At 38.0% G+C, this 121,896-nt stretch overlaps 1 long non-coding RNA gene across 1 annotated transcript; it reads left to right on the top strand.

The window, feature by feature from the left end:
* The first annotated feature begins 5,620 nt into the window (after window positions 1–5,620).
* LOC125326862 lies at window positions 5,621–77,008 on the top strand. The gene is made up of 5 exons (XR_007204042.1): window positions 5,621–5,898; window positions 43,434–43,504; window positions 44,951–45,035; window positions 70,026–70,220; window positions 75,404–77,008. It is a non-coding gene; the product is annotated as an uncharacterized LOC125326862 (long non-coding RNA).
* Window positions 77,009–121,896: the final 44,888 nt, after the last annotated feature.

Raw genomic sequence — 121,896 nt, 5'->3', positions numbered from 1 at the left:
TGTGACCTTAAGCAGTAAAAATTTTGACAGACTATTTAAAGTTTTAAAATATCCCTTTATATCAACCTTGATTTGAGCAAAACATGCTTCTGTCATATAGTTGTGATATGACGAAGAGCTACTTTTCTACTGAAAATTATGATTTTCAGACAGCATTTATCTTTTGTCCTCTCGTACTCTATTCCTATTCTGTTCTTCAGAACAGTAGCATGTTGAACAGTCTGCTAATTTGTTCAATAGGTATCTTTGTTTTTTGCATAATGTTGCTAATGTGGAGTTGTTTGATGGAAAGGTTCATAGTGGTTTATTGTAATATGGCTTAAGAGTAGTAAATGAGGTCTTTTTGCTTGCAACTTTCTTTAGTAGGGTTTTTGCTTTATTTAATTGATAGATATGATAACATGACCTAGTGAATTCCAGGGACTGGGTTATTACAGCTGTGATTTTAAAGAAACAAAAATCAAAACCTCAAGAAATCCTGTACCCGAGGCTAAAGTAATATGCAGACAACATGAACTCAAGAAACCTTTGCGTAATAAATAAAACGACAAGACAGTGAATTGTCACAAATGTGTTTCCCTTGGTTCTGCTTAGTAGGACTGACTAATATTAGTCATTAGTGAACAGGAAGAACTTTCCCCATGCGTGGCTTAAGCTGTTGAATATGTTGACTCATATGTTTAGAATGCATCATGCCGTGACTTATCCATGTTATATATAGATGTATATTTGGGATTCCTCATGCAAGACTAGGCATCAATGAATGTCTTGTGACTGAAGGCTGTAGCTATGAAAGGGAATATCCCAATCATTATAGAACCACACAGAATCATAGAATGAACTATCAATCTATTGTCTGTAGGACCTGGACTTCACCTGTGAATGACAATAACATAAAAATTTGGGTATAAACAACAAAGCTATTTTTGTAACTTTGGGGTTTTTTATACATCTAAAGAGCCCTTTTCACACTAATGTTCTCAAAACCATTCCTTTCCTTCCACTGCCTCCTTGCTCCAGGATGGCTGAGTTCCAGCTCATATAGTGAGTAGACTGCAGTGTTCCTTTTGTATTCTAGCGAGATTAACTACTAGCAGTGTACACAAGATTCCAGGATCATCATCTTCCTGCATATGAAAAGCATTTGTGAGACTTTTTGAAGTTAGTGGTTTGGATTTTGAACTTCAGAAAGACCTTGTGTGGTAATATGGGTATTAAGAATGGTTGACCTGCTCTGCAGCCAGGTATGTCTACAGACCTTCTGCTTTATACTGTAACAGATTCTGTGTTCAGTTCCCTGCTTGGAAGTACCTTGCATTCTGGCTTCCAGCACACAGCTTGGTTATTGGTAGCTTCTTCCTCCACTAACTGTACCAACCTTCTTTGGCTTGACATCATGACAGATGGCTGTAATAACATCTGAGGTGAGCGGTGCTTTCAAATGGCAATTCTTGCCTTTGCATGTCTCGTTTTAGTCTGTTGATTAGTTGTCTATTAGATTTACTGAAAAAATTCTGAAGGAATTGACAAATGCCAAAATTCTTGAAGGGTTTTTACTATACAGAAAAGCCTTTTTTTAAACCACATAGGAAATTAGCCTTTTTGAACCAGGGAGGGGATGGATAAAGCCACTCATTCTTTTGTCTGTGACCTGTAGAAACTGAGGATGTGATAAATAGGTCAAGCTCTTTTCAGTATCCAACTCCTCCTTTTTTCTTGCCCAATAAAAGAGTAAAATAGCGGTTTCCCAGAAGTGAAATGTTCTTTAATCTTTGTGTGAACGACATTATGACTTCATTGTTTTGTTTCCAAAAAAAAAAAAAATCCATAAGCAACTCATTAAAGAAGGTAATTAGAAGAACAGTGCCTTAGCACACTCACTGAAGAACTTGCAGTCTTTCCCTGCTTGTGGTTCATCGCGGTCAGAGGAATCTGGCACGCAGATGGTGTGGCACAGAGCTTTGTCAGACAGATAGCGAGAAGGCCAAGGGAGTCTAGGAAGAATGACAAAGCAGGATAAGCAGACCAAACATTTTAAAGATGTCTCACACGTCTCACCATATGAGAGTGTGTCAAATGTTCTCTCATGTGCCTTTACAAAAATTTTGGTGGAATGGATTATTTGGTGAGACTTTAGGGGAAAATTTTACTCTAAAAAAAGGATTCTGGAACTTCAATCCTAACTCTGTTTTTTCATTCTTTTTCTCTTCTATGAGCTTGATTTTTGTGTTTCAGTTTAATTCTTGTGCTAAGGGCTTTGACTAAAGGTGATGTGAGTACTATTCTTGCGAAAGAGTCTAGTCTTTTGAAAAGTAATGAAAGTTGTATTTGCTGTGGTGGCAACAGGCCTGGGTTGTGTTTAGTTAAAGTGTTTCTCATTTTGCAATGTGAGGGAAAAGTTTTCATTTTGCCAGGATTGTTACTAAAACCACATTGAGAGTGAGGATATATGTTGCCTACTATCTGAGGGGGCTTAAAAAACTGATAAAAATGTTGGACTCGCAGGAAACCGCTGTGGTCTTTTTTTTTTTTATAGGCTCATGAATATTGTGAAATTGATGTTTGAAATGCATTAAACAGGAAGAAGGAAGATTTAGGTATCTGAGGAAAGCAGAAAGACATGTTTTTGCTGTACTGAATTTTGTATTTAGAAGAAATGACAAGGCATGTTTCCCTTTAACCTTCCATCAGTCTGATGACCTAAATGCATATTTAAGAGAAGATTTTAACTTGATCAAGAGAGTTTGTCTCTCCAAATTCCATGGTAGCAAATGTCTAAAAATTGTCTGGAGAAAATTTTGCTGTCTTCTCATTTTGGAAAGCAAACCCAACTATTTGGCATATGCTTGATACATATTTGGGCAATACTAAATGTATTGCTGGTGCAGTGTGACAGCAGCCAAAAATGCAGTTTGTTATTTCTTACAGAGTCATGTTATACTGGAAAATCAGTCAGTTAATGCAATAAACTGTTTTCTAGTTGAATGTTCTTCATACTTTCTGTTGCATTGCATCCTGTAGATGGGAGAAGTCCAAGGTCACCTTCAATTCTGGCCACAAGACTGTTTTTCCATGATACCCTCAACTTCCTCCCCTTTCCCACCCAGCCCCAATGACCTTCCAGCTTCTGGTATGCTAAGATTAATCTTTTTCACATCTACTAGTCATTTTCACATCTACTAGTCTAGTATTGCTTTATTGTATTCCTAGAATTTCCCTTGTATTGTCTCCATGCTCTACAGCAATGACTAAAATATAGATCTAGCAATTATTTAAAATACATATTTTTATAAGAAACCTCCGTAAGTGACTTAAAATAGGGGAAGAAAAACATTTAATTCCACTCCTTTCCATTACTTTTGGGTTTCCTGTAACTTTTGATTTTCCTTCAGAAAACATTAAATGATACATTAGCAAAAGTGTTTCAGAACTGGATTCCTCTGAATGTTGTCACATCATACAGATCATATGAAGAGTAAATACCACTGTAAATCTGTGGAAGGAGCTCTCCTCTTCTACATTAGAAGGGGCTTTACTTAATTATTTATTGATTTGATTTTATATACTTGCAGTATTGTCACAAAGCACAGCTGAAGTAAAAATTGTCACAATTGGCATGATCTTTAATAAACATTTAGTTATCTCAGGCAGCAAAGAACAAGCCTACTGCATCGCTTTTAAGTCTTTCTGTTTTCCTGTTTTCCTGCTTTCTTTCTCCCTTTTTGGGTAAATATGAGATTGTCCTGATTGCATTGAAGAGCTGACTCTTTTGACAAAACTCTATTAGTTTGGCAGATTATTTAAAGGGTGCTTCTTTCAGTAATGAAATTGCATTCATACCTTGAAAGGAGTTAAATGTCTTAGAATAAGTGTCTTCCAAATTTGATAATCTTACTAACCCATAAAAACAAGCACTTTGTCAAAATTTTTAATATGGATTAATACAAATTTTGAGTAGTATTTGTGCAGAAGGTACCTGGAGTCTTGTGGGTAGGCAGAGTACTTCTGCTGTCAAATAAATCAATTGCAGTCTAAGAACATCTATTTTAAATAGCTTAAACAATTGTCCTTGTGACTCAAGACAGCCAGATAGAGAATATAAGCTGTCATTATTTCATTGCCTTTAGTGATTGTCTGCCAGATTATGCACAATGTTCTTCAGCTATATCTGTCTATACTGTCATTCACTATCTAGACAAGTAAGGACATTTCTTGTAAATTTTCCTACAAAAGAAGAGATGAAAGGAAACATGTCATTGTAGATAATAATTTATGTTGGATTTAATCAGTTGTCAGAGCACTTATCAAATAAATAATCTATGGCTTCTGTTTACTAAGTACTTAGTATGCAGTAAATTTTTGGAGTAGCCAAGTGCTACAAAAATCTTCCTCAAATAATCAATCTAAGAGGAACTCCAGCACTCTCAAGTAAGAACAGCAGCCAGCTCTGGTGGATATAGAGCCAAATATGTCAGTAGTTGTTTGGCTTTCCTTGATGTTACAGATGTAAGATTGCTGTCCAACAATCCATATCAGGTAGATTGCTATTTTTTTCCCTATTTTACATATTGTACACAGCACAGCAGTTGACTTACTCACTCCAGGCTATATTTTAAAAACCTATGCTAATTTTCAGTTTGAGTGGTCCCATTGTGACTGTGTTTGCAGGATCAAATGTTCAACTACTGTGAGGTGGATATGATTTTGACAAACCCTACAGAAACTTCAGAACTGAATACTATGTAACTAATTTTCCAAAAATAGATAGCTTCAGTACTGCTTGACTGGAGCCTTAGCTGGTGTTTCTCCTTCATTTCAGATGGTAACTTTGCTTTTATAGTCAAGGTCACATTATGCCTCTGACATTAAATGGAAATGATTACAGTAATGGAGTTGAGAAGCCTTCCTCCCTTGTCTGTTCCTTGCAAAATTAACAACCATAATGGACACATAGCACCTAGCTGCTTAATCTGTTTTGTAGCATCTGGCCAGTTGCTCTGTTTTGTGGAACTTCAGGAAAGCAAAAAGCCGTCACAGGTAATCTGAAAAAAAGAAGAAGATTTCGTTGTTAATATTAGAGGGTTTTTTATATTTCCTTTCTCAAAGCTGTCCAATTAATCCTCCTATCAAATCATTATCTTTAAACTTGTGGTTTCTTGTTTGCATCCCAGTCTGCAAAAGGAATGTAATCTGTTTATGTCCTCCTTATTTTTAGAGATGTGAACCTCAACCAGCAACTACTTTTTTATTTTTTCCTTTTTATTTTCTTCCCTTTTTTTAGCAGTGAGATTTGACCTGAAATGCAAGTAAACTTTATGCTTATTTCATATCAAGGCCTCTACAAACCAAAACTGCTTTGTGTGTGGGTGGATGGGAGGAAATGAACTGAAGGAAGTTGCAGTCCGGTGTGGGAGTTAGACAACTTGTCTAGAGGACCATTTACCCTTTCTCCTGTTTTCTTCAGAGAATTTTGAATGCTCCATCTAAAGCTGAAGCTTTGGCCATTCTCTCTTTTTGCTACCATTTGCTACTAATTTGTTTCTGAGGGCAAATAGCTTGCTAATTAATTTATTTATTCCGAAGAGATCTGGGAAGGGAGATTCTGATGTGAAGGGAAGCTAATGGGAGATTAAAAAGTCTCCTGTGCTGCTTGTCTAATGTATTTAACTTATCCTACATTAGTATCTGAAATCAGCTGATGTCATAGGTCTAAGGGGAAATTTGACTCAGTTTCAAATTTTTGCAGCCTGAGTTCCATCCATGTACTCAACAGCATTTTGATAGGCAAAGCCTCAAAAAAGAATGGAGACTGTTTTGGTTTTTTCATGGAAAGAAGTTTCAGTCTGTTGGAGGATTTAGAGGGACTGTTTGAATCCAGACTGAGTAGCAATATAAGAGGTAGGTACTATGTAGATTTAGAAAGAGTCCTTATATAAAAGCAGGGGGGCAGTAGATATTACAGAAATATGATAGTAATATAAAATATTTGAATAATGTAAGAATACTAATTATTTTTAGATGTTTGTTTAAATTTAGAATTTGCTTCTCTAACATGGGTATCTGTGTTGTGTATAGAGGTTCAAGGCTTAATCACACACAGTATACTGAAAATGCATAATAATGTAGCTTGGTGTTGCAAGAATGTGTAGGAAATTTCAGGTTGGAGAGGGTCACAGGTTGTCTCTAGTCCAATGTCTTGCTCAAAGCAGAGTTGACTATGGGGTCAGTAACCAAGTAGCCCAAGAGCTTTATTTAAGCTTTCATCTTGAATATACCTGAGGCTGAAGAGGACACAAACTATCTGGGCAACCTGCTTCATCTGCCCAATTTTCCTCATGGTAAAGATGATCTTCCTTTTAGCCAGTTAGGACCTCTCTTACTTCAAATGATGCTTCTTGTCTTTTGTCCTTCCTTCATGTGTCACTATGAAGAGACAGGCTTTGTCTTCCTAATACCTGTCTCCCCCATCCAGGTACTGGCATGGTACTGTTAGGTCTCCCTCAAATCTGTCTCTTCCACAGGCTGAACAAGCCTCACTCCCTCACAGGCATTTCCTCACAGGACAAGTGCTCCAGCCCTTGGCCATCCTAGTGGCTCTGCTGCCAGTGTATATCTTTTCTGTATTGGAAGCTCAAAAGTTGTTACCATAAGGAGAACAGAAAATAAGACTACCCTTTATCAGTTCCTTGCTTACGTTTGAATTGTGCTTCTTACTTCTTCTTCTCTACTGATGCAGAATATAAATTGTTCCTTTTATGTTTTTTTTTAAGCTTTCTCTGTTTTAATGGCTGTTTAGGTTCTCTCTTCTTCAATGCTTGGTTTTGACTAAGAAATTGACTAACAGCAAAGCTTTTAAAATTTGTGATGCTCTGCATTCTTTTCCCCTCTATAGTGGATGTACTAAGAGGAGGGCTGGGCATGAGATCTGTAATTACCCAATACTTGGTTTACAGATGCCAATGTTCTGTAACAATGTCCATGACAATAAATAAACAGCTATACTCATTTCAGTGTTCTCCCATTCCCAGAAATAGTTTTAGGGTACTCCATAAAGTTTTTACTTCTTTCTCTCAATCTGTAGGATTCACACAACTGATCTGCCCTTTGCTTGTAACTTTTTAACAGTAAGGGCATCTTACTAATGTTGTGCATGTCTTGGATTCTTGAATGACCATCCTTAATGGGAAAACCTTCATGGGAACTGAGTCATGTCTCAACTTTGTTAGCCTGTGGATAAGCCTGTCCTGAGTCTTTTTATGTGGATCATGCATGGAATGGTGTATATTAAAGCCTAGCTGTGGAACTTGGATCAACTTTCTGATCCTACTTGGAGTAGGAGGGAGCCATTCAATCCTGGCTCTTCGAGTGCATTTGTGTTTAGGGAAGCCTGAAGTCAGCTTCCTTGGGATGTGTAACACTAAGGTTGTCTCCACCTCGCATTTCCCCACACCAACTTTTTTCTACCTTCCATCATGTTGCATCTACATCCAGGTCCATCTCCTGTTTTGCTGCATTTGCTAATCTTTATTTCATTTTGCCAAAGTAAACACTTCTGCACTAGATAGAATTGTGATACTTCAATGACAGAAAAACTGTTAAAATCTGGGCCAGCTGTGGTATCCCAGTTATTTGGAATCTGGTTGTATCTAGGAGTATCCCATTCCCAGAACAACTGCGTGTTCATAGCTGGAGTTCACAAGTTAGCAGTGCCACTTTCCTTGGAATTTTCATGATTTTGGCAGTGTTACATAATGTCACACGGAGCTTCCCAGAAGTCTGGGGAACACAGAGCATAAATTAGTCTCATAAAATGAGGAGCTTCGTCGGTACTTGTGGCTGACCTGCCTAACACTGGATGAATCCTTGTTCCTATAAATTATCCTTCATGCTGCAAGAGCTTTGTTTAGTGTGTGAGTTTGCTTAACTGCTGTTAGAAGGCTTAAATTTACTTTAGCAATAAACTTTTCTCCTTTGCTGAGAAAAGTTGAAGTGTCTAAAAATTAAGTGTTAAGAGCAAAAGAGTTATAGTATATTCAGATAAAAGTGTACATACAAAATCTTGCAGGCTCAGGTTTCATAAGAGGCTTGGCCTAGAAGAAATTGTTTTCTCAGACTAAATGTAAGCTAATAACTGAGTGTTTTGCTGCTGCTGTGACCTTGCTTGACTTGATCTAATACGCTATATTTTAGTTGGGGTTTTTTGTGATGTAAAAAAAGGGTATGCATATTTCAGTAATGCTGTCATTCAGAAACCTCATGCCTTTGTAAGCTATTCCCTATTTTTGGCTAAGGCTTGTGTGGAGGGTGGGTGACACACCAGAACTTGATGATCTACCCAGTACATTCTGTTCTTTGAACAAAAACTGCAAAACCCCTTTCATTGAGATTGGTTTGAACCATTTCAAGAAGCTATCAACATAGATTAAATAGTAGTATGGATATTCCCTTCTGAATGATCACTTGGTTAACACTACTGACACATGTTAAACTTTGAACTAATGGACTTTAAACAAACATTGCACAATGCAGAAGATATGGAAAGGCTTTTGACTTGGAATCCCCAGATGTTGAACACAGTTTTGTACATGAATACAATCTTTAAGATTCTGGAAGTGTTCCTTACAGTGTACTCCATTTACTTTTTTGGTGGTGGGGAGATGTTGACTGAGTTAAACGAGTTGCTGAAATGACCTGAATTCAGCCTGAAATGGTTACTCTGATAATCTCTGTCCACACTTTGAGCATCAGAGTCTACAATACTAAATACCAACATTTCCTCTGGCATTCTTGACAGCCTCCATGGGTAACATAGACTTTAGATTGCTTTCCCCTAGAGAAGGTCTTTTTTGACTTGCACTGGCACTGAAAAGGGCCTGGTCCAGTAGGATATTAGCAATAGCTTGTCATACTAATAGCTTGAGTGGTACCTTAAGGAGGCTTGCTTTTCTACTGCCTGCAAAATATGTTTTTCTGGGGAAAAAAAGGGGTTTCTACATACGTTTCTTATTTTTAACTGTATGTTAACAGCTTCTTTAGGAGGTTTAATAGTGCTTGTGACTTAATTGTGCTTCAACGTTACAGCATGAATGTCACCCTTTAGAGACAAATTGGAGAAGCAATTCTTGGCTGCTCTCCCGTATAAAACCAAAACCATTTCTGAGAAACTCTTGTTACTATCAGCTAGACTGTCTGGAGTGCTTTCACCCTCAGCTACTGAGGGCAAAATACAGGAAATTTGGTCCAGATACTGCAGAGGAAAAAAGGAGCACATGCCCAAGAAATGCAGCAAAGTTAAGTTTTCTGGAGGGCCTTATCCCTGTGTGCTGAAAAAATGAGACTCAAAGTTTTTTCATTGAACTAATGAACTAATAGCAGCAGTAGGTTCCCATGACTTGTGTAAAGCCCTCTGAGTCTTCAGTTCTCCTTTCTGAGGACTGTCGGCGATTGAATCACGGACACAGACCAGCAGGGAATTTGAATTGTTTATTCAAAGGAATGAGCTGGTTTTATACGCCTTTCTAAGGCACAGCATCTCCTTACATGGCGTGACCTATCCCGTGTTGCCACATCAGCAACACACTTTCTCAGTGTCCTTCTATGGGATGGTCACTCGCTGTTCGCCCGTTCGTCAGCTCCCCGCAGGCTCCTCTCCATAGGGGTCTGCGTGTGACACCTCCTCCCCCCAGGGTCTGCTGGAGACAAGCCTCCGTGTGCCACCACGTGCTCTTTTGTGCTGCCATGTGCCTCTGCAGGCAGGTTTTACAGCTCACAACCCAGTTCTACCTTAGAATTCCCCATAGAGGAGCTGTTGTTGATCATCTCAGTAAAAAGATAAAAACAGCACTAAGAAAGAGCTGAAAAAGGAAGACACTAATAGTATGAAGGAGATAAAAGTACAAATTAACACAGAGGTCTTGTGATACCTTGCAAAATATATACAGAGTATGCATTTATAAATTTAATTAAGACTTTCTTTTAAATTTCTGATACCAGCAATACTGTAGATGACTTTTAATGTGGATTTGACAAAACCCCTGAATTGTGGCTACAGAGTACATAGTGTCATACTGAGGGAAAAAAAAAAGATGTTTTCAGAGAGCTGTAAACAGAAGGCTAAAAAGAGCTGATTAAAGACATCTGGCTCGCTCTTGAGACAGAGTGAGCTAACACTAAGCATGGAACAGCCAAAGTAAGGAATAATTCATACCCACTTACTTGTGCCAGTCATAGAATGGGGTAAGGAGTAAGATATTTCACAAGGAGAGTGAAATATAAGAAAATGCCTTCCTTACATGTTTAGGTTTTCTAGGCCATAATCTTGCAAGTATGATTCTGCAAGGCTACTGATGTAGTAGAATTCACTCATAATTGTCATCTTACTTTGTAGTTATGGATAGACAAAATTGAGTCAATAGGGATTTAGGTTCTTCATGTGTCTAGGGAAGAACTTGAGAACAAATCTAGATGTAGGTCATATGAGATCTAAAGACTGTCTGAAAATATAAATTACAGTTCTTCAGTAAATATTGCAGAATATTGTGCTCATCTGCTTTTGAGTGGGCAATATATAACAGAAGTACTTTAAATATGATTCTCTTTTTTCCCCAAAAATCAGATGTATCTTGGCTCAATCAGACATACCGAGGCAGAATTAAATGTCTTCTGACATTGTATAAGGATTTTTCAGGAAATAATTTTCTCAAGGATACATTGTGCTTATTTTTTTTAACCCACAAATGGAAAGCTTTTGTCTTAGGAGAACAACCTTTTTATTTCCTTTGTGAATAAATGTTTTGGAAACATCCATGTCACCTTGGTATTCAACACTTTTTGTAAAAGTTCTACTCTGCACTTGAGAAAATGAACTAAATATCTTCCTAGTGTAAAGACTGGTGTTTGAATTAAGGAGTGGCTTGATGAACAGGACACTAGTTAACTGTCTTGTTAGCTTACTATTTATTCAGAATGCTGCATTGAGACTGGCATGGATTCTGTTAATGAAAGAAAGGCATCACAAAGCATGCTAAAATTAAGACTATCCTATAAACTTTCCATTCTAGATCCCAAAGTTGTGCATAAATCATGGTTCAAGAATGATAAATTGTTTCTGAAGAGCATGAATTTAGGCATTTGCCCATTTTTTTCTCGTTGTTTGCTGAAATTCTTAAACGTAATTTTCTTAATCCCCTGTGAATCCTTTTAGCAATGAAAAAAATCGTTGTGGAGTACATGTCTAATGTAATTCCCCAAACTCTGGCAGAAGTTGCGGCTACTCAGCTTAAGCTGAGGTGACCCAGCCTATGTTACCTTTCCAGTATGCTTTCTAAGCTCTTTGACCTGGCTCTCCACATATACAAACTGATGCAAGCTAAAATAACCTTGGTGAATAGGGGAGCATGGGAGAGGTTGATTTTCACCCAGAAAACCAATAGGTGCAGCAATCTGAATGCACCTACTCTTGCCAAGGAGGTGATTATTATGCAGAGCAGAGTTTAGCCAGACTGTTAGAACCAGCTGCAGCAAGTTGTAGGAGGATGGTCTGCGATCTTGTGGAAACCTGTTACCTAATGTTTCTGTGCCTTCTCTCATCTCAACATCAGTTACTGGACTGTCTTCCTGTTTCTTAGCTGAAGTTTACTTCTACTAGAATTCTTCTCTGAACAGCCTTTAGCTTTGGGAACTCCTGGGGCCCCTGGTATGACTCTCAGATTAGGAGAAGGGATAGTGCTTTGAGAAAGCCAAAGGTTCCAGTAAAAGGAGGTCTACCCCGTATGTTGAAACGGAGGCCATGGAACCACCAGGACATCCGGCAGAGAAGCTATTCAGACTCCAAAGTGATGAGTCAGATAGAGGAATACGTCAATATTGTCGATTACTGACAGCAGCGGAAAAAATCCCTGCAAAACAAAGGAATGTGCGCAAAGCTGAATGTACATCAAAATTATTGTGTTAAATTATGTCTGACAGCAGGGAACAAATGAAAAAAATTCTCCACAGATGATGAAATTTAGAGTTAGTGGTGTAAACTGCAATAGCTCCACTGACTTCACATTATACTAGCCAGCTTTCCAAACAACTGTGTTAAAAAATGTTAATAGCATAATTAAAATCTAAGCACATTGCCAAGAGGAAATCATAACAGCTTTTTTGCTGTCTTCTCTCTCTTTTCCTGTAAAATGCTGGGATCTGAAATCTGATGAAAAAATGAGCACTGTATTTAATTTTACACTCTCTGTGGATAAGGTTTGATTAAAACCATGAATTAAATGTATACAGCAATTCAGAGAACCTGAGATCAGTATAAATCAGGGACTGCAGCTTCAGAGATGGTGTTCTGAGGAGCTCTTCAGCTCTGTCTTCAGAGATGGCCATTTCCACCCCCATCAGCTCTTTGTTGTAAATACTGGCATACACCTCAGTGCTCTCAGTGGTCTCCAGCTCTCAGAGTTGGACCTGTCTCAAAAGCATTGCTTCAAGTACAAACAGATCTCACAGCGTATTAAGTGTTCTTAGACGTGGCTGTATTCTCAACCTTTCAGTGACTTGCCGGGATGTTATACCCAAATCAGGCATGGCGCCTGCATAGTCCTTGAGAAAGAACATTACAGAAGCTCCTGATAATGGTTTTTAAAGGGAATTTATTGAAATGTTTTCATAACTTCTTTGTAAAATTAGCCCAAGTAGAATAAAATTTAAAGCAGTGTTTCCTTACCAGTTTTAAAAAACTCTCTTCCTCTGTGTTTCTGGAAATGGTTCAGTAGCGTCGAGGTAGGTCAGGTAGTATTATGTTCTCAGCAATATTTTTTATACACAAGAGTGCTTTCCCAAAGTTCAGTGACATGGAAAACTAAAAAGTAAAGAACCCTTGCTTCATTATCAGTACATGCAACAGACTGTAACCTGGATTTTTCTTATTACACAAAGAAATTTAATCTAAATAATTCAAACAATAATAAAAAAAAGTGCATGGAGTATTTAATGAACCAGCCAGTGAAGTTAACAAGGAAAAATTTCAGATAGGTGAACAGAGTTAGCAGCTAATTATACTATAGCTAAAGCAATACTGAGACTCCTTGTTCTTTTTTTACGTTTATGTCTGATGGAATAATACAGTGTACTATGAGAAGCATAGTATATGCCCACTAAACCACTGTGAGCAGACAAAAAATTGAAGGACAAATGGCGTTGATTGGTTTATGAATTGGATAGCCCCAAGCCCTGATTCAAACACACGTGCCTGCAAAAATGGTAGTCTTGCTTGGTTTCGAGGGCTTTCCAGTATGATTTATACAGTTGCAAGCTAAGCAACCATATACATTTTCTCCTTTGTGCCCCAATGCATCCAGTACATGACTGGGCCTGTATTCCTGGCTGCACTTCAAGGTAAAAGAATCACCAATAAATCAAGACAAACAGCATTTCCTAATTATCTTTCCCAGGTGACAAACTGAATTGGCTGTGCATACTGCTGTATATTCCAAAAATACCTCAGAAACTGAAAGCAGTCTAGAGTCACAAAAGTGCTTTCTCTCCACACCAAATATATTTTTGTTACCTGTTACTATAGTGGCAATTTGCTCTAATCTTCTTGACTGGCTACTCTTGATATTGAATTTTTTTAACAGATTTTTCTAGTTTCTCTATCAGTGAGGGGTGCTAACAGTAATAGAACAATAAATATGTTTTTATATATAATTCAGACAGATCCAAAGGTCACTCCAAATGAGCCTGAGGAGTCTTACACTTACGGAGTTTGCATTGTTCAAGAGAATTTAAGTGCATCCATGTTACTGGTAAATATAATTTAGATTTTGGAAGGAGAGATTTAAAATGTTTTACAGCAGTAGAAATTGAAAATCATGATGCAGACAGAGGGTTTTCTTTTTTGTAGTCAAGAAGTCATTATGTCAGTAACATTTGAATTAAGTACTACCATTTTCTTAATCAAGACTTTTGGAGGGACATTTTTCTCTGAGTATGTGGGCTAAAATATTCCAGACACCACCTAGGGTGATTAGTAGCAAGAAAAAAAGTTAGTTGGAAGTCACTGAACCAGTAAATGGCTTAGAGTATTTGATTCTGGTTATTGGGCTCACCAGCTGTAAAAATGATTGAAAAGAGCTATAATACAGTTCATGGTTTATTTTCTTCTTACTATGAAAGCATCGAAATCAAAATATAAACTCAAATGATTGCTCAGACCCTGAAAAAGGAGTTAGACTTTTTCCTGGAAATAGGCATCTGCTGATGTGGCTGTTACAGGTGACTTCTCCCTCTGCACCCCTAAAGGTTGTCTCAAAGATCCCTTTATAAAGGAGACCACAAGTAATGCTGTGAAACATTCCTGCTCTCCAGCTCTCCTGCTTTACAGTCTCTGTAAACAAACATTAGCTTAGATCAGAGAGTGTGGATACAAGATAACCCCTTCTGCAAACAGCTAAACTTCTAAAGCTAACACAGCAAGTATGTTGTCCCTCTCCCTGGACCCTTTGCTCGGGCGAAGGGAGTCTCCTCATAACTCAGCAGTCAAAGGATTCTTTGATGTGTTTGAGCCTCTGTGCTGAGATCCCTGCTCAGTGACATGGGAGTGTTTAGGAGCTCCAGCTTTGTGAGGCTGAAGTGTCGGGTCAGGCTGAGGCATGATTTGCAAAGTTTGCCAAGACTGTGTCTGATCTGAGAGTGCCTGTGGAACAACCAAAATAGTGCATCTGATGTACTGACGTGCACATAACACTGGAATGGTGAGTGTCTTTGATTGCATAAAGGGGTACTTTGCAGACTCCTGTGCCTGTGACTAAGAGCAGATACTTTCCAAATGTCTGGGGCTTATTCTGTTAGAAGAAAAAAAAAGCATTTTCCTTTTATAAGTCCAAAGGAACATTTCACAATAAAAAATACTTTTTATTTTTTTTAAACCAACTCACACTGGTATTTTTAATGTGTCTCTGAGCTCCTGATTAAGAGCCTAATCCAACTTTTCAGGAGGGTGGGTCGTCTTTGCTTTGAAAAGAAATATATCTACAGAGCTATTTCTAGGTCAGAAAATGCAACATTTTTGAATGGAGTGTATTCTTAAAAGGACCCTTATGATTTATTTATGTGTATCCCTGTGTTTTACTTCACAGTAGTTCTTATTGCTTGTCTTTTATACAAGAATCCTTTAGGTATTGGTTCTTTTCTGTTTACTGTTTTCATTGTTAGCTAGGATTTTAAATTACGAGGGGATTATGACAAACCTAGTCCCTAAGCAGGAATCTAAAATTTGGTACTTTTATCCATGTATAAGTTACTTATATTAAAGAGGAATGACCTGATTTCACCTGTAATGCCAGCATTGCAGAGAACAACTGGAATTATGGACAGAAATGGAGATTTAACCCAATTAAAAAAAAATCTATTTTTCTAAGCAGACAGCTAGGAAATAGTTATTTGCGGGTGAGTCTTTTTAAAACCACTATAAAGAGACCATAATTTGGAGTGACAAGAAGATCTTTAAGTTGTTGTTAGTGGTATCATCATGGTCCTCTACCACTGATTTAGTCCAATCAGTAGAGCCGAGGCTTCATCACGAGTTTCTGTTTATTATACCCTAAGTTCATCAGAGCTTGGGAACTCCAGAGTCCAGAGCCTCCATCATCTAATACTGATGATTTTAAAGATGAAAATTAACAAGCTGTTCTTTTAAACTGAGTGCAAGTGGTTTGATGTCTGTGATATTGTAATGTTAAAGATTATTTTCCCCTCACCTACTATTTCTATCCAACTGCTCTGATATTCCACCCTAAGTATTCTATTTTTGTTAAACAATAAAGTTTTGACAAAACCAGAAAGATGTATTTTCATAAGGATCCATGAACTTGCAGAGTTGAAAATAGACCATGCTATACATAACCCCTTATGTGGCTGGGTGTGAGTCTTCCTGGACCTAGAATTCCTAAACCTGTGTTAATTCAGTTCTTGTAGTACATTGTTTTGGAGTATATTTCCATGACCATATTATCTCTGTTGGCTTGTCCCTGGCCAGGTCTGCAGGACACCTGTTGAGATAGCTGCAAGTTTTTCAAAGCTGCCACTCAGAGCAGCATTGAAAATGTCAATGCTCTGCTCAGAGCCTTCATGCTGCAAAAGCTGGCAGTCCTGTGAAAGTGAAACCATACTTAGTAGGTGGTATTAAGTGTGTTTATTTCTCAGAGCCAAACATCTTCTTAACCCTCAAATCATACCAAATCTGAGATTAAATCAATGCAATCTCCTCATATAAACACTTTGAAACACACCAGGCTGCAGCAACCTGGTGGTTCTGCAAAGTACTGAAACTAAGCTATGTGGCTCTGATTTTTTTAATTTAGAAAATTGCACAAAGCTTCCTTTTTGTCTTTTCACTTGGCAAATCTTCCTGGTCAGTTGAGCTTATTTTTTTCAGTTCTGTGCAGTAGGTGAGAGAATGCTTAAACATCTTGGGAATTGCTACATAAATCTGCTTTATCTTCATTTCCTCTGTCTCAATTCCAGCTAAAAGGCAAATGTAAGAAATTATACACAAAGGCAATTTCAGGATATATCCCCAACATCTGGAATTATTCTGCAAAGGCTTTTAGTTACACACAATATTGTCTAGACGACATAAAAAATAGTTTGCTTTTTCTTCAAATAAAAATAAACTCTAAAAATTTAAAAAGTGTTATGGGGTCCGACCAAAAGTAACAAAAGCTAAGTAAGTCCGAGCTAAGTTTGATTCAATCAGAGCAACTTTGCTTGGTTCACGCTGGTCAAAAGTACACAAGTGTATCGCAAGGCAGACAGAATTTGACGTAAAAGTTAGGGCTTTGCTTTTCACTTAAGGTCTCACCTTTATTTTTCAGAGCTTTTGATATTTTGGGGTAAAGGTGTTGTGATTAATGGGAAGTAGTTCACATGCAATCAACAGAAGGAATAAGAATTAGCTTCAGTGATTCTAAAAGCTAATGAGTTCCCTATTTGTATATATCTATTATGAAATATTTCAAACATCTTCACAAGCAATTTCCTACATCATTTCGTTATTCTATAATTACACAATTCTTCAATTTGACAATATGCCACCAAATGCTTACAACATTGCATTACATTCTGTTCAATTTTATTGAAATTTTCCATAGAACCCATGAAGTTCATGAAGGAGAAAAAACGGGACAGTATCTTAATTGTGGCGGGAAAAAATTGAAGTGCTCTAGATCGCATAACGCCTTTTTATATCTGAAAAAAATTAGTGTGTACTGGTGGTGACTTCATTGATCAAAACTAACCCATTCAATGTGGAGAATTTGGGTCCAGTATTAGCTAAACCTAGCTTTTGTCAGTTCTCTTTACCTGGGTATATTCTCCAAACTATTTATAGAGCTGAACCACAAAAACTTACATAAACTGTGGTGTGAGAATTCTCTTAAGAGTGAAATAATCTTAAAACAGAATAATTGTATCCAGCACTCATATAGTGGAATTACAATCTTGCATCAATATAAGCTATTTTTTATCCACAGGTGCGCTGCAGAGTTGACTGTGGTTATGACCCAAAGATTTCATTGAGTATTAGCTTTGTCCGTATACAAACACTCATGAGTATGATGCTGCATCCAGCAGGAATAAGCTGGCCATTTGGAAACAAATTAGCTGCTCAGGCTGCATGTTTGGAACAGTTTGCCAGCACTAACACGATCATGCAACATACCTCAAGTGAAATTCTGCAGCGTACTTGCTTCGTGTCCCTCTTTACTGGATTCAGCACACCTGATGTGGTCTCACCAATGCTGCTTAGAGGGGAAGGATGTCTTCCCTCAGACTGCTGGAGATGCTGTTCCTACTGTAGCCCAGGAGGCTGTTTGCATTCTTTGCTGCAAGGATGCACTGTGGGCTTATAATCCAAAAATGTTGAACATGAGAAAGGTTGAAATCTTTCCTTAACAAATTCATTGCAAATTTTAAAGCCACTTGTTTTGCTGAAGAACAAAGTGATGTTCTCAGAAGTTCTCAGTATCATGTGGATTTCAAGAGCATTAATGCGTGATCTTTTTGCAGCATAACTATTCGTGCCTTAGTTTGGCTACTTCAATGGTTATCTATCTAACAGTCCAGCCCTGGAATCATCAGGAAATCTTCTATACTGATGTGCATAAAAGAAGAGGAGGAACACTCCAGGTTCTCCATGTTGCAGTTGCTTGTAAAAAAAAACCGAACCAGAGAAAGGCTAAGTCTGCTCTTTATCTGTCACTACATGGTGGCGCTTCTTTGTTCTTCTCAGAGATGAGGCCATGGAAGTAAGCATGGTCCTGTGCATGCAAGGTTCACAGCCATTTAGCAGTAAGTCATGTAGAGCCAGATTTTAATGTTATTTACATGCCAGCCTGAGTTTTTAATACCTAACTAGTGTTAGACAACTGTGGAGATTTTTTTGTCTGTTTTGTTTTTCCTTCATAAACCTCAGTTTTCCATCGGTAAAATTCAGGCAACTCTATGTCCTTACTAAAGGAGAGCAAATCTGAAAATTGAAAAGCAACTTTGAACAACGTAGAAAATCTTTTCTGTTTCCACTTTTTGGACTCCATCTTGTTCTGAAACAAAAACTTTGTCAAATACTGCTTCACTCTAGTGCCAGGACTTAATCTTATTACTTAAAACCTCTGTTGGATTTTACAGACTTTTGTAATTAAAACTGCTCAAAGTTTTTGCTCAGGAAAAACTGAATAGGATCTTTAGGGTTTAATCCGTTATTTTTTATTGATATTCCTTAAATCTCTTGAGGGCACTTTGCTCTTAAGTGCATGTTTGTTTTCATATACAAATACCACAGAAGGGCTTATCTTTAATAATATTTTTATTAGTATGTGTGTTTTACAGTTTTTAATATTTAATACACCTAATTAATTTACAGAATTTTAACCTTTTAACCCATTTTAACTAGTCACTCTATGTGATAAAGACAGGACTTTATTAGGAAGGAATTAAACTCATCCTTCCCCTACTAATTTTCATTGGGAGGATAAATCCTCAGCTCTGGAAAGTCAGGCCCTTTGGGCCTTCTCTCAGGTTATGTGAGGTCCACACTTTATTGAGGCCTGAAACTGGAGGTCTAAGTGCTTACCCTGCAGCAATTAAAGAGAAGTCAACCTATCCTATGTGCTGTGGTCTATATTAAATATTTATCTTTCTGATTTTGTTTCTTTAAAATTTGTGTGTGTTTGATTTGACTGTTATTTACATTGCTTTTCAGAGTGATCTTTGTAAGAAATGTGAGCAAAACCTCTCATTATTTTAATTTCTGTCTATTAAGAACTTTCCTCCTAGCTCATTTTCCTCCATCTCTTCCCGTTGCTCTACCTCCTATGCAGTATGACATTTTTAGAGTATTTTACATCTACTTTTCTTGTTTGTAGACCAATGAATATCCTCACACTGTGCTGCCTCTGCACTCCGCTGTGCTGAACTAACAATTTTTGAGGGGCATTCTCCCATCAGTGCAGATTTCTATAACATCATAGCCTTTTTTCACTGTGTTTGCTTGGATTGATGGTATATTTTGAAAGAGAGTTACTTCTTTGTGCTGTTATTGAAATTATTATTTTTTTATTCTTGGAACTTTGGAAAAAATAAATGTTAACTAGGTCATGATATTAAATAATTTTTATTATGGTCACACTGTTATTTGTCAATTTTCATTACACTAAGCAAACTGAAATTCTAACATTGCTGAGTTTTGCATGTCTCTTTTAGGGCAAAATAATTAATTTGAAGTACTTTGCTTCACCTTAGGCTATTTTACCTAGGGAATTTATTGTTGCAAAATTCCTGACACTGAGCTATCATTCTGTTTGGTACTCCAAACCTGAGTATGTTTTTGGAAATTGGAACAAAAAGACTAATAGAGTCATGCATTTTTAAAATGTATCTATCCCTGTCAGTATACAAGTAGCAATCCTACAAGATATTTGCTGCTCCCTTGCTAATTGTTTTACAGAAGGTTGTGCCATACGTGCAAGGCAAAATCCATTTTTTAATTTCTCATGGTCCTTAACCTTTCTCTTTTTCTCATGATACTGTGTTGTAGAGTTCTTTAAGCATCAGGTATTGTAAAAATGATTTAAAACTTATTAATTTACCCTAGCTGTTCTCTCTTTGTGCCACAGTCTGCAATTTGCCATTTACAAGTGCAATCAAACTGGTAGACATTAATTTCGTAATTACGATATCTCATTTCTATGAGATATCAAATCTTCCCAGATTTATACCTGAGATTTTAAAAAAATGTGATAGACCCTATCTATTTTATTCTCCGTCTAGATAAATATATTTGCTGTGTAATGGTTTCTGTACATGCCTAAATTAGATGGCAACAAGACAGAGTTAGCCTAGAACTACAGGGTATTAAGCAAGGAAATGTGAGCTCATTAAATAATTCAACAGAGAAAACCTCACAAGTAGTTGTCACATCCTCTGTAAGTTCAGACTGTGGCAAAGGCTTATAAATTAATTGGGTTTTTTTCCTAAAGGGCTGTGTTGGCGTTTTCGGCGAGCAAACGGGATGGGGAGCCCAGACAGGCGTTCCAGGAGCCCTTTATTATTTTATTCCATTATCAGTCTCACATACAGAGTTGAGACAGAGATGGTACAAAGCTCACGCCATCACAGGCATCTACAGACTTCCTTGTTACAGAGCATTCTTAAAAGCTTCTTAGCCAATTAGCGTGCTTCTAAAATTTACAGACAACTGTTTTAACTGATCTTCAATAGCGCACGTATATCTGTTGTACACAATACTTGCTTGTTATGCCTTATATAATAATGCACAATATTCCATTATTAGGCTTAAACTTATCTACCTTGCTAAGCATATTTTTTGGAACTTCAAAACCTATCTCAGCCAAACCTAGAAACTCTAACCATTGTTTTAATGTCCTTGCTTGCTATATAATTGTATCCTCTTCCATCTTCAAGTTTTTGCAGCTAGAGCCGATTCCTCAATTCTTTTGCTTTATTTCTAAAACCTGCTTTTTTCTCACACCTAAAAGATTTTCTACCTTTTTGTGTTTCCCACAGGGTTGCAAATCCTCAATAAAAAATAGCCCCGTGAAACCAAGGACAATTTGTTTTCATTTCAAGTCATAGGGCCATAGAATATTTTGGGTTGGAAGGGATTTTAGAGGTCACATTGCTCCAACCCCCCTGCCATGGGCAGGGATACCTTCCACTAGACCAGGTTGCTCAGAGCGCATGTGAGGCTGACCAGCCTGTAGTTCTCCAGGTCTTCTTTTATTCCATTTATAAAAATAGGAGTTATATAGTTGCCATAATTTTCTAATGGAACTGAACTCTAACACAAAACTGTGTTTTCTTCTTAGACTGGAAAACCAGGGCATTGCCATTTACAGTTGAATGCCTTTGTATCATTCTAGTGGTGTAATAGCAGTCTAAAGGATTTTAAGTATGGATAGGGAGAAAGGCTTCTGGAGACTATAGAGAATATTAATACTCTATAATGCATTGCCAAACAATTAAACTTTTTTTTTCCCAGAATGTGGTCTATCGAAGCAGCTTTACTGAAAACAGTAACTCATTTCAGAGCAATGAAAAGTTGAGTCAGAATAAGTATGCCTTCACTGTACCTAAATAGAGAGAATATAAGTAAAATAAAGAACATTTGGAAAATTCCCCAGTTTCATCTTTGAAAAGACAGTAGAACATTTACACTTTCAAAAGCTACAAATCTCCTTTTTAGACTGTTTTCCAGTCTAAGAAGAAAACACAGTTTTGTGTTAGAGTTCAGACTGTTTGAGAGAGGGAAGCAAACCAAAATACTGATTGATAAATGAGTTAAAAATAAAAATGTTTTCTATTAAAAAATATTTTACATCCAAGGGCTTGGATTTTTTCATAGTCTGAATCTCCTGTTTCTGCTGTCACAAAATGGCATCAGAGCACTCTAGTTCTGCAAGACTAAATATTGCTCAGTGTCAGCATCAGGCCAGGGTTATTTTCCAAGAGAAATTTTGTATTTGGGGGAAAGTAGAAAGCATTTTTGTGGCATGCTGATGTTTGGAAAACAATGGTTGTTTAGAATTGCTTAGAAGAGTGGAATGTCAGAAGTAGTTGGAGAGAAAATGGATTTGTTGGCAGAAGACAGGCAAAGTGGTCAAAGCCATGTGCTAAGTGCAGTTTGTGACATGGCTTTTTGATTTGTGCTGTACCTAGCACACCTGTGGATTTGGTTAATGTGCAGCAATATGGAGCTGTCTCTGTAGGCTGTCCAATTTCAAAAGGTACATTTTAAATGTTAATTGCCATAGCCAGCAGCCAGTTGTTAAATTCCTGTAATATTATTAGCATGTCTAGAAAAATGTCAAACATTTTGGCTAACAAAAAATTTGAATTCTCAATAAAGTTGATTTGCAGAATGTTTTTTAAACATGTTTTTCTGATGTGCACGATGAAAAGCTGTGGGTTTTGAAATTACTAATATACAACATGGCTCTAGTTTAAACAACACTGGAAGTTCCAGCTTGCCTGATTCTTGCTAGGGCTTCAGTGAATGATCTTATTGGAAATAGATAGTTCCATAAACCTGCATTTGGAGATAGGAGTAATAATACTAAGTGCAACCAGATTGCTGGAGTAAAAATCCAAGCACAATTGCATCAGAACAGCCCTGGAAAAGTGTAGTTTGTTTTTCACTTACAAGTACAAGCGAATCCTCAACTGTTTCAGAAAAATTATTGAAGTTTCAAACCAGAAAGTCAATAAAGTGAGACAATTGGTGCACTTTGCTCTCTATTACAATATTCAGATGGCTTCTTCAGTTAGATAACTGGAATGGTGTTTTGTGTGCAGAGCACAACTACTGAAGAAGGGCTTTGCTTTGTTGTTTAATATCAAATATGAGAAAATCAATCACATGCAAAATTTGAAAGTATCAGAATTTTTTTGGGGTGTAATTTTTTATAACAGAATCGTGTCTGCTTATATTTTCATGTGGAAAATGTGTAGACTTACTTGGAAGGGGAAAAAAAGAGCATTTTTTATTTCTCATAGTTTAAATTTGATTGAATCTCAGAGTCAAAATAGAATTCAGGAAATGTGATGATATCTTCGTATAAGCGAGGTTAAAGCAAAAGTAAAAACTGAAACCCCCTTATTTTTCAGATTGCTCTGCTATGTTAACCAGCATCTGCTATATCACAGTAGATGGATCTATCCATCTGTGGGGATATACAAGTTTGCTAACTTGCAAAAAACTTAGCTCTGTTAACTTTTCCTGTCCCATTTCAATACAATTACTGTGCTCAATGAAACATGATACTGCTGTGGAGAATCAGACTATCATTATCTCGCTTTTCTTATTATCTAGGTTTTCTCACTAGGTGGTAGACAGAAACAGGCATTCTGTGGCACACAGGGAGAAAGAAGCAAATAATACAGTATGAACACTATAGTGAAGCGAAGTGGTGCTCTGGCTCTTGTACCCCCAGGGGTTGCTTTGGGTCTGAGTCTGTTCAGAACTGAGGAAATACAAGAGTGACTCTGCAGAAGCCATGTCTGAGCTTGTAGACCATCTATGTAGACCTGCTAACACTTTGGTATTACTTTGCTTTAATGTGATTCACATACCTCTCTTTAATTTGATTCCATAGAATCATAGAGTCATGGAATTCCTAAGGATGGAAAAGACCTTTAAGAGCATTAAGTCCAACCATCAGCCTAGCACCACCACCCTGATCACCATTAAACTGTATCCTCAAGTGCCATATCCCCATGTCACTGCAATCTCCTTTCAGATACTTGTTGATAAAGTCTCCCCCGAACCTCCTTTTCTCCAGGCTAAACTAATCCAGCTCTATCAGCCCCTCCTCATCACACCTGTGCTCCCAAACTTTCACCAGCTCCGTTGCCCTTCTCTGGTCATGTGCCAGCACCTCAATGTCTGTCTTGTAGTGAGGGGCCCAGAACTGAACACAGGATTCAAGGTGCGGCCTCACCAGTGCCGAGTACAGGGGAGACAATCCCTGCCCGGATCCTGCTGGCCACACTATTGCTGATACAGGCCAGGATGCCACTGGCCTTCTTGGCCACCTGGGCACACCTGGCTCATGTTCAGCTGGTTGTTGACCAGCATCCCAGATCCTTTTCCACTGGGCAGCTTCCCAGCCACTCTGCCTCCAGCCTGTAGCGCTGCAGGGGATTGTTATGATACAAGGGCAGGACTCAGAACTTTGCCTTTTGCGAAGCACAGATTTTGTAGCTGTCTTCCAAGAAGTCACTAGTGGTATTTTTCATGTCTTTTGAGTTAAGCCACACATTAATTAATGGACCACTGCCACTCACTTTTCAACATTCTGATTGGGGAAGGGACTGGAACCAAATTTAGTTACTACACAAAAAAAGATGGTGCTAATATTTCTTGGCCCTTGGTATTTCTAGGCTTATTTCCTTAAATTTTGCTAAATATCAAGCCCTATTTGTCTTTTGAAGGCTTTGGAATCATAGTGAAGTCAGTATTTTCACTTCTAGTGTTATTTAAACTGCTTCTTTCCAAAGCAGATTTGGGAACCTGTAGAACAGAAAGATTTTCTTTTATGTCACTGCAAATTAATATATATATATATCTTTGCTTTGATGACACCTGTAACTGCCCAGAACAAAAAATTTACAAACCAAGCAAATACGCTTAAAATTCTGCAATCCCACATAGCTGCCTTCAGAAGCAAATTGACTTTTTATAAGTGAAACTGTTGTCAGAGACTTAATTACTTTATGGTTCCTTGGAAAATGATACATGACATGGAGAATGCAAAAAACTCTTACAAATGTAATTCATCTGGATTTGATCTAAAGTGGAAAGGATGTACAAGTAGAACAGGCTGAAAAGACAGACCTGTTTATGAAATTTGCTCCTGCATTTTTACATATTCTACTAAGCAGATCTCATGTACACCTTTGAATGAGAGCATTTTCAAGATACTTTTTTCTTAAAACCTAGGAAAAGAAAGCAGTAAAAAACTAAAGAGATTGCTGAGAAATTAAGACCAAATATATCTTATGCATGTATTATACGTGATCTTGAACTCAAGTCAAGCTTGTTCAAATTCATTTCTTTAGAACATTTGGCAAAAGGAAAGATAAAAGGCTTTCTAAAGAAAATACTAATTTTCATAGGAAAATTAATGTATCTTTTCCTGAATTTTTTTTCTTTCCACGTGCACATGCACAGAAAAATCTGACCATCCCTGCAGATGTTTACTGACATAGAAAAAGAAATTTAGTTTTGCATTAAAAGCCTCAGCAGCAATCAGTTTCCTTTTTCTTGCTTGTTCCTTATCAGATTTGTTCATCGACACTTCAGTATTTTCAAAGGCTTATGGTGATCCCTTTACATTTTTTTTTTTTAAATGCAAAATTCTATTTTGGTGCAATTCTGAGGAAAGGCTTTGCTGAAGCTTTAGACTTCTTTAAGGATATTGGAAATTCTAGGAATGCAAACACCATCTCACCACAAAAGCCATCAGCCATTCCAGGATTTTTCCTCTTTCCCTTTCACCTTTTACTTTCTGAGGCTGAGGTACACAAGTCACCTAACATTTGAAAAACAGCTACATTTTTGTAATAAGTCAAATGTCCTGCTTCACCTTTCAATTGCATGAGTGCAAATCTTCTAGTCATTGAAGCCTGAAGGAATCCTCTCAGGGTGAACCAAAGGCTGCTGGGTCCTGTGATATCAGAAGAAAGTGCATGGATGCAGCTGTTTCAGGTTTAAGTTCTGAAAAACCTCCAGATCGGTCTCATCCAAATTTCTGTTTTGCAGAAATCTGGAAATTCAGCTGCTTCCTGCAAACTGCCTTCTCTACAGTCATTAGGTTACCACTCATTACTCTTCTGCAACTTTTGCACTTTCAAAGCTCTTTTCCAGTGTACTTTTTTGTTAGCTAAAACTTCTGTGAATGGGAAGAAGAAACAGCTACAGCAGTCCTTAGGTGATCTCAGGTTGTAGGCAACTTGCTTTCTTCAGTTTGTTATTTTTTCTCACTTCTTAAATATTTTTTCTTGTTCTGTCTCCTAGAGCTTTCAGTGTCATTGGAGATGTGGTGCATCTTCACATCAGCTAGCTAAAGGAGCTCTGCCTCCTCTGGATTTGCATGCTAAGCCTGAATTGTTTGAAGACCAGAAGAAAATGGGGTTTAAGGCATTTAAATACTTTAAAGATTTGGAAAGCCATCCCAGATTTCAGATTACTTGATCACCAATTGGCCATGATTCATCTAGAATAGCAACATTTACATCAGATGTGACAATTCTTGTCAAGGTCTAAGGGTAAAGCTCCTCATTTTTCTCTTTAAACCAGAATTCCCTGAGAAGCTACATCTTCTGTGATGAATTGTAACTATTGTTTGCTATGACAAACTGATGTTTATATAGTAGAAAGAGACTTGTACTACTTGCATCATGGAAGCAAAACACAGTGCCATAAAGGAGAAAGGAAGGCTGAAATGACGACTTCTACCAAGCATTTTCAAAAGGCTATTTCTTTTTCTTTAGAGCCAAATTTGACTTTCACAAAAAAAACCTGCCTTGCTTGGCATTTCACGTTAATTTGGTGTTGGGAAGAATCCACTTTCACAACACCCCCAAAACAACAAAACAGAAAGGGACTAGTGGTTACATGGCAGCTCTCAGGGTGTTGCACCCTGTGGACTGGGGAGCTGGGAGCTACAGGGCATTCCTGTGAGGGCAGCAGGACATGTTAGCCAGGTCCATTGCACTGCCTCAGCCAGGAGTGGCACAGTGGAGCAGACCCAGTTCCAGACACTGGGCACTCCCCCGGAGAAAGGGATGGCCCAGGTTGGGAAAGAAGGTCAGTGTGAGGGTGTGGTGAGGTCTGCAATGCTTCCAGGCTGGGGCGTGGCTGTGGTGCAGCTGGAGTGGCAGCTTTGGGACAGCCCAGCCCTTAGCCAGACACCTACAGTAACTGTTTTACAGAGAATAAGGGCTCAATTAATTCTATTTCTTTTTAATGGGGCTATTTAAAAATGAGGGTGCAGAATGTGGAATTGCCTTCATTCCTTCTTCCCTGGGTGCCTTGCAGATGTGTGCCTCAACTCCTTCATCTGTAACTGGTTAATACAGTCCTTGTAAGACTATCCCTATGACAAGAGTTCATACCCCACTTTTTGTTACAAGCATTATGGAACATGTATTTAATTCCAATGTAGCCAAAAGCTTTCTGGTTGAATGTGCCACTTTAGAGCTGAAGATATTAAAGAAAGGCACTATGAATAAAAAATGCAGATCAACTCAAAACCAATGTTATATATTATATCAACCTTGTAGGACATGATACATACATATATATATATATATATATATATATATATATATATATAATAACACTATGAATAACACTATGTATACTGTTCTGGCTGAAGGGCTTCCATAGGACATTCTTAAACAAAATTGTTGCATTGTAGGAGTAACGTTTACACCAGGTGCAATAATTTCTTTAATAGATGTTACATTTTCAACTACTGAAAATGCTGAAATATTTACTTTGTCTTTTCAAGGCCGATAACCTTAGAATATTTAGAAGTTTTATGTACAGGAAATCATACTTGATTTACTGATACCTCTAAACATAGTCATCTGTTTTTCTCTTGTTATCACATTAGAGCACAATCCTTGCTTCACATTTATGGTGCACACAGAACCCTATTCCATTTATCATTCTTGACACACATCTGCTTGCACTTCCTTAGAATGAATTGTTTTCAGCTAAAAGTAGCACTTGGCTATAGATATTTTTATTTTTCAGTAATATTTAATATTTTTATTTGGGAAAGAAATCCTTGTCTTCAAGATTACTTTTTTGTAACTCACTGCAAATCATTATAACGTGCTAAACCCTCAGATTCTTTGAATGTCCAGCACAGGCGTCTGTGTTTAAAGGTTACTTATTTTCTAGCAAACGCAGGTCACTTGGTTCCTGCAAGTGTTTAAACACTTTGTTAGTATTTGCTTAGAAGCACAACCTTTTCAGCATTGTGTATTTTCTTAACACTTGCATTTGGTCTGTTTATTTATTTTTTTTCTGGAAAATTGAAAGCTAATGTAAGTCACTGTTTATGAGCCTTTGAAAGATTAATGTTTCAGCTTTGTACTCTTCATTATGGAATGGCACAGTCACTCATCCATCTAAGTCTAAACACACACATATGCAGGATGTCTGATGAACAGGAGCACTATGATACTTGCAAAAGTTAGGTAATACCAGAATTGAGCTTTAGTCTCCTTATGAATGGGCATATGAACACTATTTTTGTTCTAGGGAAACAGGTAGTTTTCTTCAGAAGCTTTCTGTCTTATTCACAGTAAAACCTAGCTGATCTTCATTTAACAAGAGGACTATTTTATTTTTTCTTTTACTTTGCAGTTGAATGGATGTCCCCATGTTATTTTAGTGTATGCTATTGAAATTCTCTCCTGAATACCAAGTCATTGTTTTCATGGTGTATTTCTCCTTATGTCCACAGCTGTAGTTCTGGAATGCCTCATTTGTTTTCACACTATCTCAGTAAGAGGGGAGGAGGGTATTATCAGATAAACAAAACTGAAATGTGGAAATGTTAAAATTAGAAGCTTCCACTCATTATGGGCACAGTGTTTGAGAACATGTGCTTTTATTTCTCCACCAGGTGAATCTAGTACTCATCTGACAGGGATGGGTCAAAGTAGGCTCTTTGTAAAATAGAGTGTAAATACAGAAATTTTATATTCCACCATCTTGATATCAACATTGTTTACAAGCTTTTTTGCTGGTAAGTGTGTTCAGAAATCCAGGAAAAAGTGGTACTTAGAGGCCAGGGTTCCAGTCTGCATCTTTACAGGAACATCATTCAAAAGATTTTCTTTTGTGTCCAGGTTTTGCTAGCTTCAACTCTGCAGCTCATCTCCTTCTGGCTGTCTTTGTTGTAGTCCTGTATCTCCCCTACCACAGCTCCTTGTACAGTTCCATTCCTTCCCTTAAGTAAGACACATTTTCTGCTTTCCAGTTTTTTCATTTCAGTCTCATTTTCAGAATTTTCTTGTCGCAGATTTCTCAGGTAAATCCAAGTCTCTGTTCTGGGCCCAGCCTTTGCCTGGTCACTACTATCTGATCTGGTTTTGTCATATACTGCCTCCCCGGAAACACCCGGCTAAATTTAATCTCACTTCTAAATTCTTGCCCTGGGTTTCTCACCCCATTTTAATGCTGATCTCTCTTGCCAGTTTGCATTTAGATGCCATTCAGTGACTGTCCACCTTTGCAATATTAGGTCCCTCAGGGCTGAAGGTGTCCAGAGCACTGAGAGGAGAGTGCTGTACTGAGGAACGTGTCTGCTCAGCTATGCAGTCCAACTCAGGAAATGGGAACTATGCATTTTTATTTTGCCTTGGGAGAAGTTGTCTAATTCTATTCAAAGTCATAATAAAAGGATCTCCTAAAAGAAACCATGAGAAATGAGAGAGTTTCATTTCCCTGGCTCTGTCTTTCTGTGACCTCTCAGACAACATGGTTCAACCATCCTTCTCCTGGGTCTGGTAGGGAAGGGGAGGGCAAGAAATGCCTCCTTCCTCTCACGGCTGCCAAACATGGTGAAGTGGAGCAACTGCTGCAGTGGGAGAAGCTGGAGCACTGGAAGCCATTCCTGTGCGTAGGTCTCAATTCCCTGGTTGATCTCCCTGTAGCAGCCTTTGCTGTGTGCAGCCTGCGAGGAGTGCTGAGGAATGCTCTCCGAGGGCCTGTGCAGGGGGATACGGGTCTGTGAGGACCATGGCCATGTTGGTGACCTAACTTTTCCTGTCATGGTAGAGGCATTAACCTCAGCTTGTTCTGCTGTCTGCATGCCAAGCCAGCCACTCAGCCAGAGCCCTTGCCACTCATTTGTCTCCTAAGTCCAGAATGGAGGAATCATGTCAGCTGACCAGAGAGATGTGTGGTTTGGGCAGGAGAGGCCAGAGCACCTCATGCTCACCCCATTCTCTGTGACCCTGGTCCATTCTTCCCATCCTCTCTCCTCTCTGCTCAAGCCTGTGCTGCCCCTCTGCTCACCAGACCCTTGAGCTGGTGGCAGAACCAGAGCACTGGTGCCATCAGAGAGACGCTGCAGATGACAGCCTTTCTGCAGGTCTAGTTAAGTGGTGTCAGATTTTGTTTTAAATAAAATGGAAGTGCTGCCTCATTTGCACTGGTAATTTTCAAACCGAGGGGGCTTCTGAATCTGTTACAATACACTTCAGAAAACTTCAAAGTCCTAAGAGAAAGCAGAAGTCAGATAATAACTGCAGGGAAGGGGAGAGCAATTCCTTGACGAGGATATCAAAACAAATTAATAAACTGCTATTTTTACTTTTCACAGTTTGGGGATGAAAGATACCAGAACTTCAAGAATTACCAGTATACAAGCACTTTAGGAGGTGTCTCAAAGGAGAAGGAAGTTTCAAGTGTCTGCTTTTATCAATCATGCAACTTTGAGATGTTACTCAGTGTTTCTGTCACTTCCAGGCCTCTCAGTCATGTGTGCATGCTTGGCTTTCTGAGTGATACAGGTCAAGGGCAAAGTGCCATGCAACAGTTTTAAATTTAGTGGTTCCCAAAACACAATTGTGTTGATGAGGTAACCAGCATAATGATGTGCTTTGTCATTTTATAGAGTAATTTTTGAAAGATTAAAAACTTTTAAAATTTGGAAGACACAGTAAGGCATGAATGTTTGGCAAGAATTTCATAGATCCATCAGTAAGGCAATGAGACAAATTGATTCTGTTTCCAAGGGCTTTTTGTTTTGTTTTGTTTTGTTTTTTATTTTCAAGTGCTCCTCAAATATGCCAGATTAAGAACTTTTTGGAAACTGAAGATTTTTATTACTGAATATATATTGAACCATTCAAGACCCAAAAATATAGTTCAATTTTTCTTTATTGAACTGTACTGCAGTTTAAGAAACTGCCCTCAGTTTGACAAGCTTGAGGCGTTGACCTGTGGGGCATTAAATGAATAAATAAACTATTGCTAAGGTTACCAAACACTGCACTTGAGTAAACAGATGCTTCCAAGAGCCATAACTCACATACACTTTAAAAGAAGCAATATTGCTCAAATCATGTGAGTACTTGATAATCTCAGATTCCTGTTTCAAGTTAAGTGCTGTGGTGGACAACTTTCTGAATTGCATATTTTTTGCCTATTAATGCTTTATTAAGGAATTAAAGTCTGGAAAACGGATCTGTTTGAGATCAACTTATTGCCCAATACCTACATAGAGAAACAACATAAATCACAAAATACATTATTTTCTCAAAGGAGGCCTTGGCATATACAGACATCCAGCTTCTTTTGGAATGAATCACACATAGAAGCTGAACTTCTCACTTCTATAGTGACTCATTTTAATACACTTCTTTCTTAGATCCTGCTCAAGAAACAAACAAATTCATCAGCACAAGTATGCCCTATCTCCACTGTTTATTTCAATCATGTTTGGTTCTTATCATGTCATGTTTTGTGTGATGAGGGGACCCAGTGCCTGAAAATGGACATAAGACATGTGTAGTGTGAACGAAATAAAACCTTGTCTCCTTTTAAATTCATGTGTAAAACATTTCCTATTGTGTGAAAACTTCAAGGAAATATTGACCTGGCTTGGTAAAAGGAGCATCAGCAGCCCTGTGGAAATGAACACAGATTGTTTTGACTATTTCAGTTGAAAGGCACTTAGGTATCTGAAGCAATCTACATTGTGTGGTCAGATGTAATATGATTTTTATTCCCCTTAATTGTCAGGAAAAACGGAGGAAGATAATATCATTAGGTCACCAACAAAACCTCAGGCTCATAATACTTTCTGATGCTGAAATTGATAGTTCATAGATTGTATCTATTTGGAAATTACTATAGTCCAAAAAATGAGAGACTAAGTTAGATATCCAGTCACCTTTTAAATGCTTTCTAAACCAGCCTGGTGTCTGTGAATATGCCAGTTTTTTCTGTTTGGTGTAAGCAGCTTGAGTGGGACAACCTGGTTAAAAATAACTATTTACATTTGCCATTTTTTCATTCTCTGACCATCTCATTTTTTGTGTGTTTATTTAACAAATATGTAGCCAACATCTGGAAAGGACATCACTCTTGCAGTATCTCACTTCTAAAGTAATTTTTTGTATTAGATAATTGTCAGAAACCAGTAGAATTACCAGTAGTTTCACGTATTTTAGAAAATCCATAAAAAGAGTATGTTTTTTAAGCTAAGACTCAATATTGTTTGTATTTATCAGATATCTTTCACTGGAATGATTCCATACCATCTCCGTGTGTAGAGCCTTACATGATGTTGCAAATTTCACTGTTGTGGGATACATAAATTGTAAGTAGGAGTCATTCTATATAATTTTATGCTTATAAATCTAGAAGTGTATCTTGTGTAAATCTTTTCTGTTCTCATTGTAGGCTACTAGCTATTTATCCTTTCAGTGTTTCCCTGTGGAAAAGAATGATTTAGTTTTAACTCATCTTTCCTGTCATATGAAATGACTGACCATAGGAGAGGTTGGAGGAAGAGCTGCTGAAAAAGATGGGAGGGGACAGGGACTCTGGGGTCACTGATTTCTATGCCAAAGGATTACAGCACAATTTTCTACTTCAAATAAGATGCCCTAATCAACAGTTTTGGATCATGCTTACTCCATGATTGGATTGTATTCCTTTTGTTGTGCAAGATGCAAATTTCCACATAGTGACAATACCTGCCAGAAATAATGTCTAGTTATGGGGCCTGAAATTTTGGGTAACTGGTATAATGAAATGCTCCAAAGAATTTCCGGCAAGACTTGCTCATATATTTGGGTAGTCTAATGAAAATCTGTTAAGTCTAAATTTTATTCATTCTGCTATCAGGCCACAAGGAAGACACTATAACTTGCAAGAGGGGAGGGGTGGAATACAGACATAAGAATTAACTTCAATCGAAAGATATGCTTGGAGTTGTTTTTTTTATGTAGGATTGAAGCTGGATCCTCTTCTGTATTCCTTGCCAGCTCAACGGCTTAACTTAGTAACACTTGTCACAGCTAAAAACTATTTTAAATCAAAATGCAGTTGAGAGTTTGTGGGAGGTATCAAAGATCAAATAACCCAGAGAATGAAGTCCATTCTCTTTTTCCAAGATGATGTAGGTATATCTGCAGGCTAATACAGAGAGCTGGCCAAATAAAGCTCCCGTAAAGGTACTGCTTGTATAAGTTGACATTATCAGCATATTAAAATAAGGATGAAGTACTGAAGGGAAAGTACTGTCAAAGCATATGTGCCCAAGTGTCCTGACAGCCTCCTTTTTCTCTGGTGTGCTAACACATATTCCAGTTTCATTCTACCTGATGTGTCATTTACTGAATCACTGTACTCCCAGTGTATGAAGAAATTGTGAAGAGGATGTTTGTTTTTCTGACTGGGGAGAGAAATACGTGATTTCTCTGAGTTTCCTTTGTTAATTTGTCATTCATTGCTCAAGTTGGCTAGACTTGAGATAGCTGAAGGTGACCTGATTTTGATCCTGACAAATTCCATTGACTGTGATAGAAGGAAGTGCTGCAGAAAGTATATAGTTGAGTGTCAGGACATAATTCAGCCACTCAAGATAGGTATGCACAATGGCTCATTTTAGAAATAGCACGATTGCAGCCTTTAGCTTGTTCAGTGATATTTTTTCTGCAAGTTTCCAAACTCTTTCATTGAGCGCAGTAGAAGTTGCACAGACTACGCAGAAGGAGTGGTGAGAGTCCGTGACTGTTTTGCACTATGATCCCACGGCTTCTCTAGCCATAATCTTGAAAGTCTTAATTTCAGAGAGTTACTACTAAGACTTTTAATCAGGTATCTGAACATCTTATATTTAAAAAAATACGTCTGATGTACTGACAAAGAAGGCTGGCTGATTGTAACTACCTTAGGTGTTACATACTTCCTGATCCCAAGTCACTGTGCTGTGAAAAGCAAATAACAGCAAATAATTGATTTAAACAATGTTAAAAAGTTTTATTTACAGCACCTTTACCTTCCAAACATTCAAACAAGTTACCTGCAACACTGATTTTCTCAAATCTCATGAGCTTTAGACAGGTTCCCACTTTTAAAAATGACATTAAGAAGTGTATTACTGGACTCATCATTTCCACTGCCCTTTTGTTTTGAGTGTGTTCAGTTAACAGTTTTTCTCCCTAAAAGCAGACCAATTCATTCAGGACTGTGTGAATCACTGTAACTTTGCAGTTTATGCATCGTGTTCTGTAAGAAAGCCAAATTTTTACACCAAAAATGCAAGCATTTTAAAAAAAATCTTCTATGCTACTCCACTGCCTCTTCTAGCTGTGGTCTGTGAGAAACCATCAACGTACATTTTAATTCCAAGAAAAAAACCCTTGAAATTCCCAGAAAAATCTTGAAAAACTGTGAATCTCGTTCTCTTTTTACGGAGAAGAAAAAAAAAGTCTTCCACATGAGGCACTGCTTTTGTGGAACTCTTTTTTAGTTGCTTAACTTTGCAACACCTTGGAACATTAGCTGAACTGCCTTGTTCACAGCTATCAATTCCCTGAGGTGGTGGAAAGGTAAGTGCTGTGACAGTGATGGTAAAACCCTTCGTGGATCAGTTCCATGATAAATAATTCTGTTGGTGAAGCAGAACATTGTACAGAGAATCCTAGTCTTCCTCCAACTCTTTTTCAACCTTCTGGCATATGATCTAGTTCTGTAAGTAGATAAATGTTTGTTCGTGCCCCTTGACGTAGCTTTTCTTTTTTCATTCTGTAAAATGCCTTGCTTCTGCAATTAGCATCTAGGTGTAGTCTGAAATGCCCATCAGATTTTTGAGCTGGGTTATCCTGTTCCTTTTTAACACATTGCAGGTTTTTATGTGCTCAGGAGAATTGTTATTTCAAAAATTCTAGTGAAAAAAAAAAAACCAAACCAAAACCCAACAAAAACCAATCAACCCAAAACAAACAAAAACGAAGTGTGGTTGAAAAATTATGACACTTGCATCCCTCTGCCAGATTTTCAGTCAAATCAGTGGTTAAGAAAGCAGTTCCTTCCAAGCTTTGGTGCAGGCTTGTAGCTCTTCAATGAAAGCTTTCATTATTAAGGGATTTTTAAAATGTGAGATATAGGGAGCAAGGAGGGCTTGTAAACTTGGTTTGTAGCAGCAGTGTATGTCCTTCATGTCATTTAAAATTCCATCCGAATAGGGACCAGAGTCTGTATTCAAGAGAGCACTGCCCTTCAGTCTGATAAGAGTACAAATAAGTGCTTTCATTGAAACAGAGTGGTTCAAGTCCATGCCAAAAATAAAGCGTGTCTGTACATGGTTTACAGAATCAAGAGTTACTGAATCAAGAGTGCAATTTTATCACTGCTATGCCAGTGTTCAGTAGTAGGCAGAAGAACCCAAAACTGTTACTAATTCCATTCCCAGACAGATGAAAACTTATCTTCTCACCTGGTGATCATTTCAGGCATTTTTTTCATAGGTTGAATCCATAAAAAATGTCCTCTGTAGCTTTCTGTTGAGAAATTGTTATTCCTTTTTATATTTAAAATCAGTGTACATGCTTCCAGTTATTTCTTGTTACACAAACCAGATTTTACTACAATTAATAATTTGTCCCAGATTGTGATTGGTTTTTTAAAACAAGTTAATATTTTTTAGCTCTACAGAATTTTTATTGTACACTATACTCTTGTAATAATCATGTTATGTTCCTGTGAATTTCTGTGAAAAGAGAATTTAGCTTTACAATGCTATAGCAAGACAGGTTGCTTTACATAATTGTCATGAAATCAAAGGGGTTAAGCCTTTCAGAAGAAAATCTAATATAGCAGCAGCCGAAATTATGCTAGAATGGCATAATTTTCAGATCTCACCAAATTAAATCAGATAAGCTGTGGCTGGGTAAATAGAATGGTTACAAGTAATATTGTCTTTGAGAACGTTTTTCTTGTTTGTTTTATATCCATGTATATTTTGGCTATCTCCTGGGAAATTGCTTAAATAATTGCAGATAGAATAACATTAATTTCCAGCAAGTGCTGAAGTCATGCGTCTATCTATCTATCTATCTATCTATCTATCTATCTTTTTTAAATCATAAATTCAGCTTATTATTAATCTGAAAAAGGTACTTCAGACTTGAAGTAACCATACAGATGAGTGTCCTTTTTGAATTCATTACTCCAGATTACAGAGAGCTGTTTAATTTTTTTAAATTGAAGTTTGGGAAGAAAAAACATAGTCTTATTACTTCAATAATTAAAAAATGGGTAAATAGTATCTCTATAGTGCCTTTACACAAGCTTTTCCTGTAAATCCATGTTGCATATCTCAACTTTGATTTCATCTCGAGCCTGCCAGGCTGAATGGAAGATCAAAAGTAACACTAGCAACATAGTTTATCATAGAGCATAGATACAAGTGTGCTGGATAAAATGCCAAAAGGATAGAAACAAAATAAAACTAAGAAGAAGAGTTGGCTTCAACGCTCTACAGTGCAAACCACTATTACTGGCCTTGAATCCATGAATGCCTTTGTGCATACAGCTGGAAAATACTGGGAGATGGCGAGAAGCTTCTCCCATAGTACAGAAAACTAAAAAAACTAAAAAAAAAACCCAACCCCCCCTAAAAAACAAAACAAAACAAAAAAGATGAACTATCTTTTTCAAAATGAAATTTATTAAAGTAATTGAAAATAGTTTAGGTCTTTGTCCGTTGCTTTTTAAGGTACCTCTCAGGGTAAAGAAAAAAACTATTACAGGGTTAATACAATATTTTTAAAATTTCTTTTCAATATCATAGTGAGAGAGACCAAAGTCAGAATTTTACTGAATCTTTTTTTATCCTGAAACTCTTAATGCTTTGTTTATCACATCACAGCTCAGCTCATTGATTAGTCATCCTAAAATTGTGTTACTGTGGTGACAAGTAGTACTTCCATACAACATTAGGCAAAACCTTTCTATACTTTCATTCTTCTGGTTCATTTAGTAGCAAGAAATTTTTCAGTCACAATTAAAAACAAACCAAAACAAACTCTAAAAACTAAAAGAAATCAGGCACTAGTCTTTCATATGCATCAAAAATGGGAGGAGGAAGTCAAATGCCTGATCTCAGCCTGGGACCTCTGGCAAAGGTATCAAATGTAGAAAGTTTAGATTTTTGGATGAAAAGTGGAATGAGTGGAGACATAGTGTCTGGATCCACAGTGTCTGGAGCTCATCAGCTTGTGGGAAGCAGCTACTAGAAAACTGGGTTAGAGTAATTCTGGTCTCTGAAAATGTCACAAACCCACAGTGGTGGCACCACACTCTCTCAGTAACTGCTTGGAAAGGTGACTTTGTGAAGTTCTCGGGAGCATACCAAGCCTTTAATTTAGAAAGAAGAATGCACTACCCTTGAATTGGCATGAGCCTACTAAGGTCCAGAAGGCTGCAGCAGTCACAGGCATTTCTCTTCCAGTGTTGGATCATTTACAGAAACGTCCCATCCCTGCCCTTCCATGCTGCAGCTCTCTGTCTGGCAGATATTCCTAGAAGATTGTGAAGCTCACAAGGTGAAGTGGAGAATAATATGGTCTCTTTACAAGAGAGAACACCTCTCTAACTCTCTTTCCCTGTGGGATAAATATGCATTTTGCTGAAGTATTTGTTAAAAATTTAGACATTTTGAATGCAAATAATATAATACTTTTTTTCTTTGAGATGTGATTGCATCAAAATAGATCTATTTCTGGTCCTGGATTCTTACAAGGTTCATGTTTTTTCTCTCCAAATTTTGAGAAATCCTTACATAGCTGGGGTGCTGGAGATGACCTCAAAGCCACTTATTAATATTCCAGAATGTTGATGGCATAGCATGAGGAGGAAAGTGGGTTTCTAAGGAATGGAAGTAATAACTCAGTAACTGAAGTTGTGCCCCAGCTCTGTGATAAATTTTCATTTTGACACTGTATCACCATGTCTACCCCTGCACCCACAATATTCTGCTGAAAGAGAAATCTTGGAATTAATAAAATTTAATACAATCCATCTCAACCTAGAGAAGATTGTTAAAATATGAAAACAGGTTTAAACCTAGGAGGAAGAAGGGATATGAAGTATCATTGTTTTTAGGATTGGCAGGATTTCAGTAGTATATATGAAAATTTAGTTGCCTTTGTTTTGCTTGTACTCTCCCCCCAGTGGTAACTGACTGCAAGTGTGGGAAATATAGCAAATACAGTAAATCCATTAAAACTTGAACCAGAGTGTACTGGCCTGTGCAGTAATTCAGCTAAAAGGTGAATTGTGTGGGAACACAAAAGGTGAATTCTGTGGGAACTGAGCATGCCTAGTACAGTCCGAATTCTCAGTAAGGATCTGTTGTGTTATTGCAATCCTTTCTTCACTCTAAGTCAACTCATGTTTTTCAGAGGTTAGACTGGCCTTATTCAGTTGAAGTTCTGCAGACATCAGAATCTCTCAGATGGTAATAATTGAATCATCCTGAAAACATCCAAGGTTTCAGCCAAAACAGTTAATATTTGCTGAAGAATTACAGAAGTGTGAAATGCTGAAGAATATTTATTTCAGGAAGTAATTAAAATTTTGACGATCCTAAAAGGACATAAAGAATTTGTCTTAGTAATTTCATCCATTAAATGATTACCACAGTATGATAATCTAATTTTTACTTGTGCTAGAAGCTAATAGCTTTTTTTTATTGTTGGTTTGTATATATCCCTAGGTCCTGGAGATCTCAACTGAAATTCTAAACACATTGTACTTGACAGAGCTGTGATAAAAAGTAATCATGAGCCCAAAGTCTGATATGGATGATCTATCATTTTTCTTAGTCTACATCTTTGAAAGATTGAAGAATCATAAAAATGACATCCTTATATGTCTGCTAAATTTCAAAAATGATCCTATTTCTCCTTAGGCTCATTACACTGCTTTAACCTCAGGCCTGTTCTTCTTCCCATGACTGCTTTCAGTCTTTTCTTTAAGATATTATCAATGCAAGGCTCATCAAATGCCAGGAATTTACAGATAATCCCCAATGTCATCAGAAAGAAAGCAAACTTCCAATAACTTTGTACACCTCATGTCACTTTGGTTTTAAAATTCCCTGGGAAATTTGGTCAGCAATCAGATTAAAATAAACATTTAAGCATTTTGAAAATGGCATTGCAGTTCTGTTTTTTCAAAATTCTTGTCATGTTCTTGGCTTATAATATCATTGACATGACTTGGTCATGTTTTGTTAAGTTGACCTCGCCGAGGAGAAGTCCAATTTTAGGACAAGGCAACAAGAGGTTGTTTTTGAATGTACAAAGAGCATCATTTGTCCTTATAAACAGTACTAGATTTGAACTGTTCTCTCTCTAAATCCAGCTGCTGGGTCATGGAAAGCATTGGTTTCCTGGCATAAGAACCAGGAAAAATGCAGAAGAGAGGGTGAGAGTGAGTGTATTTGGTGAGTAGAATGGAGATTGCTTGAGAGGTCAAGTAGTGCAAGGATTACAAGTCAGACAGGAAATGGAAGGCCATGTGAAAATGATGTAGGTATAACTTGTCCCAGTATGGTGTGATACAAGGGACAGGACAAGTATCTGCCAGGGACCTGTAGAGCTGTGCTGCTTGATGAGGAGAGCCAAACCACATAACATATTTGTGTCTTCGGTCTGTTCCTTTTGACCTTCATTCTTTCGATACCATTTTTAGAAATCTTACTCATTGTATGGCATTAGCAATATATTTCCTAGGAGTTCTGGGACTTTCTGGGTGTTGCAACCTTAAATGTTTCTTGGGAAAATGTTTTATTTGTGAAGCATCTTTAAGTAGTAAGATCAGTGTTCTGTTTTGGGCAAAAGCTTCCCTCTTGTCAACAAGAAACTATTCCTGTATTATGTCATTTTCTCTTCTTGACTGTAAATTTTCCTAAAGATGATGGTAACTTGTGTATTATAGAAGAAATAGGTTATATTTCACTAGATGGAGTTTTGAAGAAAAGGCAAGAAAAATGTACCAATCAAGATAAAAACAAACAGTTAAAAATTGCTGAGTTTATTTTGCTGTAACTGTACATATGTGTTACGCATTTTAAATCCTCATACTTTTTTGTTGGAGAAAACCTGGTATCAGAAAGCTACAAGACAGGAATATTTGCTACATTCTTTTACAGAGAAGTTTTATGTCCCAACAATTGCTAGGGAAGAGTTGATTTCAGACATGCAAAACCATTTAAAATGTTCTCTATTTATTTTTAAGTTATATATAACATATATATGCAATGCAAATATGATATTTTCAGGAATTGCCATGGAAAAAAGAAATACTTGATAAAGGAAGTTATTCAGTTAATGGTAAAAAGTGTTACTTATGAGCAAAATCATCAGAAAAGTCCTCTCCAGCACCATCTGCAACACTCTTGCCTTCAGCAAGTTATTTGTTCATAGCACCAATTTATTGCACCAATAACTGAGTGTTTAGTTTTCAAAACTGAATGTCTACTATTTTTTATGATGTAATGATAAATTATACATAAATGTACTGCGAACAGGTGCATATTTGTCTTATACAAATTTTCATTCAGGGAAGACAAAATTATAGACTAATTCAGTTTGACAGGGCCACAAGAAAAGGAATGAACTTATACTGGGTTTATAACGTGATAAATTACTTTAAATGAATTTGAAGTGAAGGAAAAGAAAGAGGAGTCTTGATAAGGTGGCAACTTGATCTTTACTTAAATGGTTGTGATTGAAAAACCTGGAGTACTGACATCTGGAACAGAGACATCAGTGCAAGGTTTGATACACAGACAGCAAAAAATTCTATTTTGAGTGAACTGGAATTGCCAAGTAATAATTTCTCTAAAGACATATCTCAAGTTTTTGACATGGAAGATGCTAACAACTTTTTTGAAACATACTGCCATTTAGAGAAACTGTATTTTAAACAGCTAAAATTTTCTTTACAGTTCCAATTGCAGAAAGGTTTTAAGTGCTATTTCAAATCTACTTGACAGTATATCTTTACTTGTTTGTGTTTCCTTTGCAGAGGTAACTTTAGATGTATAGGACTCCCACTGACTACTAAAAGTTTTGTCTGGCATAAGAAGATAAAAATATGGTCTGTAATTAAACTTTAAATGTAAAAGCATTTCTGGCATTAAAACAGTTCTCAGAGCCATTCAGGGCTGTTGGGTTTCAAGGAGCAGATATGTTGCAAAAGTCAACTGCTAAATAAAACTGAATTTCTTTATAAAGGAAAATTTTCTGCCTGTGACTCTTATTCTCTTCGCTCTTACCAAATTCAAGCTAGGGCAATTCTGACTGCCTGGCCATTTCATTCATTAAAATTACAACTTGAATTCTAATACTGAACATGTAGCTACCCTGAAAGTTTGATGTAGTTGTTCCTTGGATGTCACCAGAGATATACCAAAGCATGTCTATAGATGCAGAGGCATGAAATGAATATTGTTCAGAGGGAGCTGATACTGTGTCTGCATGGAACTTCTGAAAGACTGCTTGAAAATATTCTCAATGAGAAAATAAAACATTTTCTTCCTTGTCTCAGGCCTACATGAGGCATGAAATTGTATGAATGTCAGCACAAGAAGCAAGGAAGACTGATCCTGGGGCAATGAAGGGAATCTTAAGCACGACATGCAGGGTTACTCATGCTGATATTTTTTCATTGCAGTTTGTTTGCATTAAGGTGCCAAGAATTTTTAATATACATTAAGAGGAACTGTGTGCCTGCTTACTGGCTGCATGATCAGATCAGACTTGTATGGTTTGTTTACTATAATACAACTGCTAAAGTCTGCAGTTGAAATTACTACAAGAAGTGAAATGGTATGTTGTTTTTCACATCTTCGTGCTATGTTTCCCAGAAACTTTTAAGCTGTGTTGCTTACAGATTTTATTGAGGTATAGATTCAAAAGCAGATAAATGTCTGTTTATTTGCATAAAAAGAATTAGTCACTTTCTGGAACCAAAACTTCAGGGATGGGCATTCTTTGGCCTCAAAGATTTTAAACATTTCTATCAATGTAAAAAAGCTATTTGTCTGAATGATTTTTTTTTTTATTTTGCTATGCTGTTTTGTTGGGTTTTTTTTAAACATAATCAGTGCAGTATAAAACAAACCAGGCCATGATTGTCAGTACCAAGCTAGTAAACATAATTGACTCTTGTTTTGAAGAAAAGTAAAGGTTAACCAGCAAAGGTTAAAATTGGATGATAAAGTCAAAATTAGAGAATCTCAGCAAGAAAATGGATTAGGTTCTTAGGTCAAAAAAGGTTAAAATCACTAAATATTAGGGTCTTCTCTGGAAGAGAAATTGAGACATATGAATCCATGAGACAGACAAGTTCAAGTATTGTAGCCCTGCCTGCTTGACACACATTTCTGGCAACACACCATCCTCTTTATCCTCATGTTGCAAGTGGTGTAGAAACCCTGAAAGAAATATCTCAGTGAGCCTACATTTCTTATACCTCTTTATTATGGGGGTATGTTGAGTTTAACACTTCTTGACTCACAAATATGAACAGGAATGTGTGTATCAGTGCTTCTGTGTTGATGATGGTTACTTTGGTGCTCACCTTCCATGAGATGGTGCTTCATGGACATAGGACCTTCATACAATTGTGGAGGAATTTGGTCTTTTTGCTCAAGTGGACACCATGAGCAAAAGGAACATGGGAAATTTATACTTTATTGCCTATTAACAGAAATTTCTGATCAATGTTTTGTGTATTAAGAAGAAAAGAACACAAACAATTAAACAAAGAAACATTATGCTTCCCCTTTTCCCAAATTCAACTCCAGGCAAACACCTGTCCTCCCACTTCCTAGTCTCAATTTCTCTCATTTTTATTAAGGGTTACACTTGGTCCATACAAATTCCTCCACTGAGGTGAGGAGTGGTGCAGAAGGTTGGTGCTGTGTGTGCAGATTTTGGTCTGCAGCTTTAAGCCTCTTACTGGTCTTCTGCTGCCAGTTTTAATCAGTTCCCCTGCCCGTGTGTAGGTTGCCTGTGCACTCAGCCTCTCAGGGCAGTCTGTGGCCAAGTGTGGGTTGCCCAAGCACTGGAGCTCCCTCAGAGGCAGCCTTGTCTTGGCAAGGCATGCAGCAATTGGGAACCTGCTTCCTAAGACACACACCCCCTCCCCCCCCAGTGTGTGTGTGCTATTCAAGGTGTTTGTATTTCATGAATAAAATGTTCTTTGAGTGTAGTTAGGGGATGGTTCCTCAGCTGTATTGGAGACTTGTCTGCAAGAGAATTGACCCAAGTTCTGCTCCTTATCCTGACTAAAATCTAAATATTTTATTTTACAGATTAGAAGAGCTTTAGCTAAGGAAGCAGAAAGACACGTGGCCTGAGTGATTCCTGAAATAATGCCTAAAAGGTAGGAGTCCTTGATCCAGACATGAGTCTGAGACTGAATTCAGACAGGTACTCAAACTCGAGACCCTGTATGTGAACGTGAGTGATTTAATCCCTAATCTTCCACGTGCCATGTAAATGCTTTCTCATTTGCCAGTGACATGCCAGTCACCACCATGACTGTGTGTGCAGGGAGCCTAATCCTGTCATTTAGCATGCCTTTATTTCAGCTACTGAATTTAGGTACCAGGTCATCTAACCACTGTTTTTCTAGAGATCTCAGGTAAGAGTAACATCCCTTGTCCAGACCAGAATATTGCAGGAATGCCAGTGGCACAAGACTATGATCATGTAGGTACATTTCAAGCCAAGGAGGAATGTGGTAGTGTTTTCAAGCACTGAGCATGAGGTACATATCTGTCTGGGATGATATTCTGAGATGCTCAGTTGGTCCTAAAGACTTAAAATCCTGTTTTAAGAACCAAAGGGCATTAGTTTATAAATGCAATTAATTTAATAATTTCATAATAAATAGAAAAATTTAAAAAGACTGTGAAAGAATAGGGTCCTTTTGAGAAGGCCTGCTGACAGACCAATTGTTCATGTTTCCAGATATTTCTTGATTAGAAGAGCTTTATTATATCCTTTTTTGCCTGGTAGGGTATTCTATCAGACATGATAGATTGAAATAAGGTGCTGAAGGTTTAAATCATTTCATCACCTGTAGAAATATCTGGCAAAGATTTTTGTCTGTGGGTGAATATGTTCATAGAAGGTGCTTTGCATTTCTTAATACTTCTAGCTTACAAGTGTAACAAAAAAGAACAATAAAATATTAATGTGATTGTCCAGAACACTGAAATAGTTGCAGTTCAGTTTGCTGGGACCACACACACAGAGCTTCTGTCAGTGTAAATTTTCCGTTCTCTCTTTTATTTTACAGTGAAGTATGTACCTATACTTTGTTTTTCAGAACATTTTTTCCTCTTATTTTAATGTACTGGGGAAAGACTCCTTTCTTTTTCCCTCATAGAATATTCTAGTTCTGACTAAGCTGCAATTAAAAAATAATATTGGTTATTTTCAAATCACTCATAACTCACATAAGGAGTACTGCATTGTGGTTACTTGCTATTCTTATGGTAGATACACATTCATGGTCATTGTATGTATTGCTCGGTGCTTATGAGCTTGCTTTGGTGACTGCATTTGCAAGTGCTGAATGCTATTACTGATAGATGTAGGCATGAATCTACTTACTTAATTCCACTGAAATCTCTGGGACTACTTGTGTCCTTAGGGTTAAGCATGGTTCAGTATTTTGCTGGACTGGGATCAGAAAGTTCAGTGCTCTTTCAACCCAGCTTATTAGGCACTGACCATTTAGTTTTAAAATCTTAATATAAAGCATAATTTAAACCTGGACAAGGCCAGATTTCTATCATGTAATGCAATCTACTCTTTTCAGTTTCCAGTGTAATGTTAACTTGCATGGAGACAGAAGTGCAACAGGACCACTTGTGTAGTAAATGAAGGGCTGCCCAAGTCATAAGGTAATGTGTTGACAATTCATTTAACTAACCAAATTAGCTTAATTTTTAAAAGAGTCCTAACTGTATATCGTGTATAGACAAACATGTCTGATGCCCAGAATGACTCACGTTTAGTTGTTAATATAATCCTGGAGATAAGGTATTTGACTAGAGCATGCCTTCTTGCATGCTGAAACTGAGATCGTTATATAATACCAGGAGAAGCAAACAACTTTTTCAAAGTCTCATGGAAACCATTCAGGAGAGGGAACTGAATGCCAATTTCATTACCACCTATAAGGAGCCAAACAATAAGGTATTGTAGGCTCACAGACTGAGCTCAGAGCAGGAGGTTTAAGTGCATCAGCCAGTAGGCAAACTCAACCAGGCTAACTCCTGCCAGATAGAAAATATCTGTTAACAGAGCCATTACATGTATTTTAAAAGTTTAAAAACTTCTGTGAGGAATGTTCATGGGATGAACAAGGGAGGATGCAATGTACCAAGGCAGTTCATAGTAAGAGTGGGTTCATAGTAATCTTTTATTCACTGGCCTCAGGATATTTTACCATGTAAGCAGCTCTTTTAATTTGCATTTTACAGACCTGAAAATGAAGAAGTTAGGGGCTGGGCTCAACGGGAACAATAGCATTTTAAACTAGGGAAGGAAGATGCTAGGGAAGTAGAGAGGAAGTATTTAGTGTTTTTGTGGGGAAAAAAGTATTCTGATGATTCTAGTTCTGAAAAAATACCAATGTTGTAATTTACCAAGTTACCAATTTTTTTTCAGAGTATAAAAGTACTGATAAGAATTTTTTTCTACAAATCTCTTAGGCATTTATAAGAAAGTTCTCTTTATTCCCCATTAATCAATCGAGCAACTATGAAAAAGAATCAATGAGCAGGATCAGTGTACTAGGATCTTACCTTTGCCTAGTTACATCCAAAAATGAAATAACAGTCCAAAGCAGATGGATTTAAGAGACAGAAGAGCCAAGATGGATCTGACTATATAGAAGTCCTTTCCCTAGGGAGGAACTTTCTGGAAAGGTCTACAATATCCTTTTAAAAAAATCACAAGAGAAATTTTTTCCCTGGATAATGATAAGGGCTACAACTGCAATAATTCTCATTGTAGTCTATTTATAGCATCTTAATGTTAGAACTTTTCTACTTGAGCATACAGAATTAGAAATTTTTTTTATGTCATGGGACCCACTAAAAATGCAAAGCTTCTGTCAAAGATAACGCAGGAGAAAATGCGCTAAATCAATACTTCCTTCCTTTTGGTCTGTACACCTTCTGGTAAAGCCCAACAAGGATACAGACAGCTGTTATTAAATCTGAAACAGTGATTTGATGAAGCAGTCAGAATTTCAATGTTTGCAGTCTCATGTTGGTGGAATACTTCCTTCAAGCATTTTCTGAAGAGGACAGAGGCAGAGCACCACTGAATAATACTTGCAGTACTCTTCAGGATGTTCTGCCAAGAAGAAGCTCCATCTCTCTTCCTGGCAGAGGTGACAATAAAGATTTTCATCTTGAATTTATTTCCAGTTAGTGTTTACCCTCCAAACACAGCAGATTGCGTTCATTAAAAATCATGTTCAAAAATGTTGACGAGGAGAAGGATCTTTGCTGCTGCTGAACTTTTACAGACGTGCTGATATTCACATGCATGCCTCACACATTGCAAGGCTAGCAGTTACATGTAATAAACATCAGATTGTTCTTCAATGGTGTCATTTTTTGTACTTGTTAAAAGGAATAGTTCTCTAATTTGAATCTAATTGTGGTGAATCATATCACTCTTCACAAGTGAGATATTGTAGTCCCATCCTTATAGGTGAGAAAATCCAAAAAGAATTTGTAGTTTATAGCAGGTTTTTGCACAGCTATAAGGGATAAACCCACAGAATTTGGTACTTCTGTTGCTGTGTGCTGATGCAGCTGTTCTTCACCAGCACCTCCACAAAGCAGAAGAGTAGGAAAAGCTGTAGGTGGGATTATTAATTCATTTCTAGTGTATCCCAGTGAAGATTCTTCCGTACCAAATATAGGACTCATCAGTCTTTAAAATAACACCATGTAAGGGAATTTCCAATACATTTTGTTTCTGTTTGTTTTATATTCATGGGTTCTCCATGAATATCTCCATGAATATCTCCAGGGAATATTTCTTTAAAATTCCCAGGATGACAGAAGAGTCTAGTGACAAGTTATTATGAGAGCCTTCATTTCCTTAGTGCAAATTCATATGTGACAAAGTTTGAAAATATTTTTTGTATTGCAACACTTAAATATTATGGGAGCAAGTAAGGCCTAGAGGGGCAGGGAAACACAGCTAACATCCGTTTCTCAAGAACAGTAGAATCTCATCAGTCATTCTGAGAAATGTGATTTTAGATCCAGGTTGGGACTTACAGCTAACTGTAGCTGTAAACTTTTTCAAATGGTTTTCTGCTATTTCTGTGGATCCATAAATCCCCATTGATGTGTACATATAAAGCAAAATCATTAAAATTTTCAACAATAACAATGAAATAATAGAATTTATAATCCAGTCTGGCAAATTGAACCCCTTACAAGATGCTACTCAAGAGGCCTGAGATAATTTATCCATTAAGTTAGAAATAGAGCACAAAATTCTTATGTTTCATGCACGGTCTCATTATTAACAGAGAACATAGACATTGTGAACACCAGGATTCATACAGTACTGTAGGGAGGGCTAAGAAGTCCAAATTTTTAGACTGAATTTAATATTTGAATTGGGTTATAGAAAATTATATTGTAAGATGTCCAATCCTCAAATTACTTCTAGTGTCATCTACTTGCGTGCCCTTCATAACTCATCCATAATAACCCTTCAGGTTTTTATTCCCCAAAGACCTGTCAAAATGTTAAATGGAACTGAGCTATTTGCCTCAGATGAGGTCCAGACTTTTTTCAGTTTTGAGGAACACATGTTAGTATTAGGTCCACTTCACATCTTGCTACTTTCCCCCTAGGTTTCACAGACTCGTGGTTCCCCCATTGGACTTTCCCATCTGTGACCTAGGGAAGCCAGAAAATTTTGCTGCTATAACATGAACATGCTCTTATTCTGTCACCCCTGACTTAAACAAAGCTAATAAATGTTTCTGAAATTGAGCTTTACTTCTTGAGAAAGATTCAAATGTTATCATGTAAAAGAAGCTGAACTCATGTTTATTTCCAGGGTACTTATTATGTATTTCAGGGAAAACTAGCAATCTAGAAAGTGGATTAATCTCTTCAAAACTAACGTCCTTATGTAGGACTTACCTCTGAAAATGTAGTTCATGTGCCTGACCTTTGAAGATACCTTATTGTGGACCTCCAGGTGAAATGCTGGTTGTATAATCAAGCTAGGATTTGGTTTATTTTTCTTCTGTTGTCATGAATGGGTTAGGAATGAACTAGCATGGTTTGCAATGACACATCGAATATGTTGTCTTACAGCTTTTTCACAGAGTTCCGTCTCTGTGTGTTTACACATACATGCTCACAAATACAGAGCCTGTATTTTTCACAGTGAAGCTGGTAGTGTCAGTAGTGTCTCTGTTGGAGATTGCTTGTGTTTGTCTTCCATTGTCACTGTTTTTGTTCAGCCACAAAAAACAAATTGCTGAAAAAGCTTTGTTGCAATTAAGAGTTTTGGCAGAGATTTTAGACCAGTGTTCAGGAAATCCAGATGAAAAGAAATTTTGGTATTTGATAAAGTTTATTCTTTGCACTTGTTTCCAGAATTTCAGTGTAAGTCACAGTTTGCTATGCAAGCCAGAAGATTAAAAAGAAGAAACATTTTAAGCATTCCTGCTTGGCTAGTCAGTATAGAGCTGATTATCTCCATAGGTTATGAACGTTCTTCTACCATTTTTTTCATTCTTTGAGCCCAGGCTTTGCTGGTGTGATAATTTAGAATTTTGAATCTGTATAAAGGGTGTCATGTGTGTTTCAAAGTCTGTTGTTAAAACCCAGCCCCATATAGGAATGCCTTCTTATTCCTTATGCCAAATTTTTCTTGGGAGAGTAATTCTAAGTGCACTGTTGCTTTACACTTTTAGACTTGAATGTATCTTTTTACAGCAAATATATCTCCTTTTGTTTACTGTAGTAGCCATTATTTTATCACAGATCTGTGGACTGGCAGCAGTCTTTGTCAGATGCTCACATGATTTATTTTCATCATTTTGCATGTCGCTGTCTTACTGAAGTTATGTATTAGTTCAAAATTTATTATGTTGAGACACACACGGCAATGTTATAACTTAGTATTACTGGGAAAAGGCATCAAATAATATATGACGTGTTGTTTTTAGTTCTTTTCTGTCATAAATTCTGTAAGTGATTTGGCAATTGAAGTGAAGCAAGACTATTTGCAAAGTGTGCAGAGAAGATAGTAAAAATTGCCCCTTTTCTGTAGTTTCCATATCCCAGAAACTGGAAATTCATTCTTGGTTCTTTTTCATCTGCCTCAGATAGTGATGGCATACCAAGAGAGAAACTGAGAACACAGCAAAACTTACCTGGTATTTCAAACAGTGAACTTTTCTCTTATCATGGACTTGTAGATGTATTACTTCCCGTATCTTGATGCAAATGAAATAGAAGAAGAATATATTCAGTTGGATTCCTTTCTGTGCTTAACTTTTGAATGCAAGCTGGGAGGCAAGAGGTTGACAGGCTGTTGAGGACTGTGAATTACTTTGATTTCAATCCTATTTTTAGTGGACAGCTTTGGAATCTTCAAAACAATAAAATGTTCTCAGTTGAAGATAGAACAATTGAGCAGGCATCACAACTTTAGTTGTCCCTTCACCAGTAAAGTTTTTCTCCCGACAGAAGTATGTAGAAAATAGCATGTGGTAGGCTTGATGGGTAATATGTAGATTGAGTAGGTGGATATTCATCACCACAATTATTTTCTAAATAATGTCTAAATGTATCTATTTATGGGAATACTTTTTAGATTTATGATCCAGGAGTGCAGACCTGTCCCATTTTCCAGTCTTGTGCCAAGGCCAGATCCATGTATCCACCAGTCCTTTCCTCTGTGCTTACACAAGATTCCTGTGGAAATGAAATTCTATGCATGGACTGGGAAGGAATTGGAGCTGTATTTCAGCATATCCCTTGTTTGGATAATGGGAAAACAGTATTCTAGGGACCCAGAAAGAACTGAGTCTCAAATATTCATGTATGTATTTCTAAAATTTTCCATGGGCAAAAGTAAACTTGGGAACAGTGAAAGTGAATAGGAGTAAAGTGGAAGCAGGGGAGAAAAGGGCAAATGGGATTTTGCAGGAACAAAGGAAAAGTGAGTGCACTGGGCAGTGGGAGTGGATAGTGAGGTGAAGAAAGGTGGACTGTGTGATTTCCCATTTTTATGGACACTCTTCAACAAGTGGACAGTAAACTGGGATGACAGTGACAGAATGTGCACCTTGAGTAATGTGGTAACACCAGAAAAGCCAAGAGGCTCTTCATTTCCTGCTGCTTCTCCTGTTTAAAGGAGCTCTGGAGGCTTCCACCCAGAGTACAGGGCCTTGCCTCTTGTCTGCTACGCTGGAAGCAGCAGCTTCTTTCAAGGCTTGTCTCAGGGTTTTGAGGTTTTTATCTAATACTGATAGTTATGAAATAAACTGGACTACAGTAAATTCTGGGCTTTAAATGTGTTCTGGTTTTCATAAGAACTTGTCACCCAGAAACAGATGATGCTTTCATCTTGATAAGAATAATGACCTGGCAACTAGGAATGTGATTTTGGTCTGGGGATTTTCTTTCAGTGTAAATTCAGTATCTGTTCCTAGAATATACTCCACCTAATCTCTGATCCCTTTTACAGATGTTAGATGCAGTGCCATGTCAAAATTTGCTGCATATGGGAGAATCTCAGTTTTAATTCAGTGATATTCTAGTCCTAGTGGCCTTAAGAGAGGAAAAAATACTAGTGGGTTAATAAAAATGATGAAATTAACAATTTTTCCCTCAAAGCCTTAGTCCCAGAGTCATGCAATTTGAGTTAGCAATTGTATATATTACTTATTTTCTGCAACTGATACTGACACTGCAAGTGATGACACTGAGCATTGAGATAAGATTTCTTGTGATAGCAATTGCAACTAATAGGATCTACCTGTTGACTAATTACTTTCATATGATAAAAGTAATACATAGCATAGTGGTTGCTCAGTTAAGGAAAATTATATTACATCATCCTATTTATCTCTTTGACACAGAACAATGATGAGTGGAAATACCCTATAATATTCTTATATGTTATGAAATTCATGTCTGAAATTGTACCAACCAAGAAAAGACTACTTAAAGGTCATCCCCTGGATGGGGAAAGTTATGACTCATAAACACCGCAAAATATCTGAATTACCAAATATTTTTTCATGCAGAATGGAAATATATTTTAATTATACTCAGTCATATATTATTAATAATTTCCCATCTTCGCATAAATTTTTCCCAGCTTGCACAAAGAATTCTTTGGCAGATAACAAAATGTTTTGTGGCACTGTGATAGCACTTTTTACTACACAATATTTAAGAAATTCTGACACTTAAGAGAGGTTCCAGGAAATATTAATCTAGTTGGATGTGTGAAACCAAACACACACAATGTGGCAGCTGTAGCTGCTGAAGTTTTTCTCCAAAAATGAGGCAGTGAGGTTACCAGAGCTAAAAGGAGACTAAATTAATGTATTAGACATGCTGTAAAGATCAACCTGTAAGGAATGATGGAGGAGGAGCAGGAACTGGGAAAGCTAATGCACCTTTGTCATCAGCAAAGAATTTCCTCTGTAGTGTTTGCTATCGTCCTTTAAAAGATGAGAAAGTGTGCAGATGGAGCACGCGAGGTTTTTAAGAATGCTGTATTCAGTTAGATCATCTCAACTTTTCCAAAAGAACTTGTCTCAAAATAATTTAAGCTGTATGGAATTCTGAGAGATGATTGGAGTCATCTGACTGGCAAACATACAGGACTTATGGATATAGAAATACACTTTATGGACATCTGTCACCTTAAAAAGTCATATAAATTTATCTGTAAACGAAAGAAACCTTGAATATATTGTGATTTAAATTCTGCAGTTCATGGAGGTAAATTTCCCATTGAGGTCTGCCCAAATCAGAATTTGCAGAATTTGGCCCAGTCACACAATTGGCACAGGGTATATTTGTATCAGGTTTGTGTAGCAAGGTTTTGGTGGCAGGAGGGCTACAGGAGTGGCTTCTGTGAGAAGCTGCCAGAAGCTTTGTCTGTCAGTCAATTCTGTTCCGTGACAGACCCAGCCTGAGCCCATGAATGGTGGCGGTAGGGCCTCAGTGATAGTCTATTTAAGAAGGCTGAAAAGCCACTGCAGAGCAGCAGCTGGAGAGGGGAGTGAAAATATGAGAAGGAAACAGCTCTGCAGGCACAAGGTCAGTGCAGAAGGATGTGCAGGAGGTGCTCCAGACACCAGAGATTCCCCTACAGCCTGTGATGCAGACAATGGTGAAGCATCTGTGCCCCTGCAGCCCATGGAGGTCCATGGTGGAGCAGACATCCACCTGCAGCGCATGGAGGAGCCCACGTAGGAACTGGTGGATGCCTGGAGAGGGTGTGACACTATGGGGAGCCCACACTGGAGCAGGCTCCTGACAGGACCTGTGGACGTGTTGGGAGAGAAGCCCGTGTTGGGAGAGAAGCCCGTGCTGGGAGAGAAGCCTGTGTTGGGAGAGAAGCCTGTGCTGAGAGATGCAACCTGTGTTGCATCTGGTCTGTTGGCAGGACCTGTAACCCTGGGGGACACTAGGCTGGAGCTGCCTGTTCCTGAAGAACTGCACTCCATGGAAGAGTGACCCACACTGGAGCAGTTCATGAAGAACTGCAGAAGTTCAGAAGTTCTCCCCTGAGGAAGAAGGAGGGGCAGAGACAACACGTGACTAAACTGACAGCAACCTCCATTCTGTCCCCCTGCACCACTGGCAGGGAGAAATCATGAGTGAATTTGAACTCAGGAAGAAGGGAGGGATGGGTGAAGGTGTTTTAAGATTTGTTTTGTTTCTCTTTACACTACTTTTATTTGATTGGTAATAAATTAATTTCCAAGTGTTGAGCCTGTTTTGCCTGTGACAGTAATTGGTGAATGATCTCTTCCTGTCCTTATCTCGACCCACGAGCTTTTCAGTATCTTTATGCTTCTCCTCTTCAGCTGAGGAGGGGGAGTGATAGAATGACTTTGGACACCTGGCATCCAGCCATGGTCAAAGCCAGTATAATATCTTGCCATTTGATACGTAACTCTTCATTATCCTCAGCTGTCCTGGACAAACTTGTAAGTTGTGCACACAGAGCTAAAAAGGAGAAAATCCTGCTTGTCTGTTTTCCTGTGGTGGAACCAGAGTATGAATTAGAAAGACTGCAGTAGCATGATTGAGAAGGGAGAAATAAGTTTAGAGGTGTGGTTATCACACAAATCCAGACTTACTGGGAGAGGTTAAAAGAAATTTTGCATGCTTCTTACGTGAATCAATGGAGCACATATTCACGCAACAACGAGATGCATCTGCCCCTACAGCATTGTACACACGAAACCAAAGACCCCTATGTAGGACCAACAATCAGTTAGATGAAATTCATTTACCATCATAAATTAGGTGTACTCATATCCACTCATTTCCTAGACAGATAGTGGTGTTGGTGGGGTAATTTTTCTAATATGTTCAAATTAATTATGACAGCAGATATTAATGAATGAAAAGACCCATTCCAATCCAAGAGCTAAGGTAAAATTATCAGAGTTTCCTGAGGGAATGTCCAAGTTCTGAGGTCTGTTGCCTCATTAATGATGCCATATTAAAACACTGGGTTGTACTGGCCCCCCAAAAATGAATTCTTCATGTTCTTTTTCCCTTGCAGGAATTTTTGAATGACCTATTTAGTGCTGGTAGACTGAGAGTGGGGAGTCAAATGACTGCTGGAACCACAGATGTTCTTGAAACGTGTGAGCTTGCATTTACAAAAAAACCTGCAAAAAATATTTTGACACTGATGTTCCACCAGTTTCATGTTGGTGCTTGAATATCTTTGAGGATCTAGCGTTTAATTACTATACTGGAGGTAAACAGAAACATATTAGATAAGACAACCTGAGTTTTAAGAGTCTGAATATTTGCAGTTATTATCAACTTTGACAGGAACTGCCTGTTTGGTGCAGAAAAGAGGAGACTGATCACTACAGGCAAGAAAAATCACAGACTACTGTAATAAATTTGTCCATGTGAATAATTTCTTCATCTTCAACTAGAAGTCAAATCAAGCCTAAAAGGGTCCTAATAAAACTGTGTAAAGATGTGCACAACTGGAAGAAAAAGAAATTCTGAACAGAATAAATTCCATCCATTTTGCAATCTATAGGAAGACAGCTGCAAATGCAGGTGACTGCATCTTATATTGCTGAGCTGCAAGAGAAATCAAATCCACAGATATTTAATCCACATTTGCAAACAGAGAAGCTAGGAAACAGTCTACAGCCCAGGGAAACATATCTACTGTCACAGACACTGACTTTAGGGAGGTACAGAGAAACTGATTTAAAAGTAGTCTGTCAGTGACAATTCAGTCCAAAACAAATAAGGTTAATTTAGCAGCATTTAAAAAGGGTGATGTGGTTTGGTTTTCTTCTACTATATCCTCTATATTCTCTGATATATCAAACTATGATATGTTTCATGCTGAAGGAATAGAAAAAAATAGCAGAAAATAATTAGGATGTTAACGTGACTGAGTGACAACACTTATGTAGAGCTTTGCAAGAAAAACTCACAAAACATAGTAAAAAACTCATTCCCACATAATTGTAGAAAAGGCAGAGGACAGTAAAACAAGTCTCCCCCTAAGCAGTTGTCATGAGTGCATGCTCTGAGGCAGACCTGATTTCAGAATAGACGATATTTTGGCATTCAAGGGGCAGTTATGAAATATAAAAATGTGCGTACATCTCCTTTGTGTATACACATACTGAGATAGGTATGTATCTGTTTACATGTCCACATCAATGCACATTCTCCATCTGCTTAACCCAGAAATGGTTAATTAATGGCATAGTTTCCTCTCCCGTTGGAATAGGCTTGCCAATCAGAACAGAGATATGAAGAAACGTGTAGCCTAGGGCAAAATGGGGTCAGTGAGTGGGATGTTGTGGTTTTTTCACAGCTTTGCTCAGCCTGTGCCCCAGAAGGGCTGCTAAAGGCAATGTGAAGTATGCAGGAGGACAGTAGCTCAGAGGAAAGAGTAAGAAAATCTGCTGATATTGAAGTTATGATCTTTGAATTGTCAGTCAGAATGTGGTTTTTCCATGGTAAAAGAGCAAATGGTAACTCTACACCTGATATAACTACAAAGTCATGGGTGTGGAAATATGGCCATTTGGACTTGGATATGACTTCTGATTTTCTCTGATGGCTAGTGTATGCCATTCCCTAGATAGCTAGGTGATAGAATAGTCAGTATTGCTGTGAAACTCAGAGACTGAGCTTCTAGTCTTATTTTTCAGTAAAAAGAACTGATGCTAATCTGAATGGAAATTATCATACACTGAAATAGTTTATTATTCCAAAGTAAAGAAGTCATGAGAAAACATATCTCTGAAAAAACTACTTGAGAAATCACCGTTAGAAAACATGAGAAGCTGATACATAAAGGTCTTTGGGAAGGCAAACTGACAGAGAAGAAAGTGAAGAAGAGCTGTCATCTAATGAAAGCAGCTGTCATAATAGTATAGTAGTAAATTATTTCCACAGAAAATAGATAAGAAACAGCATGATGTAACGAAGTTCTAGAAGTTTTCTATAAGAGAAGGAAAAGGGAATATTCATTTACCAGGACAGGAGTGCAAAGTACAGTTGATATTGAAAAAGCAGTGAACTATTTCTTTGTTTCCATTTTCAAGCATTACATGGAATTAAAAATTTTATTATATAGATATTTTCAAAAGGAGACAGAACAATGATCCTGAATACGCAAGTAACAGGTTGAAGGTGCCTAGATAAAATAAGTGTGGTCACATTGCATGTGAATGAAGTCCACTAATGAAAATTAGTGCAGCATTCTTAAAACAATACTAAAACTAGTCTCTGAAGGGTGAATAATTATCTTTGGAAATATGGATGATTTTAAAGAGGAAATGGATTTCAAGAGCAATTCTGAAAAAAATTATTACTTATTAACAATAGGGAGAATAAATAATAGATAAACAACATGAAATTGTCTAAGACACATTACAGTAAATATATGTTTTCTGTTTTTCTGAGTGGGAAATTGCCTAATGGAGCTGCAGGTATGAGGTATCTTGAGCGTGGAACTTCTTTATTGTCACATAAATTCTCAGAAGTAAGCTACAGAAGTCAGGTCTGAGTAATGTTTTCCCCACAAGTTTTGTTGCACAACTGTCTCAGTGAGAAATTATTGATTTACTGACAAACTGGGAGAGTATTTAAGTGAGTCAGTCTCAATTTTTAAGCAATCTTTTAGTGTAATGATTTAAATCTTACAATAGAAACTAAACTGAAGCTAGCTGAGGCTAGGAAACGAATGCCATTAATTAGTGATGTACCAATGACACAGATATCATTTGCTTAGAATTCTGTAAGGCCTTTAACATTCTCACACACAAAATCCTTTTCTCCAAACAGGAGAGATATGGATTTGAGGGACGGGCTATTCAGTAGATAAGGAATTGGCTGGATGAATGCAGGCAGAGAGTTGTGGTCAACAGCTCCATGTCCATATGGAGGCTAGTGACAAGTGGTGTCCCTCAGGGGTCTGTATCGGGACAAGTGCTCTTTAATATCTCCATTAATGACATAGTGGGATCGAGTGCACCCTCATCAGGTTTGCAGATGACACAAAGCTGAGTGGTGCAGTTGCCACACCTGAAGGATGGGATGGCATCGGGACAAGCTCGAGAAATGAGCCCACAAGAACCTCAAGAGGTTCAACAAGGTCAAGTTCAAGAGCACAGTGCCAGATATGAGTACAGACTGGGAGCAAACCCTTTGAGAGAAGTCTTGCAGAGAAGGACTTGGGAATTCTCATGGATGAGAGGCTGGATATGAGCTGGCAATGTGCCCAGAAAGCCAGTCGTATCCTGGGCTGCATCCAGAGCAGCGTGGGCAGCAGGGTGAGGGAGGGGATTCTGCCCCTCTGCCCCACTCTGGTGAGACCCCACCTGCAGTGCTGCATCCAGCTCTGGGGTCCCAGCACAGGAAGGACACGGACCTGCTGGAGTGAGTCCAGGGCAGGACCACAAAGAAGATCAGATAACTGAATCACCTCCCTTGTGGAGACAGGCTGAGAAAAACCTGGAGAAGAGAAGGCTCTGGGAGACATCATTGTGGCCTTCCAGTACTTAAAGGGGCCTTATAAAAAAGAGTGAGAGTGACTTTTTACATGGGCAGACAGTGATAGGATGAAGGGGAATGGTTTTAAAGTGAGAGATTCAGATTAGATATTAGGATGAAATTCTTTGCTGTGTGGGTGGTGAGGCACTGGAACAGTGGATGTCACAACTGTGGAAGTTTTCAAGCCTAGGCTGGATTGGTCCCTGATGATTCTGATCTAGTAAGTGGCATTCCTGGCCATGGTGTGGACGGGTGGGAACAAGATGATCTTTATGGTCCCTTCCAACCCAAACTATTCTATGATTCTATGATGACCTGAGTATTTGTGCTGTTTTATGAAGAAAATGCTGATAGAGAATGCACACTCTTGGGTAACTCTAAATACCAAAGAATACTTTTTCTAGTGGTAAAGAAGTCCTTGATATCGTATAATTTACAAAGTACTGAAGGAATTCAGGTAAAGCAGAGGCCTGTGATGGTGCCTGACTTGCTCATCCCTGAAGAAAACAGAATCGTTTGATTCTGAGCCAGGTAAATATCCAGGCTCTTCTGAGTGATTTGCATTGAGGCCTTATGCACAAGTGCTTCAAAAATGTCAGCAGACTTGTTGGCAGCTAAGAAGCTGTGCAGCATAGTAAACTGGATTTGCCATTCTTCAATTCACTGTCTTTCTTGTATTATATAACTAGTGAATGAGAAGAGTAAATTGTAGGGTGAAGGACCATTTCATACACAGAGGAGGGAGATGAAGGCAGGGAGATGTGGTCTGATGAGATGTTCTTTTCAGCTCTAAAGGTAGTGGAAAATGTCTGTTACAATACCTATCCTTCTAGATGGAAGAATAATATAAACAAGTCTGTTAAATAGTGCTGTTAATAGTCCCAGCTGTATGATAGAACTCAGCCTTTCAAATGTTGAGAATGAAGAGGCTTGAACAGTGCAGAGTTTGAAGACGATTATTGGCAGGATCACCACCATAAAAATAAGACTTCTTTTTCATGTCTCCTGGCGTGCATGTGGCTCAGGCAATTCAATAAGCCCTAATTTCTGACAGAAGTTGAAACACACAAATATATACACATATACAGGATTTTATATAAGAATACTTATGTCTTAGGAGGGACACTGCAAATTCCCCTTAATCATGTGAAAAAATAAGCAGCTCCCTTTTGATGGTTCTACAGCTCTAGTAACAAAGAAACTTAAATTATTGTCTTATGGTGTCACAGTGCACAGGTATATAAAATATATTTAGGTAAATAATTACTGGACGAATGGTCTTCATGGGATAACTTGACTTAAAGGGTGACTGAATATGAAATAGATATACAATATATTCTTTAGAAAAGTTGGTTTTAGTGCACAGACCATGTCCATACCATGCTCTCAAAGGTTCATGCTACATGGATTTCTGAAATTCAGAATGAGATTAAAGAGCTCGGTCTGCACAACATGGGTGAAGTTTTCATAAAGGATTTTTCTGCTAATTATTTCAAGACTAGGAAAATCTAGCGTAATACAACGTGATAGCAATGCAATACAGAGATTGCTGATTAACAGATAGAAAGCATACCAGCTTCGCAACATCCTCTCTGCCTTGCACACTTCACTTCCAAAGTTTGCTGGAGCATGTAATGGTTTCTATATTATACAGCTAGAAATTCCACAGCTCTGACAGTGCCAGATACACTATAAATTGAATTAAATATATCCTTTAGCAGAATTTATTGCTGCCATTCTGTGAATTGCTGCAAGTTTCAAACATCTGGACCTGTCATATCATATTATCTCAGAACAATAACCATAAGCTGAGAGACTGATCTGTTTATGAGAATGGTATCTGTGCAGGGCCACAAAATCATAAACAAGAACATTCATATTTCCCTACTTATCCCCTTACTCTAGAGCAATTTACACTGTACCATTTTGTGCCTTCATCTTAGATCTTGAGTGGAGATTGATTTAAGAGAAAGGAATGCTTTGTTTATGGCTGAACATCTATTAAACATAGGCCTGGACAATTCTTGAACAGAGCAGGAAAAGTTAGAAGTCCTCTACTAAGGTTTCATTTACTGCTTTGTGTTATATAAGCCTTTTAATAGGCATTCAAACAGATGAACATTGATCTCTAATGCAATTTATGTTTCATGGTCTTATATCTGTTTTTTGGCAAATGCTGTGTGAGTAAAACATCCCTTTACTTAATTATCTGTATGTGGGTATTTTTTTTCATTTTTATAGATTATGATAAATACCTAAATTACTTGCCAACATTCTTTTTACAAATTATTGTTGTTATGGTAATAACCTACTGAGGAGTCCTTTGGACACATGGGAACCTTATATAACCCCAAACCTGGAACATGCTGCGTGAGTGTAATGCTGGGTTGTGTCCACAGCCCACCTACAGCTGCTATTGGCCTCCTTCCCTACCAATGGCAGGTCTGGGGAGAGCTAAGAGTAAGTTTATCCCTACAGCATAACTTCACTGCTGGCTAAGGGGCAAACAGGAGCCTGGGGAGGCACTCAAGCACCATATGGGAATGCATTTTGAAAGGTAAGTGGGAGCTGTGTAAGCCTTGGCCAAAGTTTTCAGAGGTGCTGAATGTGTGTGCTGACACAGATGTGCAGAGCGTCTCTTTCTCTGCCTGTACTTGTGTCTGATCAGACAAGCACCATGTTGGGCTGTTGTGGGCCAAGGCTGCTTACCTGTTCTGACAGGATACACCAGGTCAAATGTGGTGTAAAACTAATGCACCTACCTGGCTTCTGGTCTGAACTGACTTATGTTTGTCCAGGAACACATGCAGGGTCATAAACATACTTGTTTACACCCATGCAGGTACAGATTATGTCATATGAATTTTAGTGACTGTAAATTTTCAAATTATTTACACATCTTTGAAAATTTCACTCCTAATAGCCTTTATAAAATTTGAGTTTTGCACTATCAGCCAGGAAGGCTAGTGTACATTAAAGAACACACAGCATCACACAGATGTGACACTGCCTCTGAGGAAGTTTTTAGCTTAAAGGCATTTGCTTATACTTCATACTAAACTAGCTAGAAACATTTCTGTAACTGAAATGTTGCATGAAAGTTTACTTTTAGAATATAAAAGTGAAGAAAAGGTATATTTGTACAAGAATATTTAGGTATCATTAGTATTGCTTACTCTTTATTGAATAATTAAAAATGACACTTCTGAGGAGTTAACTCACAAGTGATTACTGAAGCATGTGTATTTGTACTGTATGGAGTCTGTATTTTTATATAGTACCTTTCAGATAATATGATCTTTTCTTTTTCTTAGTGCTTATGATTTCTTCACATTTCAGCATCACTCTAAGGAAGCAGATGAGTTAATTTAATTAATTTCATTTTCTAAAACTAGTGATTGAAAACCTTTTGGGGAATAAGAATTAAAGATACAGTCAAGTTATTCTTAGTTGTCCTCCATGTTCAGATCAAATAAAATCTCAATGAAAATGGTTTGAAATTATGACAAACCTTCACCTCAGGTTTTTCTTGAACCTTATCCAGCCCCAATTGTAATCTCACATGCAACTCATCTGACAATTCATCTTTTCTTCCTTCTAGAGATGATCTCTGCACAGAATATACCAGTAGCCCAAAATCACTAGCTCCCAATGGCTGATGTCTTCTGTGTTCATGGATTGTGGCACTGGGATGAACATTTCCTGCAATCCCCTTAAAGGCTTTACCTTAAAATTCTGCACCTTGGCAAAAGGAATGAGTGTGCTCTGTGCTTCCAAACTTGTAGACCGTATTCACGTCACACTTCAGCCTACTAGTGCTGATATAGACAAAAGTTTCTTTATATCTGTCTAATGGGAAATTTTACAGTTTTTCCCTTGAAGGCCATTTCCTTACCTGAGCTAAAAGTGCAAAAATAGAAACATGAAATAATATTATGGGTTGCCAGTCTCAAAGAAAAAAAAACACTTATAAGTTTTATTTTGTGTGTACAATTCAGCACAGTCTTAAAAAGGCATGAAAATAAGATTCAGGTTGTTTTGAACTCGGTGGCCAGGTTTTGTTGAAAGACCGAATCTCTTCAGCCTGAATTCTGCATTGAGAACAAAGCATAATCTGCTATTGTGTTCCTCAGTGTTGCAGTGTTACAAGGTTGAGTGAGTCAACCTTCTCTTGTTCATATGATGAATGATCAGATTAAGATATTTCCTGATTTATGAACTAGGGCTGGTCCTCGTACGGGTCAAATGGAAGATCACTCATACTGAAAAAACCCATTCTGTTACAAGAGGGCATTGCACCTTTTGCTTGAAGGGTCCACCCATCTTGTGTTTACTACAGCAGACACTTGTCTTGAATTATGAGAGAGAATGCAGTATTTTGTTGTTTTGTTTTTGTTTTTTTTTTTTTTATTATTATTTTATTTTGTTGTTTTGGTTTTGGTTTTTTTTTTTGGTTTGGTTTGGTTCGATTTGGTTTTTTATTAGGACATGTAAGTGAGACCCTCAAACTGTTTTTTGTAGTGGAATTTAAACTGACACACTGTCTTTCTGATGTGTTTAGATGAAGACCAGTGAGATGTGCTAGAAACTGCAGCTGAATACTACCCACTGCAATGATTCTTAGATTAGAAAGGATTCCACCGCTGTTTTTCTGTTTTATTTCATTTTAAATATCAACAGCTGTTGTCTATTGAATGCTACAGAGCAAGCTCACCTATGAGGCCAATTTATTAAATTCCTGGGAACAGCAATGAGCAGCAATAATTTGTATATTCTTTTTGTGTCTACAAGAAAGCACAGAAGGGTAACAAGCAAGAAATATATTTTACCAAATGAGTATCTCTGCTCTGTAAAAAAAGTTTCTGTTTTTCTGTGGACAAAACAGTTTAATTCAAAATATTTTCATTTAATAAAATAATCCATCCCTGGGTTGAATTTACTCAAATAGTACACTAATGCAGGATGAACAGCTGATGTTAGACTACTGGCAAACAACACAGTCATAAGAAATTCTTTTTCTTATGCATGTGTAGTTGCCAGGCTCCCTACCATCATTTCTGTGTGTTTTTGGGAGGGAGAGAGGCTTTGGCAGGTTTTTCTTCATGCCTTGGCAGTGGTAAAATTTCTAGCAGAGCCATTAAAAAATATAGTTTTAGCGGTAAACTGCTAGGCACTGTAACATGGTCCAACTTACTCCTAAATTTTTGCTATTTTTTCAGGAAATATTTTTACACAGACCACTTTTAGAAATCTGCTATATTGTGTCACATTTAAAGGCAGTTTTCAAAAATTCTGTTAAGAGTTTCATGCTATCTTTATAGCAAAAATCAGATTTAATTATTTGTTTCATTACTTATATAGCTGATACTACTTTGACAGCTGCTGCCACAAAAAACTAATTTGGCTTAAAAAGAACACAGCAGTAACATCAGTACATTTTACAGAGTTCTGCTGCAGCTTCTTTGGGATGAAACACAAAGCCTCCCAAATGGCTGAAAATGAAAACAAAACTATGTGTGCTGATTTATGTTGCATTTTGACGGTCAATAAAACTGGATTCTAGCAAGGGGCACATGAGAGCAAGTTCCATAAGAGACATCTGCCACAGATAAGTGGTGTTGCCAGTGCTGCAGAACTCAACATCAGAATTTGACAGTAAAATGTCCTTACTGGTGTTTACATGTTTAATTAGCTGCTGATAGGTACCATGAGAACACAAGAATGTATTTAGGCTTATGTTGGTGAAAAGCATATGGTCACATGGTCAGTCCAGCAGAAAATATTTATAGCCTTCAAAGTTACGTCACACCTGCAGCAAGTGAGCGGACAGTGGAAGGCTGATCTCTCTGGGAGCTCCAGCTGCAAAACACCACAGACCTCGGCCTGGATGTGTATCATGGAGTCACCTGAGGTTAGTCCATTAGGTTCAATTTGTGCCAGTCCAGATTAACACCTTGATATCCGTTGCAAAAAATATAATTATTTCCCTTTGGTTAGGAATGAAGACAAAGTGTGGTTCACCTCTTGTGCCTGTTTCCTGTCTTCACATGGCAAAATACACGCTTTAAGGGACATGGTTCTTGATGATCTCACCAGAAAGGTCAAATATAGGTTAAGATCTGAAGTCTGAATTACTTTTTCAAATTTCTTTTGGAAATGAGGCCTTTGCAACTCAATGGAAACATGGGGAAAGAGAAGCTGGAGGAACTTAATGTTCCTACATACGATACTTGGTCTGCATCAGGTGTGCTATAGCTGTGAAGAGTTTAGGTAGGCTCTGTATGCCACACTGTGAGACATTAAAAAGTGGGGAGGACAGAGGTTTCCTATTTCTCTTACCACTAGTAAATTTGATGTCACAGTCATATGGTGGCAAGGGGTGGGAGGAAGCAACTAAAATACAAATTTCTTGCAATTTGCCAGTCCACAGCAGGATCTCTGGCTGCACTCTTACATGGATTAAAACAAGGCGGAAAACATTTTCATGCTTCATTTCTGAGTTTGCAGTATTTTAAACTGTAAATAGGATAATGAGAAGTGAAGACCTTCAGATAAGGGAACAGGCTCTTTTCATCACTGAAACTGAACTGTGGGTGTTCTCTTGGCAAGCACAGGAGTAAATGTACATCAGGAACACAAATTTAATGTCAGGAACATTAAATCTATAAAGAGAGGGATTTTTAAGTGGTAAATATTTATAACAATACTTTGACTGAATAAGATTCTAATTAAAGTTTCATGGGAAATGTGGCAATTTTTGGTGCATATTTTAAAAGAACTTTTTGTTTTAAGAAGTGGAAGAGTGTAAATTAATCTGAGAATCTGTAATTGGAAAATAGAAAGTGAGACAAATATTACTTTCTAATGTTTCTCTAATTTGAATGGTGACAGCATTGCACACAATTTTTTTTTAACGTAAGAGCTTGTCTGTCTATATGACAGGAGAGATAAGTAATAGATATTATGCTGTAATAGCTGTATACAAAGAACATTCAGAGCTCAGTTGTTTTTTCTTACAATAATTATAAATTCCCCTTTTAAAGTAATGGCTGCAATCAATTTTTTCCTCAGACTTGGAGGACTTCAAAATATTGAAATACAAAAGAGTGAGATTAATAAAAGGTAATCCTTTGAAAGAAAAAATATGGAGTGTATAACACAAACTGTGTGAGGAGGCCTTTTAACTGCAGACATAATTTTGGACAGTGTTTCTGTAACCCACAGTTTGCAATTGGCTAAAATGTCCCTCATCACAACAAATCCAGAATGCACATGCACAGAGTGTAACGTGACCTTGTGCAACGAACCAGGGGCCCCGAGTGGGCCTGTGCTCCCTGAGTCCTTGCCATGACACTCTTCAAACATTGGTATTGTTGGCTCTTTTCTTGCCATCAGCTAAGCTTCAGAAGAGCTGAAACTGGGCTGTAGCAGATTCTTGTATGCCCAAGAATCTTTGCCTGGCCCAGAGGAATGATGCAAGAGAGAATTTGGGTGCATGAGACCCTCAGACAAGTTCAGGCTGCAACCAAGTGTGAGAACATGTTTGCCCGCTGGGCAAGTTGGTATCTGAGAAAGGGTTCAGACTCCCACTCCATTAGGAATTTAGACCTGGAGTTTACAACCTGTGGCTCATGAACTGTTTTTGACTTAAAGCCTACAGAACGCAATGAAAAAAGGAAAAAGGCAGCCTCCTGCTGCTAAGCTTATACTTGCTCCACAAAGTTGTTGTCAGCCTGGGAAGATTTGCAGGGCTCTAAAAAGAAAACCATGAGGAAAAAACCCCTGATTTGTGAGCCCTGCTTTTCAGCAGAGATTGAAATATAAAGAGTGCAGTTAGTCACAAGAAGATACTTGAACTACATTCAAGGAGTTGTGAGAATGATGATTTAAGTACCTGGGAGGAAAGATCCTTTAGGTGAAACATATTAAATTCAATAGGAACAAGTTTAGGCCCAAAACTGGAGAAGATTAAATAAACTATGAGTATTCTAATACAAATCCTGTGAAATAATATATTTATCTATTAATCAAAGAAATGTGAAGATTTTTGGAAAAGATAATTTTAAATTAACAAAAGCCTTAAATACCCCAAACCTAATCAAATGGGAGGAAAAATATATTTGTTTTTTATTGCGAATGACCAATGTTAAATATGCAATGCACCCTGGTTTTACATACACGACAGCATGTTTTTTTTCAGATGAAAACAGATTTTTGCTCTATTATGGTACATATTTTTAGCAGTAATTTTGGGAGATTTATGAGGAATCATAATGAACATAATTAAAATAATCCAATTATCCTGGATGTGCAATTTTGCCAGTTCTGATCTGTGTTTCATTCTCTGATGCATCAGCATTTGAATACAAAAGGTTAAATTAGACCCCACAGGATTATTTATATGTGTATTTGCCAAAGCAAAAAATAGAGCTTTCCAAAGTGCTTTGAAGTGCATTATGTCACTTAAACCTTCATAATGTGCATAATAAATGTGCATATTACAGATGAGTCAATCACCATATTTTTCCAGAGATAAAAAGAGCGGTCAGGGGAAAATTGGGGCACAGACTATACAAAAGTTTAATGTTCCTCAAAATCTGAAGAACTTTTGTATTACTCATGAGGTGTCTTTAGTTTGCAGTTGGCCTCTTTTTTTTTTTTGTCAGAAGTGGCAAATATGCTTACTGATAAAATCAAATCAATCTCAATTCTCAACAGTCTGTATTCAAGAACTCCATAAGAAATTTGTGAAGACTTTCTTTCATAGAACACTCAATAATGAACTTCACATGAATCTTTTGTACTAACTTTAGTCTTAATTACTTTCCAGTTGGGATTTACTGGTGCATTAAATTTCTCTATATTGAAGGAAAAAAGACTAAAATCTGTGGCCCATATCCTATAACTGAAAAAGCAATGATGGATTTTTTAATACTTGTAGATTTGAAGAATTTTTCTTTTTTCACTTATACAATTAAATACCTTAGATAATTTCTCATTATTCTGGAGAACAGCAAATTTTCTGTTTAAAATACTACCTAAAAAATACAAGGAAGTTGCTGGCTAATTACAGGAGGAAGTGAAAATTATTTGTCTAGTTCAAAATGCTGCAACTGCGATTTCCATGGGCACAGATTATTATGAAATAGAAACCAGCAAAAAAATACATAAATATAAAGCAATTTTCCATCAAGTACTCCAGGAGATTGGTACTCCAGGCATGTTCTCAGCACTGGTGATGTTGCACCTGGAGTACTGTGCCCAGTTCTGGGCTCCCCAGTCCAAGAGAGATACAGACATCCTGTAGAGAGCCCAACAAAAAATCAAAGATATGGGACTGGAATAACTCCTCCATGAGCAAGTGCTGCGAGGGTTGGAACTGTTCAGCCTGGAGATGAGAAGGCTCAGGGGAACCTTATCAATGTATTTAAGTATCTGATGAGAGGGTGCAAAGGGGACAGAGACAGGCTCTCTTCAGTGGTGCCCAGAGACAAGACAGGAGGCAATGGGCACACACTGAACACAGGAGGAGCCATCCAAACATCAGGAAACACCTTTTCACTGTGAGACACTCGCTCTCTGGAAAAGTTTGCCCAGACAGGTTGTCAAGTCTTCCTCTTTGGAGAGAGTCAAAAGCCAGCCCTGGACAGGTCACACTAGGAGGCCTTGCTTGAGGAGGGCGTTGGACCAGCTGACCTCCAAAGGTCTCTTCTAACCTTAACCATTCTATGAATTGTTGAAAAAAATCAAGCTTACACAATTTTTCAATTTTTCTTGTGTAGTTTCAGAGAGCTGGGCTGTTTATTTTGGTTTTGGTTTTGGTGGGGGTTTTAAAATTGGTTTTGGGTGTTTTTTTGTTTGTTTGTTTGTTTTTTGTTAGATGAGTGGATACCGTTCTCACCTTTCTACATCCTAGTATGCAATCTGCCCATGAGTGTGTTGAACTTAAATCAGGAGGATGAAATCTTTGTAAAGGGATGGGCACGCCAGGTTTTCTTCTATTGTACTTTCTTAAAGCTGTCTTAAGCCTCCTCTTGGAGAAAACAAAAAGTTTCAAGATCCCAGCAAAAACTATATACGAGAAACACAGAGACAAAAAAGACAGAAGACTCTAGAATTACAAATAGAAACTAAGGCTGTGGATGCCTTTCAGAAGTGGAGGGCTAAAGGGCTAAATACAGGGCTAAAGGAGAGAGGCAAATTTGGTAAGTATACATGTACCGATCTACCAATCTATTCTATGTTAATTTGGTCAGATTAAATTTAATACTGCTTTTTTCTTCTTGTGTGTGTGCAATTGAACATCACTGGTCTCTTTTACTTAATTTCATCTGGTTTTTGTTGGGTTTTTTAAATTATTTGTGTAGATTGTAAAGTCAGACATTAATATAAAGACTAGAAGCAGAATAGGTCAGAATAGGTGTACGTCAGGAGATCGATCTGTTCTTACAAAATATATTGTATTATGCTATTTTTACTCTTAAGATAACAGTATCTATAACAATTAGGAATGTTTTTTAATTATTTGTTATTTGGAAAGGATGAAAAATGAGCATTTTTTACAGAGTTTAATGAATCACATTATACATTTTCCACCATGTCACAGTAAATGCATGGTCTTACTGGGGTCTTTTATTAGCAGACTGTAGAACATATTTTAAAACTTTATCATTATAACTACTATTTAAAAAATATTAGTTATATTACATAAGTGGTTACTAGTTATACTACATGAGTGGTTAATAGTTATATTACATGAATGGATTCCCATAGGTTATATTACCACAATGCTGTTACTACAACGAGGTTTTCCATATGCTTCCTTTCTCCCTATTCTCAGTAGTTGTGTGCACTAGCTTTCTTTCTCTGAGGGGAAAAATATGATTTTTAAATTATTTTTATTGTTCACATATTTGTGTTAGACCAAAGGCAAGTGGAAAGAAAGTCTGCACTGAAGAGGTTGCTATTTTTATATATACCTCTGACCCAAGTTTTTATTCAATTTCCTGTTGTGCTAAATACTGAAACAGACACAGAACATAACTTATTTTACTCTTTAAGCTTATATGTAGGTACATTTTTTTCCTGCACACACAGAACACAGTGGCATTTTTCTGACCAATTCCTAATAAATGGAACTGAAAGCAGGTCAATAATTTGTCATTTTATTCATTTTGCTGTAATGTCCCCTCTTCATCATGAGGGTGCTGTAGCCATGAAGCTTCGCTTGCATTCTGATAATTGTCCCTTAAAGTCAGGAGGTCATGAAATCACACCTAGCAAACTTGCACAACCACAGCATCTTAAAGGATGCACAGTGGTATAAATAGATAAGCCAATGTATGTAGTGTATAAATACCAACAGTGCTGTGGTATAAATACCACTGCTACATGAACCAGTACTAGTTGGTAGCAATGTACAGAGTGCCACAGGACATTTAGAGGTGTATAGAGATGGCATGAAGTTTTCCAGCAGCCAGTGAACAAGGAGACATTCCAGTGGCTTGTGGATGTAACTCATTTTTTGACAGACTTACTAAGAGTTGTGATTATCATTCTATTTAGGGTAGTGCATGTTGTTCACATGAAAAAATTCAAATATTCAGCAGTGTTCTCAATTATTGACAAAGGTGTCATTTTAGAGTGGATAGAGGTTTCCCCAGAGAAAAATGCAGAATTTTTTTCCTTGGGTAGATTCAGGAAATTTTTGTTCCCATGAAATATATTTAATCCCCATTTTCAAAACCCACTATTTCAAATCTGGGAGGTACTACTATGACATTTGGCAGGAGTAGAAACTAATGACCCCTTGAGATCCATTCTGACCTACTGTTTCACAATTCTTTTGTATGTCTATTACTCTTTTGATTGAATCGGATGCTCAGTTTTTGAAGCTCCTTTGGATAGATTCCACTTAAGGAATCAGTGTCAGGATACCAGCTTTAGGCCAGCTTGAAAAATCCTGTTGAGACAAGAAGCTTATGTTTTAGTGGCCTTGCCTTGTGTACATTTCACATACTTTCCATATAATCCCATATTTTGGTAAATTCTGTCTCAGATGAAATATTTACTATATGACTCAGAAAAAATGTTTGAGAAGAGTTTCATCTTGCAACAGTAGCTCACACTGCCTTAAAATATCTTGTGTTGTGGGGCCTTGAATTTTTTCTGGTTTTAATTTTCTTCTGTAATTATTGATATGTAATTTATCTATCAGAAATTTCATGGAACTGGTTTATTTGTGTTTCTTTGAAATGACGAAGAAGGGTTACGTAAATTTTATCAGTTTATTTTTATATTTCCCTTTTTGCTCTAGGGTGGTGGCTTGAAAACATCTGAACATGTAATCCCTTGAGATCAAGCTCTCTATTATCAGTCAATATTTTTTTAAGTAGAAGTGTCTGTTCTGAGAGAAATAGGTTGCAGTTAATTGATATTCTCAGTTACAGATGAAATTATTGAATACTGGCTCGTGATAGCTACCTCAGGTGAGAGTAGAATCTGCTCTGCCTAAAATTAATTAATTCTTGTGTGTGGTTCAGCACTGCAATAGCCATGCTCTTTTTTTTCATTTAAATCCTCTGCACATAGGATTTCATAAGGCTACCAGGAGCAGGCATCAGAAGGATCTCCACAGTACCCTAATTTGACAGTGCAATCCATGAGTCCTTGAAGCTGCACATTCCTGCAGTTCTGTGATGTGCTGGAAGCACAGATCGTGATGTTCCACGGAAATACCACTGTGTTGCTGGAAGCACATGAAAATGCACAGTGATTACATAAAAGGTACCACATCATTCCTGTTAATTGATTACTTTGATTTATTCCTCTTTCTCGACTGATAAAATTCATGGTGATATTTCTGAATGTAAAGCATATCCTATAAGGAGATTTATTTAAAGGGTGACTGTTTCACTAGCATTTTAGTTGATTCAAAAATTATGTAGTATATTAAGATATGAGTGCCAGTAAAATTCCTCATTCAACTTCAAACACATGACATACCATGTGCATAAAATACTACACTAGATTCTAAACTTGACATATAAGAGAACTTCAACACTCAAATATTTGCATACTTAGATGAGATAATTAGTGTTTTCATGTCACTTTGCTGAAGTCTGATAATGAACATCAAAAAGTTGCTACATAAGCAGCAGAACTAGTAATTTGTTTGTGTCATCTGTTTCCTTAATGCAGATGGAAAGCTCTTCAATAATGCTTTCATAAGATCTGTTCTCTCTATTACTGGCCTACTTCTGTAAAGTTTGTAGATATGTAATGTCTTTACAATGTCTTTACCTCCTGTTAGTTTTGTTAGAAATCAGGTTGGAGAAGGTATTAGGACAGTGTGATGAATTTAGTCTTGGTTTCTCAGGAAATTATACTAAATTACTGTGCTTTTTTACCATTTCAATATAGTGCACAAGCAGCACTCTATGAACAGATGTTGCTTCTTCTTTAGCTAAAATCAGTACATTGTACTATTAAAAATACATAGGTAAGATATATGACATAACAATATTGAAGTGTTTTTCCACTCTGGAAGTGATCTTTTTGTTTGCTGAAGTGCTTTATAAATTCATGTTACCTCTTATCTGCGTTGTCCAGCTGCCAGTTTGCCACTAATTTACCAGAACAGCAGCATCTCTATTGTTTTGCTCTGAGAATGGAGATGAAGAAATCATGAGTCTGCCTTCCAAAATTTCAAGGAAAAGATAGTACGTTGGCTAAACTTCTTCCTTGCAGCTTTTCTAGTAGGAGTTATGAGGGTTTTATTGAGTAAACAGCAGCAAGGCAGATTGCATTACAGTGTTGAACATATGTTCTTTCATTAAGAGAAGAAAGGCTGAGAAGGACTAACACTAAGAAAGGCTGAGGCACTCGCATGTCTTGACATTTCCATGTTTTATAGAAAACTTCTGGCACCTTATGCTGTACATTATATGGAAAGAAGAAGAATATAGGTTGGGAAAATTTTTGCTAGGCATATTTCAGTAATGTTAGTAAAATATGAATTAGAGTTAGTACATGGTAAAGACTAAATTGAGAGTTTTTCAAAGATCTCTGATTTAAAGTAAGATTGAATACAACATTAAATAATTAAGAAGTTTTGTTCAAGGAAGTATCCATTAATCCAAATAAAAAGACTTGAACTTGAGTAAGTGCAATTTTTAGAACTAACTAAAAAGACTGATTAAGAAAAGAATCTAAAAAGATTCATTAAGATTTCAGAAAATTTCACAGTAATAGCCTTTCCTTGTGGCCTTCTCAATACAAGTTAGAGATGCTAGAGGTAGATAAGTGGCTTAAAGTATTTTAACAGTAAACAACAAGTCAGTTTGGAAATTATTTTATCTAAACTAGGTACCCATTCAACTTTAGACAAAACTATGCCTGATAGCTCGAGTCACAGCTGATATAGTGAGATATAATCCTAATTTGCTTCCCTTCAGATAAAACTCCAGATCAGATTGTAAAGTTCAAGGCATTTGCTGTTACCACCCCAATTTTATTCATTGCCTGGAGGTTTTAATACTTTATTTGTAGATATTAAATACAAGTTGAATCTGAATGTTATTTTATTAAGTGGAGAGACATTATTTTAAATGAGTCATAGATGAAAACTGTATATCAGGAGTCCAAGTACTAATTAAAAAGAATATGCCAGATTCAGTGGCATAAAAATACCATCATGATGAACAATTATTATAGGATAAGATCCTTTTTTGGCAGAAGATACATTCCTTGGATTTTCGTGTCATTGCCTAAAGCAGTAAGAGCTGCCATGGTTAGTGACTGGCAATTTAATCCCAAATTTCAGGAGGCTTGCCAGACAGAAATTTTAAAACTTCAGGATTCAGAGACTTTGTGTTACATGTGCTTGTAAATTAAAACAGTTGGAGTCTTTTACCAAGTCTTACTTGTAGAAAGTTCAGGAAAAGGCAAGATCATTTGTTTGCCCTATAAGTTAGGATGGTAAAACTATAATTTTGAAAAGAAAATTCTTTAATGAATATTTATCATCATTCTCCCCCCCACCCCTGACCCCAAAATTGCTTCAACGTTCCTGAGCACAAACATCTCCCTTATTTTAGGAGATGATCATATTTTAATGTGAAAACAACTCAAGGAAGAGAGAACAGTACATTCTAGGAAGTGTGTCAAATTCAGTTCCAGTCAACAATTTAAACTGTGACAGTCTTATACTGCAGTTCTTAAAACAGGTGCTTCTTAGTGCAAGTTATTTCCTGTTAGACTATGGAGTGGGATTTCTCAATAATTTTCTGCATAGTTGTGAGTTGCATCATTGAATTAGCCTGCCATGTTTTACTAAAGGCTTTTTAGTGATGCCTAGCTCCTAATTCTGGAGCCATCAAATATTTGAATTACTATAGATATGCCAGATTTTTTTGAAGGATGAAGTTCTTTTTCCATTTAATGGCAAATCTTACCTTCATGAGATAAAAACCACAGTGTCTCTACCAACAGTAGTAAAGGTCATTACAGGCTACTGGGTTAAATAGAGGATGAAAAGTGCAGTCCAAGACCAAATATTTTGCAGTTGAATATTGTTCAATAAGTATCTGAGTGTCTACTATTTAGACTGTTTTACTATGTAGAGAGCATCCATTTTTCAGATTATAACTAGTGCAGTCAGTAATCCAGATAGTGATTTAAATTCTCACTTAACCTTTCCTTCTCAGGCATTTGAAAATACTTGTATGCTCTTAAAAAAATTCTTATTCTGATGAGGACATAAGAGTTACAGTGTTATTTCCTTTGAGATTAAGTGAAAGGACAAATGGTGACCTCAGCCTGCTAAGATCTAGGATGTTGTGGGAGTTAAGGCAGCTCACCTGAACTAATAAAAAACTTAGTTTTTGCACCTTTCCTAGGATCAATTTTGATAACAGCACTGATGGGTTGCCATTTAGACAGCACACCTGTAGGTAGCTTAACTCTGGGAGCTCAGCAGTAGTGATAAAGTGAAGGACATTTCTACCATGAACAAGCAGTCTGACATTAAGACAAGAAAGCTCTCTTTTCTGTAAGGACCTCAGGGTCTCACCAGTCCACATGAGCTGGCAGTGTGCTTTACAGCAGAGTACTCACAGGAGGGGAAATAGGAGAGCAAGGGAAGTGATTTATTTCAGGATTTAATTTTCTCACTTTTTCTGTCAGAGAAAGGAGGTACCCTAGCATCATATAGTATAAGGATAGGTTACTGATTTGGTCTCACATCTATTTGAGATACAAGTTGTCCAAAAATATGTGGGACTTCTTAAATTATTATATCATGAATGTTAGCTTCTTCAGAGGATGCAGATAAAATCCAGTGTTGCAGAGTGTACAAATCCAGTCTCTAATAATTTTGTCAATGGAAAATCCCAAAGGTTACTACTTCTATACAGATTACAAGAATCAACAGTTTTTCCTTTTGAATTGATGGCAAAACTGCCTGAAAATTTTCAAGTGACTCAAACCCAAGTAAATGAGTCTTGAAATCAGCTGGGCCATGGCACACTGTGATACATTTATCAAAGAATATACAGATTTCACATTCTCCCCATAATTAGTTCTAACAGCCATCTACTCTAACTTGTTTAAACCACCTCAAAATTTCCAATCAGATAATGTGGCAAACTACTAAGGAACAAAAATGAAGTAAAAAGATGTGATTAACATTTAGCACCTGAGATAATTTGAGAGTGAAAACAAAAGCTATCTTTGGGCTAAAGATAAGTTATCCAACACTGACAGATGCATTTTTTCAAAAATTAAATGTGATCGCATTTTGACACATTCATATGTCTTCTACTGTAATAATGGACAGAAAGGTTTGAGGTTCGTGGGCATTATACTCCTTCCACAAAGAGATGTAGAGATGGTAGTGCTTAAAAAACTCCAGTGCTGAAGTCTCTTTATCTTTAGGGAGAGCTTTCCTTTATGTGAAGAAAAACAACCCCAAAAACTTACAAAGGACCTCAGGCCTCACTTATGCTCTTCAGTGGAGATGAAATGACAACCTACTACCTGTCCCTCTGTCTGGGGACAGATTAATACTGCCATTAGCAGTTTGCCATAGACAATGGTCTGCCAAAGTCTTAAGAATGAGAGCTTTTTTGTTCTGTGAAGAGCCTGGTTTTCCTAACAGAAAGAGAGATTATTGACATTCCATGCTAAAATCTCTGTTTGACAGAAGTTGTATGCTACAATCAGTACTTTGAATTGGGACAAAGAACTTTAAAGTCTTGGCCAGTTAATGAAATTTGCATTATCTGCTTTGAATATGCATTTGAATGTGATATGTTCTAAGGTTTCATGTCCTCTTGGCATTTGCTCACAGCTAGTCAGATCTCTTGTTTTTTTCTTTTCTGAAATTCTTTTTGAATTTGTTCATGGTTATACTGTGTTGAAATTGACGCCTCTTTCAGTTGGGAATGCGAAAGCAGAAGGAATGCCTTGTATCTTTTCTGAAGAAACAAGTAAGAATTTCACAACTTGGCCCAGAGATTGGTCTGCATCCTGGGGACTTACGGCAAAAAAAAAAGCTTAAATGTCATGGGAAGCTTTTCCTCATTATTTGAATCTCTTTTTTTAACCAGAAATATGTATGTCCTAACATCTGTAGCATAAAATTTTCTGTTGTTGTTTTTTTTTTTAAACTTCCTGTATGGTTTGCATGTATTTGTAGGAAATTTCAAAGGCTTTTTTTAGTGTCAGTTACTCTAGCATACATTTTATAAAATAATTTTCCATCACTGAAATTTACAAAAAAAATTTTATGTGTTACAACTATAATCAGGGTGAAATAAAGATGTACCATTTTGTTTTCCATAACTAACTATTACTCTATATCATATAAAAAAACCAAACCCAGGAGAAAGAAACATTCTGATTATGAAGCTTCAGTGATTTAGTCTGCAAATGTCTTAAAAATTCTGTTTTCTGGGATGTGGTTACAGGTGCTGGAGGAGCTGACATTTGTCTGGGTCTGATTTCTGCAAAGGAAGCCTTTTGCTTGCAGAGGCAGGACTGCCAGGTCTCAAAGGCAATGCTGCCACTAATAAAACCAAAAGTGTGCAAAAATATTCTGGCTATGAGAGAGAAACCCAAGAAATGGGAACAACTGTAGAGAAAATGGCTACCAGCTACAAAAGATGAAAGACACTTCAACCAACCTGTGCCAGAAAATAAGAAAGAAACTTGCTATTAGACACAGGATGGGCAAATCAGAAGGAAATGCATGATTCCAGCATAGACTTTAGATATGTCTTACAAATTTTGGTCAGTTCTAATTGTTATTTAAGAGTAGATATTTTCCACCTACTCGTTTCTTTTCCATTTTTTTTCAAATTGACCTTTATCCAATTTTCTCCAACTCACACTCCCATTTTAGGCAGGTCTGAAGATCAAAGGTTTTGTCTTTAAAGAGAGACAATTCTTGCTATGCTGGTGAAGTCCCAGTCATTTCTCAGTCTTGTCAATAGTTTTGCAATACACCGATAAAATTAGCTAATCAATGGAAAGCACATATAGTGGATGTGCTTCATAAAGTCTGTGGGATTAGACATAACCAGGCAGTTCTGTCCAGTAGTATCTAAGGTGATGCAATACACTCACTGAAGAGGAATCAAGCGTGGTTGAGCAAGTTCTGAGTGAATCAAAAGAATCTTTCCTTGATTTGGCCAGAAGAAAATCTGATTGAACAAACACAGCTGGATTTTAGATTCATGGCTGTACCTCCCCAACATCCCCATACATAGAGAAAAAAAGAGGTGATAATTGGCATGGCTGGTAATATTGTGGGATGGCTTCCGAAGGATCAGCTAATCAGCTACTCATTGAGGTTATCTGTCCACTGATCTCCTGCTGACAGGCAGTAAAAATCATGGCTGCCAAATACTTTTAAAGCGCAGATTTCTCTCAGGATGCCAAGCCTGCAAGGCCTGTTATTTTGATGTAGTTTGCCTGGATGTAGAAGGCCTGATTTGGAAATCATTTCTCTTTGACAGATGTTGTTTTTGCCTTTGGCTTCATAGGAAAGTGAAGCAAGTAATAAACATAATAAAGTCACAGAACTTAGAGGTAAGCTTTCAAAGCAGTCCAAGAAAAATATTGTTTATACAAAATAATTCTTAACCGAAACCAGGACTGGCTCTGGACAAATACATAATTATAAACCATGGCATTCTCTTCTGACTGAACACCATATGATTTTATATTTACTTCCCATACATTTTGGGAAAGACAACATGCCGGTTTTTGAACAGTGACTATTTTAAATCCAACACAGTTTTTAAGGTATATTTGATGGTCACTTCTGACTAGAAGTAGCTCCTGCTTCTGGAGTATTTGAGAAACAGAGGTAGACTACAGACGTTGCAATGTTTTCTAAAATCTTGGGAGTGTCTTTGAGCATTTCTATCACAGCTTTGTTTTACAGGTTTGAGACTTCTAAATCCTCTCTCTGTGTGCCATATTGTACTGGGTTTTTATGGCCAGGTTTTGGTAGTGGTGGGGATTACAAGGGTGGCTTCTGTGAGAAGCTGACAGAAGCTTCCTCCATGTCCAGTAGAGCAGATGCCAGCTGGCTCCAAGATGGACACACCAGTGCCCAAGGCTGAGCCCATCAGGGACAGTGGTAGTGCCTCCAGGATAACACAGTTAAGAGAGGGAAAAAAATTACTGCACAATAGCAATTGTGGGCAGAGAACAGAGGGGTGTGAGCATGTGAGACAAGCAGCTCCACAGACACCAAGGTAGAGCAGAAGCGCAGGAGGTGCTGCAGGCACCAGAGCTGAAATTCTCCTCCAGCCCATGGTGCAAACCAGGATGAAGCAGCTGTGCCCCTGCAGTCCATGGAGGACCACAGGGGACCAGAGATCCACCTGCAACCTGTGGAGGAGACCGAGGCCGTAGCAGGTGGAAGCCTGAAGGAGGCTCTGATCCCGTGGGAAGCGCACACTGGAGTTGTGAACCTGTGGAGAGAGGAGTCCACATGGGAACAGGTTTGCTGGCAGGACTGGAAATTCCATAGGGGCCCCACACTGGAACAGCCTGTCCTTGAAGGGCTGACTCCTGAGGAGAGAGACCCACACTGAAGCAGTTCATGGAGAACTGCAGCCTATGGAAGAACTCATGTTAGAGAAGTTTGGGGAGGACTGTCTCCTCTGGGAAGGACCCTGCTCTGGAGCATAGAAGTGTGTGAGGAGTACCCCCTAAAGAATAAGGAGCATTAGAGACAGTGTCTGATGAACTGACCACAGCGCCCTCCCCTATCCCCCCATACTGCTGGAGAGGAAGGAGGTAGAGAAGACTGGGATTGAAGTTGAGCCCAGGAAAAAGGAATGGGCATGGAAGATTTTATTTTATTTCTCATTACTCTGATTTGATTGGCAATAAATGAAGTTTCCTGTGTTGAATCTGTTTTGCTCCTCATGGTATTTGGTGAGTGATCTTTCCCTGTCCTTGTCTCAACCCAGAGGCCTTTTGTTGTATTTTCTCTCCCCTGTCCAGCTGAGGAGGAGAGTGATAGACCACTTTGTTGGACACCTGGCATCTGGCCAGGGTCTAACCACCACAAATATCTAGGAACTTGATTGTTAGGTATTTTTCTGTTTGGAGTGCCAGGATTAGAATTTAATGTAAACTCTGCAGATTACAAAGGTTGGCTCATTTTATTTGCTACATTTGAGCAGCTTAATGTCATGGGGTTTGGTTGGTTTTTCTTTGTAATTTTCTTTTGCTCCTTTATACTTAATCTGACCTAATTTTTAAAACTCTCTTGCACAAGCCAATTCAAGCAATGTGACATAAAAGCATAAACTCTTCTGAAACCGTGGGTCATTCGAAACAAGAGATTGCTTCTAATTTTTCAGACTACAGGTTTTAAGCACAGAAATGACAAGAAAAATCTCCTTGTTCTTCTTTGGTCTACTTCAAAACCCATGATAAGGAAATCACACCTGCCTTGTACACACTGCTTAGAGAATCTTCTTTATGACTTCCTCTAAAACAGGACCATGATGATGTTAAATACCAAGAAAGACCCTTTGACCTCAGAGGTTTAATTTTAGCACTTAAAAGTAAGTCAATTTTTAAAGAGGCATGTGGCTTAAGGATCTAGAGCACGAAGAAAAATGAGACAGATTATTTCCCTTCTAAAACCAGCTACACTAAGAAAACCTAGAAATACATTTTATTTCCTCTCCTCTGAAATTCCAGTCTGGCATGCAATTTATTTGTTGTTGGAGCAACAGGCAAAACTCTGGGCTTTTGGACATATCATTGTACTGCTCATGATGAGAAACATACCTTTTTTTTTTTGCTTTATCCACACAGGTGACTGCTAATTCAAGATCATAGGATAATTCCTATTGGAGGGAATCTTGGAAGACTCCTAGGTCCACCCTCCTGCACTGACAGGATCAGCTGTGGGACAAACAAGGTTACTCAGGGCTTCATCCAACTGAGTGTTGAAAACCTCCATAGCTGGAGATGACACAATCTCTTTGGACAATATGTTCCTCTGCTTGACTGTTCTCATGGTGTCTCCTTATATTCAGTCCGAACCTCTTCTTCTTTCACCTCAATGTCCATGTGCTTGTTCCCCACTCTGAGAAATACTGAGTAGCCTGGCTCCAGTTTCCTAATAATGTCCCAGTAGGTACTGTCAAGGCTTCTGTTAGGTGTCCCCAAAGCTACATGTTCTGCAGGCTGAACAAGTCCTGTTCCTTCAGCTCTCCTCACATCATAAGTGCTCCAGCCCTCAACCATCTTGATGTCTCTCTGCTGAACTTGCTGCATTTTATCAATTTCTTTCCTGTATTTTGGGAGTCCAGAACTCAACATGGGATCTACATATGGCCTAACATACTATGTAGAAGGGGCAATCATTTTCCTGGCTCTCCTGACTCTGCCCATATGATTCAGCCCAGGGTACTTTCAGCCTTCTTTGGTGACAGAGCATACTGATGGCTGATGTGTAATTTGTTCCTGCCCATCCACCAGGAGCCTCAGGTCCTTTTCAGCTGCTTTTCAAAGCTGTCTCCAAGCCATCTGCTTCCTTCATGTCTGCTAGGGGTCTTCCTTCCCAGGAGCAGGACACTGTACTTATCATTGTTGGATTTCATAAAACCTTCCAGTCCACTCCTCCAACCTGCCAAGGTTTCTCTGAATGGCAGCCTTGCCCTCAAGGGTCCTTTCTCCTCAATTTGGTGCCACTTGCAGGCTTGATGAAAATGTATTCCTTCACCTGCCACTTATTGATAAAGATGCTAAAGGGTACAGGTCCCAGATAGACTTCTTACAGTACTCCACTTCTTACTGGCCCAGTGATCACTACTCATAGAACTCAATTATCCGGTTTTAACCTATCTATTTATCCATTTAACCAGGCTGTAACATCCTAATTAAGATGTAAGACCCTTATTTCTGCAGGGTCTCTCTGAAGACCTTGTCAATCTCTTTTTGAAGTTCCCTGGTCTTGCACAATCTGCACAGATGCTCACACAGCTCCTTGACCTGGCAACAAAGCTCTTCAGCCAGGTCATGACTCTTGCAAACAAGGACATCTTGCATGCTCCAGCCTTTGTCCCAGGCACTGCCAGCAGTCTGGATGGGTGTGCTGTCCCCCTGGAGCTCTGCTCGTGTCTGCTCTCTCCTGTGCCAAGGTAGTGATTCCAGTCATAGTCCTTTCCTTAGAATATGATAAATGGTCGTTTGACCTTCTTTAATGATGAGTTAGCTGAAGACAAAAGCTCAAAGCTTTTCATAAAGCCTGTGAGAAACTGATAAAGTCCACTAGGAAGAAAAGGCTGTAGTTTCCCTATCCCAGCAGCAGCAGATTAGAATTAATTCAATCATAATGTGTTGTTAATAATACAGCCTCAGTAATACTGGAAAATAAAGTTTCTTCCTCTAAATCATCTCCAAAAGTCACCAAAAATGTAATCTAATACAAGAAATAGAGCTGATGATTCTGTAGGGGAAAATCCTCACACTTGAACTATTTCTGAGTCAATGATACACCTTCAGGAACTGACTCAATTTACTAACTTCAGAGAAACCTACCTGGGGGATTAAAATTGTGGGTGGTTGTATGCTGGATGAGTGTATTCAGTGAAGAGTTTCAATGAGGAGCAGAGTCAACAATCCATGAGGTACCCTCATGAGAAATGAGGAAGAAAAAGATAAGGAGAAGTGATGAAGGAAGTAAATGAGACTTCCTCATTTGGCCACGGCCAACTTTAATAACTACCTTCAAGTTCATTTTGAGTCGTGTGAAATTGCAGTGTGTCAATGGCTCTGCAGAAACTGGCAACTCTTGATCCAAAGTAAGGAGAGCTTCCTTTATTTCTGTCATAAGCTAGGTTGCATGAGATGATATTGACAGACAATTTTCAATTGTCTATTAACCATCCTATATCTTTTTCCTACAGACCACAGTCTAGTTTATCCTTGTAACTTGTTATCTGTGCAGACACTTACACACTTAATAGTCAAACAGGAATGTGAAAGTGTTGAGTCTGACTCACTGAACTAAGTGGAGAAAGGAATGCTATTGCTACCTTTAATTAAAATTAAGAACTGTAAATTTGGGTTTAACACTAAATATATCGGAGGAAATTCCACTTGGATCTTAATATTTTCTAATTTCTGGTAACATTTATGATGCTAAAGTCATGTATAAATCAGATATGTCTCATGAAGTCTCTCATTCTTCTTCAAGGAATCTCAAAAATTAATTTCTGTCACATCGCTAAATATGCTGTGTATTTGGTATACTTTTGATTGTTCTTGTGGCTTCCTTTATTAACAAACTTTAGTCATACTTTAAATGAGAGGTAATTTATGAAAGCAGCAAGAAGGTGCTAAAATAAAATTACTATGGCTACTGAAATAACAGTGAAGAGCAAGGATAAAACCATGTTGAACATAAATTGCTAAAAAAATATCTACTCCTCCCTCCCTGGGTTTTTTGGTCACATTGACTCTAGAGCTGAAGACTACACTCTGAATGTGGAAAGCATTCAGGAGAAATTTCTGTGGGGTATTATGGGCTGTTTTCTGCAATCACCAGTTCCAGGTTCATCAGTGCTTAGAAAGGTAAATAAGACGCTTGGAGATGAAATAAAAACATAATGTTTGTATGTAGATTTATGGTTCACCTAGATCTTGAATACTGCATGCATCCAGTTTAAGACTTATGAGTATATAATAAAACTAAAAAAAAACCCCACCAACCCCCAAAAAGATCCAAAACCCCAAAAAATAAACAAACAAAAACCAACAGAAAAACCCCAAAACCACAAACCCAAAAGAACAGAGAAAGTTTACCAAGTAATGCAACAGTTTTGTAGAAGGAAATGCTGAGTAGGCAGGGATTGTCAATACTAAAAAGAAGACAACAGAAAGCTGTGATACAACTCAGTGAATGAGAGGGAATAAAGAAGTACCTTTCACTTTTCACTGACCCTGACAAAAAAAGGGGTACCCAATGACAGTTTGTTCAAAACAAACTAAGTACTGTGTCACACGATATGTAATTAGATTGTGAAATACATTTCCTCAGGGGAATATAAAGGGAAAAACAAGAAGTGACTTCATGGAAGAAAGTATAGACAGTAGTTGAACAAAATGACATCATGAAAAGCAATCACTGTCTCAGGAAAAGCCTATATCAATAATTTTTGCAAAATACAAGGGTGGACAGGAGGAAGGATCACTACTAACTTGTCCTGTTTACTGCTAGGTAACGGGATTACAGGCCACTCTATGAACACAGAGGAGCAGAGAGGCACAGCAGCAGGTGCTGGAACTGTAATAACCTACTCAAAGAGCCCCTGCCCCAAACCCCCCACAGGTTGTCACAGGGCACCCTCAGCCCCATGAGTGGTCCCCATCCATGACTCTGTGCAAGAGCCTCTCCAGGTCTCCTTTCTTGCTAGTGGGGTTTAGCCTGTGCATAAGGGAGTTGTTGCAGGACACAGGGGAACTTACTAGGGGAACTTACAATGTGCTGCTTAGGGTAGGTATCTGTGCTGGTTTGGCCAAATTTAGAAATACATCCTCTGAGAGAAGGCAGGTTACAACCATCCCTCCCCCACCAGGTCACCAGGTTCAGGGAAAAAAGGAACTTTTTCCTCGAAGGAAAGTGAAAGAGAGAAAAACTGTTTATTTAACGAACACATGGGGAAAGGATAATGATGCTAAATAATAAAACCTCTCCCTCTGCTGAGAGAAACCTGGGAAAATTTCAGAGTCCTTCCGTAGATCTCTCTCCCCCTCCTTGGAGCTGGGACGGGGCGGTGGGCCCACCTCCAGGGCCAAGCCTCGGTGGAAATTCCTCCCGATGTATTCTGATGTTGAAACAGTCCAGCAGAGAAAGAAAAAAGGAAAAAAGAACAAAGTCCCAGGAAAACAAAAGTTCAACTCTCCGTCTCTCTCCGGAGGAAAAAAAGGAGCTGAAAAACTGGCCGAAAGCAAGCAGGGTGCTTTCCCCACTGTCACTCTGCTGCTGCAGCTGAACACAGAGCCGTCTCTATCTCTGTGTCCTTGAAAACAGGAAAACAAACTGCTTAGAAAGTTCCCTCGGTTTTGTCTCTCCCCCTCTCAGACTCAGTTTAAAGGCACAGAAAGGCAAAAAATTAATTTCTGGGCATGGGGCAGCGATGGGGGATACACAACACAAAGTCACCCCAAGGCAGTATCAAAAATGGTTAAAAGGAGAATTCAAGGTCTTTTGGGAAGGAATGCATGTGGAAGACTAGAAGAAAAGGGAGATGAAAGACATCTATAAGTTGGCAGTACATTTGTCTGGTCTTGTCCTGCACCTGGTCAATTCAGTCTGACCCATCTTCTTATCAGGTTCATTCCTGATTCTTTTTGTGAGTGAGGAGCTCCAGTTCTCTGTTCCACATGTGTGTATGGAGGTCTAGGTGCGTCAGCTGCAGCAGGGACCATGGGTCATTGGGGGTGATGCATCTGAGCTACCAGAAGTGAGAGTGAGGGCTTTGGTCAGCACGTGATCACCAAACTAATCAATGAGCAAGTGAAGCGGTTTGGAAGCCAGGGGTGTTTGTGTGTGTGTGTGTGTGTGTGTGTGTGTGTGTGTGTGAGTGCAATGACTGGAGGAGTTGTGACTGAAGAGATCAGGGGATCCAGGCCAAGTGCTGAAGACACCAAGAGGTCTGAATGCCAAGAGGGACCTCTGTGGGTGCGTGTGTGTGTGTGTGTGTGCGTGTGTGTGTGTGTGTGTGGAGGCTCTACAAGGGGTCTCGGGCAGCACCTGGAGCAGGGCTGCAGCCTCAGCAGCTCATGTGTCCAGGTACCAGCAACATGAGATATCAAGGATCCAGAGACCAGATACTGGACCTTTGAGGGGTCTGAGCCCAGTTACTAGAGGAATCTGCATTGTGCATATGGATATATTTCCCACTAATGGACCTTCAGCCTGATCAGCTGGAGAGGGACCCTGGATTGGAACAGAGGTTCATTGTGTATGGCCAGAGGGACATTGTGTTGTTTGTTACTGCATGAGTGCTCCGTGTTTCTGCGTGTATTGATCTGTGCAGCTGGTGGTGTGTGTCCATGAGTATGTGTTGTACGTGCGTTTCCATGTGCGCCAGTGGGAAAAATACATGCTCAGCCTCTTTACTGGTTGGAGCTGGGCCATGAAGCTGTGGCAGACTTGCCTCTTTTGACCTATCTGGTTGGACCACTACCTAAAATTTACTATCACTAGTTGCTATAGAACACACTGAGTAAGATGTCTTTTGTTCTGAGCCAGTAGAGCAACCCTGTACAGACAATTAAGGATACATTTTAAAATTTCAATGGACGTGCCTAGCAAAAAATAATTAAAAATAATGCAATAAATTCCTTCTAAATTCCCTTTGCTTCATACTTTCCTTATCTGATTCTCTTCTTTATCCTCCCTACATGATGTCATCTGTTGTCTTTGTATCAACTACCCTTACCTTTACACATTCTTATATAACATTTTAGTTTTACTGCTTTTATATTCTTTGATTTCACCTGCGGGAAGAATAATCATCATAAATTTAATAGTTCTTCCACTGAACAATGAAAGAAAAAATCAAGAGAGAATCCAACAAACAAAATGAAAACTGGTGTAAATGGTGGCTAAGCACTTAGCTGGTGCCTAACCAAGGTGAAGTGAAGCCTGAATTAGGCTTTTGTTATCTTTCTTTTCTTTCCATAAAAAAATCACAATAAAAAAGATGGAAAGCTGACATATAGCTACTTAAATTTCAGTTTGCTGTTCTTAATACCAAATTATGTTATAGTAGTATATACCTATGGACATGAAAAAACACTGATATACATGTTCTAAAGTTACTATCTTATCCCCTTAGTTTTTAAAAGGTTTTTCAAAACTTTAAGAAAAACCTCTTCCTTTACTCATGTGAAAATAATTCTGACCACAGCTACCACATATATATGGTTGGATTCAGTGGAAAAATTAGAGAAAAAGTTCAGCTTAAGAAACAAAATATGCATCATAACCAGTTTAAACTGTGATGAGACTTTAGATTAACATATTTTAATTAGCAGAAAGCAAATTTCAAGCACTTTTTACTGGAGTTAGTAATGGAAGGCCAGACTGTCATCTAGAAGAGTCTGTGGATGGGAATTTAAGAAAGGAGTTGAGCTCTAGCTGAAGCCTTTTATATCCACAGGAACATAGATTTCACCAGTGAGGGATTGAATCCTGACTCAAAATAATAATGTCTCTTTCTTACTTCAAGGAACATGTGAGATCTCCAGTGCAGCTCTTTACTCACATGCACTGAACTAGAGATCAGAGAGTATCACAGCCTGAAGTTATATGACTTCAAGTTAGAAATGTATGGATGTATACTCAGGTATGAAGTTCCTTGGAAGGAGCCGAACATCTTCTCTTCTGTTTCACTGAGCTATACATAACCAAAGGCAGTAGCTTGGGGCTGTGTGTTTAAGTTACTTCCCTCGTGCATAAGTTGCACACAATTTAACTGCCTAAGTATTTACATATTTTCTGAGACTTCCTTGTTGTAAAAGAGGAACGTTTGTCTACATAATTGTCAAAACATGCTACTCTTTAATCTGGCATAATATTTACTTCTGTGGTACTGTGTGTCAGGAATTCAGGCTCAGGTAGTAGATGGTATCAAATTTTAGTAAGTGATAATGACATTAGGGAACGTTGCCAGGAGAAACATCTGAACTATGCAAGTTAAAAATTGCTGTTCAAGAATTGATTTAGCGTGCTTCTGATTATAATATTCCTTTGAAATGCTATTGAAATTCTTATGCCTATTTGTACTAGGCAATGCCTTTTGTAATGCAGTGCAGCATTTTCTTATCTCTGAAGCTCAGCTGCAGCATATTAAATCAGCCCCCAAGAGCATCCACCTCATTGTTTCACCAACAAATCCTTTTACATTTCCCCCCACCCCTAGCAAACATACATAAATGCCTGGTGTTACTAGCCTAACTCTGTAAAACATGTATTCAGATGAAAGGGCTAGAGATGAAGACATGAAGACAGACATCCTTAGCTGCTTAGAATGCAGATGCAGAGCTGATAAGTGAGTGGACCATTTTAGCATATCTGTTCCACTTGATTGGTACAAAGCTTTCCAATGTCATTTTGACTAGCTATGAAATCAAATTATTCCACATGAAGTGTGCAGCACTGAGCTGTTCTAATGCCCACTGGATATTGTGAGTGACTCTTTGTGCATGACTCCTCATTTCTACAACTATTCTGGACAACTGTTTTATCCTAAGCAACTAAGAATCCAAAATTTCATCTCTGCCTGACCCTGCATTGTCAAGTCCAAAGCAAGTCCATGGAATGCCCACCAAAACTCACTGAGTGTCAAATTCCCTTGGCATGCTTAACCCTCTGCAGATGCTATTCATCCTGATTTAGGAATGGAGTGCCTAGGATCCTGGGCTCCTATTGTGTTCACAGTTGTCTTTTTGACATGTATTTGACCGGAAAGTTTTTGCACTACCTTTAAAGGGCAAAATTCCACTGCTGAAATGTCCCTTTAATCCCTGTAACTGCAGCATGCCCAGAGCAAGTGTTTGGAATGGCTCTTGAGCTTGTGTATTAAAAAACATTGGATTGTTTGAGGGTTTTTTCATAGTGGCATTCAGATTACTTCGCAGTATGTTTAGTGAATTTGTAGTATGACCAAAATTAATTAAGACATTAAGCAAATAATGTTATCAGTATATGATACATTGAATTATCAACTTTTAAAAATATTTAGTCCCATTTTAAGATTATATTCACATTATGGCTGACAAGAACTTTTTTTTATATGGCTGTTTGTAGCAGTTTCTGTAAGAAAATATCTAATTTCATAGTTAATTAAATGTGAAATTTTGAATTAGCACTGCAGTCAAAATCTATTATTGGATGTATATCTTAAAACCTGCTAAGAAAAAAAGTTGTTGGCTTACTGTAAAAAAAACCCCGTAAAAATTGTCTAATGAAAGCTCAATTTCCTCTAAGTGAATAAAGCATACTGGGGAGAATGATCAGAAATACCAATTAAAAATCGATTTGTTAAATTCTGAATGGAACAAACCCTACTCATTCACCAAAATTTCTTTGTCTTTGTTACCTAAACCAAAATGGAAATATTTATCTCTAATAGCTGTATAACCACATAAAAATAAAGAAAAATTAATGCAATTTTTCAAAAACTTGTGTAGTGTTGCTTTTATCTACAGTCAATATAGTCACTGTCAGCTGACCTAAGTGTCTTTAAAATAGGAATGTTGAGCTTACTTTATAGCAGTGTGAGTAGTGCCTCTACCACAGAAAACAGAATATGGAACAAAACAGAAGAGAAAATGCATTTTTTAGTCTGCTCCCAGCTCCAGATGGCATGCTGATTTAGGAAAGAGATAAATAATAGTTACCTTCAGGATATGAGATGAACAGAACGAGGGATTGATTTGACAAGTTTATTGTACTCTGTTCCTTTTGTCGAATGTAGGATTCTTTAATTTATTGCTTTTCTTCTCAGGAAATCTACGGTAATATTAGAGAAGTGCTGATAGTGTAAATACACTACAGTGAGCCACCTGTAGGTAATAATGATGTGACCTGTTTCTCACAGGTATCAAATTCTCTAATTACCCTATAAAATTTCAGCTCACATGTCTTCTATTTGCAACTATCTTTCTTTCTTTTGTTTGTTCACTCATTCACTCATTCTCTTTTTTTTCTTTCCCACTAAATACATGACTCTGGACAAAATTTTAGAAGGAAGTCTAATGACTTGAGATGTTATTGACACTGTAATCAGTGTGATGCAGTGTGTGAGTCTATCAGTTGTTGGTATCAGTTATGTTACTGCATGTAAGGGAAAAGATAAAATTTGGTGAGAAAAAGCAACCCATAAAATACCAGTCTATGGCAGTAATTAAAATGGAGGAATAATAAAATCACAGTTGTTGACAGTATTTCTGCTTTCTGTTGTGTCATTCTACTACATCAGTAGTCAGTGTAGGAAAAATAACACAAGTGTAACACACAAGGCAAGTGAGTTTACTGTATTAAATCTGACAAACACCATTCAGGACTAAAAACCATTACTATATCTTATTTACTTGTCTTCCTTTCTGAAATTACTTAAAAGCTTCACTATTTATTTTCTCAGGCAAGTTACTGAATCTGAAAATTGTTGACAAAATTTGTCTTGAATACCATCTTCTGGGGAAAACCTGGAGGACAAGACAATGGGCATTAAACACATTCAGAGTAAAGGTTGTCCATATTTCCGCATTTAGACTTTGGTATTTAAAACACATTCTGGCAAATGTCTAGCTTGATAAATTTTAAAAATTGAAGAACTTTCTTCCAATCCAGGACCAAAGGTGAAGAAACAGATTTTAGACAAATTTATCTAGAATCTTTATTTGAATAATAAAATTTTCGTATCATCTGCTCTTAAAATTCCTATAAAACAATTACATATGAAATGCCAAGTTAGAACACTCTCTGAAATAAGAAAAAAACCCCCACTTCAGCTTGAGTCTGGTGACAACTCTGCATTAAAACCACGGCTAGTTTGTGAGTCCGCATTTCAGCTAGTGCTGACATGGAATGCAAGAGATTATTCAGGTATTGGTGTAATTTTTACTAATTCTTTCTGTCATTTTAAGAACCTGCTGATGCTGGCACAATCTGTTTTAGCCTGAGTTGAAGAGAAAAAATTCTTTCGGAAATCCAGTTGTGCACTGGCAATTTTTGTCCCAGCTCATCACCATGAGCACACCTCGTGTTCTGCAGACCTGGCAGATATTGTGTTCTTATTTTAACTTAGGGACCGTTGGATTGAATAAGTGAAGGGTCAGGGGAGAATTTGGGCACTTGTTCCCTACTTGAACTTCTGTGGCCTATAATTCAGGAAAAAATAAAAATAAAAAATATGGAAAATATGCAAAAATATCTTCATAAACAGTTGCTATAAGATATGTACTGATTAGTAACACTCATGTAAAAAAGTTTATTGTAGAGGCTCTGTTGACACCTTCCTATTCCATTCCTTAGTAAAAATTTCTAGTCTAATCTTTTTGAGAGTCTTGATTTTCTCTTGACCACTTCCTTCAGATGATTTGAATTTATAGAGTTTAGAGGATTTCATCCACCAGAGTCACGGATTCTGCATCTTTCACATACTTTAATTTTTAAATTATTTTATAATTTACATTGACTGCTTTTTTTTTTTTTTTTCCCAGTTGTTGAATAAGGCAGAGAATGAAAATTTACCGGGCCATTTTCATTAGAGAATTTTGAATAATAAGTTAAACATTACTTTGCTTATTTTTTAACTATTTTGTGGAGAGGATATACTTTTAGAACCATACAGCTGAACTCTCACATTCACAGTTATGGAAATTAGTTCTCTTCCTGCTATAAAGTGTAGCATAGGCTGTGATAATTACTACTACAGAAAAGTCCCCTTTAATCAAAAGGGTGATTTTGTGTGTAATATTGTAAAGAGCAATTGATATGCTCTTAGACCAAAATTCATAGAATTTTTAGTTTTCCTTTTATGCTATAAATGCATGGTCATATATCTTTTCAGTAAAAGATAAAGAGGTTAAGCCAACACGGAAATATTTCTACACTGAACTGCTTTGTGGATATCTTTCCAGCAGCAGTTGATTTAACACTGCAAAACTCATTATTTTTTTTTTCCCTATGGTGGATCAAACCCAGAATTTCCAAAAATATTACTACCATTTTTGGATTGCTTTCTGACCCTATGAAAGAATCAGTTTTAGGTAAACTCCTCCTAGGTATCACAGCCAGTTTGGAGACTGGCCGAGCCACATACCCTTTGGTATCTTCTTACGTGGGGAAGCCAAATTTGAAATTTGCTTAAAAAATATGTCTGGGATTTAAATATTTTCAGAGCTACTTAGAATGTCAACTTTTGGCATGTTTATACTCCAGCTGGGAAACACAGCATAACAGTCAAGTGATAAAAATGGTGAATGAATTAGACAAGTCTCTTTGGTCACTAAATAGACTTTCAGACAATTTCTGACAAGCTAAGATTATAGATTGCAAGTTTTTTAATCCCCTTACTGCAAGCAAACTCCTTTACAAATCCACTCTATTCTTTTATCATTTGCCTTTTTTTTATTATTTTTATTGTTGTACATGACTGTGTCTCTGTTATTTTACTGATTTAAGTTTTGAATCATTTGGTTTAATTCTAAACCATAATTTAACAGGAGTAAGTAGCTTTGCTGTCCTCAGTTTTCATAATTTCCATCACACACTGGTAAAACTTGAGGCATCCAAAAATATATTGACTCACAGTCTAGGTATTTGGTAAATGATCTGCATCTTTCCTTTCAGTTTTTCATTGCCTAGGTATGTGTGACCATTCTTCACATAGCTGTCATTATGCAACAATAAAATCTTTAAAACGTACAAATGAAATGCCAAATGAAAATGATCAGATGAACAGTGTTTGGAAGGTGAAGTGGCTATAGGAAATTTTCCTCTATAAAATTTGCTTTTGTTTTAATGGTTCCATTTCACCATGCTAATGAACAATTTGTCCCTTCTCTTGAAAGGCAAGTATGTAGTGTAGAGACAGTGTGTACCCCCTTAACCTCTACTCTTAGCAGAATGAGCTTTCTTTGCACTGTGTGTGTTTGTTCATTTTGCTCATATATGTAAACTTCAGTGTTCATGCCAAAATTTAAGACCAGGCATCTTGGAAGGAGAGCAGTTGTTTAGAGACACAGAATGTGTCTTGATAAATCGTGGAATTCCAGCAATGTAAAGTAAAATTTTTGTGCTGCTGCAATTCAACCAATGCACTGGGTAGTGTCTAACTTACTGCTGTGTCAAGGAACTGTATTTCCATAAGAACATAAGCCAAGCAGGAGTTTGTTTATTCTGATGGAACTAGTAAAGACATAAAAACTACCAACAAAGTAGTTATAATGCAAACTATTAATATTTCACCCAGACACCCAATTCAAACTAATAATCACATGCTAGCAGGCATTTTAATGAGATGCTTATGGTGGTCTTACTTAAACAGATTGGACAGTCTTTATTGATTTGGCTTTAAAATTGATAATACCTCATCAATGTTCTTGCATTAGTGCTAGTTAATACTGATCAAACTGAAAGCTAAGATTCTGCTAAAAATGAATTTACAGTTGTTTGCTTTAGCCAATTCCAAAAGACGTGTCCACAGGTGACTTTTATCCTAGACAGCTTGAGTTACTTTTTTGATGGGAGTTTTTCCATGTTGGTTCTTTTAGTCAATGGAGATACAGAAGAAACTTCAGAAGTGATTTATCCTATTCAAAATCAGTTTTGATGGAAAAAAGTGGAATGAGTTAGATGCTGAAGATTCTTATCTTACTCTGCTGACTGTTGAGAAGACATAGACCCAAAGAAACTAGTAAAGAGAGAATAAAGGTTCTTGAGCCTCTAATCCCACTCACTAGTGTAAAGAGAGATGCACATCTAGACAGCCCTTACCATACCAATTTTAGATACTATCTTGGAAGATCCTCTTTGTTCTCCCTATTTGCTCTAGAGGTTGTCTAGTTGATAGTTGCAAAATAGATGCCTAACTTCTAGATGGTTAAATTGGGTGAGATGAATCACGCCTTCAGTTGTTTTCTGAAGCATCATTAAGAATGTAAGCAGAATTTGGCTCTCCCTGCTCATTAGCATAGGCTTCTGCTTTTAGTCTGCAAGATTATGAGGTGACTGTTTTTCTTTGTAAGCCTGCAAGGAACTATGGTTATTACAAAGGCAACCAAAGCAAAATGTGTGTTATTCTCTTCCCACAGGCATGATGACTACTGTTTTGGTTTTCACTGATTTAAATATAGTGGTAGGTTAATCCACAGAAATTCAGGTTCTAACCACAAAGATTTCCTCATGTAAATCTGAGCTGGCATGTGTCAATGTGCAATGGTATGGGATCCCATAACCAAGAACACCTTGTGCCTTGGTGACCAGTACCAGAATGAGAATAGAGAAATGGTAGAATGTCAATTAACTGAGGTAGTATTACACTGTCTCCATACAAAAACTGTCATCCATTAGTTGTAGACAAATTCAGGCTATGTATAGGCATTGAACATCTTTTCCTAATTCCTGGCTTGCTTGAGCTGGAAACAGTTGTATGAATTCATGGGCTGGATCGATATGTAAAGCTGGAAACATGTGACCCCACATCTGTAATGTGCAAATCATCCTCAAATTAATAAACTTCCAAATAAAATAAAATAAAATAAAATAAATAAAATGAAATTTCACAATGCTCAAAGTAGTTTTCAAAGAATTCAGCAGGCAAAATTTCACTGGAAATTGTAAACTTTTTTATTCTGAATAATTTATACTTGGATTTTTTGGTGTCAGATAATGTTCTCAGTATTCTCATGTAGCATAACCTGGTAAAAATTGGTAAGATGAGTGTCCCCTCATGAAATCCGTCTCTGTTGTGCGTTGTAACACTGTCTGTGGAGAGACCCACTGAACACTGTTATATAATGATTGATGGCAAGTCTTGATGAAGTGATCAAAAATGCAAAAAACTCAAAAATGCATTGGGCCATAAAGGATTGCTGAAAAAGCTCAGGTAATCTCAGGAATGGGTATGATACCAGTTCCATCTATGGTGACTGATATTTCTCAAATACTAACATGGAAAATAGGAAGCCAACAATGATCTGCTTTTATGGAAAACTATGGACCATGGCTTATCACCTCTCATTCAGTTTTGCCTCACAGATGGAGAGCTAAGAAAAAGTTTCACTTGTCAAGCAGATATTAAAGTCTTTCAGTGTGAGATGCTTCAGCAGTGAAGCATAGAGCACTTACAGTGGGCTGTGCTTCCAAATGAGTTGATGTGATGAGACAATTAAGTTAGGTAGACACACTGTTCTGGTTTGGGACTAGAGACCTTTTAGAAAGGTAGATGACTTTCTTATGGAAAGCTAGATAAGGAAAAAATGTTTCTTCATGCAGATGAAAGAGTGAATCTTTAAAGACATGGTGGAAATATAAAGGAATGACTGAACATTAAATACTGTTAGAATTACTTTGTTAATTCACTCACTAGAAATTGCAGTGAATTTAGAAACACTTGGTGCAATTAGGCCCTTATTTAGGTAAATATGAAAGGGAAAGTATTACTGGGTTAATTATTTATTTACAAAGAACAGATAAAAAGTCAGATCTTTCTAAGAGTATGGTTTTATATATATATAATTTTAGTATACATAAATAATAGAAAGTGAGAACATTAGTGACTTGTGTGACTTCTATGGCTGTATTGTTCATTTAAACTTTACTTCCGGTAAGTAATTTGAAACATGGAATATGGTTACACAGAAGTTTTTTTCCCCAGAGATTTTTGAACAAATATCTCAACTGTTAAATCATTGGAGAACCAGAAGGAATCACTCGTAGGCCTTCTGACTTTGTCTGTTTGCTTTTTGTTACTTGGTTACACTATTTTTACCTAAAGAAAGAAATACTTTTCCAAGACTTTTTCTTGATTCGTTTTGTTTTCAAAAGAAGTGAGACTTTTTCTATTTCTTTATAACAGTGATATCCAGAGGTGTTTGTTCTGAAGTACTTTACTATTATGTTTAGCTTCTACATAAAGAGTCTTAAAATAAATTTCTAGACAATTTTTTTCATTGATTCACCATAGTTTTAGACATGTACCATATCCTCAAAAAATTCCCAAAATAAAAATCTTTCTTGCAATGGTCAACCAGGTATCATGTAAGGGGTGAGAGGGTCCAGACATCAGAGACCATTTGTGAAGTTGGCTTATATCTGTTAGCTAGAATTCTCAGAACCCCTACAATTTTCCTGAGAACTCTTAAGACCAGAAGCTGATCCAGGACTGACACCTGATCTTTACTGAGTACACTGTGATTCGAGGAATCCATGTGTCTAGGATTCATGCCAGAATCTGTACTTCTGCATAGTCCCTAAGTCCTCCTCTTGCTGAGGAAGCTAGTCTTAGAGGAATTCTACTCTTAGAATTCCTCAAAATAGTTGGAACATAGACTTCTTTTCCTCTAGACATTGTGATTATATATCTCAACACATTAGTTTAGAAGCTATTTGCCAGTCAAAAAATTTGTATGATTTCCTGTTCTCTGTCAATTTTTGAAAAAATGCTAAGATAATTTTAATATGCAGTATATAATTATTCCATATTTAGTAACAGTTAATACATTTAAAATATTATTTATAGATCTAGAAAACATATTATACATTATTTTTATATGAGTGTACTCGCATTCTTTAAACTTACAGTTTAAAATCTGTAAAGAAATCAGATTAGGATTTGCAATGTTGCAAAACTAATTATTATACAGAGGTGCTTTGAATAAGGACACTATATAGTTTTTATAGTATGCTGATATTAGTTGGTTTTTAAGAATGAGTTCTCAAATAAAAATAATTTCTAAAATAAAAGGAGAAAAAATCATCAAAAATGGTGACAAAGTATGACAATGTTGTTACAGATTTCATTTGTCTTCCAAAATTTTTCCTTGCAGACTTGAAATAAGGTGATTCTCCACACTGCTATTTTATGTTTGACTTACAAGACATTGTACTTTACTAAAAAGAAACTCATCTTCTTGACTTCTTGAAAGAAATTCTTGCAGCTATGCTACTTATTAGCAACCCAAGCATAGTCTTTTTATGCAATGGTTGTTTGCTTTATCACTGATTCCAAAGTTAAATCAAAGTTCTTTCCTAATTTGATAATCAGAGAGTACATGCAACAGGAGCCAAAGGAATTGTAAAATTTTTTCTTTCCGTTTGCATGCTTCACAATCACCTCTATTCTTGTCGCTTCACATTTAAGGACAATCCAAACTGGATTGTAACATTGTTTGCAATATTTCAATTTGAGGAAAAAAATTACTAATAAATATTTCAAAATATGTTCTGTGTTTGGCACAGATAGGCAGCTGTCAAGTTTTCACTTGGTAATATGCATCAGAAAAGAAGGGTTAGAACCACAGTGAACAGCAAGAGGCCTCAGCATCTCTTTAATGTAAATTTTATATTTGTTTTCTCTTCAGATTTTTTATCCTTTCTGCAACAAAAAAACCCCAGATCTCTTTGCCTTTCTGCATAGATTTTTGTATTTGCTGGAACAACAGAAAATATTCAGAGAAATACTTCATTGCATGAGCATGTGTTCATTTGGACTGGGTGGAACCAAGTCACATGTAACTATTCCTCATTCAATGCTTGTTCTGTTAACTCAGGATATACTCTTTGATCACCCTTGGATCCCTGGTACATTTCTTCCCTCTTTTCCTTTTGTACTTAAAATATATTTTTCTTTAAGGAAGATAGCAGAAGTATGCAGGATTTCAGCTCAGGTGCACTTCTTTCAGCTCTGGAAACATTTTCCCAGAGAGCACTTGGATTGATACGTCTTTTCCACGTTGCATCACATAGTCTTTCTCATTCTGTTATTGAACAGTGCACTGTTTCTTTAGGTCTTTAGCAACTGGTGATTTCTTAGCTTATAGAATCAATTCCTTTTGCATTTGTGTTCAGGACCTTTCATTTTTTGCTGTTGACTTTACACCATTTCTGTTACTCCAGTCCCAGAAGTCATCCCTTACTCTGCATTTATGATGGCTCATAACCTTGTGCCAGGCTTTTTCTGCCAACACAGATGAGACACTGTACTTAAACAGTCCCTAAGGTGCTACTTTAGGAAACTCCCTTGTACCATCCACTGCTCCTCCCCCCTCTCTTAAGTAGTTAATTTTTCACCTAACTTAGAAATCTAAACCTCAAGATATAAGGTCTACGCCTTTTGCCTAGAAAATTATATACAGAGTTTTCCATCTGAGCTAATAATTGCACTGCTATCCAATGCTGTACTGAGTTCTAATGATATGTGATCTACTTTATTTGCGGAGAAAATAATTTCAAAGAAAGGCTCTGTATTAAGTTTGGTCTATTTTACCTTTGGTGATGACATATTTCAGTTTATTCTATCTTCTTTTTTCATCACTTGTATTTACATAATCTTTCAGAATTTTTAACTTTGGTTATGACTGAAATGAAATAAAATTTTTGTCAATAAAGCACAGGCACTATGTTATCTAGTCCTATAAATATGATTACTTATCACAAAAGTTTTAGAATTACTGGGGTTTCTTCTGTAGCTGTAAATAACTTCTGCCTGTGAAGGGATAGTCTTCTCTCAAATTGTGATTTTGCTAAAGAAAGTCCAAGACTCCAGGTAGAGATGAACTTCCTAAATGGAAAATTCTATGGGGCAATCTGTCATCTCAGTGTGCTTTTGGCTGTGTGCTGTCACACATGCTGTGCGCTGTCACAAAACCTTTGTATAAGATAGGAGAGGGAGAATCCCAAGGGATTAGCAAAAGCCTCAAGGTACTGTTTGCTACAATACAAGCACTAGCCTTCAAAACTGACCTACAATGCAATGTAGTCAATTATCACTTAAATGTCTCCAGGGGTTTCAGTTAAAAGTAGAATTTGGGTCCCTTCCCTGCTCCACAGAATCCTCCAAAAGATAGCCTAGTCTCTCCACCTCCCCACAGCAGTAGCTGTGTTTCAGTAGTGAGCAACGTACAAACTCTAGAGAACAATATAATACTATGCTGCATAAAGGTCACTATTGATCATCAGGCACCATGGCTCAATACATGGTATAAGCATCACATACCATCAGTCAAAGTTTACAAGGAAAATAATGAGACTAGATATACATTCCAATTTGTTAAAGCTTAATGTGTGTCTGGTTGTAGGAAATGCCTGGATTCTGCCAGAATTTAACTTTTTATTTTTGATCTCCACAGGGGGATGTAAAACAGTGATGATTTTTTTTTCCAGTGCTGAAGTTGTTAGATCCTAAATTTCCAGCTGCCTGTACTGACACCTTTTCAAGGACTCTATGAGAACAATTTAATCGTTTCTTTCAGCAGAAAAACTGACTCCATTAAATTGCAGTGGCCCAGAGGACCAAGAGCAGCTGTTAAAATGCAATCACTGTTGAGCTCATATAAATTGTTATAGAAGTTCTTTCACTGTTTCTCTATTTAAACTTGCTAAGGTACATCCAGTAAATGCATCCAACCTCTCCTTTAGATACTTGCTTCTACTAGGGTTATGAAAGAGGGTCTCTCTGTACAAGTCTTTGTGTTAGTCTTTTATCCTTGGTAATGTTCCAACAGCTCTGAAAATGGCAATTATTAATTCACTGTGAAAAAAGCACCACTTCTTTCTTGATATTCTGATTCATTTTATTCCAGTTTCTAACCTGCTGTTTCTGGCAAAAGCCTTTTTGATAAAGTGAAGGCTGAGTACGTTTGAGGCAGACTTTGACAAAATTAGGTGTTATATGTGACAAGTTTCAGTTGGTGTTTGTTTAAGCCAGGGGGTAGACCACAACGACTCCATTTGGTAGGTCAGGTTTGCATTGACAAAAGAGTATTTAGCTGCTTGACTCTTCTCTAGAGACTAATCACCGCTGGGAGTTTGGCACCTCATACCTCCAATGAGCAGGCCAATGCACACACAAGCATCGCACTCATCTGACTGAAATCACAAAACAGGGCTGGCAAGTGCTTAATAAGTTCCTGACAAATGCAGGCTATTACCCCAAACCAAAAGTTAGTCCCCCTCATCAGGCTCTCCAAGACTGCAGTTATAGACTGACCACATGGATTGGTTGCAAAACTTTATGATGGGCTATGATTTTTGGCAACTACCTAAGGAAAAGGTTTTCTTTGTTAAGACTTTAGGTTAAATTTGAAATGGCTCATGCTTCCTTTGCTGGGCAGGTAAGATACCTGGAATTGCCTGGTATTTACCTGAGGCTAAGAAGCATGGCTGGATGGTATCTGGAAAGCTGCTGACACACAGTAACTGGTTCATATACTCAGAATTGCAATTTTTATCTCTTCATTTGGAGTTTGACTGAAATAAACATAAAACTATTTTCACAGGAACTGATGGGCTACCTTCAAGTAATAGTCCGATGACGATAAAGAAGACCCATTTCTTAGGCACCAACTTTGACTTGGGAAATCCAGCACTCTCTAACATCTGCAGTGATCTTAGGCAGTGCTTTTCTCAGGTCCTCAGATGTACACATCACTGATTTTGGGCGTGTAACTAAATGGCTTTGAAAAATCTGACCAGCATGCCTCTGTGCCCAGTGCCAACTCTGTTGAATGGGTTATTAGTAAAATCTGCTGTTATAGTAGTCCTGCAGGACTAATAAGGTGCTGTGTTGCTGAGGGCTCTATGAATAGCTAAGACAGATAACCAAGATAGAGTATTGCTCAACTGAGGAGTATTTAAATGCAAAGTTTCCTTGTAATTTAGAAACTCCCAGACTGAATCCAACTGCTAGAAGCAATTCTGAAATACTTCAAGTTTCCCTCCTTTGTATCTTTCAAAATTCAAGTGCTTGTGTTATTTGTATCCTACCTCAATTTTTGATAGAGTGAATTCTGAGACTCTGCCTGATTGTATTAAATGGTGGTGGTGAATTCTGTGTGCCTCTGCTCAGGCTCACAAAAACTGTTCCATTGCAGCCTTCTATGCACAAGCTATAATATCCTTATGGTATATCACAGTATTTTTGTTTGCTTGCAGGTAAAGGAAAACTTTTATATTCGTATCCTGGGGTTTATTGATAATCCCAGTGAGGCAAAGGACATTCCTGTATATGACTTAGCTCAAAAACAATTGCATATCAGTCCTTCTGACAGCTGTGGGGATTGGGTTACCAGATCAAAGCTCAGAACAGATTTTGTTCTTTGTGGTTGCTTCACTCAGTCAGAAATAATTTGTAGAAGACCTTTAGGGTACCTTAAGTGGAGCACAACTGCATTGATTGGAAAGATATGCATGCTTTTGTGAGCATACCTGTGCAGATTTCAAAGTGCAAGGTATTCAGACCAGGGTTTTCCTGGAGGAATGCCAGTGAACTACGTGGGTGTACACATTCCTGTATACCTGGAGAGACATCTACGGGCTGTCAGCATAGTTAAAACAGAAAAACTCTCAATACTGTAAGTGGAAAATGAAAGGGAAAAAATGGGAATCTAACATGAAGACTATTAGTGCTGCGTTTAGTGGGTAACCAGGAGGGCACAGGACAGGACAGGGCCTTTCCTTTCTTCTCTATTGATCTTGATTGTTGCTGGCTTAAACAGTGAACATTTTCAGAAGAGAAAGGAAAGGATTGGTAACAGTGCGTGGGACAGTCTGTCTATTTCAATAATAGAAATCCACAGTCAGGTGAAGAGATTCCAGGATTTCCTCATTTGTTGAAATGTTGCGGTACACCTAGAAGAGCTGGCGACAAAAAGAAAGGAACTAGCAGACACCACTCATTTCATCCAGCCATGTGCCCAGTTGCCATGGACTAAAGGGAGCTATTATATCAATTTTATTAAAGGAGGAAAGCCTTCTGCAAAACTCATCAGTTTTTGAGCTTTGGGGGTTGAGAGGCAAGAGGTACTTTTTAAAGAATGGGGAATCAATTTGTTATTGTGTAGTAATTTTTCATTTATGAAAGGTATGATTTATAATGATAACTATGTATCCAGAGTTTGGTGTGAGTGATTAAAATACTCTTTAAAATGACATAATTACATTTACCACTTTTACAATAGAAATATTGTCCAATAAAATAAAATTATGGTTGTGATATGAAAGCATTGTTTATAAAAAATTCTGAGTCGCAACACAGGAAAACTAAAAGAGGAGTAGTAGAAAATTTCTGAGTAGTAGAAAATTTAGAAAATTCATATTTTTCACAGGACTTCCTCAAATATGAGAATGCTTAAATTACTACTCCCCCACATTTGCTGTACATGACATTCACTTTGGAAATTTCTGATTTCCTTAGCAAATGGAAATTGAATGTAAATAAAGCAATCAGATCATAGGCAATGATGGCTAGAAATAGCATTCTAAATATTTTAGTAGTGACATTCCAGAAATGTTTACCTTTGTGAAGATAAGCAGAATATATACAAAAAATGAATGAACAACAATCTGCATTCCATCATTAAAATGAACTTTACAGATGACTTGCTCTTGGACTCTGAGGCAAGTTCTTTTTTTAGAGTACAGTCTGCAGAACCAGAAAATAAAGACAAAACCAGCCTGTTTGCAACCTCTCAGGGACCAAATACCACACAGAAAGTGTTTTGTGTTTTTGTATCTATTTTTAAATGCTTAGTTTAGTTATTAGAACACCAGTTCTTTGTTCTGCTTCTCAAGTATTTTATATCAGCTCTGTGGTTTAAAGTGATACTTAAAATGTCTGCAACTTCATTACATTTCTGGAGAATTCATGCCAAAAGCCTTTTGGATATATATACTGTGTCTCTTTTATACCACTGCTGCATGATAAAGAGAAAGCAAGACACTTTTGAGGTATCTGCATTATCATTCTGAGATGCTACTTTCATCCATCCTATCCGTGACTGCAATTTTTACATGTCTGGGCTGTTGTACAGCAGAGTGAGCTAACTTGATATCCCTTGGCATTAAGGCCCCTTTTATTACATTTGCTGAGAATAGAGTCTAACACAGCTATAAAATTTTATCAGCAACTGTTTCAAGGAGTCCAGACCTTGGGAAAGTACCATCCAAAGGACCTGAATCTGGTCAATGTTCTTTTCCAATGTCAGGGAAAATAAAAGTCAACAAAAGCAATGTGTGAATGAAGAAGTGAGGATCATCAGACTCTCAGGGCTCCAGCCATCTTCTAGGTGAGATATAAGACTGAATCCCTCTTTAGTGATCATTAGGCAAGCATCTACACTGTGCTGGACAGCAGCTGTCAGTGTGGCATAGATGCCAAAATTGTTTTCATGTACAGCACTACCATGCCTGAGTGACCCTGGAGCTGACTTGGTCATAACTCTGAAGATTTTCCCCAGGGAAATGGAAAATCCACCCAGTGAACATGATCCAAAGAACTGCCCCTCACAGTACAGGTGAAGCCCAGTAGCCTCCAGCTATTCCTTCTGGTTGAACAAGGAGGAGGCAGCAGGGAACACCTTGAGACCTTCTTAAAAGGAATCCTGTTCCAAGCAGCCAGCATCCACAGGGAACCTGAATTCAGCTGGAGTTTAAGCGTCAGTGTCTTGTGTGTCTTGTTAATGCTCCTAGATACAAACTGCTTTGCTCTTTGGTTTAACAGCTAAAGAATTACATTTAACCTACAGAATTACAAAACCTACATTTTACCGTGCAGAACAAGCCAATTTAGACCAAATCCAGAACAGTGCCTTGTCATCTAGCCAAAAGCAAGGAGAGATATACACAGGGCTTCAGCAACCTTCTGTGTTACAGTTCAGCCCAAAGTAGCAAAAAAAAATGAGCTGACATGAAAATATGGCAAAATTTAGTAGTGTCCTTTGAGAGTGTCCTGAAGACTATATTATTTTTCTTTCTTTTATTTTTTCTTTTCTTTGCTTGTTTGTTAGTTGGGTTTTTTTTTAAATTTATTTATTTTTATTAGCTGACAAATTCAGGAAAGAGACTATAAATTCTAACTTTGGTTTGTCAGTGAAAAAAGACTACAATACATAAAAATTCCATTTGCAATTCAAACTAGCCTGTCCTCAGGGAGACATCTGTCTGCTCCCTTTCTTGGGCACACAGTGCAGGCTGTGCTCCTCAGTGGCTTTGGATTAATACTTTCACTAAAATAACATAATAATGCTTTAGGTATTAATGGGTCACGTTAGCCAACTTCAGTAAGTGAAAGAATGAAACTTGTAATGTTGCAAAATAAAACTGAAATTCTTTGCTCTGCTGGCAATACTGGAAATAAGTGAAGTTCATAATGACTGGATATCCAAAACCCGTACAAAGACAGGCTCTGAGACACACCGCATTTTCAGCTAACAGTGTTGTCACAGTGTTTCCCTTGCTTTAAGTATCTGTATTCTGCCTCTCTTCCATGAGTCACTCACAGATCTGTACCCAGCCTAAGGAAATTCCTGAGGGTTTCCAAAGAGAGTTGCCTTTCTAGCTCTTATGTTTGTGCCTTTGACCTTCCTTATTGCTCGCTGTTGCCTTTCTCCATCTGTATTTGTGTGTGTGTGTGTCTGCGTGCACATGCACAAACTTCCTGCGCAGGCTGGGGGACAAGTGGCGAGGGCTGTGACGTGGAGGTTTCATTTGGAAGGAAGGGCCACTTGCCATGGGTGCACCACGTGTGCAGGTTACAGCTGGCAATGGACAAGCATTAGCTAGCCCCAAGTGTTCAACTGTTTTGTGGTTTGCTCTTCCTGAGATGGTAGAAACACAGACTATGTGTTAAGAATTCAAACCTCCTCGAATAGACTTTCTCTTTTTTTACTTCGTCTTCACACATTCTCAGGAATTGTCCACAACCACAAACAGATAGCCATGGGGCTACATCTAGCAAAACTGTAAAAAAGAGTCCTTAAAGCAATGTTGTATCCAGCATATAGGGATACGAGTGTGACAGGGTTTGTAGACAAGGCCAACATATTTTACAAGATCCATTTGTACTGTAAAGAAACCAAAATACTAAGAGCACACAAGCCTTACTTCTGATCCACAATAGAAGGAAGACACCAAAAATTAAGTACAAACTGGTAATAATTGCTCTGAGTTTAATTTAGTTATAGGAGTACTTTAATTACTGGACCAATCAATTAGAAAAATCTGGATATTACTTGTGGTCAGAATGAGATAGGTCAGAAACAGGGAATTACCAAAGTTGCCACCTCTTGAAAGACTGATACAAAGAAAAGTTATTGCTTGTGGAAATCTGAGAGTTTATGTCATAATTGGTCTTCACGTACTTAGAATTTCCTTGACAAATTTTGTGCTGATTTTTGTCTAAGTACATTTTCCTCTTGATAGAAAATCATGTGTTTTGTTCACTTAGAATGGTTAATTGAGAAGCGCTCTAAGGAAACAGCTAAGTTCTACATAGAATCTTATGGGACAATGTAGGTATCTTAGGACAAAGTTAATAATCTTGATAGATCCACACTTTTAAATTTTAATTTATTTTGCAATATGACGTAACATTTGCACGTTCTCACACTGGATCCGAGTCAGATTTCTGATGCATTCAGGTCTGAGTTATTAATTAAGGTGCATTATTAAACATAGCATTATTAAAGTAGATCATCGTAATGTGAGCCCTAGGACAAGGAAACTCTCTATGATTTATGTACCTTCTGGTTTAAGTTACTTTTTTTTCCAGATTATCATGTGAAAGTTTTCTCTGACTCCTTTTTTTTTCTCTGTGCAAGCTAAAACTTCACTTTTGCTTTTGAAGATTCTCACCATGGGACCATTTTTTACTGTAATTTGGCAGAGGCTCTTTCTGAGTAGGAGGTTTGGACTTGTTTCCAGGAAAACTGAGATATTCTTTTTTTTTGCTTTTGTTAAATTTTGGTATTTTGCTAACCTTTTTGATGAGTACATAGGGACTTTCAAGAATAGTTTTTCTCATGGAAATGGAAACATTTCTGTTCTCTGCCATACATGGGAGTGGGAAGGAAGAAAATTATTCTCTTTGAAAACCAATAAGTGAACAAATGAATTTATAGAAGTGTCTGAAATTCATATCCCTGCAAAGTAATTGATTTTACTTTTATGAATTCTTCTCAGATATTTCTTATTTTTCTAAACTCTCCTCAGTCATTCCTAGAAAAGAATAACGCTTCCTAATCAGTAAGAAATTTGGTATATCACACCCATGAATTAAAAGCCAAATTGGGGATAAAGTATGGAACTCCTGCCATAATTTCATTATTGTTTTTAATGCATATACTAGCAATCTCTCCAAAACAAGGAAGTAAATTTATGAAAGTATATAGATGGATATATCTAATCATTGAATGCTCTTCTTCTTGTTGAATCAGAGGTTAGGTTTGACTTCCATCTCATTGCTTGGCAATGTTACGCTAATATGGCCTTAGAGATTTCTTGTCTTTCAGTCGTCTCCCCTGAAAAAATGCCTGTTGAAGAAGCAAAAGTTAGGAAAAATATTTTCTAAACGGTATTGAAATATTTCTATGTAAAGTAAAGTGTATGAAATACCAGTCCGTGGTACAATAAGAATACAAATAAGAGAAAAGATCCATTTCAGTTGCACAACAGAATGAAAATATTTCAGTTGGTGATGGGGTCAATAAAAGATAACCTTTGCTCATACACGAATTCCTTGTCCAAGTAATTGCACTCTGCTTAAGCTTGTATCACTGGGATCATATGGAAACTCATTCCTCAAAAGCTCAGCAAACTATAGTACTTCTCTGACCTTGTGAAGGGTGATTTTTTTTTTTTCACAGCTTGATTTGCCTCAGACATGAGCAGAGATTATTCTCCTTTGTTGGGGTCCCTCCCCTGCCGTGTAGCCCTGGGAGAGGGGCCCTGAGGGCACAGACACGGGGCTTCCCTGCCCCTGCTCAGCCTCGTTCCCATTGGTTGGTTTGTGTTCCCTGCGCGGGCAGAAGGACCCTTGGTCCCGTGACTGGAACAGTTCCTCAGCAGAGCTCCGGCCATGCGGCTGGAGAAATAAACATCTCTGAAACAGCTATCAAGAATCTGTCTGTCCATATATATTTCCTTTCCACGGGACTCCTGGTTTGATATATGCGTGTTGCAGGATCCCCACTGCAACAAATGGTGGAGATTTGTGAGCAGAACGATCCCCGATCCCTAAGCGACTGATTTGTATGAGTAAACCCTGGACACTTTGGATTCCTCTTCTTGGTTTTGCTTTGCTATTCCATATCTAAACTATGGAGGAACCGTGGGAAGACTCTTGGCTCTCAGAGCCGCATATGGACATTTATCTTAAACTTAAAATGATTCTTGAACAACGATTTGTAAATTTTAGCTTGATTCAAGCTCAAAAAGAACTGAAACACTTCCTGGCATGGTTGTTTAAGAACTTTTTCTATGTTTCTTGGGATTTAATTCTTACCAAGGGCTTTTGGAAAACCGTTTGGACACAGTTAATACTGGAGTCAAAATATATGCCGATGGAAGAATATTTTCGTGAATATTATTTAGTTACCGAGACTGTTGAGCAATGTCAGCTGTGTCCTGGCGAAGGGAATCCTGGCGCAGGGACCGTGCAGCCCAGGCCACGTGCACCGAGCGCTCTGCGAGCAGCAGCGAGGCAGTTCCCGCGTGCGGGCGGAGCCACGCGAGCCGCAGTGTCGGTGGCGGAGCGGGGAGCGGCGGGACCCGGCGGTGCCCGCCCGGTCCTGCGCAGCGCGTGGTGGAGCGAGCCCCGGGAACGCCCGGCCGAGAGGGGCGGCGCGCGGGCGGCGGCTGGCGGCGGTGGCGATGGAACGGAGCCGCGCCCGGCCGAGACACGCGCTGGAGCAGGGCGCGGGGGAGTCGTCGCTCGGGGGCCCGGCCGAGACGTGGGTGCAGCGCCCGACAGCGGCAGCGAAGCTGCGACCAGAGGAGGCGACGCACGGAGAACTGAGTGGCACGGCCCGGCCCGGCCCGCGCAGCCCCGAACACGACCCCGGGAAGAGCGCGCAGGCACCAGCAGCCCCGACAATTCCAACACGGGAGCGACCGAAAGAGAGGGCAAAGACGCAGCGAGACAGAAAACAGCAGCCACTCGGAAAAAGGAAAAGATCATAGCAACTAAGATCTTAGGGATAGTAAAATGGTATAATGTTAAGCAAAATTATGGTTTTATAACAAGGTGTGACAACCAGCAAGACATATTCGTGCATAGAACTGCTATTAAAAAGAATAACCCTGAAAAATGGATCCCAAGCTTGGGAGATGGAGAGGTGGTGGAATTTAATATTGTACTAGGGAGAAAAGGGTTACAAGCTTCGCAGGTCACTGGGCCTGATGGTGTTCCTGTAAAAGGCAGTATATATGCAAAAAATCGTAGTCATGTTAGACAATATCTCTATTGTAAGCCCTCCCTACAGTCTCCCTTTCCTAATCCCACCTTTCCCTTTTACCCTATGTCCTATTACCCCCAGTGTATTCCCAATCCGTTTTTTCATCCGTGGTTTCCCTCACAAAACCATGCTTTTGCCAATTGTGTCCCCAAAAATCCCTTTCCAATGCCGAGTGGGGGATGAAAAGGGGGAGGGAAGAAGTTAAACCCTCTCCTGCCTCAGTTTCCCCACAAAGCATGCTCAGAGAATTCTGTCTCCCTTCTGTCAGCCCTAAGATGTTCCACAGAATCTGTTTGGACATTTAAAGACTCAGGAGGGTGGCTTGTTTTGTTTTGAAACTGTTCTTGTTATGTTTATCCAGTTGTTTTCATTCTCCTTTTATTAAAATAAAACGGGTGAGGTGTTGGGGTCCCTCCCCTGCCGTGTAGCCCTGGGAGAGGGGCCCTGAGGGCACAGACACGGGGCTTCCCTGCCCCTGCTCAGCCTCGTTCCCATTGGTTGGTTTGTGTTCCCTGCGCGGGCAGAAGGACCCTTGGTCCCGTGACTGGGACAGTTCCTCAGCAGAGCTCCGGCCATGCGGCTGGAGAAATAAACATCTCTCTGAAACAGCTATCAAGAATCTGTCTGTCCATATATATTTCCTTTCCACGGGACTCCTGGTTTGATATATGCATGTTGCAGGATCCCCACTGCAACACTCCTTCACTGCCCAAGACTTGCTAGATGGGATTTCAAATTCAGCTGACAGCAACAGACTAACTTTTAAGGTATGCCTTTATTTTGGAATTAAGAGCATTACTTTTAGCTATCATATTAGATATCATCATCCCCAGAAGAGTAGGGAATATCAAACTTTTCCTTTATTCACTTTCCAGATAACACCTAGACTACTAACACTACTTCTGTCATGCTGTGTGTTCTCTGAACAGTCCTGAGTCTCAGGTTCCTGGAGTTCACAAAGGATAATTTTAATTAGAATTTGTACATTGTTCAAATTCATATAAATTGAAATGTATTCAAACTGCCTCCTAAAAATGCTTAAGCTATCTGACTTTACCTCTAGATGAACAATATAAAACACGAATAGTACTGATCGGAACTGAGGGACTCCTCTTCTGAGGCACTGGAGCATCAACACCTTGATCTACATTTAAAATACATACCTTAAGCATCCTTAGATTAAAGTAAATGCCTTTTCTAATATAATTTGTAGGTTTCCAGCAGATCTGTCCCAGAGAAGCTTTAATTTCAATGCCGTTTTTAAAAAGTAATTTAAATCAGGACATCAGGGTTATTCCAACACTTCTGTAGAATGTGTAATGAAATCATTAATGTCCAGATAGATATCTGAGGCAGTGACAGTACATTTCATTTACTGTATAGTGGGAAGCAGAAGATTGGAGTTTCCTTTCATTTACACTGTTAGAAACCAGAAATTTTCTATGTGATGCAGAAGAAATAATGGCAAGATAACTTCAAAGAGAATAAACTGAATAATTTCTAACAGACTAGCACCTAGTCTGGAAAAAGTAAAAGTTTTTGATGTTTAATTGAGGCTGACATGTGGGGGCAAAACTGCAATTCTGCAAATCCTAAAATAGTACAAGATAAGTCCTATATCTGAAAAAATGCATTGTAAATGCATAATTAATAATACAATAAATTTAGACATCATCATATTCAACCCTTACTGCTAAATATGCAAACTTTTATCTAAAATGGAGTGGAGCATTTTTAAAACATCAAGATGACTGAGATCTAAAAATTACCTTTGTGCATTTATGCTTGGATTCATCCTTTATTGGTTATCTAAAGCATGTGCTATTGACTGCTTTCTAAATATGTTCAGAACTTGTTTCAAAGTCTTTGAGTTTGGTCTTGAAAGCTGTGTTTAGTGTAGCACACAGCATTGTCATCTGGGAGCACAGTGACTGCTGCCTGCTGTGGGTATCATTTAGGTATCTGCTCTGTCTGGGCACAGCAAAGCTTTCTACAGTCCCATCCTTCTTTTTTGTGTAATTGTGAGGAGATATATTACCTGACTTATGATAACAGAGCTACACTGAAAAATCCTAGTGATACTTAACTGTTTCCAGTCATATGACATCTTACTGGAAGATGTCAGTAAATCTTTTCAACATCACTACTTCTAAAGAAAAAAATTGTATATTCTCTGAGTGACAAGAGCCCATGTGTTTTACAAAGTTATCTTTCAAGGCTGTGTGTACATTTTGCCCAAAATGTATTGCTTGGCATTCTTCAGCAAATATGCATTACTGCCTTTTCTCTTTTCTGGAATTACTTCTTCGTGTATAGTCATGAAAATAAATTCTATTATGGAGCAATGATTTTCCACTCTGCAGACTTACAGGATGCAAGAGAGGTTCTTACTTGTGAACTATGACGTACTTCAGGAATTTGGCTACCAGCACAGAATGTGTTCACCTTGGAGCTGGAGGTTTTCTGCAGAACACATCAATAAAATGATCTTTTAACAGCCACCCATTCCAGCACCCCGGTGTTCTGTACATGCATCCTGTTTCTCACACACCGGAATAATTTTGAGTACCAGGGCTCTTTCTTGAAATCAGGGCCAACCATATTAAGATATAATTTCAGGTAATTATAAATGGAAATAATATTTTTAAAATACCTGCCTAACTAAAGGTCTTGCTGCTGTACAAAATCCATGTTTTCCTACGAGATCAGTCAACTCCTTTAGTTTAATGAACCATTTGTTGGCAGATCTGTAAAGTGATACTGGTTCTGCAGGTCCAAGTAGTTTTCTGCCAAGGAAATAATTTCAGTGTTTCAGATTACAAGTGCTAAAATTCTTATTTTTTCCCAAATGTTATTTGGGAATGCCAGCCTTATCAAGTTTGCTGCATTCTGCTTGAAACACATTAACCGTGCACGCTTTATTTGCTCCAGAGTGCAACAGCTTTTTCCACTCTCTTTTGCAGCTGACCAGCCCCATCTGTGGTGAGTGGCCGAGGATTTGTCTGAAGGAAAGTGTCCTGTAATTGGGACAGGGTAACCCCTGGTATCAGCACAGGCTGGGGATGAACACATCGAGAGCAGCCCTGCTCAGAAGGACTTGGGGGTGCTGCTGGGTGAGAGGCTGGACATGACCCAGCCGTGTGCACTCCCAGCCCAGGGAGCCAATGGTGTCCTGGGCTGCATCCAGAGCAGCGTGGGCAGCAGGGAGAGGGAGGGGATTCTGCCCCTCTGCTCTGCTCTGGTGAGACCCCACCTGCAGTGCTGCATCCAGCTCTGGGGTCCCAGCACAGGAAGGACATGGACCTGCTGGAGCGAGTCCAGAGGAGGGCCTCAAAGAGGTCAGAGGGCTGGAGCACCTCTCCTATAAGGAAAGGCCGAGAGAGTTGGAGTCACTCATGGGGACAAGGCTCTGGGGACACCTCATTGTGGCCTTTCAGTATTAAAGGATTCCTATAAGAAAGGTGGGAATAGACTTTTTAGCTGGGCCTGTTGGGATAGGAGAAGGGATAATGGTTTTAGACTAAAAGACGGTACATTCAGACTAGATAAAAGGAAGAAGTTTTTACTATGAGGGTGTTAAAACACTAGAATGGGATTCCAAGACAATGGTGGATGCCCCATCGCTGGAAGAATTCAAGGTCAGGTTGGATGGGTCTCTAAACAATCTGATCTAAATGAAGGTGTCCCTGTTCTTTGCAGGGAAGTTGGACTAGATGGCCTTTAAAGGTCCCTTCCAACCCAAACTATTCTGATTTTCTGAATCTATGATCATATGAAATGTATCTGCTTGGCCAGTAGCAAATTGAGCTGGAAAAGTTTTTGAATCAGTATTTGATTTTGAACAACTGTTAAAATATTATTTTAGTGAGCCTGGTGTTCTGAAGAAATATTGCTTGAATTGAAAACTGTTGTTCGTGCTTAAACTTGAAGCAGACTGTGTTCCTGCAATACTGTGCCCTTGAGTTTAGCATCACAAGATAAAAAAAACAAACAGCAACTTTGGACCACTATGCCTCTCTTTGAGACTTTTGAGTCATTGGCAGCCTAATTTTGTTTAGGAAAGGAAAAATGAAGCCTCGATGTGGTTTCTAATTTTTCTACTGAAATATAGACTTGACTAAGGGGAAAGATTGAACATTTTCCAGTAAGATAGGGTCTAATTAATGATCACTCCATAATTAAGACATTAAAGCAATGCCAGAGAATGGTAGATCTGAAGTGCATATTATTTTCAAACATTATCTTAGGATTCATGGCAGAAAATTCCTCAGTGACAAGCCTGACCAGATATCACACGTACAAACATGTTCACCAGGCAGTGAGCGACACCTCCCTGCCCAGCAGAAGCATGAGAACCACAGGAAGTGAGTCATGACTCACTTTCCAAGGATCAGTATGAAACAAAAGGGCCAGCAAGTGGGGTTGACAGCTGCAGCTATTAATGTCAAGGGCCCAGAAAATTCTTCTGTTTCCCAGGATGGCACACTGCTGGTGTTCTTTCCGCTTCTGATGACTCACATCTTTGTCTTCTGATGCTTACAGATTTGATAGAGCCTAGACACAAATCAAATATTTCAAAGCAGCTGGGAAAGTGAAGATGTCCTAGATTTGATGTTGCTGATACCTACAATTACTTGGAAAGGAAAACAAAGTAAGCCAAAGATACACCTAATCGTAGTCACAGAAGTAAATCCTATCCTCTGTCAAAACCACAGCATACCAAAGACTAAACAATGCTCCTGACAGTCTCCTTGCTACACAGTATTGTATGAAATGTTGGACTTCAGTACCAGACAATCCTGAGCCTTCTGTATTTTGTTACCTGCCAAGTAAGAATGAATGAATGAATTTGAGCTTCTTGTGTCTTAAGTAAATTGTTCAAAAATACTTAGGTTTAGTCCTGCTGAAATTTTTGTTATTTTAACTTGTAAATTTGTAATCTCTTGCATGGAAGAAAATATAAATATGAGATGTTTGGTCCTGTATAAATGAATGTTTTACATTGGTGAAAATAGATTTTTCCTTCTTGGATCTAGTTATTACACTGAGTTCCTGTAATAAGGGAACAAACTGATCCAGGTCACAGTACAGTTGGATATGCTGGCAGTGTGACCATTCAGTGTTAGCATAGAATGCTCACATTAGTCGCAGAGACAGCCCAAAGCAGAGCTGGTGAGACAGAATGGAGACAACCATGAGAGTGACTGCCAGCCATATCTTTAAGAAATTCGTATTGAATTATTGTGATTAGATTGATTAGATTTTTTTTCACAGATGACTTCTTTCAACTTTATCTAACATTAGTTGAATATTTTAGAAATGAAGCCTTCTGAAAAACAAACCCCAAACCAAAGCAATGAACCATACAAAATAAACTAACCAACCAACCAAGCAAAAACCATAAAACTCCTCCATGTGGTTTTAAACCCTTATATTTGTAAAGAGTATGGAATGGCTGTAACAGATACAGCAGTACTTTCCTGAGCTGGTCATGTGCTGCAGCTCTCGGTACATGTTCCAGTGGATATTTTTTCATCTATTTAGCTGTGACCTAATATTCCCATAACTTTGTTAACCTCACTAGTCTTTTTAAACAGCATTCCCAAATATGTTTATTTGGAAAATCCACACTCTTCACAGCAATATTAAAAACTCTTGATCCAGATGATTTCTCTAGCTTTCTGCTTTGCCTCATCAGCCCAGGTAGTTTGTTGACTGTAGCCAGCAGTCCTAATAATCAGGGTTCATTCTATAAATTAAGTTTTACTTAAAACTTTCAAGTGCTTCCATTAACCATGTATCACGGGAGGTATTTTGAATATAAACATCTAGGATGTTTGATTTGGATGTTTTTTCAAATTAATGAATCCATTCATTTGGGATTCATTTTGAAGTCTTCATATTTCCTTTTATTACAATGGCCCAGTAGCAACCTATAATAATGGCTTTAATTACAGATGTAAAAACTAGTATCTTAGTGCCACCATAGCATTGATAACTGTAAAGCATTCAAAAATTTAGGATTTTTTTCAAAGGCATAATTCACTGAATGGACTGGACATCCTAACTTAATCCTGGATCTGATGAGAATGTGGGTTTCTGAGAGAGTTTTATTTGGACTGCCAGTTGTTTTCGTGTCTGCTATTGGCTGTTTTAAAAGACACTTCTATTCCTCCTGATATTAAGCAATAACAAGTGATTTTTCGGTCCCTATTAATCATTCTTTTTGTTTTCCCAGCCTACTTAAAAATTTTAGAATATAGGCTTACTGAAGGCAAAGTAAAAAGTGTTGGAAACATTTCTATAATATATCTTGTTAAGGAGCAAGTTTGAAATATCAGTATTTACCTAAATTTGGTACATGCAATTTAAAATATTTCTGAAGCCTTGCAGGCATAGAGGGAGTATAGCATTTCTTGCCTATCCTTTTTCTCTCTGGCATCTCCTGTACTTCTTGTTTGTACCCTTTTGCCTCCAGCTTGATTTTCATGTTCAGGAGCACAAAGATAATTTCAGTGCTTTGTACACTTTTTTGAGCTTGGGAAGCTAATTATGGGCCTTTCTACATTTCACATCAGGATGTAGCAAGGGCTGTCTGCTCCCTGAGAGCTGGAGAGCTGGCAGCTGAGAGCAATACCACGGCCAGCTGGGCAGAACTCAGTGAGGCAGTGCCCGTCCCACCACCACTGGCAAGAGAGCAGGATAGACCTAGAGGTGGCAGACAGTTCCTGTTCAGAGCTTGGGTCATCTCATCCAGCAAATGTGTGATGATGGGGCAGGTCTGAAGTCTGTAAGCCAGGAAGGCAAGCAGCAGGTCAGGGTGAGAATCAGGGCTGGTGGTCACCAGGTGGAGTCACAGTGATGAGGTGGGTCTGAAGTCAAGAGGAGTGCCAGCCTGTGGGTAAGATCAGTGAATCCAGGGCTGAGCAAGGCAGGGCTGCAAGAAGCTGGAGCCCAGCACTGCTGGGGCATCACTGGAACAGGGACTGATGGTCTTAAAGGGGTTAAAAGGGATTGGGCTGTGGGCCAGGTGGGGGCAGCCCCAGGCCTCCTGTCAGTGCAGGTAAGGTTTGCTGATGTCCTCCAGACACTGACATCACTTGCTTTAGCAGAATATGGTAAAAAGGGGAATGAAAAGTCTAAAGAATCAGACAACTCTGTAAGTGTCCTATAAAGGCAAGAAAGAACACCTGGTTTTTGGACAATTAGTGACTAAGCATTCCTTGCTGACCAAGCTTGGAAAAGAAGCCCAATTCAGGAAACTAAGTAAGGATTTTTCCAAACCCTTTCCTTTCTCAGGACCTCTCAGGAGCTCTGGTATCTTTGCCACCCAAGTTTGCCATAAGGTTTTCTCATTGCCCAGTGTTTAATAACAGATGAAATGAGTAGAAAACCTGTGTGTTCCATTTGGAGAGAAGACAGATGAGAGGATCATCTGGAAAAGTTTCACAGAATTATGAAAATAATTAAGATGTAACAGACCTGGTCACTTATATGTACAAAGCAGAGGTCTCTCAAAGGAACAGTAGGAGACTGGTTTCAAGTAAACAGAAAGAATAAAAAATACTTCTTTACACTGTAGGCACTAAACTACAATGACACCACAGTCTGTTGTGTGGATACAGAGAGCATTAGCTGGTCTGTAAATGACCAGTGCATATGTGGAATATGGAGAGGAGTGACAGGGTCGATCCCTGCTTTATCTGCTCTGGATATTAGGACATTGCAAGGGAAATGCACCTTACAATATGGCATGGTCACATCCCTTCCATACATGCTCACCCCTTCAGCCACAGCTTGGGGGAGACTTCTGTGCTTTGTCCAACAGGGCACTTCTTATGGTGATGCTTTGACTCCTTTCCTTAACTCTTTCCTACTACAATTAATCTGAAAACTTCAGGTCCATTGTCTGGATTTAAACTCATCAGGGAAGTCAAAAAGAGTGTGCACACTTGTAGCACCGGCAGAATATCATGGAATGATAGAATAGTCAGGGTTGGCAAGCACCTTAAAGATCATGTGGTTCCAACTCCTCTGCCATGGGTAGGGACACCTTCCACTAGGGCAGTAGAAGGTTATTTTTACGTGATCAGATGTCCACACTGAAACACTGTTGTGACCAGCTTTCACTGCTCTTAATTCTTCCTAAACTTCATACAATGACTGCTAAAGTGACACTTACAATGACCTGCTGGAGCTGTGTTCTGGGTAGGTACTTCAAATCTAACTCTATTCATATATCCATAATTGTGTGAGACAAATATTCATGACAGAGAGCAGATTACAGGTGCAAGAAAAAAGATGTTAAAGGAAGACTTGTGAACTGCAGCAAAAAAAGAGGCAAAATGAACAGATTTCATGAAGGGTAGAGTCAAACAAAATGAGGATGATGAAGCAGGCAATATTGCCCCCCACTTCTAGCTGAAGCCATGGGAGACCCTTTCTTCCTAATGAGTGTATAAGTGTCTCTTCCCTACACATTCTGGCTCTGCATAGTGGAAGATTTAGCCTTTTCCATCTTTTAACCCTGAATCTGTGGGAGGTAGTGTTGGGGTCCCTCCCCTGCTGTGTAGCCCTGGGAGAGGGGCCCTGAGGGCACAGACACGGGGTTTCCCTGCCCCTGCTCAGCCTCGTTCCCATTGGTTGGTTTGTGTTCCCTGCGCGGGCAGAAGGACCCTTGGTCCCGTGACTGGAACAGTTCCTCGGCAGAGCTCCGGCCATGCGGCTGGAGAAATAAACATCTCTGAAACAGCTATCAAGAATCTGTCTGTTCTATATATTTCCTTTCCACGGGACTCCTGGTTTGATATATGCGTGTTGCAGGATCCCCACTGCAACAAGGTAGGATTATACAGTGGCCATCATATATGGGCTAAGCAGTCCTGAGATAGGAACAGGACCAATATCCAATCTTTGTTCTTCTCATTATGACAAGTGGCAGTTAAAAAGGTTCACCTTCTTACAATTATTTTATAGTAAATAATGCTAGACTAAAATGAAACCTGATGAAGCAACTATTAACTCCTTAAAGGACAGTTGTTTTTATGGGTTTCAGGTAAGAATAATAGCTGCATCTAATCATTTTATACAAAGTACAGTCTGTGCAGCACTGTTTTTGGGGGAAAAGAATCCCATCGCAAACCAACACCAAGAAACCCAAAGAAATAGGAAAAAGTAAAGCTTTTAAAAGTGTATTTAATATGGACATAGTTTTTTTCTTATTTTAAACCATTTTATTAGGTTGTGTGTTTATTGATTAGATAGAGGAAAATTTGATGAGTTTGTTTTCTTAATTTACTCAGATGGGTAAGTCAATGAGTGAACAAGTAACATGGTTGCTTACTTTCTCAAACTCCCTTCAGCAATGGGCCAAAGTGGGCTTACTTTTGGCTGAGGGAAAATATTTGCAGAAAGTATCAGTGGTCAGCCACTGCATGCAATACCAGGAGTCAGCCATCTGGATTTTGCATCAGGTGCCCAAAGCAAGAAGAGAAAAATTCTTTGTCCTCCATAAATCTCCGGAGCAAGTTTCATCCAGATCCTCAGTCGGATGTTGCTTTGGATGCCACAGAAAGCATACCTTCAGTTGTTTGTTAGTGTTACCCGCTCCTGGATTTGCAATGATCCTGACATTCTGTTCCTATGGTTAGGGTGTTTGTTTTCTCTTCATTTGTCAAAGTAATAATGTCAGGAAATACTAACCTTCAGTGACCTACAGACATCTTTAAATCTTTCCTGTCAAGCCATACACAATCTCAGAGAACAAAGAACCCTCTCTTCAGTCCCATGCCTTTGCCAGAATATTTCTATGTTTTCTGGGTGGGACCGGCAAGATATTCAAGGAGAAACTGCCAGATAAGACAAGCTGTCACTAAACACAGATCTCACTGATTCAATCAGAAGGGAGGATTTCTTTTGTGTCCGGTAGAATTGCTGCTTTCAAATCAAAAGTTTTAATATCATCAGGAGCTACTGTCCAAGAGCATCCACTGAGAGATTAAGCACTGAATGGGGACAGTCCACTAAATCATTAATGCTGCCAGACTCTCTGGCCATCATTCCACAGGCACTGGTAAAATAAAGTTCAAGCACTATAACAGAGATTCCTTACTAGGACAACAACACAAAAGTATTTTTTTCTAATAACATTACCAGAAATAGCTGAGTTATTTTTATCTTTTTTTAAAATGCCTCTAAAATTATGCTAAAACCATATGACTTAAAGACTAATTGCTGTCTTTTTCCAAATGCAGTTTATTGAAATTACCAGTATAACTAGGGAACACATAGAGTGCCTGTTCCTTGAGCAGATGTGCACGCTTTTTAAAAATTACTAATTTATTTCTCTTTTCCTTTTCAGAGATAGAATGGAACATAAGGCAGATAAACAGTGATTAGGAGCCAAATTTTGTGTAAGACTTTGCACTGCTTAAGCAGAGAACAGACAACCCTATTGAGTTTTCACATCTGTGTGCAAATCTAATTTCACACCTTAAGATCAAGCTGTACCTCAAGATTTTATGTGTATGGATATATGTGTTTATATACCAATTATTACTGTTTTGATTTCCAAACTGATAATCTCTCTGGAATGTTAATTGATGACACTCTTGCTACTGCAGGCCTAAGATGATCTTAAAATGTAATGGATTTTGCACTGTTCTCATGTATAACCATCCACAGAATACAAGAGATATATGACTATGCTTTCTAAGCCCTGTAGTGAAAATATCAGAACTTAGAATAATCACAAGCATAAAGTTAATCATTTGTGTTCTTGTGTACGGCTTGAAATCTGTCTGCTTTTCTGGAGCAGGTAAACAGCTATAAAAGAAAAAACATCACTTTTCAAGGACCCAGGTTAAAGTTTTTTCTTTGAAATGTATTGTATAAAAATAATAATTTTCATATTATACATCTAACATTTCTTTGGCACAGTGCCAGTGCATAATGTCTCCCTTAAAAAGACTATCAATCTGGACATCTCTTAGAAATCTCTTTCCCGAGTTATTTACACAGGTGAACAGTTATTTTTCTTTTGTTTAGATGGGTACCTGCATTTTCAGTGTTTATAAATGTAATTCAGGGCTGGCACAATTGAGTTTTCCACAACTAATTACTTCGTAGTACAGTAAGAAACGTGTGGTTTATGTAATGATAATACTCTGTAAATGAATCCTAAAATGGAAACTGCAGTCCATCCTCAGAAAGGCATCATATGCTGCCATTGAAGTAAGACAAAACAGTTTTCATGCCAGCTTTGTACAGTAAATTTATTACATCTTGGTTAACTGAGATTTCTTCCCCATTCTGTTTCCATCTATGAATTGCAGAGCAACCCACTTTTCACACATGAAGAGCAGAATTACATTAATTTAATAATCCAAATCTATACATATGAAATATCATTTGATCCCTTGTTGCAATGGTGCTTCCAATAGCTCCCAGTAGCAGGTAGTCAGTGAAAGATAAGAAATTGCAAGGTTCTGTAGCATAGTGCTTTACATGATGATTTCTCAGAAAGATCAAACATGCCAGATGTTAAACTAATATCCATTGAACTATTTCTTTTTGAGAACACTTAAAAGATCAGGCTGCAGAAATAATTTACATTTCCTGTAATATAATTTACAATGTATAAAGTAATGCTAGAAGCTCACTTTGAGCTGAACACCCAGAAGCAAAACTTTATTGCAGTATGTTTTCAGGTCAACCAAGGACGAAAGAATAAAGAAAGCATGCTCCTAGAAATAATGTTCAATACTGGGCAGGTCCCATCTTGTAGCTTTCTTCCCTCAACCTAACTTAGAAGCAGTTGAGGCAAGTGAGAGAGCAGAGGATTGCCTGTTTTGTTCCTTATAATTACTGCAGTATGGTTTGCTACTCTGTGACAGGAATATACTGTCCATTCTGACTTTCTCTTGCGCTCAGACAGGAGGAAGGATGGGTTCTTTGCCATGAGCACTGAGTTGTAAAAACATGACAACGCAACATATTACACATTGATTTTGGAAATGACTGTCTATGACAATCACATGTAATTACTTGTTCTACATGCATTATCTTGTTCTGTATTCATGTTAGTGAAGTCACCAATGTCAGTCACTGTAGTTGCAGCGATGCTTTGGAATTACTGATGCCTAACTACATAAATTTTCTCAGGTATGCATTTCCCTGAACTCTGTCACTATGTGCCTCATGTAGATGTTGACTTTATGGTTGCTTGACAATAACCATGATTGAAAATCATAGGCAAAGCAATACACATTTAGTGGGTGAGAATACATGGAATTTTTTCTCCATGACATGGTTATTTTAGAAAAATGACAGCATGAGTTGCAGTGTTTATTTTCTATTTGTTTCTGGCTCCCATTCACTTTTATGCTTAAAATGAATAAATTCCTTGTTCTGGGCAGACACTAAGACATCTTTCTCCTCCCAAATCCCTCAAATCCAACATATTCTTGAAGAGATTGAAAATAATTATTTAAAGCCACAGAGATAGGAGTTTCAGGCTGCTGAAAATTAAACAGTATGAAATATTACCAAAAAATGTCCACAATATTTCTAAATACTTATAGGGAAGTATTTGTCCATGAGAACTCAGAGGATGTCTCTTTTTTCCTTCTCATGTCCCCTCTAAGTTGGGCACAGGCAACATGGAGAAGGAAATGTATGTTGCAGAAGCTGAAGCAAGCAGAGACTGGTAAAGATTTAGCAGCAAATCGATGCCTGGGTAGTAGCTGGCCAAGATGTCTGGACCTATGAATTAATGGATGAAATGTAAGAATGGAGTGATATTGGTCCTGGAACCTAGAATTGACTGGGCACACACACCTGGGATGAGGGTAAGGTCAATCGGGGAAGAAAGGTAAACAAAGAGACAGGAGAAGAATTTGAAAGAAATGAAATGATAAAAAAAAAAAGAGAGAAAATTCTAAACTGAAGTGAAAACAATAAAAGCGAATGGGATGACATGAAGTGCAGGGAAACGGACTGAAGCTTGCCCAATTGATCCTCATTGAAATCACAAGATTTCATTTCAAGGAAATGAAATCTTGAAATCAGAGAACATCAGAGAACAATACCTCTGGACAGGAGATATGATCAAATAAAGTGCAGTTGGAAAAAAAAGAGAATTTGGCAATGGAGTGACTACAACAAAATGTACCGAGATGAAATGAGGTGCAGTGAAGAGGACTGAAAGTTACCAAAATTATTTACACTGAAATCCTGAAATCAGGGAAGAAAGGTAAACAAAGAGACAGGAGAAGAAATGGAAGAAATGAAATGCTAAAACAAAAGAGAGAAAATTCTGAACCCAAGTGAAAACAATAAAAGCAAATGGGATGACATGAAGTGCAGGGAAATGGACCAAAGTTTGCCCAATTAAACCTCATTGAAATCTTGCAATTCCAATGGGAAGAAATGGCAGAAAAAGGGGACAAAACAAATGAAAGCCAAATTTGAGTTGCAGGGGAAGAAATGTCATTCTGCGTGTCTGGTGTTGTGACACCTGCTCCCAGCTGCCTCAGGCTCCCCATTTTACAGATGTTGGAGTGAAAATGGGGATGTAACTTAGATTTTCTTTCCTAAGCCACATGCCTTACTTATAGCCTTTTAAGTGACAGCAGGAATATCTAAATTTCATCTGAGCCTTAGTGCTGAAACAAACGTTACTCAGCAACCTTTTGGCAGTGGCAGGGATAGAAACCCATTCTCCTGGGGAATGTGCAACTCCCTTAGTCAAAGGACTTTATTTTTTTAATTTCAACACTTCTGGCTCCTTTCCCAGTGTTTCTTCTTCTTGATGACAAATTATGCAGAGGGCTCTGGATATGAGATGCTTCACTTGTGACAGTTTAATTCACTTCCTTCCTCCATCCCCTGCAAAAAGAAATCAGGATTTGTCTACAGGTAGTATTGGGGGGTAGAAATTGCGTGATCTTGTAAGCAAAGTCTGAATCCTAATAAACAGGATCAAATTAAAATTGTACAGTCAGATTTTAAATTTTAATTTTTTTTTTTAAATATAGGTTTACAACTTGAATTAAGTGATCTTGACCTATGTTACGTGCAAAAAGGCTGGGACTTGGTGAGGAACCTCAAAATGCTGATACAAACCTTACTACATACTTTATATTGAATCTAAATACTTGTGTCCATTTATGTGTAGAATTGCACCTTTGCTGTAAGAATGAGCAAAAGAACCATCACAACCAAACTACCTTGATTATATAAAAATACTAGTGACACAAAATTTCCTTCAGCATTTTACTACAGAGGACTACATCCTTAATTCTACAAACCACTCCTTCCCTGGTGAGGCTTATCTCGTGTTGATAGTGAAAAATAGCAAAATGCTAAGTGTGAAAAGATACAATTGCATCTACCAATGTGTAGCTTAGATCTATATGCAAAAAGGTAACTATTTACAAAAAAAAGTTTGTTGTGAACTCTGTAGGTTTAATCCTGTGGGTTTTTTATGACATCCCTTTGATAATATTCATATTCCTTTAAAATATTTTTATTACTCAGATTTTTTTTTTTCCTTTATAATGTGTTATCTTTTCCATTAAAAAACCATTAAAACAAGCATTCAGCTTATCATCTAGTTTGTAGTGCCACTTGGAAAATACAAGAAGGATATTTTACTGTTTTCACAGATGTCCCTTTTTCATTTTCCTGCAGTATACTGGAAATCTGTGTCAGAGTCTGTGTCTTTGGCTCACCGTCAGAAAAATTCCATTAATATGTTCTGGTATGGAAAGATGAAATATATCTGTGAGATGAATGAAGCAGTAGCGAGGCAAACCCCTGAATACTTAAAAAGAAAGGAAATCAGAGGGACTCGTTCTGAGACTGTAAGACATTCTTTAATAGTCTCGGTGCTTGAATTATCTCAACATATCACAGGGAGTTGCAAATATCCTGATTATTTTCATTATTTTAATTTAGTGCTCTATATACCAGAGAATGATCAGCCATGTTCCACCATGCAGGCTATATTAACAACTTCTTAAATACATCTTCTATTTGCAGAGGTTCTGAATGCAGACTGTGTTCTTAAGAGTTCAATTAAAGAGCTTGCCTGTAAATCAAGAACAAAACCAACACAAAAAGCACAACTCAGCTTCTGTGAAGGTATGCTGTTGCCAGCAATAAATGTGGAAAAAGCCATTAAAATGGTTATGGAGTCAAATAAAGGCTCAGGATTACTGGACTGTTTGCACTGGCTGTACATACAGTTTCAACAAATCAGTGCCTACATCAAACATGCTACAATTAGGCTTCAAAGAGTGTTTGATTACAAAGTAGGTGAAAAACCTGTAAGTTTCAGTGCATTGCTATTAGTTTGCATTTTCAATTTCTTTGCTTGGAAAAGTGAAGCTTGTATAGCTTCTGATTGAATTATGGCTAAATTATTTTAACTCCTAAAATCAGGTTTTAATTCCAAATCCACATGTTTACATTAGAGGTTATTTTCTTTAAACAATTGTTCAAATACTCTTACACTGCTTGTTTTCTTTGTCAATAAAACACTTAGCTGTATTATCATGCAAAAATGGTCATGCCTGATCAAGGGGAGCCTACTGACCAAGCCTTCTTGCTCCAGCTACAGGAGGCATTGTGCTCTCAGGCTCTCATCCTACTGAGGGACTTCAACCACCTTGACATCTACTGGGAAAGAAGCACGGTGAGCTTTAGGCAGTCCAGGAGGCTCCTGGAATGCATAATTTTTGAGCCAGGTAATAGACAGCCCTACCAGAGAGTGTGCAATACTGGATCTGTCGGTCACAAACATGAGTGAGCTGATTGGGAATGTCAAGATTGGAGGCAGCCAAGGCTGCAGTGATCACGTGCCAGTGGAGTTCACAGTCCTGAGGAACATGGTTCAGGTAAGGAGTAAGATTAGGCCCCTGAACTTTAGTAAAACAGACTTCTAGCTCTT

The sequence above is a fragment of the Corvus hawaiiensis genome, chromosome 6, assembly GCF_020740725.1.
Source record: "Corvus hawaiiensis isolate bCorHaw1 chromosome 6, bCorHaw1.pri.cur, whole genome shotgun sequence".
NCBI lineage: Eukaryota > Metazoa > Chordata > Aves > Passeriformes > Corvidae > Corvus > Corvus hawaiiensis.
This window is presented reverse-complemented; position numbering and strand designations above follow the sequence as displayed.